Genomic DNA, 121,896 nt, shown 5'->3' on the forward strand with positions numbered 1-121,896 from the left:
GGTTTGTAGAAATCACTGCGTCCTGCAGGACCCAAGGTAGATAAATGTCAGGCAGAAATTAGCACTGAGTGCTCCCATTGTCCCCAGTTCCTCAACACACTGATCTGAGATGCTTCGGCAAACTAATGACCCACAGACACCGTCACACAGTGTCTTAAAATGTCTCAACCAGTTTCAGAACAGACACAGACTTAACACTCAGCTTGCCAGAGCTTTGCACTTCCACGAAGAAGAGGAAGGGAAGGCAGGTGCCTGCAGCATAGCTGCTGCTCCCTGTAGCTCAGTGCCAGCTCATCCTTCTTCCCTGCAGCTAGCTTCTTCCCAGAGATCCTGTCCTCCTTGCCATAAGCAATACATACCCACAGGCATCAGCATAAACTGAGCAAGGATGGCAGATATAGCAGGACATGGCAATAATGATTGTGATGCTGACAGGGCCCCCTTTTTATAAAGCTCTGTTCCTCTGGGTTATGGCCACCATACGTGTGCTGCTCTTAAACTATGGGGGACAAATTAGTCCTGCCTCTTCCTGGGGCCCCTCCAGCAGCAATACAGCAAGACATGCTGTTGGATGCATTCAGCAAACCTCACAGCCCCAGCAAGGCCCAGGTTTTCACCAGCAGCAAGCAGAGCTGCAAGGGATTATCGCAGTGGACAAGCACAAGAAACCCATCCGTTGCGGCCCTTTTGCACCCACCATTTATGGATAATAACTCAAAACTGTAAAACATAAACTAAACCTGGTGGCCACTTCCTGCATAAATGATATAAACCTGTGAGTGGTGAAGTACCTGGTGCATTTTGTCTCCTCTTCTCTTCACAGACCTTATCAGGACGAAAAGGTGATGTCCGTTCACTTCTTCTCCAAATACCATCTTCAGACTTGCAAAAAGTTAGAAAAAAAGCTGCAGTAAAAATAAATAAATAAATACATAAATAAATAAAAAATACCAACAATGAACAGATTTTTGGTACTTCCTTGTAGCCCAGCACCGATGAAAATGGCACATAAAATACTTCACCAAGACATCCCTGTAAAGAAGGAAACCAAGGCAGGTCTTTGCAAGTGTGACTAACACTCATGTCAGCATGGCCCTGATCCTTTGATCTCCCTTGTCACCCTCAGCTTTCCGCATCCCATCCACACCCCTCCTAGACTTCTGTTTCTGAGAGGATGTCCCCCACAAGGCCAGCGATACATGGTTCCTGTTTCCAGGCACAGACCAGGGGAGGAGACCCGTAGCACATATATCCAGCATCACCTGACTCAAGCGTGTGAGCTGGAAGCATGTGCTGGAGAAAGGTTATTAGAGAAAAGGTCTTGCAAAGCACAAAGCAAGGCAGGAACCTGACTTATACTGCACTGAATCGCCTTCTGGAGAAGCACTGTGGTGCTTGCTGGCAGGTTGGGAAGACAATCTCCCTATATAGTTAAGAGTTTGCCAAAGAGACCTGAAATTATGTGTTGTGAAAGCTCACAGGCACCAGGAATGCCACAAGTGCTGAAAGCAGGATCCAGCCCAGCTCCATCACGGCTGCCCCCCACGCGCTGCAGGAGCTGCATATGCACGCCTGTCCCTGGCTTCAGACCACTTTCCAGCTTTCTGAGTGCCAGCTCAGAGGAGGTCTGCATTGCCACAGGCTCCGAAATCAGCTGTGCCTGCAGGCAAAATGCAGCCCTGCCCCGCAGCTGATCAGAGGGTGGCTTCCATTACCACCAACCCCCGGGGGCAGGAGACAGGAGCGTTTCAGCTGCTTGGCTAAAAATAGAAGGAGATGCCTCCTTTTTTGCCTTTGGCCTGCTCAATGAAAGCACTGTGTGCTGACTCAAGACACATGAACAGCTCTCTGCTGATTTCCCTCCCCAGCCTTTCCCAGCTGCCCCTTCCTCTTCCGACCTGCAATTCTCTGCCCCCAATTTCATGCCCAGCCTCTCCATCTCCTCCCTGCCATGCCCTTTCAGCCTCTTGCTACATTTCCTTGCTTCCCCAGCTGCCTCCTACCCTTGCAAGTTCCTCTTCTTCCCTACCAGGACAGTTTAGGGCATCACAGGTGTGATGACTAGGACTAATTTTGCCTAAATTCTCGGATTTGCTCCATATTAAAATGAATCCAAAGGACATCAGGATCTGTCCTTATTTTCAGGTTTTGCCACATGCTATTGTGCGGCTCATTCCAAAAGACTTTACTTGCATCTGTAAACACAGAATCTGTGATAGTAGGCAATTACAGTGGCATATCCAGCTAAAATTCTTTGCCCAGAGTCAGCTGCTCCATGGAAAGACATGAAAGTCTTGGGCACTGCTTTATTACCAGCTGAACTGCTTGTAGGAGGTTCCTTTCCAGCCTCCACTGAAGCTAGAGGTTGGTCTATGCCTCAAAGCAACTACACAGCACTGAATGTGCTGACTACTTCCATAAAGCTCCTCCTTTTTGTAATCCAAGGTGAATACCCATTTTGGTGCTGCTTATAAAACTTGTGGGCCTTAGCCCACGCATGAGCACTTGGGAATGCAGCCATCAGCTCGGAAAGGGTCATGCTCCCCAGCTCTCCAAGTGCCACAAAGGAGTCATTGTGGCATTCCACATCAAAATTCATAGGTAGAGACATACCTTCAGGAGACATTTGTATTCTTCTCCCAAAGCTACCACATCATGCTTATATAAGAAGTGGAGTGCTGACCATTTTTACAGAAATTAATTCACTCCTCTAATGTTTTTGAAAACTCAGTCCTGTCATAACTGTGCTATACAAAAAAAAAGACAAGTTTATTATAGTAACATTGGCATAAATCAGGAATTATTCTACTGAAAATATGAATCACTGCATATTTATTCTAGACAAACATAGCAGAATCTGTCCCATCCTCTGCAAAAAAAAAAAAGTGCAGTGAAAAGCAGAATTTACACTAGCTGAAGCAAAGCATCCCTGGTGTAGGAGATACATAATTACATTGAAAATATATCTCCCAAAGGGAAAAAAAAGTCCTACAACTTCTCATGACGTAATTGCAGATACTGTCAAGAGACACGAGTTATCTACGCAGTGACTAAATGGCTCTCATCCCCCCCCAAGGTGTGAGGGCAGAGTCACAGTTTAGAGCTGCTTAATAGATTACCACCTCTCAGAGGAACATGAAACGCCAGCCCTGGGTGGGACGTTCGGTGCCAGCTTATTAAGGCAGCTTTCTGGAGTCACCCATGAAAGCTCTCCCTCATTACACAGCCTAGTGGCCACACGGTGGACTCGCGCTAAACACGTAAATACGCAACAGGTTTCTGCTGATTTTGAAAGAAGGAGTGGTGCTTGCTTCTTTTTGAGGGCGGGAGGAGTTACTGGTTGGTTTGCTGTTCATCTCTTGTGTGAATTAGGGTAAATGAGAGTAGGAACTAAGCGTTTGGTAACAAGACGCTTCACATTGCTGCAGAAAACAGACATGCTGACAGCCATAGACACAAGTGTGGCACTCTCACAAAGCAAGCGGTAGACACGGTCGATCTCCAGGCCCTATTTTGTCCTCCACTCCCTGATAGCACCTCCCTATTTCCATCAGGTGGGACAGCATGGGCAGTGCAGATCCTTCTTACAGGCACAGAGAGAGCACCAACAGGAGGCTATCACCCTTTTACCAACCAACACTATCACTCTTTCACCACTGAGACTGGAAAAGAGTGATGTTCTTTTCTAGCTGGAAAACCAGTGAAATCCAACCAAGGCTTCTCTCGAACAACTAGAGCTGTAGCAAACAACAGTCTCTCCACCTAGAAAACCATTGCATTAGGAAGCAAAGGAAATAAAGAGGAAAAGACAGACAACCCCTACCAATGGAGACAATGGAGACTGCAACATCCTGGTAATGGGACAAGCAGGTTTTCTCTCCCTGCTTTGGTCATGCCTTTGCAGCAAATGCAGCTCTGAGCTGGCTATCTACTACTGCATCACAGGTAGCACAACCTGAAAAACCTCAGGTGTTTGGCATATGAAAGCCAGATTTCTGATCCAGGAGAGCTATCAAGCAGCACTCCCATGCTCTTGGTTTAACAACTGGGAGTCTGAAGAAAAAAAAATATATATATGTGTATATATATACATACATATGTATATATATACACATATATATACACATATATATATATATTTAATGAAGGGTATTTAATTAACCCGGGGCTTTTTTAATTTCTTAGTTTAAGCAGAACAAAATATTTTTGGAATTTCCAGTATGATACCCACCTTCAAAAAAGAAGCATTTTTACTGCCAACCCCATAAATCTTGGGATCTTGTCAAAAGAAGGATTGTTTCTCTTGACAGTCTGAAATTCTGGAATCACACAGGTACAGCTTTTAAGTTTCTAAACCATATTCTGCTACACAAAAATTTGAGAAGCTTCATAAATACTCTTCCCTGACCCTTGTCCTCCTTGACCCCACCAAGAAAAAAAGAATAAAAAGGAGCCCACTATGAACTTCACATCTCTTTCACAGTATTTAGGGGGTCATTTTAACAATGCTTGTCGGTGGGAAATTTATAAAACTTTGTTGCTACCGCTAAATTTACTTTCCCTGATAATAATCTAGGCTATTAAAAGAGATTTTTCCTTACATAAAAGAGACTGGAGCATTTAAATTAGTCTTAAAGGATTAGATTGAGATAATTTTCTCTAATTAACCATTCCAATTTCTTCCTAAATTACTTCCCCCAGTAAGTCAAAGATACTTCCCTTCTTAATTCTGCTACTACCGTGTCCAAAATAGGTCTATACTCAGCTTTATATTCTATTTTCTGCTATGGTGAACCTAACAAATCACCTAATTTACAGGACGCGTGGTGTCCATTGGCTTCAGAGAGTAATTTAAGTTTTCTCTCTCACCTTCATGTCTCGGAGTATCAGGGGCGTTTTGCAAGCTCACTTCCCAAAAGTCAGCAAAGAGACTGACAACTGGAGGTAGCAGAAGGATGCTTGATGTGCTGTGCTACAGTGAGCAGAGTTTCAGACCTGGGATAGAGGGTGGGACACAGCCATGCTTGCACAAGTGACCTGCCACCTTGTGCTTCTGTCCCTGGCACAGGGCCCCAAGGCAGGCAGCAGGGCCAGGGAAGGGCCGGGTCCTCAGGAGGGACCGCTGGGGAGAGTGAGGACAGGCATGGGGCAATGGTGGTAAAACTGCTGACCCACACCACCAAACAAGAGCCATCCATAAACACTGCAGGTGCCTGCCCCCAAAACAGGCAAAAGCATTTTTCTCGTCACAGCCAGTAACACAGCTGGTGCAGGTGCCAAGACCGGGATGTCAGGTAAGTTGCCATAGCATCACCAAATATAGCTCCCATTTTGTGCTTGTCTGCTAGAGCATATGTCACTGGTCCTAGTCTGAGACTGGGCACTGGATCAGGATGGTCTGTGGTCCCATGTCCAGCACACGTCCCACCGTGGACAAGCCTGTACAGCAATCCCTTGGCATCCTGCGCACACATTCCTCTATGCACCATGTACAACAAGTTCAGCGCATTCATTTCAGCGTGGAGAAAACCAGTCACCTGCACAGAACACACACCAGTTCATCTGCAGCGCCTGGGCTCTGAATTTCTGCTCAACAGCTCTAACCAGGCCACCGAACATCTGGAATTACTGGCAGGCACCCAAAGGCTGTAAATTTCAGCCAAACATCATTTCCAGCAAAGATGGCATATCTGGAAAAGCTGGAAGCATAACAGCTTTACAAACCCTCAGCCAGCCCATCCTGTCAGAACTGAAGTCTCCTACTCACTCATTAGAAAATCTGTTTTCCCTACAACAGAAAACAAGTTCTTTTTGGCTTTTATTAAGGAATTTCATACAAAGGAGAAGAGTGGTCCAGTCATTCTTTTCTCTCCCCTCTCCTGCTCAGGTGTGAGCTCCCTACCTTTCCTAGCCTTCCCCACTGACCCATCTCTTTCAAAGCCAGTGGAGCCACTAAAACTTTTTCTTCCCATTCGAGCCCTGAGCACACATGCAGTCTCTGCAGAGTTTGTCGGTGCAGGATTTGCCTTCATCTGGTCCAAAGCCATTAAACTGCATACTCCAGGGAGGCCTCTGAGTCAACTAAAGGAAGCTCCCTGTGTCCCCTAAGGCTCGCTTTGTTCCTACACCTGCAGGCTGGTGTGGAAGTACAAGCACCAGCGGGCCCATAGGGAAAGCTAGCTGCCACCAAGGAAAACGCCAGGAGTAAAGAAAAAGGAGAGAAATCGCAAGAGCTGCAGACAAGCCCCCCAGAACCCATGCCCCAGGAGGAACCTGGAAAACAGGGATCACATTTCTGCTGGTGGCTGTAGCCTCCAGAATGACTGTAGGGTCACTGGTGGTGCACATCATGCGGGTCTGCAGCTCCTAGTCTGAACTGTGTACCCCACAGGCAGAGACAGCATTAGACCTCTGGTGGGAGGAGCATTGCAGCTTTGGGCAATAAGTAGTCCCCTCATGTTATATAGCAGAAATGTGTTCAGAAAGGAAAGAAAATTGGATGTAAAAGCAACTCCTATCATGCACGCAGTATTCCTCTCAGCTCCCTCCAAGGGAGAAAGGTTGAATCCAACTGATTTTTGATGCTCTTCCCTTGCAAGCAGAAAATGTCTTCTTTACAGGACTTCAATGTTACAGCACACATTTCACTAAGAAGAGCAGAACATCCTCTCCTAAAGAGCAGGAGTCTGCCATGGACAAATAGCATGTTTTACTGAGTAGTGGAGCGGAGCAGCTCACAGAAGAATTCTGAGCTTTCCCTTTTTGTTCAGGAAGTCACACAGCGCTTCAGAGACAGTATCAGCTACTCCCATAGATAGGAAAGAAAACTGTGCAGGCATCTGAGCACTAGAGTTAATCTTTGAGATAGCAATGAAAATTTTGCCACTTGTCTAGAAAGGAAAACCCTGCTGAGATTTTGTGCAAGGTCTTATAAAACACAGCCGGGCGCAGCAATAGCTGTGAAGCAGTGCTTCTATGCAGCCACAGACAAAGCCATGCCAAAAGCCCAAGCCGAGGTGCTCAGCTTGTTTCACTCCCAGACTCTGATCCCAGGCTGGCAGCAGTGATTTCATGCCATCTGACTCCCTCTCAGAAGAAATTCACACAAAGCTATCAGGGCATTTTTTTTCCATTATCCTCTCCAGACAGACAGACACTCTCGGGAGCCTTGTGTCCAGGATTGCTCACCATGATCATCCTGCATGTTACTAACCCAAAAGGTTTTCTTGGTTTAGGGGCATGAGGACAGTGCATGGGATCCAGAGGACATGAGAGCCACCTGCCGTGAAGCATAGGTGTCCTAGTCCCCAGCAGGACAGACATGGGCCATCCACACTCGTGCTAGTGCTCTGGTTTGGTGAACTATAGCCTGCACATCGCCTGCAGCACCTCAGGGTCCCAGGGACTAAAGCAAACCCCCCAGCCCTCCCCCACATGCATGCAAAGCAGGGGGTGCTCCCCCACTGACTGCCCCTCCCTGCTGGCAGGAGCACGTGCAGGTTCAAGAGCAACCTCTAGAGCAAGGCTGAGACCCCACCACAGTCCTCAATTAACCCTGCTGGTAAAAGCTGCTCTTCACTTCTGCTTTGATTTTGTTTTCTTTTAACCTGCAGCTGCTGGGTCTTGCCTTCTGTCTGCCTGCTTGACCGACGAGCCCTCTGTCATCACATCCCTGCTCCCACCAGCTACTTACAGACTGGGATGAAGCCAGCACCTGGCCTCCTGGCTGACAAGTCAAACAAATTGAACTCCCAGCTCTTTCATTACAAAGGCAAGTTTTCTGGTCTCCTAATTGTTCCCATTGCTCTTCTCAGAGCCTCCTCCAAATTACCAGTGTGTTGGTGAACTGCAGGCTCCAGGGCTGGGCACAGCACTTCTGCTGCAGTCCCTGCAGCAGCAAGTCCAGAGGTAACACCCCAGTGTTAGTGCTTTAATTTTCTCTGTGGGTGTCCCAAGCAAGCCAAGTGTTACCACAAAAGCTACCTTTCAAACACAGGGGGGACACTGCCACTGAGAGCCACAAGAGCAACCACATCCCTTCTCAGAAACACTCTCAGAGTGTCCGTCCTCGCCCAACAAAAATCCCTGACCGTGGGCAGCAGGCTTTCCCCTTTTCCTAACAAGAAGGGCAAATCTATCCAGCAATGAGCAATGGGCTGTTACTCATCCCAGGCCATCTCAGCAGCTTGGTCTATTCAGCTGTCTGTCTGCTGCTGGGGATTTCTGGTACCATGCTCACTTTTCTTCCTCATTATGCGTTTCCTCCAGGGTGCCCACCTGAGCAGCTACAGCAGATTTAAAGATTGTGCTGGGCACAAGTGTGAGCCCAAAATGCTCTGAGGCACTGGGGCAGGGAGAGCACTGAGAGGGTAAACAAGAAAACAATTGTTTAGTGTCTTTTTGTTTAAAGACATTTTGATGGAAAGTTCCACTGGGGTCTATTTAAAACAACTTCTCATGGTCCATTTAGCATGGTCCAGCTAAGGCATGAGCACAATGGATTTCATTTTTATTTGAATTATTTTTACTGCATTTCCAGTAGGTGCCGATAACCAGTGCTTCTGTTTGTTAACAAATTTCTGCTGTATGAACCTGTCAAACTAGAAAAGTATTTTAATACCTTCAAGAAGCTGTCTGCCTCCACTGTTACTCAAGACATTCTAAAAAAAAAAAAATAGTGTTTAATTTGCCAATAACAGAGACACTGTTACAGGGCAGTACACAAAACACAAAGAAGTTTGAAGGAGGAGGCAATTTGGGGTAAGAAGAAAACCCCAAGTGCAGACCTTACCTTTTGTTTCTAACAGCATAGCTGTTGGCTTAGTGTGTAAGGAAAACAAATCATTAAATTTGATGTGCTCAGGGTCATTTTTTAGAGTAAATCCATATTTTATTTTGTGGGGTTGTGTTTTTTTTGTTTGTTTGTTTTGTTTTGTTTTGTTTTTTGGGGGGGGGGGATGAAGAACCACCAAGAGCTATCAGATTTGCATGTGTCTGTGTATGTGTGTGTGATGTGTGTTTGTGTTAAATTCCCTGGTTATGTAGTGGCAACTTCAGTAACAAGGTGGACTTACGAAGAGCTGCAGCAGTCCAAGGGGTTGGCACAAATCCAGCCACTTCAGTCCCTCAGGACTGCACAGTTAGAGAGATATGCATGAACCACTGGGTCCAACCAGCAGGAGAAGAAAAATAAAGAGCATGAGATTTTTACGATGCTGTGACTTCAGCCAACCACTTTGTCATTCTCCGTTTAATGTGTTTTGGGGGATTACTGTCTTTATGAACACAATCTGACAAAGTGCCAGAAATGGGGATATGCTCACACAAATAAAGGGAGGTCCACCCTACACACTGAAAGCAGAGCCGCAGGGATGTCCAACCCCACAGAGCCAGCAGGCTGGGGGTGGGCAAGAGGTGGGGAGGGGACGTCACCAGGGCAGCTGACCTAAACTGACCAAAGGGATACTCCATACCGTATGGTGTCACACTCAGCAATAAAAGGTGGGGAAGGGGAAGGGAGATGAAGGAGAAGGAGAAGGAGAAGGAGAAGGAGAAGGAGAAGGAGAAGGAGAAGGAGAAGGAGAAGGAGAAGGAGAAGGAGAAGGAGAAGGAGAAGGAGAAGGAGAAGGAGAAGGAGAAGGAGAAGGAGAAGGAGAAGGAGAAGGAGAAGGAGAAGGAGAAGGAGAAGGAGAAGGAGAAGGAGAAGGAGAAAGAAGGAGAAGGAGAAGGAGAAGGAGAAGGAGAAGGAGAAGGAGAAGGAGAAGGAGAAGGAGAAGGAGAAGGAGAAGGAGAAGGAGAAGGAGAAGGAGAAGGAGAAGGAGAAGGAGAAGGAGAAGGAGAAGGAGAAGGAGAAGGAGAAGGAGAAGGAGAAGGAGAAGGAGAAGGAGAAGGAGAAGGAGAAGGAGAAGGAGAAGGAGAAGGAGAAGGAGAAGGAGAAGGAGAAGGAGAAGGAGAAGGAGAAGGAGAAGGAGAAGGAGAAGGAGAAGGAGAAGGAGAAGGAGAAGGAGAAGGAGAAGGGAGGGTTCTAGTCATGAAGATGTCTGCCCTCCCAAACAACCACTATGTGTGTTGAGGCCCTGCTTCCTGGGATGTGGCCAAATATCACTCATTGGTGGGAAGTAGAAATTATAGAGTATAAATGTTTTTTCTTCCCTCTGTGCTTCCTCACTACCTTTCCTTGCTTGTTGTTTTGTTGTTGTTGCTTTTTTTTTACTCTATCTTTTCCCTTCAATTAAATTATCCTTATCTCAGGATAGGGATAATTTAAAAAAAATATCCTTAATTAAAAAAAAAAAGCCTGTGAGCTTTTTTTTCTTTACAGAATACTTTCTTCTCCCTCCCTTTGAGGAGGGGGAGTGAGAGAGTGGTTGTGGTGTTCAGCTGCCCAGCTGGGTAAAACCACCACAGCCACCTCCTCATGACTGCAGGCTGGAGAAATAATGTCACAGCCGAAAGATGTAAATACAGGTGCCAGTGGGGTTCCTGTTCTAGGCTGGCTGGATCCTAAAACTCCATGGGGCTTCCAGAGAGAAGTAAATATGAAAAAAATCTCCAAAATCATATGGCTCCCAAGGGACTACAATGAAGCCAAAGCTGTGCCTGGCAGAAGCTCACTTCTGCATCATGTGGCATTGGCACATGCCTCTCCAACCAGTGTGAAGACCCAAGCACATGGTTGTTCTCTCCACTGTGGCAGTGGTCATTATATTCCCACTGAAAATAAAATCTCTTGCTACATACAGTAAAAGGAAATAATAAAACCTGCTATACAATAACAAATTACAACATTATTTGCTTTACAACATTATTTGCTTTAAATTAGCTGAGATTAGTAGCTCTGTATGAAGTTCTCAGATCACAGAATAGAGTGAGTAGCTTTTAAACCAATTATATGTGGATGGATATTAATAACACCATTGCAATGGGCTGAGAGAGTGCACACATAAACACTTAATACTAATTCAGAGCACATACACACTGCCAGCTCTCTGCATTTCCTACTCTATGTCTTTCAACTGCTGAAGTCACATTATGATCATTTCCAACTCTAGGTATCTTAATTTGGAAATAATCACTTCAAACTATGTTAAAGCTTTAAGCATCCCACACAGAACTGATTGCTCTGAGATCTCCATTATTCTTTTTAGCATAGTGAATGCACACTTAATATTTCCTAATAGGTACTAAGAAGCTCAAGGCAGAAGAGACTTCTAAAATAACTCATGCTATTTTAAGATAATCCAATTTAAACAAGTGCCAGCTAAAATATTTCTAGATTGAAAAGTTTTCTGTAGTAACTTGTAAATGCAAAATCAGTCACCAGACCAATTCTATCTGCCATCTCTTTTTATCACAGAGTTACACTTCAGTCCAGTTAAAAATTCCCCATTTGAAAATAGGAAGGTGTGGGTTGAGCACTGGATTTTTATCTAAATATTTCAAAAACATACTAATGTGTTTAAACCACAGCTTGCAGGGAGGTTGAAGAATACCGGAGTTAGCTCAGGAGCTAACACACTCCTGCTCCAGCAGCCACCAGAGGAAGCAGAGCCATGGTCTCCAAACACAGGCTCCCTGGTCAGGCTCCTGTCGATGTCTAGCCTGCAAGTTCGCAACTCCCAGGGCCAAACACTGCCTTCTCTGGGGAGCTCACATCGGGTTGTAACATCCCAGACAAGTGCATTAGCATGAGCAAAAACAGTAGGCCCAACATATCTACTTGATTTTTCATCCTGGCTCCTCATCTAAATCCCCACTGCAAAGCAAGAAAAGGCTTTTTTATTGTTAAACAGAGAGAGAGAAAAGGAAGGAAGGAAGGAAGGAAGGAAGGAAGGAAGGAAGGAAGGAAGGAAGGAAGGAAGGAAGGAAGGAAGGAAGGAAGGAAGGAAGGAAGGAAGGAAGGAAGGAAGGAAGGAAGGAAGGAAGGAAGAAAAAGAAAAAAAGAAAGAAAGAAAGAAAGAAAGAAAGAAAGAAAGAAAGAAAGAAAGAAAGAAAGAAAGAAAGAAAGAAAGAAAGAAAGAAAGGAAGGAAGGAAGGAAGGAAGGAAGGAAGGAAGGAAGGAAGGAAGGAAGGAAGAAAAAGAAAGAAAGAAAGAAAGAAAGAGAAAGAAAGAAAGAAAGAAAGAAAGAAAGAAAGAAAGAAAGAAAGAAAGAAAGAAAGAAAGAAAGAAAGAAAGAAAGAAAGAAAGAAAGAAAGAGAGGAAGGAAGGAAGGAAGGAAGGAAGGAAGGAAGGAAGGAAGGAAGGAAGGAAGGAAGGAAGGAAGGAAGGAAGGAAGGAAGGAAGGAAGGAAGGAAGGAAGGAAGGAAGGAAGGAAGGAAGGAAGGAGGGAAGAAAGAAAAAGAAATTAGACTGGGACACAAAAGGAGGTGAAAACAATGTCAGGCACGCAGGCGATACATCTGCTGGGTAGTTTTGTTGTTTTGTTGCCGCTAAATCTGTGGGAGATATTGTGTTCTCTTCCTGTTTGAATGCCAGGCTGCACATCATGTGTTTTCAAGTGCCTGCCTTCCAGTGGGTGGTTTTCAGGCTCTGCCCTGCAGCCTGCCATGACCCCATCCCTTCCAAAGCCACGAGGTGTTGTCCATGCCCAGACAGCTGCAGATTGAAACCAAGCACCCAAGAACGAGGTTGAGGGATTTCTAAACAGTGGGATGTCAAAAGCTCAGGTCTCTGAGGGTGCTGCTTTGGGTTTCTCCCTGTTTGCCCTTGAAGGACACCTCCCACCAGCTGCTGCAGCCTGTGTCAAGAAGAGAGCAGGAAACAACAGGCACTTGAACCCCCAAAGAAGCAGCTGCCAGACAGCAACACTCCACCCTGGGTGGATCCAGGCTATATATAACCTGCCAGAGAGCAGGGCCCAGTGGAAGAGGACATCTGAAAGCTTGTGGCCTGATGCTGGAAACCCCTTGAGATCAATCCCACCAGGCACAGAAGAGCCAAAGCAGAGCTGCAGAACAGTAAACTGCAGGCTTGCGCCCACATGCCATGATTCTGCTCGGCATGTTGGTGTGAGACATCTCTGTGGGACACAGCAAAGACCTGCTGAAATCAGCCTGCCAGGAGACCTCACCAGTCCAGGCTGTGTTTCCAGGCCCAGCGCTGCAGCTTCTCACCCTCGGACAGTCACAGCATGGCTGTCTGGGCACAAGCACGGCAGCCTCCTCCTGGCTGCAGAGGTTGGCCTTATCACCAAGGACCTTCAGAAGTTTCCATGACCTTCCAGCCAGGTTCAAGCCAACATTATTCATCCTGCACAGTGCTATGTGAGGCCTCCAGGGCAGATCGCTGGGAGACGAGGCAGCAGCGCTGGTGCCCAGCGTCACGGATACAGGGCATCTGTCTTCCCTCAACGTCCACCTGTGCTAAAGCTTCACACTCAGAAAAACATCATCTTCCAAGACAGCACTTACACGCCTGGAGAAGCAGTGGTGACTTTCTGTACCACAGGAGACAGCCGCACAAATTAAGAGCTCTCCACCTGCTATTTCAGTTACCAAGTCTCATCCTTTGGCACTCTGGGGACCTCCAAGCAAGGTCCCTGGTGTACTGCACTCTCACCTGTCAGCATCACATCAGCCAACTTCCTGCTTTCAGGGGCTGTGCCCTGGGGAGCAGCATGCCTGGCAGCACCCTCACCACCGGGTTAGACACCAGAGGTCTGTGCGTACCTTCAGATAACTCTGTTTTTAACACGCCATGAGTCTCTTGTAACACTGCACAGTTTTTCTTTCAGCTTTCCCTCTGCTTCAGACATACGCCTGCTCATTCAATACAGTTAGAGAAAAACTTTTGCCTTTTCTTCGCAAATCTTGTATGAGATCATGAAAACACTTGGTCCTGGTATCAGGAAAGTCTTCAGCAGTTGAAAGGAACCATCACAGTGTCACCTGTAACACACTAGAGCAGCAGACACACTGGAGAGCTTACTTACATGAGCATGGACATTCACAAGTCAGGGTGGGACTGATGAGCCCTGCCTCAAGTGCCACCAGCCTAAATCTACCCCCTAGGCTGTGGGGATCACAGAGGCCTTCCCTGCCTCATGCCAAATGGCAGGGACTGCTCCCTAGGGTGATGTTTCCAGGCTTCGTCCAGCCCACCTGCATGCCCTTGCAGAAGGCCACGCATCAGGAGACATCATTAGCCAAGGTTTCTGGGAGGCTGCGGGTGTTTTCCTTTGGCTCTGCCCCCTACCCCTTTTACCACTGCTATACCCCTCAGATGCGTAGCCTTTGTGCACACATGCATACCAGAAAAACTTGCCTGATTTTTATGTTATGTAATAAAATATGTTCTTTCTCCATGCAAGCCTTGATTCATTCCTCTCAGCTGCATTACCATGAGTTGTGACCTTTCCTGCCAACGCTGTCCTTGTGCTCATGGACATCTTATCCGAATCCTTGCAGCTCACACTGCAAGCTCTGCTGATGGCAACTCCCCTTGACTTCCCAGAAAGCTTTCAGCTTGCAGAAGTCCGTGCAGTAGCCCTAACTGGTGGAGAGGGACCTCAGTTCCAGTGGCCTAACTCTTTTCTTACTGCCTTCATCTCTCCTCATGCAGGCCCACAGCCTGGACACTGGAATGCTGTGCTTGCCAGGCAGAAATGTTCCCCCTGCCTCATCAGTTGCCAGCCTCAAATATTCAAGTTTTTGTAAATCTTGTCTCACATGAAAACCAGCAGTAATGAGGAAGCATGCAAAAGAGGCTGGTCTCTGTTTTTTACTTTGCTGATGCAGGATCCCAGCACCCCATGTGTGTACATACCCACAAGGCAGTAATTACCAAGTGGAGGCAGAGGCACAAGACTGCTATCTAAAAGAGCTTTTCCCCTTCTTGAGACCAACCTGGGTGTCTTTCAACATAGGTATATGAAATGCAGACACACACACACAGAAAGACATGGACAAGACTGTGAGATGGAGCCCAGAAGAGGTACATGGCAGTGGTATTCCCACAAGCTGGCTTGTATGCAGCTGACTAGTGCAGAACCCTGCACCTGCAGTAGGTACAGCAAGAGAGAGTAGAAGACACATGAGAGATACAAGAGTTGTCAAAGAAATAGAAAATGCAAGCCAATACGTATGCTGTCTTCCATTTGCAGTCATCTTGTATGTTCCTGTAAGAGGGCATGTTCAGAAAAGATGAGATTTCCCAGGTATAATACCTCTTTATAGTTACCTGTTTTTTTCCCACCAGCAAAACTCTCTCTCTCTCTTTAAAACAAAGAAATTCCCAGCCACTTTCAAGACTTTTGGCTTGGTCCTTCTTAAAACAAGCCTCCCTGTTGTTATTCACAACCTGTGAGAGGGCCTTTCTTCAGGGAGCAAGCAACTCAGTGAAATAAGAGCCATCAAATTGCTGTTCTGTAAAACATTCATGCATGAAAAAGGAAATTGTTCTGTACTATTAACTCTAGCAATACTCAGGATGTAATTTCTATGGATATTTGTACATTACATTTACAGCTTTCCCAGCCCTTCCTTGTTTTTCTGTTTCCACTGCACCGAGACACAGTGCTCTGAACACATCTGTAGCTGTGAGGGTGACCACGACAGGATCCCACGCAGCACTGGCTGGTCAGCAAACCAAGATGAAGATTAATAGGCAACCCAAAACACTATGGATTATCAGATTTCACCACACTAAGATTGTAATATGAGAGAAAGCTCATGAGAAGACATGCAATATAGAAATGAGTAAATGTTTCTCAAAATGGAGAGGAAGGGTAGTGTGTGCAATAAAAGTAGGCAGTCTGAACTGGCAACTCTCATAAATGTTACTGGTCTTCAGACTGGACTCTATTTTCCAGGACTTCATATTGTCCTTAAGCTATCTTTCCAAACCCCCCTTTCTTTTCTTGATATTTCAGTTCAGCAAGACACTCTAGTGAAGGTAATCACAGCAAACCCTCCACAAACATCTTGAAAACAGATTTGAACCTAATGTTTTCGTGTTACCACCAGTAAGCTGAAGACCACTGTCCACTCAAACCTAAGATTCACACATTCCCCAGTCTTCCTTTCTACTTTCTCTGCATTTGGCTTCCTGGCATTTTCTGTGCCCCATCTGGCTATTTCCATCTGATTCCAAACACTCCATCCCCACTGCTCTTCTCCTTCCTGCACTTGTCCTCATAAGTCCTTCTCCTTCCCTTCTGCACAGCCTCTCCCTACAACAACCAGTGCTGCTCAGGGAGGACATGCTGCGTGCTTCTGCTAGATTCAGTCTGCTAAATATGGAGCACAGCCTTGAACACAAGAGTATCTGGATGCCTGCATCATCTCTTGAGAGGGCTTTCTCCACATGCTTAAGCATTTGCAGGATTTGGATCTTTGATTCTCAGACCCTTGAGTCAGAGAATGCATCATTCTCTTTGCATGATCAACAGCACTTAAGGCAATTACACTCAGAAAATAATACTCAATATGCATATGCCTACATAAAAGCAGCATGACACTGACATTTCAAATGCAGAATTAAACTGATTTGGCCTTTATTTTCTAAGAGTACTTAAGACATTTTAAACAATAGAGCATCAGGCAAGCAAAAGATTTCAGTGATGGGAACTGGAAACGATTTGCATGTTAGGGCTCTCTTGGCAGCATGAGCAAAGCTCCCCTGATTTCAGTAGCAATGGAGCAAGGCCATTAAGCAATAACATTAAAAGCACCATTCCAGACAAATGGTATCTCTAGAGGGTTTCAGGAAGATGACACATGTATAAAGAAAATAAGACGATCTAATTGATCTGAAGAAGAGGATCCAACAATTTGTGTTAAGCATCCAACAACAGGTAAACACTACCAGAGAAGTTATGCTTGCTCTGTATTCAGTGAAGGCATTTTCAAACCATCACATACAGAAATGCGAACTAATTATAATCTTTGCATCAAACAGGAAAACTGCCCAATCTCTGTACTTTTGTTTCAGCTAATCTATGTTCACAGCACTCTTCATGCAAATGAGTACATTTGTTGCAAATGGAGTAAAATTACTTTGCTAATCATCTAGTATTTTATCATCAGAGTTTCAGGCTTTAAATAGCTTGTTTGTGCTATACCTGTCTGCTAGCCATGCTCCCTTTTGGTGTCTCACATTGGCTCTGTCAAATTCACCCTGGGGCAAGCAAGTAGTCTCTACAACGAGTTTTCCAGGGAAAGATAGATTGGCCTTTCTTCAGCCGTGTCTGTGCTTATCCACAAGGTAGGAGAGCACTGTGTGTCCCTGCTGGTAGCAGACAGCCCTCAGGCACGTCCTCACAACACTTTGTAGAGGGAAAGAGGCTTTCACTGCAACTCACAGTCCAAGTCCCTGGCTAGAAGTGTGGCTCTACAGGGCTCCCTTTTTGAGGTGAGTCTAGTGCAAATGGTTTCTCATATAATGATAGATACAGGAATGCAGAGAAAGATGGAAATGGTGTCTCAGCTCTTATCTCTCACCTGTACTCAGAAGCCAAAACAGGTAACAGCTATCCAAAATCCACCACAAGGATGCGAGGGCAGAGCTGTAGGCATTTACTAAGGAGCCTACGTAAAAAGCCCAATAAAGCTCTGTTACAGAGGCACATTTGCCAGAGGACTCCTGCTGCTACTCTCTGTCTGGAGTGAACATAGAAGAGCTTGCAGGATTTTCTTCAGTATGCATTTAAAGCAAGCTGTTCCAGGGACAGGGGAACCAGCAAAGCTTGGTTGCAACATCCATCCTTTGCTCAAGGCATACTTGCATGGACATGTCTGGAACAATAGCTTCTTTTGCATTGCCCGGACACTAGCTAAGTCATGATGGTCTAGTCCTTAGCAGGGCCTTGCCCTGAGGTCCTTCAGAGGTACAGGAGCTCAGAGTGATCCTAAGACACCTGCTTTTCTCCAGGTTTGGCTGAAACATGTCAGCAGTTTGATTTAGATTGCATATGTTTTGTTTCCTCATGTCCCCTCCCCTGCCCACACACTCCAGTAAAACTATTTCTCTGAGTAAGATGTTGGGACAAAGGCATGCTGGAAGGCAGCTATTGTGAGCTTATATATAAACGAATTATTGCTCACAGTCAAAGAACTGTCATGATTTTATGTGGTTTTTGTGTGTTTGGTTGGTTGGTTTGTATTTTTTTTTCCCCTGGGATGTTCATAAAATGGCTTAATTTGGCTCACTAGAGATGCTGCATGTGTTACGAGTGCAGATGGGATTTACTGCACTCCTCAGTGGCCTTGCCGACCCTGCAGAAACCGCCACAAAACAAGCAACTTCCTCCCTGTTTCCTCCAGACTCTTTCCCCACACCTTCCTCGCCACATCTGTACCTTCCCTGAAGTGCTCTTCCCATCCCACTCAGGGATCGTCTCAGCCCTCTACTGAAAGGCCAACAAGGAGCTCCAGTGCCCTCACAGGACTTCCCCAGAGCCATGTCCCATGCTGCTCTTCACTGAAGGATTGTACCCAGCACAGGCCCACAGAGATTAAAGTCAAGCCATAACTTTCACTTCAGGCTTGATACGCAAGGTGAACATGCTGGGGAATCGTCTGTGTCATAACAACAGAAGCACTGGGAAAATGGGACCCTTTGTCACTGAATCTGAGAACCCTCAAGCTACAGAGGCACTGTAGGTGGCACAGATAAGGGCAGATGGCATAAAACCTCTATTTCTTCTGTGACTCTTACTTCTTGGGTCTAATGCATAAATATATGGCTAGATAAAATAAAAAATAAAATCAAACACAAATCACCAGCTTTAAGCTGCAATGTATATTTTATTTCTTGTTGGTTACATTTTTTTTTACTATTATTTTTGTCACGAAATCAATGACAAACCCTTGACTTCAGGAAATAGCCTGCAAAACGGTCCATAAAAATGTCAGAGCTAACATTAAACGTAACAAAACCTCAGAACCCTTGGAAACGCTGGCTGGAAGAGCCTCTGCAGCACACCCAGTACAACCTCCTGCCTGCTGCAGGGCCCGCTCATAGAAGCAGCTCCAGGGTGGAAAGGTCTCTGAGTGCGGAGGTGTGGGCCCCAGCCCAGGCAGCAGGCAGTCTCCTATGAAAACAGGTTCTTCTGGACTCCTGGCAGTACCTGCTGCCACTTGTGCCTGTTGTTTTGGGGCCTGTCCCCTCTGAGAAGAGTCTGCCTCCACCGCCTCTGTGCCCTCTTTCCTGGGAGCTGATGGCGGCCGAAGGAGTTCCCTCCTGCTTCCTCCCCCCCTTCCCAAAGAAAGGCACTGATCGCTGTGTACTTATGTGATGAAAGTCTGTTCATGGTTAACATAAGGGATAGAGAGGCTCAGGCAAACAAGGACACGGTGAGGATCTCTACTGACCTCATTGCTTAATCATTAATTTCATTAGACTAACTACTAAGCAGTCATTCACTAAGCAATTAGACACTTGCACCTGACATGAAACCCACCAGGCTGAATCAACCAAGGAAACGCCTCTCCTGCAACACCTGGCACACTGAAGGAGGTTACTGCCTGAAGGAGCACATGACAGGATGCAGGGGGAAGAGAATCTAGGGACTCTGTAAAACTTATTGTGGGATACTTTTAAGGAGATTGAGAGAACATGCAAGAGTTATAATGTAATGCTTAGGGAAAGGACCCAAAAGATGAAAAGATTGCTCAGCAAGGAACAAACATGGGAAAACAGAAGATAAAGTGGACAAAAGAGCTGGCTGAGTGTAAACAGGTTGGTAGTACATTTTACAACAGAGTCCATCATTTGATCACTACTGTGTACCTGCATTGGGTTTATGTGGCAAGGGTTTGGTAGCAGGGGGTGCAGGGGCAACCTCTGTGAGCAGAGCCCAGCAGCTGTCCCATGTCAGAACAGGGCCAGCTCCAGCTGGCTCCAAAAGGGACCCGCTGCTGGCCAGAGCTGAGCCAGAGAGCAACACTGTGTGGGCCTCTGGGAGAGCAGTCAGAAGGAAGGGGAAAAACTGAGATAAAGTGTCAGGGACTGACCGCAGCCCCCATTGCCCGTTCCCTTGTGCTGCTTGGGGGGAGGCGGTAGAGGAGGGTGGATGGGAGGTGAGGGGAGCTTTAGTTTTAGTGGTGGTTTTAGTTTTAGTACTCACTACTCTAGTCTGTTGGTGGTAGGTAATAAATTACATTAATCTACCAATGCTGAGTCTGTTTTGCCCATGGCGATAATTGCTGAGTGATCTCCCTGTCCTTATCTCAACCTTTGAGCCCTTCCCATCTTATTTTCTCTTCTGTTTCCTTTGGGGAGGGGGAGTGAGAGAGCGGTTGTGGTGGAGTTCAGCTGCTCAGCAGGGTAAAAACGCCACAGTACTGCATCCTCTCATTAAAACCTATTTCTAAGTATATTCTGTGAGTGCAGACTATTCTTAGTGGCTATGTGTGAATTCAGCAGGTATGCCTAGCGAACTTCCAGCCGGGCTCACCAGTCAGATGAGAGCTGTGTATACCAGCAAGCAGAGCATGGCTACAAACCCCTGCAGTTCCTCTGTTCAGGTGCCAGCAGCAGGGGAGGACACTGGGATTTAAGCCAGATGATGGATAAATTGAGTGTCTGTGCAAATGTAAATGTGCATACATATGTAGTTGTACACGTGTTCCTTGTTTCCTGATCAGCTGGACAAGAAGAACAGGATTGGGCTGCCAGAGCTGCTCAAGGTTTTGTGAGTGCTGTGCATTTATGTGAGCGCTGGAAAGGCACTCGTTCTTGTACTGGTCATGCTTGGTTGTGTGCAGTGTCATGCTGTGTGTGCAAGTGCATACGTGTGCCTAGCGGGAATACATGCTCCATCTCACTGCTGGGATGTGTCATACTCCAGCTCCTCCTCATCCTGGTGGCTTCTGTCATGTTTACTCCACTCAGTCACAGTCTTGTCTGAGGAACCCAAACTGCACGCAGGGCTCCCCGTGGCACGTTTGGGCTCGCTGGTGTCTGTCTATAGAACAGAAAGGATCTCTCCCATCTATCATCTGCCCACACCCTTGAAAGAGCAGCCCAAGCCATCGTGGGCCCCTGAGGCTGCAGGTCCCGTGGTCTCCTTGCTGCCCACCAGGACCCTGGAGCTGGTCCCCAGCCCGTGGGCCCCCATCCTGCACCACTACCACCCAGGGGCTGGGCCAGCTTTTGCCCAGGCTGTGCTCCAGGAGGATCCCAGCAGCCCATTCCTCCAGCACACAGAGGCCCCTCCGAAGGGCGGCCCTCCCCTCTGGTGTATCTATTGCTCCCCAAATTCAGTACCACCTGCAGACTTGCCCAAAGTGCCCTCCATCCCCTCATCCAGCTTGTTAAAAAAGACCGAGGTCCCCAACCATGGGACTTCTGTCCGCTGCAGACAACACTTGGATCCCAGACATTCACCCCACCTTCCAGCCAGTGCCCCACAGCTCACTGCTTGGGCACTACGTGGGCCATACTAAAAGCCTGGTTAAAGTCGAGCTGTCTAACATTAAGTGCTCTTCCCCTTCTCCACAGCCTGCCATTGCTTCAGTGGGCCAGGCACAAGTTGCTTTGGTTGAGTCCCCTCCATCCTGTCCTTGGAAACTCCTCTGCCAGGCTTTCACCAGGCATCAGAAGCCTCCCCCAGTGTCAGCCTTTATTTAAGAAGGAGGGCAGCCTTCAGGCACATTGACCAAGTCCTTCCCCTGCCCCGCTGAGCACCGGGGCTGCCGTTTCCTCCCTCTCCCTGCATCGCTGAGGCCCTCAGGGAAGCCTTGGTTTTTCAGAGGAAGCTCTTTGTGGCAACTTGCATCTGTTGCATCCTGTGACTCTATGACTCTGTGGTTGTGGAAGCAAATCTCATTCAATTTGCAAATGTTTTATGTAAGGAATTCCAAAAAGCCGTGCTCTGAGCTTTATAGTCAGCACCACACAGGAGCAGTGGCTTAGCACCTGCCCATCACCTGCACCAAAGGCTGGGATGCACTGTGTGGATGTTCTGCTGGCTTACGTGGAGCAAAGAAAAGCTTGGTTTTGTCTACGGGGGAGAAATATGGATATATAGTACCTGAACAGGAGTAGATGGAATTTTCTTATTTATTAATTTTTGTTTGCTTTTGAAACCTAAATGCCTTCACGAGAGTCTCTTCTTAGCTCGAGCTTCATCATGCTCTGGATCTTTAGGACTATACCATAAATATGTTAGAAACTTTGAGTGGAGTGAGCTGCACTGACCATGGGGATCCAGTGAAACTGAGGAAGTTGCAGGCCACTGTTAATTGGCTGAACCCAGCTCTGACCAGTAGCAAAGACGGTGAGTGTAAAAAGCTACCTTGGGCCAAAACTTCATCCAAGCAGAGAAGTACACAACATCCCTGCTTCATAACGTATTTTAGGAGGAGGCTATCTATCCCCATGCCATCTATCTTTCAGTTTCAGAGGAGAAAGGGGACACTGATTATTTAGCTAAGTAATCCAAAGAAGTTCAACCTTAAAACATATACGCCAAATCAGATTCCACTATTAGATAGGCAGGCTAGAAACAGCAAACAAAATCATTAGTAAGGAATAAGAGACACTGTGGAGGTAACCAAGAAATCCTACATTGCTTTAGGATTCTGCACCCCGGAAGCAACTTTTCCCCAACCCCTTCCGTCTCTTCATTAGCACCTTTTCTGTCTGAGGCAAACCTCTTAGAAACATATTCTGTATTAACACCAGGGCGGATTGTTCAGGAATTAACCAAGTAAGCACACAGAGATGTCAATAATCCACATACTGTTGCTAGGCAACAGGTAACCAGAAAAATATTGAGAATTATGAAAATGGTAAAAGTGTAGGACATGCACAAACTATTTTAAATATTCCTTAAGTGAACTGAAAAATAACAATTTATTAGAAGTACTTAATTCACAAGCTTCTAATGGGTCACAGTGAATGGCATTCAATATCCAGTAGTCTCTTCTCCAGGTGAACAGCAAAACACAGCCAGGATACTGAAATTTTTGTTGTTACACAGTTCAAAAAATGTCATTATTAGTGGCCAAGATGCCTTATTGTTAACATAGGTACCATGTAGAAAAAACAAAGGCCTACTTTTGAGATTTGCTGAAATAGGACACGGAAAGCATGTAAGTGATCCTAACAAATGTGCTGTCACCTACATATGGCTTAAAAGCGTTTTATTTTCAAATTCTTAAACAAATTTCAAATTTCCCTATGTGCTCCTCTTCAGATACACCTGTAATAAATACACATTAAATCCTAATGGTTGCCAATGTGGACATTGGCAAAACTGATGCTCAGGATGGTCATCATTGTATAATCTTCTCAATTCTAGCACGGAAAATGTCATTGTTAGGAGTGTGATGTAGTGCCCTGTCTAGCCACCACACCTTCCCTTAAACACACCTCTAATGCTGCTGGTATCTTAGCCCGCTAAACTACTTCTCTGCTCATGGCTCATAACTCTCTACCTTAGAGTGGGAAAATTGATCCAATGTTCAGTACAGCAGCAACCAACCCGATTTAACATTTAAAAATTCGTAACAAGAAACACAACGATCTTAGCAGAGGGAAATCCATCAGTTAATGATTACACTCAGGAAGGAAATATTGCCTTTAATAGAAATGCTGCTTATTAAAAGAAAACAAAAAAAACACCTCTTACCTGGGATATTTGTACAATTATATTATTTAATGATACATTCAACACACACATAAGAAACAAACAAAAAAAAAAAATCAAGATTAATGAATATAAGACCTTGTGAACAGCAACAAGAAATCCTGCATATTGCAGGATGCTGTAAAAAAAAATAAAAAAGATTTTTTCAGTGCCCACAAGAAACTGATCTGTACTTACACTGAGATCTGTATTTTTAAATTCAAATTGCATTTATATATATGTAATTATTTTAATCAAACCAAAACCATTGAAGTATGGCCTTTTTTCAAGTTTCAATAAGTAAATTAATGCTAGGCTTGGTTTTACCTAAGCTTACTGCCTTTACTAGTGTCTTCTTCCTTACAGTGGTTTGTTACATAAATGTGTCAAACAAAAGCTTTCCCAGCACAATAAACTGATTAAAATGGGCTGTCTCTTGTGTTTTCTCATTATCTCTTTGCTAAAAATAATAATAAATCACATTTGCAAATGTATACATATAAGTTGATATAACTTTACATAAGGTTACAAATTACTACAAGATTCTAAACTGTTTTTGGGGGACTGCATTTAATGAACTTTTATTTCTTCATCTTAAAAAAAAAAAGTCAGACATAAAAGTGAATGTGAAAAAGCCAGAGCTCAAGAATGCCTGAATATGAGACATAAAGTGTTCAACTCTTCTCCAAAGTATTTTTGTTTGAAACTCGAGAATGTTAATTTCAATCAAGCCTCCAAATTCATTTAAAAATTGGAAAAAAAGCAGTGTTTGATATCTAAGTTACATATTAAAAATACAACTTTATATTTGGCATACAGTGAAATTCAGTCATGTAACATTGTGAGTCAGTTATTCAGGGATTGTCATAATGACAGCTATAGAATAAAAGTTACCTATGAAAAAAGTTTATTTCAATTCAACAGTTTTAAGTAAATGCAGTTTAACACAGGACAAGCCCTTCAGACCTATGTGATACTAGCTGAAATACACAAGGTTACTCTTCCAATTCTACCCAACAGTACTAAGCCACTGTTTTCTTTCTTCCATTCCAGTGACACACAGGGTATCTCAGTGCAGAACTGTGTACTGCACACTTATTTTCAGTCTTGCACTTTCTGAGAGTGGTTCTGATCCATGGCTGTGAAGAACAAGCAGATCGCGGCTGTGATGAACACATGCACTCCCTCATAGAGCAGCTTTGGCGAGAAGACGCTCCATATGAACAGGTGGTAACGCAGGCCTGTTACCAAAACAATGTAGATGGCAACTGGAATTGAACGCATTAGAGCGTAGCAGAAACAGCCGTGGCCCACTGCTGCTGCATTCCTGTAACAAAAACAGAGGAGTTCCTTCTCAGGCAAACTTAGCAAACGTCCTGGTTTACCCACTCTTTAGTATTAGTTCACATCAGGAAAAATGTTCAGACGATGTCCACTTGGTGTTAGAAGACTGGTTATTGATGCAGTGATGCAGCTAAGAACATGCTTTTCCTTATCACCTCCTCTGTCCTACAGAGTGTGTAAGTACGTTAAGTATTCGCATAGCAACTGCAACCTCAGTAAAGGTAGACACCCAGTAGTTCACCTCAGATGGAGAAGTTTCTGTGTTTTAATACATTTTCTCTACTTGCTAAAGCCTCCATTAAGCAGTTTCCGGACAGCTTCATCCCTTGTTGGCCTTCCAGTGCCCTTGAACAGAATCTGGATGGTGACAGGCAGAGAAGAAAGACTTCAGTACCCCCTTACAAAGAGCCTAGCCTGTACCTAGCATCTGATAATCCGATGGAGCCTGCTCCCCTTGTAAAAGGCACAGAACTTGTCAGAGCACACTACACTACTGCCCAGAACTAGTAACGTATGAAAAGCAACATAAAAATTGAGCTATTATAAAACTTTGCAAAGCTAGCTTAACCACTCTCCAGAGAACACCATGTTCTTAGGCTTACATGAGCAAAACATCGTGTTCCTGTCACAGGAGCTTAGCTTAGCTGAGCCCACTGTATTACAAGAAATGTCCACGCCATACACAACCTACATGGTCCAAATCTGCCACACTGAAGTATTTTTTTAGTTGACAGGAGTCAGGTGAAAATGGAAGTGAACAGGTTTTCTGCACTATGACTGTTCTCCCTTCTCTGAAGTGTCAGCACATCAGCAAAGATACTGGGCTGATATATGTTCCCTTTCCCCAAACCACACCTGCAGAGACTAATTCACACCAAATTCAGATGCTTACCTGTTTGGACAAAAGGAAGGAACAAAGCTATTTCACTGCAATAATGTGCAGAACCTTTTCCTCTCCTCATCAAAATGTTTTACTTCATCAGTTCCCAAAAGAACACACTGGCAAAATGATTTACACTGAAATTCTCTTACGAGAAACTGTTCTGCTCCTCCTGGTTTTTAATTATGATCGTGTTCCAAATAATAAAAATTTAAGATGACTAGCACTTCTGTGAGATGTAAATTAGTCACTTATGACTAAGTAAGCTACAGAATACAGTGTTTTACATGAACCATTAAACTTCTTATGCTTTAAATCAAAATAATTAGGATACAGTCCTGTTTTCCAGTGAAAGCAAGAGCAAAATTCCCAAGGCTTTCAGTGGAAGGAAAGAACAGGTCACGAAAGCAGAGCTGAAAAATGAACTAAGAACAGCAGGTGTGAATGACTGAAAAACATACATTCAATTCACAGGTAACTATCTCCCTAGCTGCTTAGCCAGAGACAGTGACTTGGGAGTGAACTAGGCTCCTCCCTTCTTCTGTACCACTTAGCCTTCAGTGAGATTGTGCAAATAACTAGCTTTATGTTTAATAAGCGATTTTGTTGACAAAGATTAAACAAGATGCAGTTCACTCAGTCTTAGCTGTCTTCATGCTGCTATGAGTAAAAACAGTACTTGTAGTAGTTAGATAATAGAACTGAATAAACAGACGAAATGTGGTTTTGTGTTTTTTTTTTTTAAATGCAACAGGCAAACAGGCAATTTTTAAGCCATTTTTTAGAACTGATCATCTAGATGAAGATTATTGGTACCCTCAACACCAATAATAGGATTTTATAGCTCCATAAAAGGATTTTTAATTGAATCATAAAAGAGAGGAGTGTCCATGAAGTTATAAATCTAGGTCTTGCAAGAACCCTGCTTTTTAAATTTAATTTTCAGTTCATCTCTTTTTCCCCAGTTCATGCTCACGTTAACAACACAGTTAGAGAAAGCTCCTAGCTGTAAATCAATTACATTCCTTTTCTTTTTTTAATGGCTAATTTTTAAATTAATAAGAAACTGGTTGTAAGACTATTTTGAATGGAATCTGTGTGTGTTTACTTCTTTGGCTCAAAAATTGGGCAGACGTAATATTTCAGATACATTTTATACTGGAATAAGAGCACACAATAATCTTCATCATTAACATTTAAATTCTCTATTTTTGCATTATGCTTTCTAGCAAACAATCCCCAAATCAGAAAGTAAACGGTACCATTCTTTCTCTAACCTGATACAGTAAAAATAATGAACTGTTTTCTGTTTGCGTAATACATTTACTTGCAAAAGATTTCAGCACTCACTTCGTCTCTGAACAAAATATAGTCACCTACCTGCAGAGGGAAATCTCGGACAGTTTCACAGTACAATGCAGCTGTGCAATTTAGAGAAGGCAACAGAAGCACCCTGTTTCCAAGTTAAATTGTTAGTGGGGCTCAACAGCAGGATAGTTAGGTATGTTTTGGAGCTGGTATAGCAGTTCACACGCCTGTTGTTGCAGAAACAGCACTGGAATGACTGAGCACAAGCAGTTAGCACTACTCTGCTACCCTGACGCTAAGGCAGCACCTCAGTTCTTCTAGCACAGCACCTTTCTGTGCGCTTCTGCTGGGAACCCAGTTTGCTGAGCATCTAAGCATAACGACTTTGTACGCTTCTTCTCCTTGCTCTACACACACAGAATGACCACGGTGTACAGGGCTTAGCAAGGCCATAAGGAAAGCAGTTGCCAGGGCTCAGGCTGCTGCTGTTAACGTGACCAAGTTTGACCACCCAGTTGGTTCAGCTGGTTCCTCAGTTACTACAGAAGAGCCACTAGGAGAGCAGGCCACACACCTACCCTTACCATTTATCAGCTGCATCAGCCACAAATTAATAATCATGCAATCCTTCAGCACTTCTTCGGTGAAAACAAAGGAAGATGACAGGGCACATCTAAAGCATCGACCTGCAACTACTCCATACTGAATTATCTCTGCAGCAGCTAATTCCTTTCCATGTTTAAAGGGGAAAAGCAGAAATAGAGGGAGGTAAACCATATATATTACTTCAATGTTCTAACAGAACCAGTCCAACATTCAGACATCTGCATAATGGAGTTTAAAAGGAGTATATATATACATACATATATATATACATATATGTATAACATATATATACACATATATATACATATATATATAAAGAAAAGTACCCAACCTCTAATAGTGAGCTCATTTAGCAAGCTGACTTCTGGAGACTCCACTGAGAAATCCAGATGGAGTAAAGGTGATAACGTGTATCCAAACTTTATGCGAGAGTTATGTTGAAGATTGCTAGATCCAGAAAAATAAATGCTTTCAGAGACTTCTACAGTGCATACTATCCGTCAACAAAACCCCTCTCTTTTAGTTGAATATTTAATACAAGGGGAAAAAAATGGCCAAGGACTTGTACTATTAATGGCTTCTCTGTTTCTTTGGATCTCCTAAAAACCAATTGCCAATGTGCTGCCAAGAAAGCTTTCACCTCTCATTCCCTGTTTAATATCATACTCATGATATTAAAATGGGTTACACATCACAATACAAAGTTTGTAAAATAAAAAAAATTACAGTGCCAAAAACATGAAAGAAAAAACACTCTTTTCTTGTAAAAGCATGTCTTCCATTTATACAGAATACCTGGCAGATGGCGGCACAAATTTTGTAGTTTTAGATCAAGCTAAAAAGCTCCACAGACAGCCCTACAAATGCTTCCACAAGGAATTCAGAAATGCACCACTTCACATAGTTCTCATCTTTGATCACAAAATTAAATAGACACCTTAGAAAAATGCACACATACAAGTGAGGAATACCACGGGGTTGTCATTTTGCTGGGACTGGGGAATATATTTCTGGAGGTTTTCAGTATGAAATCTACTAAATACTTTGAACAAAAGTTATCCATCTAGCATTTCTGTCCTTCCAGCTCCTGGTTTTCTAGCTGTGTTTCACTGCCTAGACTACATCTTATTGGGGACACTGAATTTACATACTTGAAGACAATTTTTACTGCCTTTTTTTTTTTTTTTTGTATTAGTGACACTTTTCTTTCTAGGCTTTCTTCCTATTTCCGTTTAAATATCTCCCTGTTTAGTGCTCTCTGAAAAATAGTTGGCACTTTGTTAATCTGTCTTCTACTTACTAATAAAAGGTTGCAGTCAGAAATAAACCCTGTAGCACTCCAAGTATCTATCTGCAACATCTGAAGAGTATCTGTAATCCAAAAGAAAATCCTCAGATCTAAGCAAATATCAATTAGTTTTGCAAGCAAGAACAAATTTGCTATGTCTCTCCCACCTGCCCTGTTCTCACCTAGAATGATTCTTACAGTGCTATTTTAGATTACAGAATACAATCCTGCATTGTCATGGAAAAAAATATTGTATTTTTTGCATATCCAAAGGAACCAAGAGCCCTTTGGAAATTTACTTGATCAAACCTAGTATAGACTATCAATCTGAACAGGCTTTTTCAATTATTTCAGTATTAATTCTACAGAGTCACAACTTTTGACATCAAACCCTGTCAAACGAACAGGTATCAAAAAGAGCAGTTGCTAACAAGTTAAAAGGGGATATGTAGTCTATTCTGCAACCATAGAAGTGAAAGAACTTGGAGATGACCATCGGTTTTCCTGTCTATCCCCTCTCCCAGTAAGAAGCTACAACAACCCGAGCAAGGTCTAGCATCTGTGGTAGTAACTTCAGTGACTGTGGTATTTAGTATTTAGTACAGCATAGGTGAACTGCAGAATAGGGTTCAGCAGGTTCTCATAAGGGCTTAGCTGTGAAGGGCTATTAAGCCCTGAAACTTCAATTATCTTCATTTCAGCACCAAGAGCAGGAAAGCCCACTTTCGCTGCTGACATAATCAGTTGTTCTGGGAGCCTTCTGTCAGAGAGAGAAGTCTCAGTCACCCAAGCAGAGGTAGGTAACTCCTTTCAGCAGCATCCACTCATCCCTAACCTGCTTAGAAGAAAACACTGTCTAAAAAATGGGGTGTGTATCAATTAAGTTGCAGGTTCTCTTTCCCCTACTTCAGTCAGGCTTGGCCCTAGAATACAGCTACAGAGGAAATCCCTAAATAGGATACCCAACAAAGACTTACATGAGATCCAGTTAGGATCCAGTAGGAATCCAGTTATCCTGGCATTGCACCACGTCTGAACAGCAGCTCTGAATGGCTACTGTCGTTATTTAACTGTTAGGGCAAGAGAAAACTGTACCTTTAACAGAGGCTACAAAAGTCCTTCTAAAAACCTAGCAACCTAGCCGGACAGACGCCCATAAGACCCAATTCATCGCCTGCATGTGCTCATTTTCCCAAATACTGATCCTGTGGCAATCAATTTGCAAAGGACTGGACTGCTTTCCAGCTTCACTGGATCAGCCCCCACCTCCCCTTAGAGAAAAGAGAAAACACTTTACTAGCTCAATTACCCTTATCTATTTCAGGATTGCAGGAAAAGAGATAGCTAAACTGCACTCTAGGCAACACTGCAATATAATCTCTAGATTTCTTCACCACAAAGAAGCCACTCCTTTCCAGTAGGTACTTGTGACTCTCTGATCCACCTTCCTCCACCTAAGCTACAATAGCTAATGTTGAGTTCCATCCCTCCTTTAAAGACAGGATTCCCATGAAACCCTGAGTGCTCTGCTCGATATGTTTTTCCTCACGCACTACTTCTGTGCAAGAGCACAGTGGTATATACATAGTGACGGTACAGCCTGCTGTCAGTGCCTCAAGCTTTCCCATCAGACTCCGCTAAGGCTAATCCTTAGCAAGTGCTACCCTGTTCAGCTCAGAGAAAACCAACAAAGTTTAATCAGTCTGCTCTTGTTGACACTGGTCCAGACTTTAAAGCAGTAAGGTATAGCCAAATCATTAAAATTCCTAACAAGCAAAACACAGATCATAATTATTTCAAAGCCCAGCATTAGTCAATTTTATGCAAGTATTCTCCCAAAACCCACTTAGCATTTCTGAAGACTTCCAGTAGAAAAAGGCCTGAAGCATTTTACATCAGCATCATACATGCAAGCAATAACAAGGAAACTTCTAGCTTGGTTTTCTGCTAAGGTGCACCTACAGGCTTTCCTGCCCCCCTTGTAAACAAACTGCTCTCCGTCATCCCAGCTAAAGGTGTAACCAAGCATTCCAGCCAAAGATCGGTCCAGATAGGCAGGCTATGCAGAGACTTAAAAAAGGTTGCTACCATTTTATTTAGCTAAAATTAAACTGACCAGTTTAGAATATACTGGTCTAACAGGGCAAATGAACAGTGTCACAAAGCATTTCTAGAAAGGGAAGGCACAAATTATTTAAGAAATACTTGCTCTTCAGCACTGAGGGCAGAGTCAGTTCTTTCTTGTATTTTTCCATTACAGTAGCTATTTTTAATCTTGTGACTTAACTAATATAACAGCTCTCTCTTCAAATTACTCCTGCAATCCCAATAACAACATACACATTTAAGAAGAACTTGTGCACTTTAAGAAACGATGTGAGGAAAAGCAGATAGAAAAATCCTGAATAAAAGCAGAAGGACAGCATCCTACGTACAGTCCTATCCACAGCTGCCTGAACCAAGAAGTCTGTCTATGTTGACCACAGCACAGAAAAGGAATAAAAACTAATGGCAAAAAAGAAAATACGCAAGTCAGAACTGAAATAATTCTGCTCAAATATAGACAAAAAATCTCCTCCTCTTTATAGTTCACATTTCCTGCTGCCCAAAATCTGCAGACCAAACCAGAAGAAAATATCACTTTAATCAGCTCTGCAAGACCAAAGATTGTGAAAGTGAACAGTGCTCAGCTGGTGTTATGCAGATGGGCACACCAGTACCTCTTTACAGGTTGTCACTGTTCTCTGGAATTTGTGTTTTTAGCCAAAGGAAATTCAGCCCAGACCTCTAACCATCAGCCACCACAACAAAGGAGAAAATCTTCAACAACATGGAGTAGTGTGGACCTCTGAGGATGTGAATGTATCCACAAATGTGACCCATGAGCAGGAGCTGCAATTAGCCAACTTAGCTTACCACTGTCAATATCCATCGTGAGGTGCTAAAGCTGCCAATTTCCAACTACATTCCAATGCCCACTGCGCGATATTGATTAGACGTGTCTGAAAGCCTCCAAAACATTAATTATGTAGCGTGCTAAGTGTCAAACTGTCTGCAGCTAGCCAAATGGGCAATAATAGGCACAAGGATTTTCTAAGTTCCAAATCAAACCATTTTCATTTACCATATTGCTTCAAGTACCGCTTACAGCATGTATGACTAACTCATTATACATGATCTGGATAAGTAACTAGAACACTGGAGACAAAGAAGCATAAGCATTTCCAATACATTTCATTTTAACACTACTCACAAATGAGCAGGACACGCACTTGTTCTCCCATGACTACAAAGAAGGTTTATCTGGTTTTGGTTTCATCTTGGGTATGCCATATTTAATTTTAATATTTCAATGTGAGAGCTGAAATCCGTTTTCAACTTAGATTTCAAGGTTCTTCCTGAACATGAACTACTTAAAGAGAGATGTGTGAAACATTCTCTCCTTGTCTGCTTTTTGCTTTGTTATAAACATTGTTTCATTTGTCCAATACATCTGAGAATTAAGAACAAAATTTTAAAACCTGTTCTATTAGGAAAACAAATAATTCTTCAGAACAATCATCAGATCCAGTAACAACTTGAGATCATATTATGACAGAAACTCTTCTCAAGAAAAATGAGAGAAATATGGTAAGATGCTACATACAGTCCACTTAGAAATTCTTGGATCCTACTAGACTAACCATGCCTAAAAACGTTAAGCCTTGTAAAGACTGTAATTTTAACAGTTTCTGAACTCAAATCCCAAAGTCTCAAAAAGTACCGTGACATTGTATAGTGGTTTTGCTGCTCATAACCTATGCATTGGACAAGCAAAGACAAGGAAAATGGATTACAGCAGGATATGTAAACCCACGTCATACCACCTCTGCAAAGGATGAGACAACTCAAACACCATGGAGCACAAAAGGAATAGTAAACAGAAATTCACATAGGCAAGAAATCAGGTGGCAGAGCACTTTGATATTTTTTTTTTTTTGGATCATATCAGCTACAAAGACAATGGACCAGAAGAAAACAGTGCCAACTATACTGACCTGTCATGTGTACATGCCAGCAAAACTGGTAAGAAAAGGAGACAAGAACTCAAAGTCTTTCTTCCATATGGTTTCATGTAAATAGCAAGCATAAACATATCCTTATTTTCTTAAAGAACCTCACCAGACTACTTGAATACATGCAAAAAACTTGATAGTGTTTTCCACTAGGACAATTTCACCTTTCACAATAGTTAATGACAATAATCTGACAGATACACAGTTTAAGACCTCCACCTGATTGTAAGCATAGGCTGAATTCTTGCAATGTGGTTTTAAAATTTCAGCAAAATTCCCAGAAATATACTTAAGGATTCAGGAAACCAGCATGACATGGCCATGTAAAAGTACAGGTTGTACCTAGAAACATTTCTACAATAAAAATGTAAGCAAGAGTACAAATATGGTCCTTTATTTCCAGAACCATCTTTCTGAATAAAGCTGTTCCTGCTTCAGCACTAATATAAACCACTGAGATCATTATCATGCAACCCTTGATAATTGTAGAGGAGAAATAAAGTTGGTACAATGTTTCAACCTGAATATTCTATTTCAGAGTTAAGAGGATGATATTTCCAAAGTATTGAAGAGAAAGCGGAGATGATTCTTTGAGTGAAACATGCATACTGAATACTGCTACCAACTTTCTTCACAGTTGTGTCTTTGGTACAATGCGCAGTGGATTCGTCTTCGGAGGCTCATTGTTCCATGTGGAGCAATGCGATAAACTTGTGGGATTATGCAAGGATACCATTATTAAGTCCAAGTATCACATACTTTTTCTTTTGGCAAGTTTACAGGAGTGTTGGAGTTATGAATAACTTTCATGAAGTTGAATAATTAAAAACAATACTAAACATTAGCATAAAGGCTGTAGAGCTCCACACACTTTTCCTTGCAAGCAGAACGGATTACAGCAGGATCTGTAAATCCATGCCCTACTATCTCTGCAAAGGATGAGACAACTCTAATACCATGGAGCACAGACGGAATAGCAAACAGAAATGGATTCACCTAGGCAAGAAATCAGGTGGCAGAGCACTTTGATTTTTGAGGAAGATGCCTTGTGTAGTGCCTACGCTAGTTACAGAGCCTCCTACTCAAAGGACTCAAGCTGAGGAGAATGCAGAAAAAACAGCGCAGGATTTCTCATACCATAGCTTTGGTGACACTGCAAAGCTCACCTTGGAGTCCAACACGGAAAATGTGAAGTAAACAGGACAGAGATGTTCCTTTGAAGTCTGAGTACGTTCCGTGGTGAAGGAACCTGAAGAAACAGCTCTGAGGAAAATAAGAACATCACCTGATGGACAGAGAGGGAGAAAGAGAAATGGGTATAGGAAGAATGAGAATGATAGCAGGGGAAAGAGGAGGGGGAGAGACAGCAAGAGAGGTGAGAGTGCAAGAGGGGAGGGGTGGAGACGGTGGAAGCAGGAGGAGCGAGAGGGCGAGAAAACGGGAGAGTGAGAGGGGGCCTGTGCTGCATATGGGAGTGAGACACAGGGAGCAGGCAGGACGAAGGAAGGGGAAGGGGGGAGAGAAGGAAGCAGAGACTGGGAGAGAGGGAAAGAGGGAGGAAGAGGGAGAGACACAGAGAGAAGCAGAGGTGCAGAGATGGAGCAAGGGACTGAAATGGAGGAAGGGAGAGGAAATGAGCGAGAGGTGCCAGGGCCAGGAGGGAATGCGAGAGAGAGCAGGGGATACCAAGGGAGGAAGAGCGGGGAGGGGTAGGATGAAGACAGGGAGGGAGGGCAAGAGACCTGGGAGGCTTCATGGTGGGTGTGAGAGTGGAAGTGAGGAGGGAGGAGAGGGCAGTTAATGGCTGGGGGGAGAAGGGGTGGGAAATGGAGTAACGGGCCAAGGAAGTGGCAGAGGGAGGAAGAAGAGAAGGGGCTGAGGAAAGGCGGGGAAAAGAGGCTCAAAAGTCCTCAGAGGGGAATACAGAGAAAGAGCTGAAGGGGGATTGACAGCAACTGGGGACTGGAACAGAAAAGGAGAAAAGGAGGGGAAAAAGGAAGAGCAGGCGGAGACAGAGACTGTCAGGAAAGGAGGACAGCAACAGAGGGGGAAGAGAGTGTGTCAGAGAAAAGGAGCAAGACTGGGAAAGGAGGAGGGTGGAGGAGAGAGACAAAGAGGACAGAAAAAGAAGGAGGGGAATGGGGTGGGATGATGGGGGAGAGAGTTGTCAGGGATGACAGAGAACGGAGAACAGGGACAGGGGGAGAGGAAAGGCCAGAGAGAGGGGAGGAGACAGAGAGAGGCCCAGCAATGGGAAGGGGCCATCAGAGAGCAGAGCGAGGGAGGGAGCAGTAGGGGAGGGTGAGGGACAGGAGGGAAGCAAGAAGCAGAGCTGTCCACAGAGCAGAGAGAGGGAGAATAGGTATGGGGCTAAGGAAAACAGACTGAAGAGGGGAGAGAAGGTGCGTGGAGGGTGCTGCGTGTGCAGGGGAGTGGGCTGTGGGGAGAAAGAAGGAAAGGCAGCAGAAGAGCATGCACTGACACGAGGGAGAAAGACAATGTGGAGAGAGGGGGTGAGAGGGAAGGGAGATGAAAGGGCAGAATCGAGGTAGTGGTGGTGGGGAGATGGGAGGCAAAGAAAGAAAGGGGAAGAAGGAAAAAGAGCACACAATGGGAAGGGTGACATGGGAAGAGACAAAGAGAAGAGAGAGTGGGGAGGAGTGACAGGTGAGGGGAGTGAGTGGGAAGGGAGAGAGAAAACGGCTGGGGGAGAGGAAGAGATAACGTTGGGAGCAGCAGGAGAGGCAGGGGAGAAATGCAAGCAGGAAGGAAAGGAAGTGGGAAGGCTGAGGAAGAAGTCCAAACAAGGAAAAAGAAGGCACACAAGAGGAAGAGACCACAGGGTAGTGTAAGCAAATGGCAAAAAGGCAGAATGAGTGAGCAAGACAAAAAAACAGGGAAGAGCAAGTAAGAGGGAGAGGGACTTGGAAAGGAGTAGAGACAGACAATTGAGAGAAACAAATAGAAGCAGAGGCAAAGAAAGCAGAGTGTGACGGGGAAAGAGCAAACAGAAGAGTCAGGCAGAAAGAAAGAAAAGCAAAGGTGAGACAGCAAGCAAAAAGAAAAAAGAGGGAGAGGGAAATAGCAAGCATAGACAGGAGGGGCAGAAAGTGAGGCAAAGGAAGGAGACAGAAGCAAAGAGGAAGCACAAGAGACTGAGCAACAGGTAGAAGGATCAGAAGGGAAGGAGATGTGGTGGGACAGATTTAGGATGGCAGGGGAAAGCAGGGACAAGAAGAAGGACAGAATAGAAGCAAAAATGATGCAGACAGGGTGTAGGGGAGTAAAAGGGTGAGTGAATAAGGGGGCAGAAGGAGAGGGGATGGGAGTATGGGAAAGAACAGGAGAGAAGGGAAAGGGACTGAGTCTGGGAAAGAGTGAGTAGTAGAGAAAGAAAATGAGGGGGAAGGAAAGACAGCAACAGGTGAAGAGAGAACAGAGAGGAAAAGACAGTGAATGGAAAAGAGCAAATGAGAGCAGGAGATCATGGCAGGGGGAACAAATGGCAGAGGCAACAGTATGAGGCAAGGGAAGAGCAAGAGGGAAAGAGCACGAGAGAGGAGAGGGAAAGAGCTGGTGGGAGAGGAGCAAGAGAGCAAGCCTTCTGTACAGCAGTCTCTGATTTCTCCCTTGGGAGCTTCTGGCAGCAGGGCCCAGTAACACCGGGGGACTCCTGGGAACCCTCCAGAAACTCTGAAGGTGCCCACTCCTGCCAGGCGTGGACACAGCAAGGGGAGCCACAGGGCATGGGCCTGAGGAAGCTCGAGCAGACTCAGACAAGTTCAGTCAGTTGCCTTCGACTGAGGGTACCTGAAGTGTTTGTTAAAGGTGCTATCAGGTATCGGTCTGTCAAGAACTTTTACAGCTGTTGACAGGGAGGGGTCTAAAGATCCAGGCACAGGGCACAGCTAAGGGACAGCAGTCTGTCCAGAAGGGTGCAATGAACAGATCCTCACCTCAGCTCTGACGAGCCTAAACCTTCTCAGGAATGGTCTTTACACACCAGTGCACAGCTTCCAGCAGCTCCCGTGGTGGATGCAGGCCTGCAAGTCCCCAGGCACAGAGATTGCTCAGGGCCTCTGCCTGATGAAAGAGGGACAGGATCTTCACAGAGACCCTACAGCTCCAGGAGTTGCAGACCCGAACTGCAGTGCAGACACCAACAAAGTCTGTTCCTAGCAGAACGGTAAGTGGAAATACTTCAGAAGGCCAAGGCTGGAAGATGGTGTCTTCTGGCAACAAGAGAAGCTCCTGCTCTACCATGAGGCTTTTGAGTACAGAACGAGTTCACTGTCTTTGAAGCTGCAGAGGACCTGGGTGTGCTTCTGAGTGAGGCATCTGGGCCAGCTGACCCTGAGACATGCAGGAGCACCAGGAGGAAGCATCAAGGGGCAGTACTGGGTGACTCTGCTGCTGGGCATGGACGTACCCCTCTGCTCACTTGATACGGTATGTAAAGAAATTTGCTGCTTGCCAGCGGCTGGGGTCCAGGATGTTGTGGAGAGATTGTCAGCCCCTGCCCAACCTTCTGACTGTTGCTGTTGTCCTATGTGGGCACCAATGACACCATCAAGGAAAGCAGGAGAGTAACAAAAATGAACTACAGAGCTCTGGGGAGAACAGTCAGGAGTATGGGGATCCAAGTGGCAATCCCAACCCTGGCAGTAAGAGGAAGAGGTGCGATGAGGAGGTGACTGATACTACGTGCCAAAATTGTTTATAGAACTGGCATTGGCAACAGAGTTTTGATTTCTGTGACCATGGGATCTGTCTAAGGATCAACATCTGCTTGGGCAAGATAGGATCAACCTCAAAAAGCAGCACAAAGGTATTTTTGCCAGGAGGATGGTGACCTCCTAGGAATGGCTTTAAACTAGGAATGACAGGTGAGGGAGAGAATTGTCAGTAGCTCTGTGAGGGTGTGGTGGACCGGGAAGACAAGCAAGGAGCCTCGGATGATGTGAGTGTAAGAAAGCACAAAATCAACAAAGCAGGGCTTAAGCAGGGTCACTTCAAGCATTTGCATGCACGCAAGGAAGCGATTCCAAAGCACTGTTACGGGAAAATCCCCCAGATTTCCCCATGAGCAGAGATCAATAGGAAAAGAGAAAAAGAAAGAGGGAAAGAGCAAAAAAAAGGAAATAGGAGAGCAAGAAGGAAGATAGAAGAGGCATACACAAGAAGAAGGGAACATGTGAGTAAGGGAAAGCATGCAAGAGAGAGAAGAGGAAAGCATAGAGGAAGATTGAGAGAGAAGTGCATGCAAGTAATTGAGGAGAAGACCCAGAACTCAACAAAAACGTTAAGAGGAAGATAGAGAAGAAGAGAGATAGCACAAGAGAACAACCAAGATAAGAAGGAAAGAACAAAATGGTGTGAAGAAGCATACAAGAGAGTGGAAATGCACATGAGAATTTCTGAGAGACAAAGCATGAGAGAGGGTATACGGACTCTGCCCGGGGTGGAGTTAACTTTCTTCATAGCATCTCCTATGCTGTTGTTTTGGATTTGTGACTAAAATAGTGTTGACAATACACCTGTGTTTTAACTGCTGTTGAACAGTGTTTGCACAGCACCAATGCCCTCTCTGTTTTGCATGCTGCCCCCCTGCGAGGAAGCTCAGGGTGCACAAGAAGCTGGGAGCAGGCACAGCCAGGACAGCTGGCCCAGACTGACCGAAGGTATATTCTGTGCTATGTCACACGCTCAGCAATAAAGCTAGGGGGAAAAAGGAAGAGGTCCTGCTCATGGTTACAGTGCTCATCTTCCCAAGTAATCATCGCATGTGATGGAGGCCTGCTTTCCAGGAGTGGCTAAACATCTGCTTGATGATCTAAAGCAGTGAATACATTCCTTATTTTGCTTTGTTTGCATGCACAGCTTTGCTTCAATTATTAAACTCTTTTATCTCGACCCACAACTTTTCTCACTTCTGACCTTCTAATTCTCTCCCCATTCCATTGGGAGGGGAGAAAGCAAGTAGCTGTATGGCGCTTAGCTGCCAACAGGGGTTAGCCCACAACAGAGGGAAGGTATGTAAGCGAGAGAAAGCCTACCCTAAAGAGAGGAAAAGAATGACAGAGACAGACACATGCCAAGAGACAGAAAGAACAAGCAGTAAGAGGGAAAGTGCACAACAGAAGGAAGCGGAACACACAACAGAGGAAAGGCACTGACTGGAGGGATGGCATGCAAGAGAGCAAAAACATGCCCCAGAAAAACTTGAGAAAGTGTGACAAGAGAGAAAGAGCACACAATAGGGGAAATCACACAGGAGAGAGAGGGGAAGCTCTAGAGAGCACAAAACAGCATGCAAGAGACAAAAAGTACATGAGAGGGGGGGAAGGCCCACATGCAAGACAGAGGGAAAGAGCACGAGAAAGAGAGGGGATGTGCACAACAGAGGGGAAGCATAAGGAGAGCAAGGAAAAGTGCCTGGGAGAGAATGGGACAGTATGTGAGACAGGGGTAGAGAGGAAAGTACCTGGGATGATGTGGGGGAGCATACAAGAGAGGGAAACTGCACACAATCTAGAAGGGAAGAAGACATGAGGGAGAGAGGTGACAACAGCATGTGTGCAGGGGGAAGCATGCAAGAAAGAAAGTATATACGAGAGGGTAAGAATGAGATGCTGACAAAGCCTGAGACAGAGAAAGTGTGTAAGATAGGAGTGAAAAGTGAGAACACACACAAAGGAAAGAGCAAGGCAGACAAAGCAGAAGAGAGAGAAAAATGCCTGTGAGATGTAGGGGAAGTGTAGACAGAGAGCAAGAAAACAGGAAAGGGAGACACAGAATGCACAAAGAGACAGAAAAAGCACTTGTCAAGAAACACGTGACAGAGAGGGGAGGTTTGCCTGAGAGGGGACGGAGGGGAGGCACAGGCAATACAGGGAAAGAGAGTGCATGACACAGAAGTAAAGCAGAAGGGAATGAGAGGGAAAGAGACATCAAGAAAGAACAGAAAACTGTGAGGACGTTTCAAGGCAGAGGAACACATGCATGGGACAGAGGTACAGCACATAACAGAAAGAAGAAAGCCTTATGAGAAAGGGAGAAAGAGAAAGCATCTGGGAAGGAGTGAAAGAAAATGAGAGGCAACATTCAAATAAGAAGGAAGGTATTTGAGAGGGAGACACCAAGGGCCTGTGTTAAGTTGGAGTGCTCAGGAGAGCACAAGAGAGTGAAAAACACTGACAGTCGAGGCAGGGAAAGCTTGAGAGAACAAGAAAGGCAGCCTGCGTGCATTGTAAAGTGAATGGGCATATGCACCAGAAATGAGCAAAAGGAAAGATGCCAGAGAAAGGAAGCCATGCAAAAAAAGAGGAAAGGCATGATAAAAAGATAAAAGCTATGAGGCAATGCATGAGAGAAGAAGGGATGTTCATTAGAGATGGAATGCACATATGAAAGGGGATGGAAAAGTGCACAAAGAGAGAGAGCACGCAAGACAGGGCAAGCAAAGAGACAAAAAGTGTGCAAGGGGCAGCAAAGAGTAAGCATGTGAGAGGGAGGGAGAGCATGAGCAAGAGAGTCCACAAGAGAGTGGGAGGAAAGGTGTGCACCAGAGAAGAATGGCATGAGAGAATGAAAGAGGAAACGCATCAGACCATGGAGAGGGAAGCTGTGCTAGAGAGGGAAAGCATGTGGCTGAAGGAATGCATGCCAAGGTGGGGGGTACATGCACAAGAAGAAACAGAAGGACTTAGGCATGAAAAAGCACATGAGAAAGAAAGCACAAGTGAGAGAAAGGGAGAACACATAAAGGGGAAGCATGCGAGAAAAGGAAACCAAGCAGAACAAAGGGGGAATGTGTGGGAAAAATGGAGTGTAAGAGAGGGGATGGAAGCAAGAGTAAAGGTATGAAACTGTGAGAGAGAGGAGATGCAAGAGAGTAAAAGCAAATATGAGAAGGGGCAACATGCAAGATTGTGGGCAAGGGAAAGTGCACAGAGGAAGAAGGGAAAGTATGGGGGAATGAGTGCAAGAAAGACGGACTGCATGGAGGGCAGCAAAAGCAAGGAAAGGAAAGGGCTGCATATGAGAGGGAAAGTGTGTCCAGGAGAGAGAAAACGAGCAATGGAAAGGAGGTAAAAGAGAGAGAGAAGGGAAGCACACAGTAGAGAGAGAGAAGGAAAGCATGTGTGTGAGAGATGGAAAGAAATGAGAGAGTGAGATAGAAAAACACATCCATGAACATGAGAAATGTACGCAAGAAAGAGCAAGGAATACTGCCTGACAGACAGAGGGCAAAGCTCATGCGAAATAAAAGCATGTATGAGAGAGGAAGCATGCTAGAAATGGGGAATATGCAAGAAAAGGAAAGCACAAGTAAAAGTGAGAGAAGGAGGGAAAGTGTGACAAGGAGAGAAAGCATGAGCTGGGGGGGGAAGAGCAAGTGAAGAAAGAAGGAATTAAGAGAGAATGCATGGAGGTGGAAGAGTACAAGCAGGAGAAAGGTTGTGAGAGAATAATGTGTGAGAGGGAGCGTGCAAGAAAAGGGCAAGACATAGAAAGGGAAAGGGCACGTTAGGGAGGGAAGGGGTGCAGTGAAGATAATGGTGAACACATGCAGAAGAGTGAAAGGACACATGAGAAGGAAAGCATGCTAGAAAGGGAAGTCATGAGGAAAGCATGGGAGAGTGTGTGAAAGTGAGAGACGAAAAATGTGTGTGAGAGAGAGACAAGGGAAAGCATGAACAAGAGAGGGGAAGCACAAACATAGGGAGTGTGCCAGGAAGAGCACAGAAAAGGGAGGAAGGGATGGGAGCCCACGATGTGCAAAAGAGGGAGGGAGGGCAAGAGGGAGGTACAGAGGGAAAAGCACATGCACAGGAGAGAAGTAATTCATGCATGGAGAATGCAGGGAGAAGTACAGCATCACAGAAAGACTTCTCAACAGGACATATGAGTCAGTGGGTAGGAAAGCACATGCAACTGAGGTAAAGTGCATGCAGAGTCAGGGAATAGTTTGGGTTGGAAGGGAACTTAAAGATCACCTGGTTCCATCCCCCCTGCCATGGGCAGGGACACCTCCCACCAGACCAGGCTGCTCAAAGCCCCATCCAACCTGGCCTTGAACACCTCCACGGATGGGGCATCCACAGCTTCTCTGGGCAGCCTATGCCAGTGCCTCACCACCCTCACAGCAAAGGATTTCTTCCTTATGTCTAATCCAAATCTACCCCCTTTTAGTTTAAAACCATTACCTAGCACTACACGCCCTGACAGAGTCCCTCTCCATGGGAGACGTACATGTAAGAGAGGGAAAGTCCATGCATGCAAGAGAAAAAGAAAACACAGATACAAGGGGAAGAAAGCACACCCATGAGAGGCAAAGCACAAGAAAAAGAAAGCACTAGAGAGATGGCACAAGAAAGGGAAATGACATGAGATGGGTTGCACAAATGAGTGGGATAGTGGATAAGAGGGATAGTCCACAAGCCAGGGCAAATGTGACAGTGAGGTTGCAGAAGTGAGAAGAAAAGGATTACACAGGGCAGGACAGCCCAAAATCTGTCACTACTATTAAGAACTGAGGAAAAAGGCATTAAATACCTCTGCTTTTTCCTCATCCTTACTTGCTAGGTAACCATCTGCAGCAAGTGAGAGAGGGGAAACAGGCATGAGAGATGGTAAAGCATGCAGGAAAGAGTGCAAAGGCAGAGGAAAGCAACAGAAAAAGAGAGAGAAGAGCAAGAGAAAGCTGTACAAGAGTGCAAGTGCATGACAAAGTGGGGAACGCGTGTGACTGAAAGTATGAGAGGAAGAATGCATGCACGGAAGGAAAAACGTGTCAGGTTTGGAAAAGCATGTGAGAGACAGGGAAAGCAAGAGAGCACCAGAGCAGGGTGGGATCAAGAAAATAAGGGAGGGAAGTGGAAGAGAGAAAGCAGCACAAGCCAGACGCAGTGCACATGGTTTTGAGAAACAGAACATGTGAGGGAGAGGCAAAAGATGCAAGAGGGAAACAGTAAGCACGCTGGGTCAGGGAGAGAGGAAAACACATCAGACTCTCTCTCCTGTGTTTCAAGAAGAAATCCCTAAGAGAGTTAAACCCACAAGAGACAAAATGAAAGAACGAGAGAGGGGCAATGCATGTGAGAGAAGTTAAGCGTATGTGAGAGAGTGAATGTGTACCAGAGGGGGACAGTAAGTGCTGGGCAATAGAGAGGGGTAACAAGCGGCAGAGGGGGAGAAGGACAAGCAGGAGGCTGACAGCCTAAATGAGGGAAAGTGCATGCAAGAAAGGGGAAATCTTTCAGAGGGGAAAGTATGCAGTTGGTGGGGATAACAAAAGAGTGGCAAAGTGGAAGAGGGAAAGGAGAAGAGAGACAGAACCAGACAGGGAAGTGCAAAAGGCAGGAAATCAGGTGTGAGAGCCAGGCCAGCTATGTGAGGGGGGTGCAAACAGTCTCCATGAGAGAAGGGGTGCTGGGGGTGCACTGGGGAGAGAGGGGAAACACACCTGGAGAGGCAGGCCGTGTGAGAGAGGGGGCAGGCCATGTGAGAGGCAAAGAGCTGCTGCAGAGAAGCAAAGCAGGGGAGACAGAGGTGGCGAGAGGGAGAAGGGCAAGGGGAGAAAAAAGAAAAAGAGAGAGAAAAAGGAAGGGAGGGAGGGAAGGGAAAAGGACACATGAGATGAACGGAAAGCAAAAGAAATAAAACATGTCATAGGGTAAGCACTTAAAGAGGACACATGTCAGAGAGGTGAAGGAAGTATGTAAGATGGAATAATACAATGGGTAAGTGTTTCAGAGAGACAGGAAGAAAGAGGGGCCATTCAAGGCAGAAAGGGGGGTGAAAGGGGAAGAGACAAGGAAGAAGGGTGGGGAGAGCAAGAAAGGGAACGAGAGAAGCAGGGAAAGCATGCATGGAAGAGAGAGAGAGCACTTGATAGAGGTGGATGGCAAGAAAAGGATGGAGTTAGGGAAAAGGAAAGTATGAGACAGCACAGGAGAGGACTGTGCAAGCAAAAAAGGAAAAGTAAGAGGAGAAAGTCTGCAATATAGGGAAAGGAAGAGGGAGATAGGAAAAGCAAGAGGCTGGGAGAGGGAATCACAAGAGGAAAGAAAACACAGAAGAGAACAAAAGTGCACAAGTATTTTTTTTGCACAAAGGAAATGATGAGAAATAGGCAGAACACTTCACAGAGAGAGAGTGAGCATGTCAGGTGGGAAGTACTTCAACGAGTCAAATTACATGAGAGAACAAAAGTGCATGAGACTGAGGAGAAGGAAAAAAATTTGTCAGAGGCAAAGCACGTGACAGAGACCAGGAAAACACATGCGAGAGAGAGGGAAAGCAAGAGGAAGAAATTACATCCGAGTGGGAAGAGAAATGGGGGGTAGGGGTGGGGTGGGGACGGAGCAGAGAGAGAGAAGGGCAGAGGAAAGGATCGGGGGGCAGCAGTAAAGAGGGGCTGGAAAAGCACCAGTAGGATGCCAAAGAGTTGGTAGGGAAAGTGCAAGCAAAAGCAGAAGATCGTGCAAGAGAGGGAGCGAGCAAGCAACACCAGTAAAAAGCAACAAAGGGGAAAGTGCAACGCTGTAAGGGAAAGAAGAAACATGAGAGCAGAAGTGTGTGAGATGAGAGATGACATACAAGAGAGAGGTAGGATGGAAATGTGTTTAAGGGGGAGGGAAGGCAGAGAAGCATGGAGGGGTGTGTGAGGCAAGTGCGGGAGCAGACGGAGGGAAAAGAGGGAAGGAGGGAGGGAGGATGAGGTGGTGAGGGGGTAGGAAAGAGAGGAAAGGGGGGACAGAAAGTAATAGAGGAGTCCCAAACAATCGAGGGAGAGAACAAGCAAGGGACTGAAAGCATGACCAAGAGGGAGAGTGCATGCAGGAGTGTGTTAGAGTTGGCAAAGTACGCAAGGGATGTGGGAAGTGAAGGAGGAAGTGTGCAAAGCAAGAGAGGATGAAAAAGGCACGCACAAAAGGGAAAAGAACCCGTGAGAAGCGAAGTGTGTGAGAAAGGCTGGGATGCACAACTGAGAAAGGGAAGGCACTGAGCGAGAAGGAGGGGTGGAGAGACTGAGATGAAGGGAGACAGGGGCAGCAAAGAGGAGAAGACAGAGAAAGCCAGTGGGGCAGGGCAGGGGAAAGAGTGAGCAGGAGACAGGACGTTCAGGACAGAGGGAGAATGGTTTTAGAGAGCACAGGAGTAATTGAGAAGGGGGTGACAAGCACTGGGAGGATGTAGAGCATGACAGAGAGAGGGGTGGTGAGCAGGACAGGGAAGGGCAGTGAGTGAGAAACTGGAAGCCTGAATGAGACAAAGTGCAAATAAGAGAGAAAACCTATGACAGATGGAAATGCATGCTATGGGGAAATTATGTTAGACAGGAAAGCAAGAGAGAGTAAGAGTGAAGTGTGAAAAGAAAGCCAACACGGCAGCAGCAAAGCACGTAGGACAAAGCAGCACAGTGCATCAGAGAGGAAAAGTGCATGACAGGGAAAGTGGCCATGTAAGAGGCTAAGCATGTGTGGGAAAGGCGATGTGTACGCATGCCTGAGAGCATCAGTGTGCAAGAAAGAGGCAACACATGGGAGTGGGCACAGCTCAGAAGAGGGAGGCAGGGTACAAATGGGAGAGCAACAAAGCTGAAGCGAGCACAGCAACACATGCAGGAGAGAGCTGCAGAGTACACAAGGTGGGGTCAGAGCATTAAGGCAGAGGCAAAGTGAGAAGGAGCAAGGGCAAAGACGAGCAGAGAGAGGGGAGGCATGTGCACACAAAACTGGGGGGGGACTGCATGGGCACGCTTGAGACAAAGTGCAAAGCAGAGAGAAGCAACACGTGAGAGAGGTACAATGTCTGTCAGAGGTGAAGTGCGAAGCAGAGAGGCAGAGCATGTGACAGAGAGGAGACACGTGAAGGAGAACAAGGCGTAAGTGAGGGAAGCAGGCAAAGTCCATGTGAGAAAAATGCATTGCGTGCAAGAGGGGGAAGTGGTGTCAGAGTGGGAAAGTGCAAGGGGAGGCACGCATAAGAGCGAGACAAAGCAGGAGAATGAGAGAGAAGTGCAAGAAGCAAAGGGCGCTTGAGAGGCACAGCACATTAGACAGGCGGGATGCATGCAGGAGAGGCAAAGCACACAAGATAAAAATGTACAGGTATCAGAGAGAGGAAAATGGGGGGGGGAGGGCTACAGTGAAAGGGAGACAGAGAGAAAAGCGGAAAGCGAGGGACAGTGCGAGAGAGGAAGCACACCAGGAGAGTGAAGATGGATAAGAGAGAGCCAAAGCACATGCAAGAGGCAAAGTATGTCCAAGGGAGAGGGAAAGGAAGGGTGGTGGGGCTCAAGAAAGCTTCAGAGACAACCAAGAGAGGTGAAATGTAAATCTAAGTGGGAGGGAAAGCACACCCAAGACAAAAAGAAAGGGATGTGGTGGGGGAATGCTATATAGACTGAGAGGGAAACCTAAACAGAGATGGGCAGCAAGCAAAAGAGCAGAGGAAAACATGAGTGAGAGACTGCAAGCATGCGAGAGGGAAAGTGCATACAAGGAAGGAAAGGTCTGTGAGAGATGGGAAAGCAAAGGCAGAGAGAAAGCAAGACAGATGCAATGTGAGAATGTGGGAGGGAAATGCAAGAGAAAGGAAAGACATGCAAGAACGGGAAGGCAGGAGAGGGAAGGGGAGGCCCGGGTTAAGAGACTGAACAAGTGAGAGAGGGGGAAGGAGCAAGCAAAGTGGATCTGCAGGGATTTAAGAATGTGTGAGAGAGACAGGAAAGCATGGGAGAGAGGAGAAAAACTGAGAGAGGGGAAAGGAAGACAGAAAGGAAAAGCAAGGGGCGGAGGGAGAGAAGAAAAAGACACAAGAGAGGGCAGAAGTGCACAAGAGGAAAGGACCATGAATGAGAAGCGAAGCACATGTCTGAGGTGAGGCGCGAGAGGGGGAGAGTGTGCACAAGGAGAGGGAGCAGAGCACATGCTTGAGAAGGATGGTACATGCAAGGGGGGGAAAAGTGCACAGAGGGAGCTTGAGAGAGCAGGATGCACGAGTGTCACAGGCAGGAAGCACACAAGAGAGACACGGGGAATGGGGGAAGCCCACACACAAGAAAGATGGGGACAAACCACGCGAGAGATGGGGAAAGCATGCAGTGCGGGGGAGCATCTGAGAGAGGGTGGGAAAGCAAGAGCGAAGAGGAATAGCTGTGTGTGGAGGCATACATACAGCAAGGCAGAGAGCAAGGCAGGCGGAGAGCAAGGGAGAAAAGGGAAAGTACGAGCAAAAGCATGACCAAAGGAGAAAGCATGACTGAGAGGGAAAATGCAAGCAAGAGGGAAAAGAGTCAGGAAAGCATGCAAGAGGGCGTGTGAAAGCCAGAGAGCTGGGACATGAAAGAAAAATGCAGGAGAGGCAGAGCACCTTGCAGAGAGAGACAAAGCATGTGAGAAAGAGAGAACGTGCATGGAGAGCAGGAGGGCCGCTCTCAAGAGAAAGGGAAACTAAGAGGGAGGCAGGGATGGTGAGAAGGGGAGAGGAGAGGATGGGATAGAGCAAGGCGGGGAGAGAAGGTGGGAGCAAGGGCAGAGCAAGCACACACAGGGAACACGAGGAACATTTGCACAGCACGAACAAGCACTAGAGGGAAGTATGTGAGTGGAAAGCAGGGGAGAGGGGAAGGTGGGAGAGTAGGGGAGGGAAGAAAGCAAGAGAAGGGGGAAGGCAAGGGAGGGGTAGAGGTGAAAGGAACTCAAGTGCACAAGAGGAGCACGAGCACACAATGCCGTGAACACAACTCGTCTGAGAGGAAAGCAAGGGCACACAAGGAAAGTGAGCATGACAGCACATGAGAAGAAAGAACAGTGAGGGGAAAGCAAGAGCAACAGCAGGGTAGGAAGGGATAAAGAGGGACAGCAAAGAGATGGAGGGAAAGCACAAGTCAGTGACAAAGTGTGAGCAAAAGGGAAAGTGCAAGTGAGGGGAACACTGTGTCAGAGAGCAGGAAAGCATGCAAAAGAGAGGAAAAAGAAAAAGCACATGAAAGGCAAAATGCACAAGGGGTAAGAAAAACACAAAAGAGAGAGGGGAAACATGACAGAGAGGAAAAGCGTATGTGGGAGGGAATTCACTTCAGGGAGAGAGGGATTCCTCGAGGGAAGAGAGAGAGAAAGCTTACGGCAGGGGAAAGGAGCCAAGAGAGGGAAGCCTCAAGAGACACTGGGAAAGTTCAGGAGATTCAGGGGATGCTGAGAGGGAGGGGGATAGTGTATGAGGGAAACAGAAAGCATGAGAATGAGAGAAGGGAGCACAGGAGAGCAAATGCACAAGAGAAAAGGCACATAAGGCAGGCAGAGAGACAAAGCACATGCCAGTGAGAGAAATGACACACCAGAGGGGCATAAAACAGGCCCAGGAGAGAAGGAAAGCTAGAATGGAGGGAGCAGAGGATCCACAAGAGGAAGACAGGGACAGCAAGAGAAAGAGAGGGACAGGGATACCAAGGTAGAGAGAAGAATGCCATGCAAGTGAGAGGGAAGGCTACCAAGCAAGAGGGTGCAGCAGACAGTGAGTGAGAGTGGGCTGCTGATGCCCAGCATTGTAACCCTTGAGTCTTCTACTAGATCCAGGTGTGGATTAGTGCAGGTGCGTATTAAATTTTATGAACTGTTTTGCATAAGAAGCATTTCTAAACCTAGCTATACAGGATGTCAGAAAAATATTGTCTCATGACGGAGAGGTTCCAAACAAGAACAAAGGTTCTGCACCCTCTTGTACAACAAAGTGACACTGCACACCTGCACCCTAGGTGGAGTAAGAACCAGCTAGCCAGCTGAGCTATGTGCTTTTGAACACACTTCTATAGGTCAGATAGGACACCCCAAGATCAAGAGGAGGAAGACAGTCTAACTCTAAAACCACCAAATTAGAGCAGAAACAAGAAACATAATCACAGAACCCTTTCCTTTCAATTCAAGATTACCCACTAAAAAAAGGTGGTAGACCATGTAGAAATTAAAAAGCATGTCCGATATGCTTACTTAAAGTAGCCTCTATCTAAGCAATCAGTTCTGTCAATGACAACAGTCTCACAGTAATGACAATACACAGCATTGGTAAGACTAGTTAAAAGCTGTGTGATCGACTCTACAATGCACTTGTGCAGTACGTAGTACACTGGAGGAGCATGAGTTCTCTGTTAAGGTCAGTACTCATTATTAGAAAACAGACCTCATGCTTAATATGTCAATTCTACCAAATATTAAATCATTTTTCTGTTTTTTTTTAAAGTTCCAAATCTGTTAGATGCTTCCTTCTATCTCCATAAAGCAAAAATAACTCAACCCACCCCAAATCTGTGTGCTTTAAATTCTGTGCTCACTACTTCCTTTAACATTTACATAGAAGGTGTTTCAGCTCCTAAAACACAGCTGCATAGCTGGTCCGTAGAGGAAGAGGATGACATTTATTTTGCAAATGGCTTTGAAGCAACTGGCATTTGTTTGCAACAGAGGCAACTGATGAAGAGGTCTCCGTAACAGAACATTAATGACGTGTACAACAAATCTCCAGCTCGTCACTGCAATGACAGCACGTCAGGAGATACCAAAGTGAGTAGAATATTCTTCCAGCCCGTGGCAAAAAAGCCACATTCCCAGTTTTAAATCACTTCCAGATTTCCATACACACCAAGGAACTAGTAGATACCTTCTTCTACACTTTTCATTTCAGTCAGAGAGCTGGATTGCTGGCAAACACAGTATAGAGCAGGTATTACCATTCTAGAGAACATAGCTGCAGTATATTCTTAGCTGTAAACATTTCTTCATCATTAATTAACCTAAGGGAGAGAGAATGAAGTGAAACCAGAGGAATTAAAAACTACTTATGTAAAATACCGAAAGGTTTGGAAAAAAAGATCTGGAGTGCTCCTTTGTCTTTATCAGGGACTGCAATTTCTACCCGGGACTCAGAAAATATATTGAAACACTCACTGCGTGGCCAGCTTACATTAGAAGGAGAAATGATCAATGTAATAACATGAATTATGAATGGAGGAATCCATAAATGAAATGCATTAGCTTGAAGATGGCAAATGCTGGTGTTAAATGCTGAAATTCCTGTAACAAGCATGCTTTCCTTCTTCTTTTTAAATCAGCATTATAAAAGAATTCACAGCAAAAATGTAAATTTGCTATGCAAGCATTCTACACTAACGAAGTCCCAGCACAACATTAAAGGTTTTGCAACCAATACCCTCTCATTGGGCACAACTTATGTTTTCAATACCTGAAAGCTATTTGCTAACAGGAAAGCATTACTAAAACTTATGATTACTAGGAAAGAGAAGTCAACAGACATGCAGCTTTTTTCTAATGCTAGGAGACATCCAGCATTCATCCTGAAACCTGGCTCATTATACCAATTAAAACACAGATTCCAATGTGCAAGGAAGCTGAAAACTACCATGCTGCCTACCTAAAGAGTGGTAATTACACAACACTGTGACTGTCACCCACGAGACAATTTTTTGGGGTAGGAACTTAAAAAATTGAATCCATCTGGAGTGTACTGTACAGTGAGGTCATGTAACACAGGTCTGGTTATCCAATAACAAGGCCCTTTTTTCAGATGATAAGGATCCCCAAATGTGGAGTTCTAATTCAGATCAGAGCGATACAGTGAGCACTCTAAAAGCCACCCTTCACATGACTCATATGCTCTCTGGAATTTATGCCAGTCACACACAGAATACTTGGTTAAGTTTAGGCATCTGTTTAATCATTGTTCCCTGTCTCAAAAGTATTTTCAAGAGTTATTGCAGTTTCCATGGAGACTAAAGCAGAAGAGTTCTTACTATTTCTGTCTGTGAAAATCCCATCACATTCCAGCTGCCAAGTTTCTTATGAGAGCATGAAGGACTAAAAGTGGCAGTAATATCCATGTTACTGTCTATCACATGCCATTAGTTATTTTAGAAATATATTTACCTTTGCATATGAGGAGAAGATTTTATAGTTCCATGTGCCTGATTAGATGGATGCAAATGGTTTAACCACTTACAACCACAATTCCAGAGAGCAAACACCTTATTTCAAGAAGTCCTTATTTTCTATTCCTTTTTTCATCTTAGTGGTCTGAAAATACATGGACTACAGGTATCTAATGCACTTCCAAGAGCAAGACCAAGAGCACTTGGGGCTGTGCTGGGGTGAGCATCGCTAGCTGGTTGGGGATGATGCTCCATCCCCTCTTCAGCCGTGCTGAAATCACGCTCGGGGTCCTGAGTCCAGTTCTGGGTTCCACAGTGCAAGAAAGGCACGGATGTACTGGAGCAAGAGCACTGAAGGACCACAGAAATGATGTCGGGAATGAAGCATCTCACAAAAGAGGAGAAGCTGAAACAGATGGAGCTGTTTAGGCTTGATAAGAGAAGGCTCAGCAGGAACCTTATCCATACATATGAACATCTCATGGGCAAGAATAAAGAAGACAAAAAAGACAAACTCGTCTCTGTGGTGCCCAGCAAAATGACAAAAAGCAACCGGCACAAACTGAAATAGAATAAATTCCACTTAAAACTTCAGAAAACAACTTTTTTACTGTCAGGGTTATCATGCACAGTTTGCCCAAGGAGACTATTGAGTGTCCATCCTTGGAGATAATTAATACCTGACTGGACATGGCCCTGAGGAACCTGCTCTGGTTGACCCTCCTTTGGACAGCAGACTTGACACAGATGATCTCCAGAGATACCTTCCAGGCTCAAGTATGCCATGATTTCATGAATGCAAAGTGCAGAGAGACCAAAGGTTATGCTTACGTATTTGCCCCTTGGAACTGAGGGCCCCAGTGGAGCTCTGCTTCTAAGAACTCCAGCATGAAGTTCTGGTAAGCAAAATCAGCTGATGCAGCTATAAATTACATGGGGCTCTGCTGAGTGGCCGCAATAAACAACGACAGCTAGCACTGAGGTCAGACTTCTCTGTTCAAGTCACCTTCCTCAGATGCAAGCAGCTCTGAGACAGGCTGCAGGATGCTAGAAACTGCATTAAGAATGGCATTGCTGTGCTGTTCTGAACACATCCGTCCAGCTGTGACTGTATTAGGATGGGCCAGCAATCCTGATGGCATTCTGTGGCAATCTAATGGGACCTACTCAGCATGCTCCACAAAACCACAGCAGCTGGGTTCTTTTAGACCCTCCTATCTAGTGGAAGCATGTAAAGGATCTTCATCTTGCATTCAGGACTACAAAAGAAAGGAGAGGGTTTGAATTTCATTGACCAAGGCACATTTGCATATAAAAAAACAAGAAGCTTTTATAAAGAACAATCTAAAGCACCCAGCCCTTAAAAAAGAAAAAAAAGAAAAAAAGAAAAGAAAAGAAAAAAGAAAAGAAAAGAAAAAAGAAAAAAGAAAAAAGAAAAAAGAAAAAAGAAAAAAGAAAAAAGAAAAAAGAAAAAAGAAAAAAGAAAAAAGAAAAAAGAAAAAAGAAAAAAGAAAAAAGAAAAAAGAAAAAAGAAAAAAGAAAAAAGAAAAAAGAAAAAAGAAAAAAGAAAAAAGAAAAAAGAAAAAAGAAAAAAGAAAAAAGAAAAAAGAAAAAAGAAAAAAGAAAAAAGAAAAAAGAAAAAAGAAAAAAGAAAAAAGAAAAAAGAAAAAAGAAAAAAGAAAAAAGAAAAAAGAAAAAAGAAAAAAGAAAAAAGAAACACTTCGTCTTCCGTACATTTAAGAAACCACATGGAACAGCTGACCTGTGTCTTCTATAGTTTGACCTTTTGCTTCAAGGAATAATGACAAAGAAATGTGGCGACCATTTGGCCAGCAACAAACCACAGAAGTAAAATCAAAAGTGTACAGACGGAAGTTCTGAGCATCATAGCATACCAATTTAAATAAGCTCCAGGGGCTAGAGAGATTCCAGTCCAGGGTTATTCACTGTTTAGTAGAGGAAACAACCTTACCAGTTGACACAAATGAACCTTAAAACTTCTATAGACACAAGTTGTTTGATGGAATCTACTTACATAAGTGACGTGGGTATTACAGGTCACAGCTGCCCACCTGAGAGCAGTTTAAAACAGCACTGTACCTGGCAACACTACTAGTTGAGCTTTTAATCTGAAAAAATTCAATCAAGAAAACATCAGAACAACCAACACCACTACAGGCACACATTATTTGAAACAATACTAAACATCTATAGGTCTTCAGAGATTTTGTTTCAGAGTTTTTCATTATTTTGTTAGATGATCTTTAAAAAAACATGCTATATGGTATCATTTTCTCTTCATTGTATGTTAGTGCAGATCACAGTCTGCTGTCTAGGGTTTAAACAACATTAAAACTTCAGCTCTTTAAACACATTACAGAACTTCTGTTCTTTTCCTCTCACTCTTCACACAATGGCACTGACGCTGTTTAAATCTCTATGCTCAGAATCCTCTAAGCACAAGTGAAAATTTCCAGTTCCAAAGCACCTACAATGTAATGAAGATCAGAAAGTAGAACAAGTAGAACTGCTAAAAAAAAAAAAAAAAAAGAAAAAAACAAAACACAGGAACATGGGTATGACCAGTGGAACTGTCTAGCACTAATTTAAACACAGCGCAGTAGAGGTAAACAGAGATATACAGGAATTATGAAAAACGGTAGATTAATAGAACGTAAGTAATAGCCAGGGTCATGGGTCACATATTTACTAGAAGACAAGAAGCAGGGAGCTTTATATGTACACGGTAACTCATTTTAAAGAGCGTAGAAAGAAAGGAAGCCAACAGCTTGAAGAGCTTGGATATTGGGAAGATGAAGCACAGCAGTAAATAAAGCTAAACGGAGGAGCTTTAGAAACAGAGTTAAAGTTGAGTTTGGTGTCAAGACATCAGGTAGTAGGGAAAACTCAGGAAAGGTGTTTGTGTGGTTATACAAATACAGACATCAATAATTACTGTATTATACATCTTCTCCTCCCAAAGCAAAAAAAAATATCAGAATGAACGGAAAAAAGATGTATTAAACATAAAGACCAGTGTTTAGACAGTATCAACCTACATAAGACCAAATACGATTTCAGGGTAACCGGCCTTAAACTAAGAGGAAATGTTCTACAGTAAGTCTCAATCTACATTACTGGTGCAATACAATTATCCAGCACTAGGCTATGTAATTCCACTAAAACAAAGTACAGAGAGTCAGGCATCTTTAAAAAACAGCACGGTAGATAGGCAGATCAGTGAATAAGGTGCTATCTCTGTCTGTTAAAGGTGCTTGTTAATGCACAGCAATGGACACAATGACTGTGCAGGGATTTAGCCCGTTAGAACAGCTCCTTCCCAGTACAAAAACCTCCACTACTCTATGCAGCTAGGTGAGTTAGGGATACCCTCTCCTTATGCCTTTGACGAACCCATACGTGCCGACACAAGTTCACAGTGCACATGCAGCCCAAGACAAAGAAGCAAAAGGAGAAGAGAGAAGCCAGATAACACAAAGCACAGACAGGATGAGACTGGATGACACTCTGTAGATAAAGGAAGTAAGATGTGTTTACAGAGGATGACTACACATAAGGCAAAGAGTTGTAATAAACTAAATAATGTCTAAAATCCCAATCCCACACACCAGCCCTGCTGCAATGTTAAGTTTCCCATTTAAAAAAAAAAAAAAAAAAAAGAGTAAATTTAAATTCCGAAGACAATAAAGAAAAGACAAGTAGTTGACTACGAAAAGCTCTGGGAGGCTCTGGGATGGTAAGAATTTTGTCACTGTCATGTTATTTCAGTGAAAATATATGTCAAGTTTCTGTGTTTGTGGATCAATAGGATACTGAATTTACAGCTCCTTCCTGCTACTATATCGCATCTCTCAGTTTGAGTGCCAAACAATGACTTAAATGCAGTAGCAAAGAGTCCAATCGTATTTTACATGCACACTAAGTTACATAAACATTTTCCAACTACCTCTTCTTGAAATTCCACATTCATTAATTTATTTTACATTCCTTAATTCCTCTGCTACACAAGATATCCAAAAGCACAAACATTTTAGCTAAAAGTAACAGCAATAACCATGAACATACAATAAAATAAGCTTATTTTATTTATCTGAGGTTGAATGCCACTTCGCCAAGCAAGGACAGCTTGTCAAAGAACAGCACATTGGTTAAGTTTGAAGTCTATGTCATTATTTTGAAAAGGCCTTCTCAGGCCTCCTACTTAATAGATTCCAAGAAGAATGTTTTAGGTAGGACACCCTGTTAAAACAAAATATAATAAGATTTTAGATAATTTAGCACAGCAAACTGAGATCTCATTAAGAAAAAAACAGTAAAACACACACACATCTTCCCAATACAAAATTTCTGCAGATAAAATGAAACTGGAAGAGTGAGGTGATACAAACTCGTATCAAAAACACAGTATGTATTTTCTTAATGGAAAACTAACTTTTAAGGAAAAGAATGATGTAAATAAAACTGTTTGTACATTATATAGATGGCATTTATATCTGCAATACGTAAGGGAGCATTACTTTAGTTTAAAACTTGATTACCTGCTAACTTCAGAACTCAAGTAGCACAGCAGATGAATGGCCCAAAGCAAAGGTCCTGCATACGTTGCAAATGCTGTAAGGAAGATTGCTGGTATCTCCACATAGCTTTCTAGTCCCACAAACCCTGCTGAAACATCCACAGTAGCGATGCCATTTGAATTTCCCTGAAAACAGGAATAAAACCCAAAAGATTCAAATATGTCCAAAGAAACATTTATGATACATTAGAATATAATTAATTATTGTACCAGTTAAAGGCTTACTCTTTGAGACACTTTACAGTAAAGACATATTCTTTACATTCTTTACACTGGAATTTCAATACAGCGGCTAACCAAACAGAAGCTTCTGTTTAGGACTTACAGACTGCTTAGGACATGCTTGTCTTATTTTGTCAGCAAATACATATACCTGTTTAATAAATTACATCATAAAAACACATTAAAACAGGCAACTATACTTCCTGATTTCATCTAGTGACCAAAAAAAAATACATTTTTCACCACACAAGGTTCAAAAACAAGACATTAAGGCTGTGGCTGAAATTATACCGAGAAATAAATATTTCTTGCCATTAGAGATAACGGGGCTCCAATTTAGAGCTGTAGTGGAACATGTACCAGCCCCCTCCCTGCCCACGACACAAGCTACTGCATGTAACTAGATTAAGACTTGCAAATTCAGAGAGGCTCCTGCTTCCCAAGCCTCTGCACCACAACAGATTGCACTGAAATGGACAAAAAGCCTAGACAGCTTGAATCATTAATAAAAGGCATTTCAAAAAAAACTAGAAAGCAAAGTATCAAGAGTTAAGACTTGCATGCTTTATCTAGCTTTCTTTTTCAGTGACTAAGACCACTAAATAACAAGGAATAACATAACACTGAAGGAAATGTCTTCCTCTGAAGATGCCCTATTATTTAGCTTTACTCAAATATACAAAGCAGCAAACATGCCCTGTGAATTAAGGCATTCTTAGTTAATTTCTTAGTATAGCAGGCCACAGTTAGATTTCCTCAGACTCAGTAGGTCAGTTTCCACATCACTGGTATTCCAGCAGCCATCAAACTCTCCTTTCCTCTCTGCAGTATCCCAGAACAACCCAAATATAAGGGCCGTCAACACCGATGGCCCCAGACACGGTCCTAGTGGAGTCCATACTCAGTACATACTGAGGACATGGTAAGAGCAGAAAGGTCAAGTGCAGCACTTTGAAAGCTGTGCAGGGTGCTAAAGCTCAGCAAGCAAAAGCATGACAGGGACAGGTAGGGAGAGAACCTCTTCTCTTTTCCCCTAGTCATGGCACAGAGCAACAGGTCTTTTCCTCCCCACTACTTATTTTCTCTCCCCTGTATGACGTGTGTAGAGGGAAAGCTGACAATCATGCTCATCTCATGAAGAGCTGTAAGGTGTCTTCACGCTATTTGCCCCACCTGCACGAACACAAGGTTGATCCATGGCTCCTCAGGACAATGTCCTGTTCCACTGCATGTGGGAAGGAGCAAGAAGAAACAGTGCGTGGAAGTACATGTCACTGGTCTCAGTGCACAACAGGGCAAAAAATGTACTCTCCTCTAGAAGGTGGAGAGGACAGAGGAAGGGACAGTACTCTCTCTTCCATCTCTTCCCACACTCCCTGTGGTTTCTTTTGCACAGAGCTCATCTCAGTTACCTTTGACTTTGAAGTGTTGTTGTAGGACAAGGAGAGCACTGTGAGAAATAGGCTACAGTATATGGATCAAACAACAGCTGAAGTCGGAAGGGGCTTCTGGAGGTCATCTGCTCCAGCCACCCTGCTAAAGCAGGGTCACCCAGCAGGCCGCCACGTCCACGCAGCTTTTGAAGATCTCCAGGGGACTTCACAACCTCCCTGGGCAACCCATGCCAGTGCTCAGCACCCACACAGCACAGAAGTGCTTCCTGTGTTCAGAGGGAACCTCCTGTGTTCCAGCATGTGCCCACTGCCTCTTGTCCTGGCACTGGGCACCACTGAAAAGAGCCTAGCTATATCCTCTTTGAACCATCCCTTCAAGTATTTACACACGCTGATGAGATCCCCTCTGAGCCAAGGCTGAACAGTCTACACTCTCAGCCCTTCCTCATGTGAGAGATGCTCCAGTCCCTCAGGTATCTGATTTGGACTTTGTTGGACTTTGTTTGGACTTTCTTGGACTCTATCCAGCATGCCCAAGCCTCTCTTGTACTGGGGAGCCCAGAACTAGACACAGCAGTCCACCTGTGGTCTCACAAGTGCTGAGTAGATGGAAAGAATCACCTTCCTTGATCTGCCGGCAACACTTTGCCTAATGCAGCCCAGGCATTAGCTTCCTTTGTATAAAGGGCACACTGCTAGCTTTTGTTCAACTTGGTGTCCACCAAGACCCCCAGGTCCTTTTCTGCAAAGCTGCCTTCCAGCTGGCTGACCCCCAGCACATACTGGTGCTAGGCTCTGCACTCTACCTTACTAAACTTCACAAGGTTCAGGAAGTACACACGTACAGCTCGCACCACGCTGGATGTTAAGTGTTCAACCACTCCATTCTCACCAGGAGCCCACTGAGCCTCGTGGATGGCTCCTCAGGTACTACTGGTAGAGCCCCGATGAAGCGTTTGTTCTTCATGGCAGGTACCTTTCACCAGGACTAGTTCATATGTTCCACACAATATATAAATAACTGACAATTCAGAGTATCTGCTCTTATTTTAATAGTACCACTGAAATATTTCAAACAGTGCCATAGCTTGTTGTTGTAATGGCAGAAAGTGACAGGACACGATTCAATTTCACATAAAAGCATTCCATAGTAATCCATCACGATCTAAATCAAGGAAGCACAAATATAAAAACACTGGTTAGAGACACTAACAGAGAAGGAGGCCTCGACAGACATTAATGAAAACAATCAAAAACTCTCCTCAAAGTCGCAATGATTTTTCTGGAAAATTTTCAGATACCACATCACTCATCACATATGAGCTACTAACTGCAGTACCTCAATGACTCTCACTGAACTGAGAAGTACAGAGGTGAAATACAAAAGTGACGTGCTTCTGGCTGAAATACCAATTTGACACAGCACACTGTTACTATACTTCCACTGAGCCTTTCCCACAACTTTCTAGTAACTATTAAAAAACATAGAATGAGAGGAATTTAATTACTTGAACCAAATAATTTGAAGTGGAAAAAATAAGTAATTGGAGCAGGTTGCCCAGAAAGGTTCTGCAACCTCCATTCTTGGATGTTTCAAGACCTGATCAGACAAAGCCCTGAGCAACCTTGTCTGACCTCACAGCTGACTGTGCTCTGAGAATGGGATTCAACTACAGACCTCCTGAGGTCCTCTCCAATGTAATTCATCCTATAATGCTTGGAAACCCAAGCAAGACAAGCTATAAACCACTTTAAAATGTCTCCCAGTCCATCTTTCTACCAGAAGGCAAGGCCAATTAGATATAAAAGATTATGAAAAGATACAAGTCTGTGCTGTTCTCCTTCAGTGATAAAAAATAACTGGATTATAAACAAGTCTCAAAGGTTTTAAAGACTGTATTTCCTTTCCCTTCTACTGCAGATATACTGTTCTAAGGATAGAAATAAAATAAATAAACACAAGACCAATAATGAAATATATCAATTTTTTCTTCATTTATGAGCTTTCATCCAAGGCAACTAAAATATCTTAAGAAATATTTACAGCAACGTATTTTTTTTTGGAAGCTGCTACAGTTAAAGGAGACAACCAAGATTTATTTCTATTGTCACTGCATGTTGAAGAGCAAGGAGCAATGATGAAGATACAGGATGTTTCCATGAAGTAAGTGACAAGTTAAAAGATGTGGACAAGTCAGGGCTTAAAAATAAACAATCAGTCATTCAAGCTTGTTGACTAAATCATCAAACTTGCAATAATATCCAATATAAGTAACTAGGGGGCATACATTTTGTATATTTGTCAAAACTGGAGTATTACTAACTTTGCTTCTCTTCATCAACTTGCACAATACAAAAAATACAAAAAGTGTGGGGTCTGGAGAACAAGTCTTACGAGGAGCGGCTGCGGGAGCTGGGGTTGTTTAGCCTGGAGAAGAGGAGGCTCAGGGGAGACCTCATCGCTCTCTATAGGTACCTTAAAGGAGGCTGTAGCGAGGTAGGGGTTGGTCTATTCTCCCACGTGCCTGGTGACAGGACGAGGGGGAATGGGCTAAAGTTGCGCCAGAGGAGGTTTAGGTTGGATATTAGGAAGAACTTCTTTACTGAAAGGGTTGTTAGGCATTGGAACAGGCTGCCCAGGGAAGTGGTTGAGTCACCATCCCTGGAGGTGTTTAATAGACGTTTAGATGTTGGACTTAGTGATATGGTTTAGTGGAGGTCTTGTTAGTGCTAGGACAGAGGTTGGACTAGATGATCTTGGAGGTCTCTTCCAACCTAGACGATTCTGTGATTCTGTGATACAATAAATAAGGCAATGATCCTAACTACTGAAACAAGGTAGTTCACATAAATGACATATGATCATGAGCACGTAAGATAATTCAGGCTGGAAGGGAACTCAAAAGTCATCTAGTACTACCTCCTGCTGAAAGCAAGTTCAGATACAAAAGAAAAGACCTGGTTGCTCAGGACTTTATCCAGTCAGGATCTGGACACCTCCAAGGACAAAGACTGCAAAACTTACCTAAGCAATTTTTTCCCATGCTTAATACTCACAATCTTGGTAATGGGCCAGGAAAAAAAGTGTGTCATGTAAGCAAGTCCCATGTAAGTTGCGAGTTTAATAAATTAGCCTTTTATGTTCACATTGTCAGAGACCTGGAGGGGCCAGCTGGTCTGCAAAGGAATGTAAGCTGGGAAAACAAGCCAGGTGAGAGCAGCGAATTCACCAGCAAAGAGTCAGGTTGGCAAGAAGTAAGTCTGGGTCAGGACTGGATCTGGAAATAGTGAAAAGGGTCAGATGCAGTCCATTGATCAGCCAGCAAATCCATAGTGACAAGACAGGTACAAGAACAAGCCAGAAAGCTCAAACAAGAGGTTCAGGTCCAGGTCAGGACTGAGATGGAACACAGACATATCTGCTTACACAGCTGTGACATAGCACTGACAGGAGTCAATGGTAAAGCATCACATTAAAAGCAGCTCCCAAAGGAAAGAAGGGACAGGCCCTTGCTTCTAGCTTTTCTCACAACAGTTCCCCTTAGCACAGATGACTTTGAACTACACTAAACTGAACTCCTAGACAAGAGATGCACTCAGGGTCCTGATACAGTTAAGGTGCGGTATGAAAAAACAAGTGTAAGCTCAAGGATATGTTTTCAAATACTTTTTTTTCTATTGCTATTCAAGATCAAAATATTAGCTTTCACACTCAGAAATGTGATCTTTTTCACCCCCTTTCTTGAACTATACTGACTAATGAAAAAAAAGTCTGTTCCTCTGAACCTTGCTTATACTGTACACTTATGATTTTCATTGCAATTGCTCCATGAAGTCTTTAAAGACCCTATAATATTTTTCAAAAGAATTCTGCCTCATTCATTAAATATGCTATCCTGAACAAAGCTATTTTTACTCACTATTCTATTCAAAAGGCCATCACTTACATTCCATACTTGGTGAGACAGAGTTCCTGCTTTTCTCATTACATATCATCTTGTCTACCAAGATTTAATAAAGACTCAGAAACATGGACAAGAAATCTCATTCTCCTTATAATCACACCAGGACATGTGCAAAAAGTAGTTCTCCAAATTTCTCTCCTATTTCCAGATGGAAGGGTTTTATATTTAGTTTGTATTTCCCTTTTCCTGCCTCATTTAGCTAGCACAGTTTAAATTTAGTATCCAATCTGATCAACACCAACAGCAACTTTCAGTGTTTTTCAACTCCTGTATTTCAACCATAAATGTACTAACATTTTTGTATGCTACATTAGATCTTTATGTCTGCCTGGAAATTAAAAATCTAGCACCACCCTGAACCCAGACAGTTTAATAGTGGTAGTTCTTGTAATCACAAAATTTGAGGAAAGAAAATGAGAGAAGACACTTAATTCTGTGTCAGCAGTGGACATCATACCTACATAACACAGTCCTGCTTCCTTCCCATCTCTTCCCCAGCATCCAAGCATAGATATTGATCAGTACAGAGGTGGCAAATGAATGATTTGCTTGTACCAAGGCAGGCTGATCACAGATCAATACTGAAGTTGAGAACATGAGAGACTTCTCTTGCAGGAACAGCCTGTTGTACTTCCTTAATGCTTATTTTCGAGAATTATTCTATGTCTGAAAAAATATTCTCTGTTTGAAACACAACCTTTTCCTAAGTCAGTCAAAATCTAAGACCTTAGTGTTGATGGTATGGCCAAGACAGGCAGTTGCTAAAACTGGAACACCTGCAGTTTGCTTAACATGAACAGAGTATCTTCGCTGGAAGTGTAGAAAGGAAGGGAAGTAACTGAAAGCTGTCACCAAACATAGTTCTTTCTTTTTCCCTAAAAAGTAAATGAAAAAGATTAAGTGCTTACAGAAAAAAAAAATCTGCTACTAAAACAGAAAGCTACATCAAGAAAAGCATATACACTTTCAGAGTTATGCCTTTCATCATTCAGGTAAGAAAGAGCTGGGAAGTGTACATAACAACCCATCCACAGCTTCTCTTGAGGTCTCTCATCCAAGGTACTCTTTAGAGATACCTCAACAGCTAAAGATGAGCTGTGAGTAAACAGGGAAACCTGCATGGAAATGAAGAGAGAGTCTTTGTAATGCATACCTGAAAGGGAGAATGTAACTTTAAGTGTTGTGGGTATAAGTGTTGCTGAGAGGCGTGTTAGACCCTTTTCAGATTAGGTGTACAAAACTGCATAGAAATCCATGCGTGTTTATCTGGTTGGGCCCTGATTCTGCAGTTTAGTGATAGCCAATTAATTAAATGCTGCTAACAGATGACAGACAGCTAATTATTTGTCACTAATATAACAACAAAAAACTTCAATCCTGATTTTAAGCTAAACTGACCAATTTTTCCTTGCAACAGGTAGTTTCTGCTCTGGACTCTGAACTCAAAGGAAAGGGAAGGAGAAATTTAAATATATCCAAGAAAAAATAGTTAATGAAGAAGTGGGTTTTCTCGGTTGTCAGGTTCTTCATTTTTCCTGATAGTGCAGATCGCAATACTATGTAACAAGCAAACTTCCCCTATCCAAACTGTTGGAAGAAGTTTATTCCATCCCTGGAGCTACAGCCCAAGATGAGAAAGCTTGTTCTCAACAAACTGGGAGCTACTTACCAATTGAAGAAAAAGCTTTGACTAGATTTTGAGGTATGTTTGTAGCCTCTGTAATTTTATGAGCTACCATCACTTCTGTTCTGCTTTTCTACGGTAATAGTTTGCACATCACATAACTGCCTTCAACTGTGAAGGTGCAAAAAAAAAAAAACACCTTTTAGCCTTGTATGATTCAGTTTGTTCCTTCCCATAGCTGCAGAACGGTTTCTTCACCAGAGAATAAATGAACCAAGCTAACATCTGAAGAGGATTATTTTGGTCAAACACTTCATCTCCACCATATAAAGGTAATCTAATGTAAATGCAAGTACAGCACTTTTTAAAGATAACTGAAAACTTGCTCTGAAAGAGTGAGGGAGAACAATTCCACCTACCTTGAATTTTAAAACACTTTTTTCCTTAGCAGAACTGATTTCTCTATTTTCAAAATATCTCTAGGATTATAAAGGCCATAATCAAAACCGTTCTTTCTAAAAAGATCTCCCGTTCGATTCCAATTCACTTGTCATTTCATTATGTCTTGGACATACTGAAAAGGTAAGTACACACTTTGGTTTTCTGAGTAGACAACGAAAAAGTCTGCAAGACACTGCTGGCAAGATCTTCTGACATGGATGTATTTTTAAAGGGCTAAAGAGAACAGGAATTAATAAAAAAAATTGCTAAGCAGTTGCTAAGCTCAGAAGAATCTCTTCAGAGCTGGAGTTTACAGACAAGTGATTGGACACAAGGTAGCTCCTTATCTGTATTTGCTCTTTTCATATAGTGAACTTAATAATAAACCAGCCTGGGAAAGAAAACAGGGTGGGGGGTGAGGGCGGGAAGCTTTGCTCTGCCTCTACGAGAAGCTTTGAGAATTAACTATCACCTTTCGTTCTCCAGATCTTGAGTGACAAGGGATACACAAGAACAGTCAAGCAACAGGGATCACAACAAAGCAATAGAGAACTACACCCTTCTGAGCTCTGGATGCTGTGATTCAGCAGCATCACTTGTACATAGAGGCTCCTTCGTCAAAGCCAATTTTTAAAATATCCTTAAGTTTGCTGAAATCTGTATCACACCAGATGTTACTACTCCCAAAGAAAAAACATCGAGTAGAAATGTCAAAGTTGCCAAGAGGGTGGTAGGCTGTGGGGGGAAGCCCTGCAAGTTCAAGATATCCAACACTACAACATGCAGCTAATTAAAGTGGAAGTCACTTCTTCCAGTCTTCCAAAAACTAATAAGCTCTCCAACTGCAATGGTCGTAGAAAGTGAAAAGAAAAACAGACACTAGGGTAAGACGAAAAACCTTAAAACATATTTACATCTTCTCAAAGACACCAGTATAAAATCAATAAAAAAAAAGCCATGTAATACCCTGTAACACCCTCACAAGCGAACTGAAACTGATGCAGTAGGGTTGAGATAAGTGGACAGAGAGGCAGACTGAAAACTGCCTCAGCTATCCAGCTCACAGGCTTCTCATCAGCACCACAAAATCCACCTGGAGGCCTCTCACTAGATATTGAACCCAAAGCTTCACAGCAGGGACAATGCTCTTGAGTATCTTTGTTAATGACTTGCATGACAGGACAGAGAGCACCCTCAGCAAGTCTGCAATAACGCAAAACAGGAAGAGCAGCTGGTACACCACAAGATGGGTGTGCTGTCATTCAGGGGGCCTCAACACGCTGCAGAAAGGGCCTGACAACAAACCCATGAAGTTCAGCAAATGCCAAATCCTGCACCTCGGAAGAAGTAAACCCAGGCACCAGGATGGGCTGGAGGCTGACCACTCGGAAAGCAGCTTGGCAGAGAAGGACATCCATAGGTTGTCCTGATGGACACCACGCTGTCTACCAGCCAGCCATTTGTGCTTCTGGCACAAAAGACCAACAGCACCTGGGGCTGTGCTGGGGAGAGCATCGCTAGCTGGTTAGGGATGATGCTCCATCCCCTCTTCAGCCATGATGAGATCACGCTTGGGGTCCTGAGTCTAGTTCTGGGCTCCCTAGTACAAGAAAGCCATGGATGTATTGGAGCAAGTCCACTGAGGGACCACAGACATGATGTTGTGAACAAAGCATCTGTCACACAACCATTATCTGAAAGAGCTGGGTCTGTTTACTTTTGCAAAGAGAAAGCTAAGCAAGGATCGTAAGTGTCTATAAATACCTGATGAGGGGGAGTAAAGAAGGTGTAGCCAGACTTTTCTCAGTACAGCCTGCTGAAAGGATGAGAGGCGATGGGCACAAACTGAAATGTAAGTTGTTCCATTTAAATATCAGAAAAAGCTTTTTTACTGGTTAAGGTGCTCATACGCTGGGAGACATTGCCCAGAGAGGTTGTAGAGCCTCCAACCTTGCAAGTATTTAAAATCAGACTGGACACTGCCCTGCACAACCTAATCTGGTTGACTAACAGAGGTTGGACTGAATGATAACTAGAGGTGCCTTCCAGCCTCAACTATTCCGTGACTTGGTGGTTCTGTGAAATTCTCAGCCAACTCCACCAAGAATTCATCATCACTGAAAATAGATGCTTTGTGAAAACATTCAGATAATTCTTTATTAGTCTCTTTTCTGCAAGCAACATTTTCTTGTCAGCCTACCCGCTATTACACTTCTGGCAGCCGATTTTGCTCAGTACCTTCGTATGCAGAAGGTTCTACCTTCGGCCTTTTTCCAGCCCCACTAAGGGCTGCTCTCAAAAGGCAATAATCAGAGTTGGCTGTCTGAACTGTAACATTCAAGACATACAAAAGCTATTCAACCAAAAAATGTTACCTCCTCAGAGGAGGAGGCATAAGGAAAACTGGGTAGGAAGGGGTGAATCATGATGATCATATGCCCATCAGCAATTCTCTGTCCTGAGATGCACTCTCAGCAAAGTGAAGCCAATCCTCAAACAGTACTATCAGGATCAGAAACCATTTAAGATACCCTCAGCTTGACCACAATTTAGCATCCATGCCTCAAAATTAAAGCCCATGCAGGCTGTACCTTGAAATTTTGCAGAAAATCAAAAAGCCTCTCCTCATAATCCAGAACCTAACAACCTGATTCCCGACAAATGCTTTTTTGAGATAGTTTGCTACACTAAGTTTCCAGCACTATTAGAAGTGGAAAGAACCTCTCCAGCTTTGATGAAATGAAAAGATTTTGTTGAACTGCAACCTTATATGTAATGTGATGAACAATGTTACTGAAATTAGTAAGACTCCTCAGGAAAGATGGTATCATTCCTTAAAATAAGAATGTCAGTTAGTTTTGATTCTCATAAAGATATATTATTTTGTCATAGAGCTTCACTTCAGTCTTAAACTGTATATAGACCTATTGTTATGTTACCAAATGTTTTGGAAGCCTCAAGAATCAAGCACAAAAATGCATGTGCCTGTTACTGGTACTAAACAACTCAGCTGATGTTTTTCAATTTGCTATCACCATAGTGGTGGTTAGGTAGTCCACAAACAGACCAAACTTCCATAGTATAGGTCTCTGATACTCTTGACAGTTGTGGAAGTCTGCATGGAGGCTAGCAAGTTATCAGGGTATGTATCTTTCCTGATTCTGAGATAGAAATGTTAATAATATACTTAGAAACAAAATACGTCTCAGAACTCAGTGAACTCTCCCACTGCAAGGTTTAGTTGGCACTTCACTTACCATGAACAACATTTCATCGAAAAACTATTCCCCCTCCCAGCCCCACAGTAGGGAGAATATTTAGCTTACCTGAAAATAGAAGAAAGCTTGGCCAAACCAGTAGTGCATGATAGTAATCTGTGCTGCATCAAATTTCAAAGGTCTCCAGATGTATTTCGTCATCATTGTCTGAATCAGCAGACAAAACACCAACACTGGCAAATTGTGAGGTCTAAATAGAAGGGCTGCTAGTAGAACCAATCCACTGTACACTTCCCATAATCCTGTACTCTTCACACTGGAGTCTGCAGAAATAACCTGCGACTTTAGTAAATCTTTAGTGCCAGTGAAGACTATGCCAAGAACAAAGACAAAAACAAAACGAGCTTCAGTAATCCCCCTAAAGAAGAAATAAAATAGAATATATACATGTATATGTGAATAAGCAAATAAAACAGAAAGATAAGCTACTACTATCTACTTCACAGGTCAAAAAAAAATCTTTTTCAAAAGAGGTGCAAAACCTCTCTTCAGTCCTGCCAAATAGGCCAAATTCTAAGGTTAGTACTGGACATTTTTATGAGAGGGCTTTCTCAGTTATGAAAACTCTAAAACTAGTTCACATTTAAATAACAACACCTCCAACGCATCTTTCAGAAAAACAGATTGAGCTAAAAAAATAAACAAACCTAAAATATAAAAATAAATGTCAATTAATACAACCAAAATAAATTCACATTATTACTATTCAAGGTCTAGATCCATAAATACATTCGTGTAATTATCCCGTTTATATAACATAACGAACTTCCCCCAAAATATTCTTTAGGGTAACATGGAATGTTTATGTCAAGAAATAAAATGATTTAAAAACAATTATTCTTTTAAGCTGTTCAGTGATTTTTCAGAACTCATTAACATAAACAGGTATTTCATTTTAGCCAATCAAAACAGACTAAAAAAACAAACAGCAATAGCATTTGAAGATCCTTATTTCAGTCTGCATTCATCAGATATTTTCTCACACAGTTGCACACGTATACTACAAACCAGCACATTTTTTCCTTGAAATCACATACATTTTTCAAATCCCAAAACAAAATGAATGCTCTAAAGTGTAATTAGTATCTACTGCTGTTCATTGCAACCATAAATTGATTTGCCTCTCCATTTCCTGTGGAAGTCAGCTTTTGGAGAAAGCACAGTATCTCATCCAAAAAGCTGACAAAGACAAGGGCCAGTAGGCTTTAAAATTGTATTCTAAAAGAATATATTATTTTTCCCACTATTCTAAAAGAGCAAAGCCCAAGGCACAAAGAAAAATAAGTGTATATATATCCATAAAATTTTTAATATATATATCTTAATCTTGGAAAAGACAAAAAAATACACATTATCCACACATCTTATCCACAATTTATAATACATTATCTCCTCAGGGAATTTTAGTCCCTTTATACATGAATGGTGAATGAACATGTTCTCCTACAAAGGTAAGACAATTCATTCAGAAGTGATGATTCTTGAGTCTCTTAGACTTAAAAAAAAAAAAAAATACATGGAGAATTACACCATAGCACTAAAAACAGTAAGAGTATAGTTACACTTGGTGTAACTGGTATAACTATTTGGCCACAGAAATCATTGCTAGGTAAAATTTCCAAAACTAAATTTCTCCTTTAAAGTTTATATAACCTTTCAACCTTTAGAAGGTCAACTTTCTTCTTTAACAATTACCAACAAGAGAACTTGAATTCAATCTTTCTTTTCCGTATCGGTGAAAGAGAACCAAAAAGCAAGAGAGAAAATAATAGTATTTTGTTCCCTGAAGTAGCAAGCCTTTTAAATTCTTTTGTAAAGCACAGAGACTTGTTTCTTCATGGAACAAAACAGTAAAGATCACAGAGTTCCTGTGTTTCTGGCTCATGCGGAAATTAAGTGCCCTATTTCAATATCTCTAATAATTCTGATGTAATTATTACCAGTAAGTATTCAAATACATTCATGCAATGTTGGAGAGAGACTATCAGGAAGTACAGCGATAGGACAAGGGGTAACAGTTGCAGATTTAGATTAGACATAAGGAAGAAATTCTTTATTGTGAGGGTGGTGAGGCACTGGCACAGGCTGCCCAGAGAAGCTGTGGATGCCCCATCCCTGGAGGTGTTCAAGGCCAGGCTGGATGGGGCTTTGGGCAACCTGGTCTGGTGGGAGGTGTCCTGCCCATGGCAAGGGGGGGTCGAATTAGATGGTCTGTAAGGTCCCTTCCAACCCAAACTACTCTATGGTTCTGTGAACGTAGAAGTAAAATTTTAGGAAACAGCTTTGGATATTTGTCACTATTCAAACAGTTAAGTGAAAACTGAGATTAATGGGTTCATGGAAATTCAAACTAAAAAAGAACAGTTTCTCAGCAAAAGCACTTACTTTGTTTGTGTCAGCATGGTGTATCCTCATCTTGTTCACAGCACAAACTATCATTACATAAAAGAGCTCAGAAAAATTGAAGGCCAAATTACTTCCTTGCATTTTTTATTTTAGAGGTTATTTTAGTGAGAGCCACAGAGGAAAGGACACTCTTCAATTTTCTCTTCTCATCCACCTCCCAACAGCTGTCACATTCAGAGATAACACTTGTTTTCAGTAAAGGGGAGAGGGAGAGTTTCAGAGCAGAGATTCTCTGTCTTAAATAAACAAGCATTGCTCATGCGGTAGCTACGTACAGCCTTTTTTTTGTCTGAGACAAAGGTACCTATACTTTGCACCTGGATCTAGCTCCACTTTATATCATGAATATGCTAAAGATACCTCCAGACACATATAAAGGACAGTTCTGGTTTCATTCATGATGGCATTTTAAGTAGACTTTTACCATTTGTCACCTCAGCCGTCTAATCACGGTGAGCTAGAACCACTATACTGACACATCAGCTAACATCTGAAATCTGCTAACTTGTCTACCATCCTTTTTGGCATGCTGTACTGAGATCCTTGCTGAAGACACTGTGTCTGAACAGTTAGTCGTTTTGGACAAACCCTGCCTGCTCTATTAGGCCTTTTACTTTGGGTTTAAGAAGCCCCTATGTTAGCATGAGTTGCTGCTGTAAGGGACCGGGATCCCTGTTACAGCCTGTGCTGTGTGCTGTTGGGTGTTACCACAGTGATAACACTCCAGCCTGTCAGGAGATGACACGGGTTTTGTTATTTTATGCAAGATAAACAGCACCACAGCATGGGAGGAGATGGGACCTGCATGGTGTACATGTGAAAATTCTGCTGCTCCATGAAAGAAGTGTTCCCAACACCTGAAGAGACCTCAGGCTTGCTTACCTACATTCCACTTTTTAGTCTACCTTATTAAAGCGGTGACTTAATTACACCATTTGTTGTTGGATCTTTCTTGTTGAAGAACAGGAAAAGTCCAACACTGCAATTCTTACGACAAGCACAGAACACATGCCATCAACAGAGGTAGGACCCTGATTTTTCTAGCCCTGTGAGCTTTTATTCAACAGTTTATGCAGTGGGTCTAAAGGGTATAACTCACTGGGTAGGGAACATCAAGTGTTAATAAAAACACACAAGAAGGATTTTTCAGGCTGCTTAAAAGTGCACAAAACGCACCAGCTAGTATACAAAAATGCGAAAATGTGAAGTGTCTTTAGTAGTACCAGGGTTGCACGGTGAATGCCACAATACTTGGCCAATTTTTCAAGTAAGATCATGTGGCACTTAGCGTCTTGGAATATCCAGTTCTACTTCTTAAGCCATACATGACAAGTGTCTGGAGTCTTGTAGGGTATCTGTACTCACATAAGCACAAAGATATTTCAATTAAAAAAAAAAAATAATAATAATAAATTGCTCCCAGATAAACAGCCACTTAATTTCAAGCTGAGCTTTAAGTATAAGACCACTATACTTGACAATAAAGCTTGTTTTATAAAGTTTTGTTTCAAGAATTTTGATAGTAACTTCCAAATAACCATATAATCAGAGATATATAAACGTCTGACATAATTTAAGCAAATCATCATATTCACCATTTATTTAAGGTGAAATAATAGAAAAAACCTTTATCTTTCTTCTTGTAATTAAAATCAATACGCTGACTACAGAATGAATAAGTTCTCAGTAAAGGCTTTTGTCTTAAATACTCCACTTATTTCTCTAATTGCATTTCATTTGTAGCTCAATTGCTACACTTAATGTTCTGTCCCACGCTGTAGGTGTTTTTTTTTTTCTTTTATTGCAAGGATATTATTCTTCTCCAAAGACTTTACTCAAACACAAACAAAACCAGAGGTTGCACCCAGAAATCAGACATGCTTCCAGAAACACTTTCAAACACAGAGCCAAATCTTGCAGAGCAAGAAAAGACTACCATTACTTTTGCATCCAGCAAAAGCAACACACAATTTTATTACTGGTATAGAACTAGAATTATCTTCAATATTTGGAAAGATGGGACATATGTAAATACATCCAGATATATACACATGTAAATATAGTTTATACAAATATCTTGTTAGGAAATCTGATCTTCTGTATGTCCTAAGATCTTTTCCTGCAAGTCTTTTTCACATGTTGTGAAACTCTGGTCCCCAGTTAAGAAGCTCCAAAAGAAACCACCTATCCAATTTAAAATGAATGTGAGAGAAAGTTTAATTCCACCCATAAGACAAGTGTTCTATGACTTCTCTTCTGTTATTCCTTGAATTGAATGCTCTCCTCTTTGAATGCTCTACCTAATTCTGGAAGTTTCCCACAGCTTTGACATATCAGACAACTTGAGGCTTGCAGAGCCAGGTACAATGCAATGATAAAAAGCATCATGAGAAAACTAAAGCCACTTAGCTATGTTCCAAAAGTAGTCACTGCTAAAAATGCTAATAGATTCCTCACAGCTACAGCAACTACTTCTGTAAGAAATCTACCATCCACATGAAAATCCTTAGTATACATTGTGCAGCACAGCCCAGGTCTTATGAAGGATTTTGTTACATCTTGAAAAGCCACACATTACAGAACACTCAACTGCAAAAGGAAGATACAGAAAACCAACTCTCCCAATTACTGTATAAGTATTTTTCAAAGCTATGAAATAGCTAAATGAGTTTGGCATATTCTCTGCTAAATGTGGCAAATCCACCTAAAACAAGAGACGGTGTGTTTGGAGTTTCTTTATAGTATAAATACTGACAATGACTATTGGATTTTCTTCAGATTAGTCCTTATCTGACAGATTTCTAATTTGACAGTTGCATGACACTTCATGAGGTTCAAAATTATGCACATTCCACAAAAACTGAGTGCTTACCATCTAAAAAATAGTTTTATTTATAAGAATCTGATTCCAGCCTAGACATAACATTCTTTTTCACCCTGATATTGAACGTGTTAACACCTTTCTAGAAATAGATTTACATATCTGTTGATTAACTTACTTTGAAATATCTTTGCTGTCATGTTGCCATGGAAATACAACATTTCCAATGGCTGCCCGGTAACTGTAGACTCCCAGGAGACCAAGTGCCATAGCAATTTTTGAAACCAGGGAACATCTTCTTTGAACCAGAAAGAAGATCATAACTAGGGAAACTGCAGCCAAGAAGGAGAGTTCAGACTTATGTTCAGAACTGGAGAAAAAACAAACAAACAAAAACAAACAGACAAAAAAACTTCAAACTACTGCAATTACTGATAAACACATTTGACAAAGCCTTAGCTAAAGCACTGTATTTCCAAATTAATCACTGCACTGACACCTGTTATAAACTTTCCAAGAGGTATGGCAAAATATTTTAGTAGTTTCAAAAAAATGTTGTTATTAATGAGGTTTTATATTCAAGTATGCATGCTTAAAGTGTAATTATTGTGTTCTGCCATATGATAGCTATTCTCTTAATTATATAAAAACTGAGCTGCTTATTGCATAAAGGAAAAGGGTCCAAGGCTTTTAAACTAGGATTTTGTTACACATTTTGAAAAAGCAAATTTTGCTTATACCATATGATTTCATTTTCTAGGAGAAGGCATAGAATATTTTTGCATTATGAACATTGTGAATTCAAACTACTTTCCCGTTATAAATAACCGCACATGTATTTAATTTGTTTAATTTTCGACATGCAAAATACTGCCTAGCCAGAATGACCAGAAATATATAGCTTAAAACATACACACAGATAAATACATTAGCACAATATGATTTTTATACATCACCTTGTAGTGAATCAATACATTCAAGTGATAGAAACTGAGAATTTGCATCATCGCCAAGAGTACAGATACTGTGTGCCCCCCCTCATCCTAAGTATATAACAGTCATTATAGAACCAAGAGCATTTCATTAAGCATGTTGCCAAAAGCTGTATATTTAAATCTACAGTGATATCACTTAGTACTGCAAAATTTAAGGGGGTCAGGTAAAGATCTGCACTTAATCCCTACTAAAGTTAGCTACGCAATTTCAGAAAGCCCCTTATAATCCAAAAGTCGCTAAAATTTGCCTACTGCAAATATTCCCAGCATCCAAATGACCCAGAAACACTAATTTTGTTAATTTACCTTCTGCTAAGAACATCATTTAGAGCATTAGAACTAAGTGCTCCACCTCTGTCTTCCACACTTCAAAATGCCATGATAAAAGATTATCGACTTCAGCAGACCAATACTGAGCCTGTGCTATTATCTGCATTAACTCTGATCACATTTATGAAATTCCAGTTTTATCTTTGATTTACTCAAAATTACAGTACTTCAAACGGGTTTACTTTCCTATGTGCTGGTACTTGCTTCATGGGATTTTGACCAATAGTTTTATCAGCTGTTGCATGAAAAAGTCACAGAGGAAAGAATAAGGGGCAGAAAAGTTGCCCTGTTAGTCCTCCGTGCAGGACTCAGTCAAACATTTCATACGACTTAGAAGGACTCTCAGGAGACGTACTGCTCTCTGGAGGGTAGTAGAGAAAAGGGAGAAATAGAACACTATAGAACATATAATGTGCTCTTAATGTTTCTCCTTGGTAATATCCTTCTCCTACAGGAAGAGATGGCAGAAAGAATGAATGGACTGCTGCAGCAACCTGTGAACATAGCGAATGCATAATTTCTTATGATCTATACATAAAGAACTAATTTAGTAGCCAGTGCATCTTTCAAATGAACACTTGTGTTAGATTTTAAAAGCTTTCAGGATATATTCTCCTTAGCTATTCATTGTATGAGAGTGAGATAAATCAAATCGGATATAAACAACAGCACATCACCATCAACTTAGTCTTCATCCCTTTATCAATGCAATTCTGTTAAGAGACTCTTGTAAGTAAAATTAACATAGTAACAAAAAAAAAAAAAGAAAGAAAAAAGAGAAAAAAGCACTCTTGCCTGAAAGAAATAATAACCGGTGCTATATCAAGCGAGACATTCAATAACACCTGCAATTTCCTACAGTGAACACTTGAAATCATACTCTATCCCTCCAAAAAATAAAGAAAAATCCTCATAGAAGGCCCAATGTAAAGCAAGGGTATGTTCAAAGACACGCGCACACCAGTCACAAATGGCATATTCTTGACTGCTAGCATAGGGGTTTATATCCAGCCTTTGTCTACATTTTCTGATGATCTTCTGTTACTTCAGTTTAGGACTTTTTTGAACCAAGTAAATTTGTTGCAAAAAAATAACAACAACAAAAATTACTCCAGTGTTTCAAAGAGTTTGCTGAAGAAACAAATAAAAAGGATTTATAGCAAGCGAAGTCACGTCAGCATAAACCACCTACAGATTCCAAGTTTTCCAACCACAGTACTTACAGTAAGGCAGCTAAGTATATATTACATTAGCATGCAGTTTGAAACACGACTGTAGTTGTTCAACAGAGAGTTCAGCCATTTAGCAAAATCCTAAATGACTTTGATAATCCCACCCAGAAAAACAGGCAGGAACATACTGCTGTTATCTTAGATGAAACGTAGTGGTGTCTGCCTAAGCCACAAAATGAACACTGAAGTACCAAGAGTTCCATGAGAAACAACCTGAGAACCTGGGGGGGGGGAACGGAAAGGAAAGGGAAAGAAAGAAAAACTTTGTCTTTTATGCTCTTAATGTAACAGCTGGTGGTCTACACTTTCATATTTCTGGTATCAGAATGAGGATTGAAGACATTTCCTTCCACTGGTCTGACCTCACCTCACTTCTGCAAATACTAGTGGAGTGAAAGGAGTTATACATGTGCACAGAATCACATTTTAGGTGGATAAAGCCTTTTTATTTTTTTTTCTTTCATACTACTAGCATACAACAGAATACACAGGATTCACATTGCATGCTAGTTTTTAGGGGGTGGCACTTGGCGGGGGAGTTAAGCACATTACTGAAAGAAAACATAATCCTTTTCCCATGCTGTTGTGCTTCTGGAAACTTCTCTGCAAGGGGGTGCTCCAGCTAACACCTTCACCCCTTCTACAGTGAGGCATGCAGCATCTGACAACTTCTAAGTATGAGCTCTTACCAGGATTAAACACCTGAACAAAACTATCTGAATACCAAGTAATTAAAAAGTAAACCTTACTTCTGGCAAGGGAATTGTTAGGGATTGAATGTTCTCTTCTGCTTCATCTACTGTCTTTTTTTCTATTGTGCATTTTCTCACTGAAGCATGTCTTTTCTTTGCAGCAGTTTTTGCAGAGTCTCTCTGCAAACAACATAGAACAATTCCCTAATTTCAGCACTGTTGAATGAATCCCTAATAAAATAACAAATAAATAATAATGATAATATTTCAACATGCTATAAGTAAACTGAATTTCTGTGTTTTGCTTCTGACATTTTCCTGTGTACAAACCTGTTCAATAATCCCTTTGTCTCACATGAACACTCAGCCACTTAAGCACTGTCCAGGTATGCAAAGTATTGGTCCGAGAATGACTACAGGTATGTAAAGAGTAAATAAAAGGAAAAATAAAAGGAAGACTGTTCATCAGCTTATCTTAAAAACACAAAATAATAGAATCCTGGCTAGAAAAAGCCTGAGCAGCTTTTAACTCAAACTAACAAGATACACATGATCTGAGTAAGGTTCTAATTTCTTATTACTAGAAAATGTGCTATTAAGACATATCTATGCAAATTAAACACATACTAAAAATAGAATGACAATCAACCTTACAGGCTCGCAGTGCATTTTGGGAAGAGGAATAAGTGCTTTATGCAACTCAGCTTATCACCAACTTTTAATTTATGCTATAAGGAAAACACATCATCTGGATCCTGATCAAAACATTAGGGAAACAGACACCTCTACCACGCTGTTCTCTTGTGAAGGAGAAGCAACGAAGAATTTAAAAACTCCAAACAAAAAAAAATGTAAGCATGCTCACCAAATAGGAGTTTGGACCCCCACAAACCAGAGGACGTACAAAGATTTAGTTGATTCATTGACTAATCTTTCCAAAGCTCATCCTATGAACCACTTCAGACCCAAGAAAGGATTTACCCCACCTACATCCTATCACTCAAGTCCAAAAACTGTGCACTTTAAATGCTGCTATTAATGTAAACTTTTAACCATATAAAGCAACTGAAGTACATGTCACCATGGTGACATATCCTGTATTTTCCTGTTAGGCTAAAAGCTGCTCCTGTGATTTAAGTCAGGATGTAGCTTCACAGCATCCTGAGCCAACCTATGCCAGGGTTCTGCTGTTTTTTGAGCTTTCTGAACGCTGCAGAAGCAGCTTTCTGAAAAGAAAAAGGCAGAGCTGTGGCAGCCCCAATTACACATCATCTCAGGCTGCCATGGTATTGCACTCTGGACTGTTCCAAAACTTTTTTATTAAAGCCCAAAAAAGTATATTTTTGAAAAATCATTAATTCTTTCCCATCCAAATTTGACAGGCAAGTGGATCTTTTTAAACAATTCTTGACAATGACAGAAAGAAAAAAAAAAAAGTGTTTATGTCTGCATCAATTCATAAGATGCACATACTTATTTTGCTTCAATGTGAATTTCAACAGCAGCAATGCTGGCTTGCACAGTCGTCCATTCTTGCAATCCTGTTACTAAGCCAGCCCATGTACTGTGCCAGAACATGTGCCTGTTAATCTGTATGGTAAATCAGAGCGGGACGTGATCTATCTGAAAGACAAGAGCTTCCTACACCAAATTTGGTTATTTTTCCAGCCACATCAGTTCACCACACTGACAAAGTAACAGCTGTGCTGGTAAAATAAAGGGCCTGTGATGGGAACAGCATGGCAGTAGGTACCTTGAGTGCTAAGGAAAGGGCTCTTTAATATACCACTCCTGCCAAAAAAAGCAATCATAGCCTAAGGCTATAGTTGCAGGACCTTTGCTCTAAGATCCAAGCAAATATACCCAATTTGAATCTATAACTAGGAGGGAAACACAGAGAACAGTTTACCAGTGACATTCTGAAGTTTCAGCTTTGGTATCTAGCTGCCAGTACTTCAGCTTTTCTGATGGGGGAGGCAAACAGCTTTAATAACAGGATCGTTCTGGCTTTATGAAAGGGAAGTAATACTTAATCAACCTGATCGAATTCTGTGAGGAGATGACTAGCTCGGTGGAAGACTGGAGCACAGGCAGTGGTGTTTATCTCAGCTTTAACGAGGCTTTTAAGTCTCCTGCAACACACAGGCAAACTGATGCAGTAGGGTTGAGATAAGTGGACAGAGAGGTGGACTGAAAACCGGCTCAGCTGCCCAGCTCACAGGCTTCTTCTGATCAGTACCACAAAGTCATTCATGACCTGCATGACAGGACAGACCAGCAAGTCTGCACGCAATGCAAAACAGGAAGAGCAGCTGGGATACCACAAGATGGGTGTGCTGTCATTCAGGGGGGCCTCAACACACTGCAGAAATGGCCTGACAACAAACCCGTGAAGTTCAACAAAGGGAAATGCCAAATCCTGCACCTCAGATGGAAGAGCTGCACGGAGCAGGATGGGCTGGGGGCTGACCAGGCATACAGCATATTTTCAGAGATGACTCTGAGCATCGTGGTAGACACCAAGTTGTGCCCTTGCAACGAAGACTGTATTCAGCATTTGGTGCTGAATCAGGAAAAATGTTACCAGCAGGTCAAGCAAGGCATTTCTTCCTCTCTGTTCAGTCCTGCGTCCAGTTCTGGGCTCCCCAGTACAAAGAAAGACATGTGCAGTAAAGGACAATGAAAATGATGATGGGGTTGGAGAATCTGTCATACACGGAGAAGCTGAAAGCACTGGGACTGTTGAGCATCAAGAGGAGAAGGCTCAGCATAGATCTCACCAAACACAAGGGGGGTTTAAGGGTGTTAAAAGATGAATCCAGGCACGTCTTAGTGGTGCCCAGCAAAAGCACAAGAGACAATGGATCAATATATTCAAGGGAGACAAACGCAGTTTTTCAGCTCCAAGAATATCAAATCCTTCTTCCATAGTGCTGTGGTATGAGTACAGTCCAAGAAAAGGGCTGCCAGTCTGAAGAAGATGTCTGGCCCAGGAAGTTATTGGGCAAATAAATCTTTGGAAGATGTTGAGAATTCATCTTTTAAAAAATCATCCCAGTCACAACAAATCACAGCTAATCCTGTATTTACAATAGGACTGGTCACACACTGGCTTAGCTCATTATGGAGTTCTCTGTGGCGTGGATTTAGGACTGGGAATATGACATTCCATCCTCAATCCCTCACCTCATCACACAAGGGAAGCATGGTGAAAGCTCTGGTATAGGGCAACTACTGTAATGCAGTAAACTTCCTCATAAGTCATGTCACTCAGCACTCATGCCTGTCACAGCAATTAGCATTTTATCTGTGAGGCTGCCAATATGTAACTAGTCTCATATTAGTTCATTTACTCATGTCGCTATTAATGAATGATGAATGACATGTCATCAACATGTTGTAAGATATTGGCAAGAAGGATCTTTATCTTACACAGCAAAGCCTCCCCATCTGCTGTCTGTAAAACAGTGACTAGTCAGTTGCAAGGTTTTGCTTCTCCATCCACCAGCTGACATTCAGAAGAAAACAATTCAAATATTAAGTACTTTTTATCACTGAATAATGGCTCTAGTTCTTCACAATACTAAAAGGCAGTAAGAGTAACAGCCTTTCTCAGAGTACTTCAAGTTGTAAGAAATTCCCTTTTTCTGTTTATCATACTACATTTGAAAAATTCCTTCAGTTTTCCACCCACACATGAAATGATTGTGACAGACAAGGAAGAACTTTATGTGCAGCACCTTCTCCAGCAACTTCATAAAGTCTGAAATTGAGCAGAACCTTCTGCTTTAAAATTAATGGTTTAATTCTATTAAGTGATTTTTATTTTCCCAAACCAGCCACTGTTGACTTACACAAGGAAAATATTTACTTTTTGCCACTGATAAACCTATCGTGTATAATTGACATTAATTAGATAAGTCATGGTGCAGGGCTAAGATTATAATCTATTGATAGTACACAAGGAATTACACTCACATGAAGCAGCTCTGAAAAATTCCTTATGTTGTTTCACTGTTTATGCCATTTGCATGCTTACAGCGCTTTCTGTATAGAGATTGTATAGAAATGTATACATATTTCACCAAGCAAAACATACATTAATTTATAAATAAGACAGAAAGTATGATAATAAATCAGATACCCACCTTGTCAACCAGTGCCCAAAGTCTGGCCGATGAGCCCATTGGACTCCCGTCCGATTCAAGGATCGAAGCAGTCGACAGCAAATAAGAATGATCCATGGACTCGCTAAGCTTAACCACTTATCTGATCCTTTAATGAATTCAGCTGAAGATGCAACCTTGTCCAGTTTTGAATTACCTGATGCTGGTACATCTATATTCTTGCAATCAGAGGCTTCCCTGATACCATCAAAATTTTGTTTCAAACTGGTACCATGCTGAGGGTCACATTCTTTCAGAAGAAAATGGTTTCTACAGAGTTCCTGACACAGTGCCAAACAGAGGGTATTGATAAGAAAATACCAGGTTTGATGTTCCTCTTCTATAAAACTGCTTGCCCCCAAACTCAAAACATGGCCAATTGTTCCAGCCAGCATCAGCACATCTACTTCTGACCAGCTGGAACTGGACACAACTGGATTCTGCAAACAAGAACACATAACAGTGGTGAAAGCTGTATAAAAACTTCACTTGTTTAAGCATTCAAAGCATGCTTACAGCAATTTCCTCTCAGGAAACAAAATAAACAGCAGGACAAGTTATTTCCACCTTGACAAATCCTGCGAATTTCTGAAAGGTTCATTTTATTGTAGCCTATTTAGTTAGCACTGCAGTATAATCATACTGTTTAGAATGACATTCTGTTTAAGGTAAGAAACTTCATGCATAATCTCAACTGAACAGATTCAAATTCCCTAACAGCCTGTGACAAAAGGTCTGAATCAAGCTCTCTCCTTGCTGCATATTTGTAGAAGTAAAAACAGAAGTCCTTCAGAAATCAAACTTGCAATACAAATAATAGGTACTTTTCTAATTGGTTAAATCTGTACTGTCCTTAACTCGGTACAGTGACAACCTTCATTACTCAAATTGACAGAAGTTACTTGCAGACATTCTGATGTACCTCTTGTCCTTGCTTGGCTTGAAACGCGTCTGTCATCATAAAATCCGTTATAAATCTTATCCACCTATTATTTACTTCACATGTGTCTATCTAAACATGTGTCTATTTACTTCACTGAGTCTATCTAAAGCCACAAAATTTGTTGTCTGATGCCTCCATTAGTTCGATTTCTTGCTCACAGCAGCTACTCGAAGTGCTCCATCGTCATGACACGGCTAAAAAGAGAGTGTAAGGGTATGGGGAAGGTGGGACCATCTGGTTCATTCAAGTTATCAGGTCAAGGAGCTTTTCACCTTATGGGGAAGGGGAAGTAACAGGGAAAGCCATAAACACACAGAGACAGGCCCCTGATAAGTAAGCACTAAAGGAGACAGTAAAGAGGACCAAAACTCCTCAGCCGTTAATTGATGGGCCATTAAGAAACCACAGGCATACATCTGAGGAGCATGAGCTTGGACTTTGTAACAGATAAGGGGAAATGACAGCATCCGTATTACTGGTGTGAGGGGGTCTGTGGAGCTATGCAGACTTATTAAGGAACGCTTCAGGGAAGGGACAGAGCTGGGGGAGAGGGGATGCAGAGGAACAGGCTGGCAGGATGGGGAAGGTGAGAGGAGGAAAGATAAAGGGGGCCAGCCGCACACCAGCAGGCGCCATCCACCACACTGATCCAACTGACAGCCCTGCACCTCACTGTTGTGGCCTACCCTCGCTTGTCAAAGCCCCTCTTCCCGGTCTTTCTGCGCAACTTCACTCTCTGTCCCACATCTGGGCACTGCAAGGTCTCACGGCAAGCAAGGCCTTCAGCCACAAAGCTCGAGGGCCTCATGTCAGGAGCAAGAGGGTCTGGAGATTATACGGCTGCATGAGAGGGAGGTCAAAGGGACAGCGACTGAAGGGACCTCTGTGTGTGTATCTTTCCCTCTGCTGAATTTAATCCGCTGTGTTGCGAGTGTCTACATTTAATTTGCCAGAAAATTCCAAGTCCAACTAAATGTGAGTAGGAAGAAAACCATGGGAAGATTCAAAGTCTGAGCTGGGAAAGTCCTCACCTTCCTCAACTGTTTAAATAGTTTATATTAGACGAATACGGAAACTCACTTATCTGGGAGCAGGTAACAAAAAAGTGGATATAAACATACTGATAACCCTGAACATCCAGATGCAATTCCGAAGTCTCACTTACTCTTAAGACTGACTGACAGCAGCACATGTATTTGTGTTCAATATTCAAGTACATGCAACATGGAGAGGACAATAGCTACACCTGACCCAAGAAGCTTGTTAACACTACTGTGATTTTGCTTTGAGGAAAACAACTTTTGCAGAATTGAGACTGAATAAGATGTATGAGACTGAATGCAGAAGGTATAATTAAAGTTATCACCTATTCATATCACCTTCATTTATTGTGCTGTTAAAGAAATACACTAAAGTCACTGCACTTAAGAAACAAAACTAAACAAACGAACAGCAAAAAAGCTACAATCACTATAATAAAGAAAAAAAAGCCACTACAAATTTATCACAGGAATGGTAATTATCTCAAAAACAGCACAAGCTCACAATCTAAATTGATTAACATTTGAAATTTCTTTGGTGCCCTACAGATTACTCCTTTTTGTTTAGTCCTCTGCTTTGCCAATCACGAACCATAAACCACATTTTGGAACAAAAAGACCAGGTAGAATTGTAGTCAGTGCAGAGACTAAAGACCATGAAATTCACAAAGACTAATACATGAAGAATACATCACTGAACTGTGGAAAGCTTAAACTCCAACGCTGACCTTAAAGGTTTTGGCTGACACTAAATGGTGACAGCGCGCATAAGCATCATCTGCTTGCAGAGACAAAGGAATGTGAGATTCTCAACAAATGAGAATACAATACAATTTCTTGTATGTCTTCAAATGTCTTCAGTACAATTCGTCTCCTTTATGAGACATAAAATCTACATAAGGATTGCTCTCTTGTATCAGTTGGTTGTCAGCACTGACAGGAAAATAAGTTCATTGGGCTGAACAGTAGGTTCATTAACTGAAAAAATGATTATCAATGGGGAACATGCAACAACCTCATAAAAATGGTGGCATTAGTGTGAAATATCCCCATGTTAGAAGTTCATATTTCATGCCTGCTTGTCTGACTAACAATTCCGGTGAAGATAACAAAATTTACTCCTCCGTTCACTTCAAAGGGTTAAGTCCAATGGCATTTATTGATAAGCCACATTTCAGACCAGAGTTATTCACTCGAGCAAATCTATGCAAGATGAAAAATTATGCAGCAAATTATAATCTCCTGGGCCTTCATGGTCTAAGAAATACTGAAAATAGCTTCATCAAGGTTTTCTAAATTTACTGGTAATCCCTCATATGAGCTGTGTCATATTAGGAATGTTATCATCACAGTTTTTTATGCAGCCTGACCTTAGATTACTTGGATTGTTCTTAGTTTTCAGACCTGTTTTATAGGCACAAAACTGTTGCTCCTACTCTATCCACTGCTCTGACTTCCTAGCTGCTGAGCACCTCCAGTACTCAAGAACCCAGTAGGCACTCCAGATACTAAAAAACCTGTAGGACTTGCACAACTATCTTGACACACAAATTTAGCACAGTATCTTTGATTTATGAGATTTGTATATGCCAGACTTTAAATTTAAACCTCTAATTTGCCATGCCTGGGTAGCTTTAATATTTGGTACACAAGCAGTAGTAATTAAATAATACAGAAACAGATCTGTTTGCCAGATCTCTGACATCTTTTACTTGCTTGCACAGTTGTGAATAAACAAACAATAGAATCTATGTACCCCTGCCCATGAAAATTACATTTTCTTCACTTTGAGATAAAACATCCTGCACCTTATCTTCCAAGTCCAATTCCAGTTATGGCCCTTCCGTCCAGCTGAAAGTGAAGCTCTTTTTCACAAAAATTAATCATCCATATTTAATGCCTAGGGAATTATACAATCAACCTGGTCTAGTGGGAGGTGTCCCTTCCAATGGCTGGCAGTTTGGAATTAGATGGTCTTTCAGGTCTTTTCCAACCCAAACCATTCTTTGATTCTATGATTTTATGTGGAACATTTTGTTTTTCATGCCCAACTATCACCTAAAATTTAAATACTTCTCATTCGGTTCACTTCTGATACTTAAGCTCCCTACATCAAATCTTGATTTCCAATAATGCTAACTTCCTTACAATAAAATATTACAAATCAATTTTGCTCCTCGCACATTTACACAGCAGTTTGGGATCATTTTCGAGAGCTACCCAGTCACCTGGGTCTAATCACCTTTATTTCTTCCCACCAAATCAAAAAAAGTAAATATTTTTAGGTTCAATTGAATAAAATATTTTTACCATTCAGGTCAGTAAGGAATACTGCACCAAAGAGGAAAAAATATTTTAAAATGAATAGAGTATTTCAAAATAAAAAGGGGGCCTTTTGTTTAAATAATAAAAAAAAAACCACTACAATTGTGCACAATGAAGCTTCTCAAAAACTGCATTTGAAAATATTTAGCTTACAGATTCTATTATCAAAAAAACTACTGATTCTGATTTCTATCAGAAATAGGAAAAAAACTGCAACTAGTAGTAGTAGTGAATACTGTACTTAAGAACTGGCATGCAATTAGAATGAAGCTATGAACAAGAAGTTAACATTTTTGAATATCTTCTGGAAATCATAAAGGGCTGCAGAACTATTTAAAACCTGAAGTGCCATTAAAAGAAGGGACTGGTGCTGCTAGAAACATAGTAATCAGAACCTATAAATAACAGTCAGGAAGCAGATGCTAACACTGCCTGCACTGGTCTTCAGAAAATTCACGAACTTGGTAATCAGCTTCTATATACAGTCACAGTAGGAAAAAAAAAAAAAAAAAGGCATTACAAATGAGAAGCACTTGAAAGAAATCTTTAGATGTGAACGGAAACAATTTAAAGAAAAAAAAAACTGAAGTCATTAAAAGGAGAGCTTATCTTAATTACTTTTAAAATACCTGCATTTTATCATATAGCATAAGCTTAGAGAATTTAGCTTTTAGATTTTTTAACTGGCAAGATTCAGAATTCTTCTCCTGACATCAGAAAAGCAGGATTTCAGAGCTCTTTCAGATGTGGAGCACATATGCGGACTATGGAGAAGCACAGGTCACGGGCACTTGGATTCAGACTTTAGTGTAATAGCACTCCTAATTTTAACAGCAGGCACTTTAAGATCAACAGAGTATATACAATCAGTTTCTCCCCCGAAGTCTAAGTGTTCTGCTGGAAAAGGGGATAGAATCGATAGAATCGGGGACACAACTGTGTGCATATTTTACTGCTTGTGCTTCAGTTACCAGTAAATAATCTTTCACACCCACAATGCAGGCAACACCAAACTGTTCTCTGCTCCCTTTCACATTTTCCAGGCTCTATCTTCATATAAGCAGCTACCGGCAAGAAGCCACAATATCCTTCTGCAACAGCCCTGAGACTGGTGAAAATGTAAATCCAATCCAGGTCACTGCTTTTACATGTCAGGAATGGAGGCACTAACTGAACGTGCAACATATTTCAGGCTTGCTCTGGAACTTGAACAGGAACAGCAAAGCTTATTTGACTACAAGATGAGATATGGATCCACCAATCCAGTCATTTATGGAGTAGGATGAAGATGGTTTGATGAAAATGGATTTCTACAGGTTTGGATACGAAGTCACGTCTGCTTCGTAAGACATACTCCAGCTTCCCACATCTTCAAATATGCCTCGAGTACAGGAATAGAGACACAGCACCAGAATCGAGAATCCAGTACTTTTCACTTGTAGCAACCCCAACTTTTGGAGGGGGTGGCGAGTGAGGTAGACTTTGGATTGCTGAAAACGTCCTCGTTCATGTATTATCAACTTGAAGCAGCTGATCTGATCATCTGCTGGTATGCTCTGACCTCCCAGCTGGGTAAAGCTCCAGAATATATTTCTGATTCATGATGCACCAATTTCATACATTCCCCCTTCTTTCCAGTTCAAGCAGGAAACACTTGAATTGATAACTGTCCCATTACAGCTAAATGGAGATATTTTCCAAGGTGACATAAAAATAAGCATTGTCGTGTCCAAGAGACACTATCTGATCGCTTTCCTAAAATGACAGAGGTGTTACTGCCTGTGACACAAAACTGCATGAGTAAATAAAGATTTTTTTCCGCATTTCTTACATTCCAGATGGGTCTCAATAGCTGGTACCAAAGAGGAAAAACCAACACATTGCTGCTGAAACATCTTTCTTCAAGCAACGGGGAACTGGGTTTATAGTGCTACATCAAGTGGGGAGAATGCTCTAACTGCTGTGGCCTCTTATAAGCAGAACGTGGGGTGCTGTAGACAAAGATACAAAACTGGGTATGATCATAGAATCATTATGGTTGGAAAGGACCTCCAAGATGGCCCAACCATCCCCTACCACCAACGTCACCCACTAAACCATGTCCCTAAACACCACGTCCAACCTTTCCTTGAACACCCCCAGGGACGGTGACTCCACCATCTCCCTGGACAACCCGTCCCAGTGCCTGACTGCTCTTTCTGAGAAGAAATGTCTCCTCATTCTCACCCTGAACCTCCCCTGGCACAACCTGATGCCATCCCCTCTAATCCTATACAGGATGTCATTTCTAAACAGTCTATTTTTGCTCAATTTGTTCTCAAAGGCAAATGTGCAGAAAAAGCAGGGGCAGGAAAGGAAAAAAAAAATGAAATAGAATAGATAGATAAACACTTCTCACATATACTCTTGGCTGCATTTCCTAGGCATAGCTGACTAGGTGGAATCATCAGAAATGGCCAACAGTTTATGGTTACGGAAGTTCCTCACAATGATTGAATCTAAAAGTGGAACAGCATAGATTATGTGTGTGCTTCTTTTAATGTCTTCCTTGATGGAATTATCTGCATCCATCAGGGAGGCAGCAATTAATTCATATCATAAGGAAAGCCATTTCGCCCAACTCGAAGTTTTGAACACTAGGAGACATTTTGCAATTGCTGCTGTGATCACTGTTAGAGTAGCTGTATTAGCAATACATAAGCCACCTGCAGGAAGTTGTTCACACCAGCAGCTGCCTCTCACCAAGGATGCATGCAAGGATGTAAAAGTGACAAGAACAGGTGGGAATGAAACCCCTAGACTCAGGCCAAACTAAAAAGGCAGACCCCATACCTGTAAAACAATACATGGTAACAGCCTGTTCTAAACTTAGCACTCAGAGAAAAAATTAATGTTGGGGGAGGAAAAAAGACTGAAGCTCTAACCTTTGATCCAGATTTACTGAAGCACAACCACAACCTGGGAAGCCCCCAAAAATCTGGGCCAAAGCCCACTCAAAGGAGGACTCAATGAGCTCGCTGCAGCTTCCTGGGCAAGAGCAGATACCAAAAGGCCAACAGAGGTGAAAGATTTGCACTATGTTCACACACTCTTTCTTTGATAAGCTCAGTGTGTTGCTAGTTCGGGCACCAGAATTTGGATGCATGAAGCTGGAGGGCTCTCTCTGGTGTTGAGTCTGCAGTTCATGGGTGCTTTTTTTTTCAATGAGGTGCTCTACTCAGAGAGAAACCAGACGGTTCCCCAAAAGAGAAAAAGCAGGAGTGGGAAATGTAACAGAAATACAAAACACCCAGCCAGGACACTGCCTTCTTCAGCAAGCAGTTAGCAATGGCCGCTATCTGTCAACTTCCAAGTACACATTTGGAATGGTTGGCTGATAGACAATCAGTGATCAGAAAAACAAAACTCCCCAAGAAAATACAAGCCTTTGCCTATCACAAGACAAAACACAATTCAAACCCAACCACATAAAACGTCATCCCATATGAAGAATAATGAGTAAATCACTGGGGAAAGAAAAAAAAAAAAAAAAACAACACAGGGGAGACCAGATCAAACTGCCTAAAGGCAGAACACTCAGAAAGGAATCATCAGAAATACAGACAAACAATACAGGGCTAACAGCCCTTGAGTTCTTGAGTTCAGCCTCATCTCAAAGCAAAAACATAAATTAATTAATTAATCAATTTTAAAAATTTAAAAAATAAAAAATAAAAAATGAACCAAAATGAAGGAATGACAAATGAAAAGGAGCTGCCCTATTAAAGAGTTAAAAGGCTTTCCCTGAGGAAATACTGAACAAAAACTTTGAAACACATCTTAAGCAGAGGCTGGTTTATAACAACTTTGCACGGTACTTCCAGCCCACACGCTGTACGTTGAGTATGAAGGAAGGGTACACTGAGTATGAAGGAAGGAACATGCACAAAAATGAGAAGACAGAAGGTCTCCAGGCATCTGCGCTAAAGGCACAGGCAGAGAGCAAGCCTCCATGTAGCTTAACACTTTAAAGTAAGGAACGTGATGCTTTGCATCAACCCCTATTCTATAGAGGCTTCAAGCTCTGATCCTAGACATGCAAGAAAAGTATCTACTCATTTTGTCAACTGACCTCATGGATAGGTGTAATAGTCAGAAGTGCAGTACTTATGTTTGAAGGCTAGTCTTTTATCTTTAATGAGACTAAAGATAAGTGCCCATTAATGCCCATTACTCCTACAGTGGTGGGTGTCACAAAGGATTAACTCATCTCTTGGCATGTAAGGAAGATTTCAGGTCAAAAACACACTGAGTTGCTCTGAGACTATCATTGTAGAGGACAAAGCTAAAATCCACTGTCATCGTTCTCAACCCAATTGAAGTAGAATTGTCTGTAAATTATATGTAGGTCTAGAGCATCATCACTTACTGTTGTTAAAATCGGAAAAAAATATTAAGATGAAAAATGTGCTTGTTTCCCATGGTTACTTGGTTTTGTTTACTATTTTTTTCCTTTTTTTAATATTTTTATTTACTTTTTATTTGCTATAAAGTATTTTAAATATATATGTAATTCTTACTATTTTCCTTTGTTTACTACTGCATAGAAGTAAATCTTAAGATTCTACGCAATACACTGCATCATTAATTATGATTTCAAGGCCATATTCTTTTACATTCTACAAATAAGAATTTCTACCTCATTTATGCTTAAATAAATAAAGGCTCTAAGTAGTACAACTCAGAAAAGGCTGAAGTGAACTGAGTCCATTTAAACACCAATGCATCCCTAAGTACTAACAGTGTTAAACTGTAAAACTACATGTCTTATTCGGCAGATTTGCCCATTCACATTGATTAATTTTTCTTTCTTCTTTCATTTGCCCTTAAAAATAATCCACAATAGCATCACTAGGTTTTGTAACAAAACATTAAACCTAGTTTGACACAAAATTTTCAGTACCAAAAGCAAACTGTGATCTACACTTAGAAAGACTGTTCTGCTAGCAGTTATGCTTGAGATGAAACTTCTTTCCCTGATATCATTAAGCAGAAGTGGTAGCTGACTTTTTACACTGCTTTAGCCTAAATGATCAACATACACACATAAATCTTATGTTACCAATAAACATAAGCATGAAACAACACGATCTATTCAAACTCCTTTTTCAATCACTTTTAATACACTAGAATGAATTGCACCAAAGAAAACTGAAATGGAGGTGAGCTGCCTTCGGGAGAAAATGGCATTACTTTTAGTCCAAGGCTTCTCTCAGAAAAACAGTATTTCCAAGAAGGAATGACACAAATTCAGAAATTACAGAAACAAAATGATAAAGTATAACTGGTATAGCTTTAATAATAAACATTAGCAGCCTTACTCAAAACAATTTAAATATATAGTTAAGCTCAGGAATTCCAGCGTATAGTTCCACTGACTGCAATGTTAACCTCTGCTCAGTAGTGACTTTTCTCAATTCCATTGAGCAGAGCTGTTATTACACAGTTCTGCAAGTCAAAAAGTCTGCTTTTTAGCTTGAAAAAGTGTTACTGCAAAATATCATACATCTTGCATTAATTGCAGCTGTGAAACATCACTGTGTAACAGCATAAAATTAGTACACAGAACTGTTTCTAACCTCAAATTCAACTGTAAAATAATGTACACTAATTAGAACATTTCTTAAAGTAATTTGAAAATAAGCACTCTTATGATTTTCTTTACAGGAATCTGTTATCATGCCACAATGAACATACCACATTTCAACACTAATTTTAAATTATACTAATTACATTACAAATTACAGTTCCTTTAAGCACACACACAAAACCTTTACAAAACTTTATTACAAAGTATGCCATGAAGAGCAAAACATTTTGAACCATAATTAAATGCACAGTCTCACCTTCACTGGAAGTCTGGAATTCTCAAGGATCTTTCCAATGGCAGATAAAATACCACACATGAGTGCAGAAATCAGCATCATCACTCCAAGTGCTGTTAACCAGGACATACTGCAGAAATAGCATAAACTTTCTGCTGATGTGCATACAATGACGTGAACCGCACACAGCACCAGACACATCAAGTAAAAGAGCAGAGAGAAGAGCGAAGGGGAGAGCGGCACTTCGAATTCTGCCCGGCTGCTCAGAGCTTTTGGAACACTGAGCAAAAGCAGCAGCAGAACCTAGGGAAAAAAATAAAACAGAGAATTAACACTTAAAGAATCAGGATTAGCCAAAGCATGCAGTGAGAATTCACACAAAAATCATACTGGTGTCATCCATGTCACTCTGGTATGATCTAGTATGATCACTTGATCTAAAAAACACTGTGAAACAATACACTGGATGGTTTGACTTGCGTAAGTTATCACCATATAAAGAGGAGAAAAAAAGATTGTGTTTTCATTTATTGATTTCAGGGCTTGGACGCATGATTCATCGGGGTTTAATATATTACCATACGCCTCCTGACTTGCTGTAACTGACCATCTGCATGATCTTCATTCACTGTAAGAGTTTTAACTCTCTACAAAATTAAGTGTTTTAACTCTCAATACTGAAATAGCTCCTAAGCAAACAAATTCGACTCATTTATAACTCGTAAATAAAAAGTTAACTGCATGCTCTACCAAAGGCCATTTATCTCACAAGTTATAGATTTCTTGCTGAGTTAAATAGCTTCCCAGGCCAGGGAAAGTTCTCATGCTATCACATAAGTGTATGCTGTTTTTCAAGCTTATGAATTCTGGTATTTAGTTTTGTCCCTCTCCTTGTCTTAATTCGATTTACCAGCTTCACTTCTGCTTTGCTATAACCCGCACACAGACGAAGCAGAATGTCAGATTTCCTCTCAGGCAACTGTAGCAGTGGAGTTAATTTGAGTAATTTCTGCTACCCATGAACAAATAAAGAAAAATTCAGCCACACACTAAGACATTTTGCAAGGGACACAGATGGGCTAAAGAGAGCTCAGTATGCTTGTTGTAGGGCATGATTAAAACAAATTTTAAAAAAGGAGTTATATCCGAGCACTGCCAACCTATAATCTTTCACTTGTGAAGACCTCTACCTAAAACTTACCCATCCATACAGCAAGATATAGTAAAATACATCAAACTAATTGCAATGCATTGCAGTAGTCCATTGTTATTCATATTATACTTTTCACAATTCACTCAGTTATGAAAGCACGAGGTTTCACACTACCATACTGGCTCATTTTTTGCTTTTTAACACAGGACTTAGAACAAAGCACTTAAAATACTAAAATGCTCAAATTGTAGTTACCTATAAATCTAAATTTAATTCTCCGAGAAAATACAGTTATTAGTTCATGTTCCAGAGGTATTCTCCTCACAAGATGAATAGCATTTATAGAATCATGTAGCTTGTAGTCACCTGTGAGATTCCCTGCCTTTATTTCTATGGTTGAGGGTGGAAAATACATATAAAACTAAACAATTTTAGAAAGCACGGCAGTTTCTTGAGTGTTGCACTGGGAAAAAAAATAAATCCAGATGTTTTGTACAGTCTTCTAGTGACACTGTGCAAGCTCTTGTTAACCACACTTTCAAAGCTAATTAGTAGCTGCACGTTTCTGTTGATAAAGGCCCATTGACTAAAATACCTGAGATCTGTTTTGTTGAAAAAGTAAATACCAACAACGGCATTCCAGAAAAAAACAGAATTCCAGTGCTTCAGGTACAAACTGTCAGGAGTTTGAATCCTTAGGTTCCCAAAACAAAGGAACAAGAAAGGACTATAAGCACTTCAGTTTCATCGCGGGCACTGTCCATCTCCAGATTTGCTATCTGTAGGCTGGTAACAGAACCTACCATCTCGTCTCCTACAGGGACTGAGGAACTGACTCCTGAGAAGTGGTCAGCAGAATGATAAAGCACACCAAGCAGTCCATCAGAAAGCCATTTCCAATGTGTTCTGTACACAGAGAACAAGGCGTAGATGATGAGGCCTTGCATGCAGCCCACAAGGACTGAGGAAACTCAAAACAGCTGCTCATCTACTGACCATTCCAGGCACTGAACAGAACCGCAGGTGCAGCTATTGTATAGCCTTGCAGCTTACAGCACTGCTCACAGGCTAGGACTAAATCAAGACGGTAGTGGGTATTTCCATCCTAGGGAACAATGCTTTTTCTCACAAAAGTTGACAGTGATGTTATCTGAAAGGTAGGTGCAAGTTTCTGTACATAAAGTTCAGTATGCAGGCATGGTATCCCCTCAGCATTCTTCCCAAAGCATTACACTGCGGTATTTGAGATTTCCAACACTTGAGATTTCCCCAAAATATCAATTGCAAATAACCTCTTAAAATTCCAGACGTGGGATATCTTATCTTTATTCCGTAGTGTGATATGGAATGGTGACCCAGCACCTTTCAGCAAGTACCTATTTTGGGGCTCTAGGCCTGTCAGTAAAAAGAGTAATTCTTGGAATGGTTAAAAAAAAAAAAAAAAAAAACAAACAGCCACACAGGGTCTCGCTTGTTCTCAATAGCTGTAATTGTTGTTAGATAAAGAGGAAAAAATAGGAATTTACTTGCAGATGTTTTTTGTTTTAATGCAGGAAATCTCCTTAAAGAATAGAAGGCTAACTGATATGGGAGTAATGTAAGTTGTAGCACATCTACATATTTACTACACCTATTTACACCAATACATAACCACCTTATATCAAAAGCTCTCTTGAATAATTTTAAACGCTAAGTTATTCTTTAAAAATAATATTATGCTCATCCTTCAAATACAATCAGTAAACCCTAGAAGAGTTAATTCTGAAGAATATACACTAAGTAGTCAAAAAATAGGAACCTTCATGTCTTGCACTTAGCTTCTTTCCCAGAAAGATGTATTTTCATACCTCCATAATGATAACAGTCCCCACCATCATCGAATACATGTCATATTGTGCCACTTGTTTGCTTAGTGAAGAACTCAAAGTCTTCAGAGCCTCCAAATATTGCTTCAGGACCTTTTTGCCAAGATTCATGAGTATTTCTGAATTATTCCCCTCTAAGTACAGTTTGATCCAGTTACCATGGGATTTCTCTGCTATCTTAAATTGCTCATATCCAGGATCTAATGGGAAAAAACAAACAAACAAACAAAAAAACAAAACACAGGTAAGAGGATCCATGAACAAAGGAGGATAATAGGAAACCTAATCATACTTTTGTACTTTCTTGTATGATCTGAAGAAAACTTGCTATAGGAGTTGAAACTTCTTTCATACACAGAAAGTTACATTATCTTCCTGCAGCAAGGCCATAATGAGACAGTAACTCAGAATAAAACCAATTAATCCCTAATCAGATAGAACGTCAAGGCCTCTAAATGTGACAAATGTATTAAAATAGCCATTTACTTTTACAAAAGGTTTCCAGAATAAACGTATCCAAATGCTTTAAATCCTGAAAAAGCCATGTTTCCCACTGGAACCGCTCATTATCCAGACTGTATTGCACAAGCCAAGTGGGAAATCACCAAACTGCTGATCTCTGGAGAAAATATCGAAGGACATCCACACAACATATTAGGAGCCCTGATTTTGCTACAAAGATAATGAGAATCAGTTGGTAACACAAACAGAAACACAAAATAAGCCAAATTTTGAAACAGTAATAGAAAAGTTAACAGCTGAAGTGCGCAGTTTGTCTTCAGGCATTTGGATTACAAAGCTGGTGCAAAAGCAATGCTCTCCAGTGAAATTCAGTATTTTGGCTATATTGTAAGGGTTGACTACAGTCAAACCTATTAAAAAAAAAAAAAAAAGAAAACCTCGTGCTGCCACCAACCTACAGTAGCAAGAGGCTTGCAGTAGAAGGTGCTTTCATGATGTCCTATCCACATATAAAGGAATTCTGACCAGAAAAAAAACCTAGTGGGAGCGTTAGGTGGAGGGGAGTGACGACACCAACTCTTACCTTACAGTAAGTGTTCTGGTTGATACATGACAGAGGTTGGGTGTGGAAGGACTATGATACAAGTCAATTCAAAGGATACAAAAGAGGACTCTACTATTTTTCTCTACTAATGTTGATTTTCATTGTCAACTCTCCCTTTAGCTAAACATCAACACAAAAAGCTACAGCACACAAAGAATGAGCCGTAGCATTTTTACTTCCCAAAAAGATTTATTCAGCTATGACAATAACCAGATTGTGCAGGCATACACAGAAGAGACATCAATTTGTGGAAAAAAAATAGAATAATTTATCATTATAAGCATAAAGGTTAAAAAAAAAATTAAACTCTGACAAAATCATTAGTTTGGGTCGTACATCCACTTCATGAGTATTCTATTCACTTCATGTAAGTTTAATTTCAAGAGCATGTATTAGCAACACAGCAAATTAGATCAGTTGCTGTATTTTATTGTGAACGTTGACAGCAGTATTGTTTCTAAAAGCACTTAAAAGCATGCTTTCCTTTTTCATTTTATAGATGCATCATCCCATACTCCAGTATGCCATGTGGTATTTAAAAATCAGTCACTGAGTAGAGTATGTAATCACAACATAAACTTAATCAACAACAGAAGGAATTTCTGTTTTACTGGACATTATGCTGCGTGAGCATTCACATGCATCTGCATTTTTTGCTAGAAATAAATGTTTAGTTTCCCTTTACATCAAATAACTATCATAAAATACCCCAAGTTGGAAGGGATCTGAGGATCAAGGACAAGGATCACTGAGTCCAAATTACAGCTCCACACAGGATACTTATTATTTCCATGCTATTTCACTCTAAAGTTAATAACTTAAGGGTAAAATGGCCAACTTGGAAATTGTTATACAAAAACATCACCCTCTTATCTTGAAATCCTTAACTTCTTAGCTAAAAGTAGGGTAAAAGATTTGCTGTGCAGTTTCAGAAGCCAAGAGTTAAAGCAGTGACTGAAGTAAGTTTGGTGTCACAAAGACTTAAATTACAGCTAGTTTTTACTCCTGATAGATCAACAATGGATCAGATTTGGTAGAAACCATTATGCCGTTTGTGAGACCTTTTCAGCAAAAGAAGGTGTACATTATTAAATTCAGACACATTTTTCATTTTATTTCGAGTAAGTGAAGGTGAATGCAGTATTTCTTCTCACAATTCGTGTGCAGTTATGAAGGAATTGTGTTTAAGGTTTGTAAGTCTCTTATCACTACAAAACAGTGATCTACTACAGGCTGAATCAACATGAGAATTTTACAAAGTAACATTTAACTCAGAATGTCACGTCTTCTTTTCTACAACTTCTAACCTATTAACGCACTTTTTAGTAAGGCTTTTGATAGTATCCTTCTGGACAGATTGCTCTACTGTGAGATGAACAGGTTCACATTATGCTGGGTGATGAACTGGCTGATCAGCAAAGCTCAGTGGGTCGTAGTGGATGGGGCAACATCTGTCTGGCAGTCACTAGCAATGTTCCCCACGGCTCAGTTCCAGGGCAGGCTCTGCACAATATTTTTATTAATGATGTGGATGAAGGAGTTGTCAGCGAGTCTGCTGACAGTACTAAACAGGGAGGTGCTGTTAACTCTTCAGACGGACAAGAGGACTTGCAGAGGCATGTAGATACACTGAAGCACTGGGCAATCATGAGTGTGATGTTCAACAAAGGAAAATGCACCTGCAACGGAGCAATGCCAGGCACAAACTGGGAGACAAGCACCTGGAGAGCAGCTCAGCAGAAAGGGATCCAGGGGTGCAGGTGACAGCAGGCTCAGCGTGAGCCAGCAGAGTGCCCTGGCAGACAAGAGGGCAAACTGCATTTTGGGGTGTGTTAAACACAGCATTGCCAGACAGTGTCTGAAGAGGTGATGCTCCCACTACATTTAGTGTTTGTACAGTCTCACCTTTAACACTGTATACATTTGGGGGCTCCACAATGTGAAAAGGATGTTAATGTCTTGGAATGCATCCAGAGGAGGGCAACAAAGCTAGTAAAAGGGCTGGCAGAGGTCTTGTGAGGGGAGGCTGAGGACACTTGGGCTGTCCAGCCTAGAGAAAAGGAGGCCAAGAGGCGACCTCATGGCTCTCTGCAGCTCCCTGAGGAGGGGAAGCGCAGAGGCAGGTGCTGGTCTCTGCTCCCTGGACACTGATGTCAGGACAGGAGGGAACGGCACAAATCTGCGCCAGAACAGGTTCAGACCGGGCATTAGGAAGAAGTTCTGTACCGTGAGTGTAGGCAAACGCTGGAACAGGCTTTCTAGCGAGGTGGCTGGTGCCCCATGCCTGTTGGTCAGGCAGCTGGGCCTGATGATCTCTGATCCTATTATGCAGGAGGCTTACAGGTATTTGCTGGTGAGTACAATTCAACCACCAGCAAGCACTTGTGTATCAAGACAGCTGCCAGCGTGCAACTGAGACTTTCCTACCATTCACTGCTCTTGAACAGTGGATTCCCTAGGAAGTTCCTCATCCAGTATTAGAAATTCAAAAACTCTTATTTCAAATAAAAAAGTTAAATATTCATAACTCTGAGGAAATCCAGAAATCCAGAAAGGATCATCTAAAATGAGCTTTAATTAAACTGAGATTTGACGTGACGCTATTTTATTACACAGAACATTGAAACTTGTTCAAGTTGTATTTTGAAATCTAAATAAATTCTTCCTACATCTTGTTCCTGCTTCAATCCCTTTTCAGGTTTTTTTGCCCCATCTCCCTCTTTCTTCCTTTTAGCATTTTTTCCCCCCATCTCATTTACCTCTCTCCAAGCTACTGCCTACCAAACACATTCTATCCATATTGCCAAAGATAACTGTTTTAGTCTAACTGCATTTACATTTTTGAAATACATTAAGGGAATGATAACAGAAACTTGCAGAGAGAAATGAGGGACTGGACACTTTTCTCTGAGAGCTCCAATGTGTTCAGTGGCACACCTGTATGCAGTTAAGTATAAAACAAGGAAGGCCATAGATTCTGCACTGTTGAATAAACCTTTTGGTAACTGGTGGATAACATTTGCAGGTCAGTCTTGCATGGCATACACACAAGAGAAGCTAAACGTGAGGCCAAATCCAAACCAAGCTTGCCCTGCTACAGGTTTCCCCAAGCACCGGGAATAGATTGCTTGCACAGAATTATACCAGCATTTTCTGCCTCAGCCTTCTTCCAAAGCTATCACAGCAAACGGCTCTGCTTCCCAAGCATATGGTTCATAACAGTTTCATTTAGTTACAATCACAAGCAGCAATCATCTAAAAAAACCTGATAAATACACAAAAGGAATGTATCACGTAGAAATGACTCCTCCAGTTTCAGTATATAAATCTCTCAGAAACACCAAATTATTTCATTCAATACATACACCTAATGCAAGTTTAGTATTACTTCCAAACTAAAAAGTGGACATTCATTTTAGTAACATCCAGCTTGCACTCAAAAAGTGTCAAAAAAGTGTCTTTTACAGAAACAAGACTAGTTCATCATTCAGACGAATGTTCTGAAGTTCTGAACAGGAAGGAAGCAGTACTAGCTAACTACAGTTGACTGCCTTACAGTGATGTTTGAACACATTAAGAAACCCAAAGTGCTTTTCTAGGTGCAGTGAGAACAATAAATCACTGGAACAACCTCACCAGTGATGTGGTAGAATCTGGAGGTTTTCAAGATGTAATTGGACGTGTAAGCTCCTTTTTCCCACGAGAGATTGGGCCTGATAATGTTTTGAGAACACTTCCAACCTGGGCTGTTCTATGATTCTATAAATAATTTTTAATTTTTTTTTAAAGGCAGCAAGACTTAGACCATCCCTACAAGTATCGGTCCCTTTAAACTGCAGCTCCACTCATAGCAGTTTTACTTTGCATTCAACTGAAGTTTCACAATCTACCAATTGTTACTAATTGAGAATCTGAATGAGAACGTTTCAACCTGCAGTTGGCAAATGAGCTAGATGTCTAATTGGGTTTCTTCCAGGGATTTCTTACCTTCACAAAACAGCACACTTCATCTACGGAATTCAGAAACGGTATGGCCCAAGACTTGTCAGCACAACTCTGATGAGTGTGCAGATGATCCACAAGTAAGAGCCAAAGGCTTAGAGCAGGGCGAGCTAGAACATATTGTTCACAACCTTGCCCGGTCAGGTCTTGAATGTCTGCAAGTACTGAAACTCCACAAACTCTCTGGACAACTCATTCCAGTGTTTTATTTCCCTTACAGAAAAAAGTTTCCTTCATTTAAACAAACATTCCCATATTTCAATTTATGTCCTCTGCCTCTTAGCCATTTGCCAGGCATCACCAAGCACAGTCTGGTTCAACCTTCTTTTTCCCTTCTATCAGGTATTATGTACATTGATAAGGTCCCTGCTGAGTCTTCTCTCCAAGCACCCTCAGTCTCTCTCCTTGTATAACAAATGTTCCAACCCTTTCATCACCTGCATGGCCATTCACTGTGCTCACTACACCATATCCATGTCTTCCTTACACGAGGAAGCCCAGAATGAGGCCCAGGACCACACATCATCTCACCATAACTGAGAAAAGATAAAGGACTGACCTGCTAATGACTGCCTTCCTAATGAAACCCTGTATGCCACTGGCTTTCTTTCCACAAGGATGTATTACTGCTTTATGTTCAGCTTGATATCCTACAGGACCCTTTGACTTTCTCCACCAAGCTGCTCTCCAGCCAGTAAGCACACAACCTGTACTGTCGACTCGTCTCTGACATTCCTCTTTGCTGAACTTCACGCAGTTCCTGTCAGTCTGTTTCTCCAGTCTGTTTTAATGGCAGCAAGCCCACCTGGTGCATTATTCTCCTAGTTCTGTATCATCTCCAAACTTGCTGAGGGGTGCGCTCTTGCATCCTCCAGGTCTTTAAGAAGATGTTAAACAGTACTGGCCCCAGTGTCAACCCCTGGGGCCTGCCCCTACGGACTTGCACCAGCTGGGCTTTGTCACTGATCACAACCCCCATGCCTGGCAGTTCAGCCACGTCTCAGTCCATTGCATTTACCAGTCATTTATCTAATCTACACCATATCAGTTTGTCTTTGAGTATGTTACAGGAGACAAACACATTAGCAAAACTTTTAACAAGCTGAAGAACATGCAATTCTCTCCACTTAACCATCAAACCAGATAACTTGTTGTAGAAAGAAGGTTCCAGTTGGATGAAGCACCATTTCCACTCCATAAATCCATAAATCTACTCCCAATCACCTTCTTATCCTTCATAAATTTGGAATTGCTTTCCAGGAATATTTGTTCCATCATTTTCCCTAGGATCAAGGTAAAACTGACTAGCCTGTAGTTCACTGGATTCTCCTGCTTGTTGTTCCTGAACTTGGGAGCGACATTTGCTTTATTCCAGTCTTCAGGAAGTTCCCCTTATCACCAAAGCCTGTCAAAGATTTTCAAGAATGCTTTGCAATGACACTGCCTGGTTCCTTCAGCACTGTGGCTGTATCTCATCAGGCCCCACAGACTTTTATATATTCAGTTTGTTTAAATATTTCCTACCTTGGTTCTCCTCCCCTAAGGGGAGGTTTTCCTTGTTCCACGCTTTCCCACAGGTCTCAGAAGCTTATTATTCCTGAAGCCTGGGTCTTACCAGTAAAGGCTGAGGCAAAAAAGGCATTGACTACCTCAGCCTTTTCCATGTCCTTTATCATCAGCACCACTACCCACCAAGCACTAGGCCCACATTCTCCCAGGTCTTTCTTTTGCTACTAATGTACTTGTGGAAGCACTTATTGCTTCCCTCTCCAGTAGACTCCAGATAGGCTTTGACATTCCTAATCTCATTCCTGCATATTCAGACAACGCGTATAATGTTCCCAGACTACCCAACCCTCCTGCTTCTTATGTGTTTCTTTTTCATATCCAAGTTTCATATCCATCCACACATGCCTCCTGCCACCTCTGTTTGATTTGCTCCATGTGGAGATTTCCTCCAGATGGTGACATTGCTTTTCAGCTTGGAAGAGGTGATCCTTGAAGGAGGAAAAAAAAATACAATAACCAGAGCTTCTGAAGCCTCCTCCTCTTCAGAACTGTATTCCATGGCATTCCTTCAGGTAGATCCCTGAGCAAGTCTGCTCTCCGAAGTCTAGGGTTGTGATCCTGCTTCTTGCCTTGTTATATCCTATCACAACCCACGGTTGCTGAAGATGAGGCTGACCCTGACCTTCATATCCCTGACCATTTCCTTGTAAGTATCAAATCCAGCATGGTACCCTTCCCTTGTAAGCTCGTGCCCTTTTGTGTTCTCCTTCCAAGTAAATATCAGGCAGATGAAGTACCACATATCCACTGTCTGTGGTACACATGAGGCTTCCACCAACTTTCTGAAGATCTCTTCTACTTCTTCCCAATAAGACTAGCCATAGCAACATAGCCCATGTTGGTCTGCCCATTAATCCCATCCCATAGGTTCTCAATTGGCTAATCATCTATTTCTAGGCAGAGCTCCATTTGCTGCCATTTATCCATGCTTATGAACTACAGGCAGCATTAGTCACTGACTTTGTGACTTTCCCTTTAATATTTTTAGGTCCTGAAGTATTCACAACAACAAAACCTCAAACTAAACAAACAGCAAGGCACCTCTTTTCCCTGCCAATCTTAATGGTCCTAAGCAAAGCTTCCTATGGTGTGTATTAAGCTACAGGCTTACACATCTTGGACCCTGTAAGAACAAGACCCCCTAAGAAGTGTACAGCACACAAAGAATTCACCCTAACAAAGAATTCACCCTAAGACTCTGCACAAAAAGGAATTGGATTTGATTCAATTTTACTGAGACTCTGCTACTGGAAGGATAGGAGGTCGTCATGGGCGCTTTTCAGCAGAGTAGCACCTCTAATAGCAGTTCATAGTCACAAGCAAGTGGCATAAAATTCTTCACATTTTCACCTTGAGCTATTTTAACTTCACTTTCAAATGAAAGCTACAAGTTGAAATAAAGCTATTGCTGGACAAAAATACAGATGATATAAAACAGAAGCTTCCGTCTCCTTCACCAGCTCTTGCAGCAATAGATGGAGCTTTGTGTCAGAATTTTCAGTTCTGAACCCCACCAACACGGTGAGTCTCCTCGCTTGAACCACTCACAGAGGCAGAAGTATCAGAACAGAGGGAGCATGTGCCTTACTGTTAACACTTCACTACCATTGGCAGGACTTGTTTTGTTAAGACACCCAGTTGGGGTTTAACTACGATTAGAAGCTGTGATGTTGAAAGATAATCTGTTCTTGATCTACAACAGTCATCCTGCTGAACTTAATATTGTTTTCTACTTTAAGTACTCATAGCCATAACAACACAGCTTTACATTCCCGTGCAGTTATTTTTTTGATTCAACAGATTGGAAGTCTAATGACAAACACTTCAAGTTTCACAGTCACTTGAAGACGACAATATTTTCCAATGTCCATAGCAAAGTATTCACTTTGACCTCTGACTACTCTCTAAATTTTATTTCTGCTCTTTCATCTACTAGTAAGAGTAATGGCCATTAAAAAACTTTATTCAGAAGCAGTGTGCCAGAGTAGATACTAAAGAGTGAACTCAGCACAATTCCTTTGAATACTGCTCTCAATTAAAAAGCTAATTTGAATACTATACTCTTGAACTTAAAAGCTCAAACTGTGTTATAAATAATATGATATTATGAGGTAACATCCTCTTCTATATTGTTTTTTTAAGATGATTTACCTTTTTCATAGGCAGGTGTATTTTCTTCCAGCAGCCTGCTAAGCTGGAATCCATTCAAGTGCAAGAAACGTAGTTGTTCCCTCATTGTCTTGCCTCCTACAACTGGCAATATAAGGTTCCCAACACTGTTTCTTGAAATGGGTAGACCAAGACCTACTGCCAGTGTACTAGCCAAATCAGTTTGTTGTACAAGTTCAGGTTGTGTTAGAGGACCTAGAATCAACAAGATAAAAAATAAAAAAAGAAAGGAAAAAGTATTTCAATTACAGGCCTTTCTATTTCTATAGCAAGAGAGACATTTTTTTAGTTTAAAAATATGTTCACTGCCATTAGATCAACTAGTTCAAGTGATCTACAGAGTGTTCTTCTTTGTTGTAAAACCAAAACTTATTCAATTTTCAGCAAGTACCACTCTTCAATGTAAGCAATTACTGTAAACACAATGTGAATGTTACACAAGTACAAATATTGGAAGAGATTGTCCAAGATACAACCTTAATAATATCAAGTTGTAGTTTAGATCCTGAGAGGGTTTGGTAACTTATATTAGAAAGAATAGAAAATACTACAGCAGGCTGATTTTGTGCATGAATGAAGAATGAGAATCTAAAATAATGCTTGCAGCATTCTAGAATCTTTTTGATATAATTAAATCTCTACCAGGCTGCTAGGCAAACAGAATCAGAGGTCAGGTAAAGGAATGTTGAGGCCCAAATCCTGGAGCTCCACACAGGCAAACCCTGTGATTTTAAAATGTTCTGTGCAGGATCCCATTACAGAATCACAGAATCATCTAGGTTACCTGACTGCTGTTTCCAGGATTAGCCTTCAGTTTCACAGACTTCTATCTATCCATGTGAGATACTTCACTAACATAAGCAAACATTTAAGATTGCAATGACAATTGTTGCCTCCTGTGCCTTACTGGTTACGTAACAGTTTTTTTTACTGTTTACTTAGTTCTCTTTGCAAATCTGGGCATTAAGTGTTTTGATTTAAGTACGCGGAAAAAAATGATATACAGCATTTATTACTCTCAAGGCTCCCTTTAAGAGCATTAGAACTTCATCTCTCATTTCTCATCTAGCTGTAATTAATCCCATCCTTTTTTAGAATGCCATCTATAATCCCTAACTACTCTTTACATGAGTGCCTGTACATCAGCAATTTTCAGATTTCATCTTTAAAGGCAAGTTTTTAACTAGTCAAAAAAGCCCAACTACCAACTACATTTAGTCAACCATGGGTGACATCTCTGTATAAGGCTACGCAAGTAATATTCTGACCACGTTTTAAATACGAAAACTCATGGGATTACCATTTTGAGGTCTGCCATATTAATGACAATACAGTTTGTTTACAGTAGGATCATAAGGAGCGATCGAAGAATTTTGACTGCTACGGCAATAAGAAGCAACCTGCTGAGTATTTACATGGTTATCATTACAAATCACAGACTTGATCCCCAAAAAACAGTTGACTAGATATTTTTCATTATATTGTAAAAAATTGCATGTTCAGATTAACCACCACAGAAACTAATACAATCGACCGTTTTCATTTACAGAATCAACACTCTCCTGGCCTGGTTGTCAACACATACCAGTGACATTTATAAAGCAAAAACTTATGAGAGCTCCAGTAAGCTCTTGACTTTGTTTTGTTTTTAAATCTGAGGAGTTCAAGGACTCCTCAAGCAGTCCTTTCTATTCCAGCTGGATACAGTTTCACAAATGATAGACAGATAAGCGTACTTTCACTGTGCTTCAGGAACATCCAGCAAAATAAGCAAGGCAAGGTTCAGCAAGCAGGAAATCAAATGAAAACGGGCAAGAGGCAGAAAGGCAGGGGAAGTATTATTTTGAAGAAAACGTTCACTCCTATAACTACATTTCACTGATTCACTCAGTCAAGGAGTTTATTTAAGCCAGATGCTGTAAGCTAGGCTAACGGTTGTGCTAGACACACCAATCCCTTCTTTCCTCTTACCTTAAGCTATATTATACAAGTAGAATATGAGCTTCAGAAGCAGACAACCTCACACTAATGATTTAAAATGAATTGTCTGGCCAATACAGTAAATATACTGGTGCTCCATGTTCTTCCATTAGATGCTTATTAATCAGTGGTCCTGTTTTCTCTGCTTCATCTCTCTTCCTTTCTTAAGTGCAATCCTTCCTCTTTCCTGTTATTCTCAGCATAAGAAATTGGCATTTATTCTTTATTCCTGGACATCTAAGAGGGAAGAATGGAGGCCAGGGAAATATTCTGACCAAGACAGATAAAGCTTAAAACTCACTTCAAACAACATTTCAGTTCTAATCTAATCTGTTTACCAGTATCCCATGATCCTGACAACAAGAGATCTCATTAGCTCTGAACACTCAAGTAGGACAGTTCTGCAAAAGGTTGTAATCTGAGAAATACCTAGTTCTGTCTGTGGTTACACAGTCTAAGCCACAGTTTCAGCATGACACAGATGCAAACTCCAGCTAAACGCAGAGGTCACACAGAACATGTGGTATCTTGCCAGACACATGTACAACGAACCGTGAGCTAAATTCCAGCACCGCCAGGGTGATAGCACAATACAACCACAGTACTTTTCAGGAAAAAATGTAGAGCTAATATAAATTAAACATGAAAACGTGTTCTAAAAAGTTCAGCTAACCAACTTTTTTTTGATCCTTACCACTTCTCTTTTCAAAAGCAGAGCTGATAAACAGCAGTGGTGTGTGCACTTCACCTTCTGAAGAACCACCATGACTCCCTGTTTCAGACATCCCATGATCCCCACAAACAACCAGCAAACTCGGCAGAGAAGCCTCTCCTTCCTGCAAACCACAGAAATTTAAGTTACTGTAAGAACAGTATGTATATATATAATGCCCCGTTATCTTTATCCATTTCATGCATAAATATTTGTTGAAATTAATTCAGTTTTCAAGATTCGCTCATAACACACAGAGAAGATTACCAGAGATGTCCACAGCTAAATGTTATGCAGCAATATTTGTTTTTAAAACTTAAGGCATACATATGTGTCATTATATAACAAACACTACAAAGAAGCTTTCTAAAATAAATTAAAAAAAAAAACAACCCATTTACAGAGTCAGAAGAACGTGACAGAGATTAAACAAAGGTTCTCATACTTTTTGAAAAAAAAAACAGGAGCACAGGAGCAGTAGCACTGACAGAGAAATTTGTTTTCCCCAGCTGAAGAGTGTCTTCACCTTCATTGAGATTTTAGTAAAATATAAATTTAAAAATATTAAAATATTAATTTGATAAACCTATTTTATAAATCCTACAATAAGCAATGGGTTAAAGAAAATTTGAGCAGGGTCAAAGAAAATAAGCTACGTTAGCAAAACAGAAAATTAATTGTATGTTTCCATTTTAGATTGTGAGTTTTAAACTCAAACATGGTCTAGAGAAATGTTAGAAGAAAGTTAAATTTGTATTTCTTCTCCAATCTTTCAAGTGTCTTTGGGGTAGAAAACTGATGTGACTGATGTCAAATCATGTCTATATTTCTGAAGACAGACGAACAGAAGCATAAGTGAGGCCTGTCCAACAGCTCTGAGGCAACAAATCGAAGACCACAGAAAAATATCGTCATTCCATAACGAAGTCATTAGTGATTACCAGTACCTGTTATACACAAAAGTGCCTGCATTCTTTCCATATTCTGGAACTAATATAAAGCCTTGCATATGTTGGCAAAAGAGTAACATACAAGCAAACAGTGCCAAAACCACCACACTACACATGAGATTATAACCTCCACAATCAAGAATTTAACCTTTCCTTTAATTTGACACTATCATCTTGTCTGAAAACACTAGTGAAATTTTAAGCGTAGCTATTCTGAATTTTAGTTGCCTAAAAACAAACAAACAAACAAACTTCAGACCACTTGGAATTAGGATATGGTATTTCAACATCCAGGGTATTTAGATAAGTGACATCCCGTATCTCCAACTCTAGGAAGAGATTCAGATTTGATAATGTTACGTGCTATGTTTAGCATACGAAAAAATGCTGTTTGCAACCTCCAGTTCTACTTGATACTTTTCAGTATCTGAGAATTAAGCGTACCTTCAAATCATAAAAATAAGAGACGTAGCTATATATACCTATTGTTACTCCCGGTGAATTTCATTACTGGAAGATCACACCAACTACTATAATTACTCATGATCAGTAAGACTTTTGGCTTGCATTCCTTCCCTCTTCCTGCACATCAAGGGGCAGTTATTTGCGACAGCTCTTCAGAAGAGACAGTTAACAGATGTTACCAAGGTCAGCTAGTAAATCCTTAAATGCTACACTGCATTGTTAACTGGAGAATGGGCAGGGAAGGAAAGAGAACAATATTCACTTTGGTCTAGGAATAAACGACTACCCCTGAAGAAGCGATTGTTTTGAGAATATTAATGCAATGCTATTCTATAAATAACACACTTTGATCTCAGACAAGATATATTACCTTTGAAAGAAGGGAAATATGAATCTTCTTCAGGATGTTATCCATTTCACGAAGTTTTGGTCCCACTAGTGGGCTGTTTGGCCCAGTCACATGTCCAATATGGTCCAATCCGAGGTAATGTAATATTAGGAGATCCCAGTCTTCTCTCTTTAACACTCTGTCCAAGTGTCTGGTAACATTATCATCAACCTCAGAAATAAAAGGAAAACAATTAGAAAAATAATTTCCCACTTGTAAAAAGAATAGAAAGGTTAGCTCTCAAAAACCATGAAAGTTCTGTACAAGCTGATGAGAACTAAAGCCACTCAAATTTAAAAGAAAAAGAAAAAAACAGATGGATTGTTTCAATGCCAGAGTCAAAGATTCTGTCTTACGAGAGATTCTTCACCACATTTCAATCCCTTCTGCTTGCGAAGGATCATATTATATACAAGGAGAGAAAACAGAATTGACATACTTCCACAGACACTTTTAAAACCAGACATTTTTAGTCACTTTCATCCTTTACAGTCCTGATTCATCAATTTGGAGAAGCAGATATAGCAAACAATATCTCTTTGGAGCTTGGAAGCAAAGGAATAAAAAAGCCCTCCTGATCTTTCAAGTCATTTTTTTGCTACTATGTAAACACAAATGGATTTCATTTACTGTGACAAAAAAGAAGTGACCACACAGGAAGAAAGAAGGAAGATACGAAAAATGCTGTTTGGGGATGTTGTGGTTTAACCCGGCTGGCAGCTAAACACCACACAGCCGTTCGCTCACCCTCCCCCCTCCCTCTCTGGGATGGGGGGAGAGAAACGGGAAAGTGAAGCCTGTGAGTTGAGATAAAGACGGTTTATTAAGACAGGAAAATAATAATAACAATAATAATAATAATAGTGATAATGGTAATAGTATTAACAATAATAATGTGTAAGAAAACAAGTGATGCACAATGCAATTGCTCACCACCCGCTGACCGATGCCCAGCCTATTCCCGAGCAGCCGGCCCCCCCACCCCGGCCAGCCACCCCTATATATTGTTTAGCATGACGTCAGATGGTATGGAATACCCCTTTGGCCAGTTTGGGTCAGCTGTCCTGGGTCTGTCCCCTCCCAGCTCCTGCTGCACCCCCAGCCTGCTCGCTGGCAGGACAGAGCAAGAAGCCGAAAAGTCCTTGGCCTGGTGTAAACACTGCTCTGCAACAATTAAAACATCAGCATGTTATCAGCGCTCTTCTCATCCTAATCCAAAACATAGCACCCTACCAGCTACTATGAGCTACTTAACTCTGTCCTAACTGGAACCAGGACAGATATCCACCCCTTATTCCATACCATTTATGTCATGCTCAGGTTACACTCTGTCCAATACATTCTAATTAATCACCATTTTCATCTATGATATATAGCAATCATGGTAGTGATGACATACATTATTATATAATAATTAACATACTACAATTCAACTCATGGGCTATTCTCACCCAGTATCAAATCCCCTTGAGGTACACACCGGACCTCCCCATTCTTTTGCATTACCCACCAAGTGCATCCAGGTCCCTGAGCAAAAGCAATTCCACGAATAGGTTTGCCTTTTCCTGAGGCAGGAGTAGCCCAGACTGTTTTACCCAGCATGTTTCTTACGTGCACTACAGGAACTTTATCCCCTTCTACAGTGCGTAACAGGTTTGATTGGGCAGGTCCAGCTCGGTTGGCAGATCCCCTGGTATTGACTAACCAGGTGGCCTTTGCCAAATGTGTATCCCAATTTTTGAATGTCCCAGCACCCATTGCTTTCAGTGTAGTCTTCAACAGTCCATTGTATCGTTCAACTTTTCCAGAGGCTGGTGCATGATAGGGGATGTGATACACCCACTCAATACCATGTTCTTTGGCCCAAGTGTCTATAAGGTTGTTTCGGAAATGAGTCCCGTTGTCTGACTCAATTCTCTCTGGGGTGCCATGTCGCCATAAGACTTGCTTTTCAAGGCCCAGGATAGTGTTCCGGGCGGTGGCATGGGGCACAGGATATGTTTCCAGCCATCCGGTGGTTGCTTCCACCATTGTAAGTACGTGGCGCTTGCCGTTGCGGGTTTGAGGGAGTGTGATGTAATCAATCTGCCAGGCCTCTCCATATTTATATTTCAGCCATCGTCCTCCATACCAAAGAGGTTTTGACCGTTTGGCTTGCTTGATTGCAGCACATGTTTCACAGTCATGAATAACCTGTGCTATAGTGTCCATGGTCAGGTCCACCCCTCGATCACGAGCCCATCTGTAGGTTGCATCTCTACCTTGATGGCCTGAGGTGTCATGGGCCCATCGGGCTATAAATAATTCACCTTTATGTTGCCAGTCCAGGTCCACCTGAGCCACTTCAATCTTAGCAGCCTGATCCACCTGCTGGTTGTTTTGGTGTTCTTCAGTAGCCCGATTCTTGGGCACATGAGCATCTACATGGCGTACCTTTACAACCAGGTTCTCTACCCGGGCAGCAATATCTTGCCACAATGCCGCAGCCCAGATGGGCTTGCCCCTGCGCTGCCAGTTGTTCTGCTTCCATTGCTGTAACCACCCCCACAGGGCATTTGCTACCATCCATGAATCAGTATAGAGATAGAGAACTGGCCACTTTTCTCGTTCAGCAATATCTAAAGCCAGCTGAATGGCTTTTACTTCTGCAAACTGACTCGATTCACCTTCTCCCTCAGCAGCTTCTGCAACTCGTCGTGTAGGACTCCATACAGCAGCTTTCCATCTCCGATGCTTTCCCACAATACGACAGGACCCGTCAGTGAACAAGGCATATTTCTTCTCATTTTCCGGTAGCTTGTTGTACAGGGGGGCTTCTTCAGCACGAACCACCTCCTCCTCTGGTGATATCCCAAAGTATTTGCCTTCTGGCCAGTCCATAATCACCTCCAAGATTCCTGGGCGACTGGGGTTTCCTATTCGAGCCCGCTGAGTAATCAGTGCAACCCACTTGCTCCATGTAGCATCAGTTGCATGATGCGTAGAGGGGACCCTTCCTTTGAACATCCAGCCTAGTACCGGCAGTCGGGGTGCCAGGAGGAGCTGCGCTTCAGTACCGACCACTTCCGAAGCAGATCGAACTCCTTCATATGCTGCCAATATCTCCTTTTCAGTTGGAGTATAGCGGGCTTCAGATCCTCTGTATCCCCGACTCCAAAACCCCAGGGGTCGACCTCGAGTTTCCCCAGGTTCTTTCTGCCAGAGGCTCCAGGTGGGACCATTCTCTCCGGCTGCGGTGTAGAGCACATTCTTTACATCTGGTCCTGTTCGGACTGGCCCGAGGGCTACTGCATGAACTATTTCCTGCTTAATTTGTTCAAAGGCTTGTCGTTGCTCAGGGCCCCATTCAAAAGCATTCTTCTTACGGGTTACTTGGTAGAGCGGGTTTACAATCAGACTGTAATTTGGAATATGCATTCTCCAAAACCCCACGACACCTAGGAAAGTTTGTGTTTCTTTTTTGCTAGTTGGTGGAGACATAGCTGTTATTTTGTTGATCACATCCATTGGGATTTGACGGCGTCCATCTTGCCATTTTATTCCTAAAAACTGGATCTCTCGTGCAGGTCCTTTAACTTTATTCTGTTTTATGGCAAAACCGGCCTTCAGAAGGATTTGGACTATTTTCTTCCCTTTCTCGAAAACTTCTTCTGCAGTGTCACCCCACACAATGATGTCATCGATGTACTGCAGGTGTTCAGGAGCTTCCCCCTGCTCCAGCGCAGACTGGATCAGTCCATGGCAAATGGTAGGGCTGTGTTTCCACCCCTGGGGCAGCCGATTCCAAGTATATTGGACTCCCCTCCAAGTGAAAGCAAACTGTGGCCTGCACTGTGCTGCTAGAGGGATGGAGAAAAATGCATTAGCGATATCAATTGTGGCATACCACTTGGCTGCCTTTGATTCCAGTTCATACTGGAGTTCTAGCATGTCCGGCACTGCAGCACTCAGTGGTGGCGTGACTTCGTTCAGGCCACGATAGTCCACTGTTAGTCTCCACTCACCATTAGACTTTCGCACTGGCCATATGGGACTATTAAAAGGTGAATGAGTCTTGCTGATCACTCCTTGGCTCTCCAGTTGACGAATTAGCTTATGGATGGGACTCAGGGAGTCTCGGTTGGTGCGATATTGCCGCCGGTGCACAGTTGTGGTAGCGATCGGCACTTGCTGTTCTTCAACCCTCAGCAACCCCACAACAGAAGGGTCCTCTGAGAGACCAGGCAAGGTAGACAACTGTTTAATGTCCTCTGTCTCCAAAGCAGCTATGCCAAAAGCCCAGCGGAACCCTTTTGGGTCCTTGAAATATCCTCTTCTAAGATAGTCTATGCCAAGGATGCACGGAGCATCTGGGCCAGTCACAATACGGTGCTTTTGCCACTCATTACCGGTTAGACTCACTTCAGCCTCCAATACAGTTAACTGCTGGGATCCCCCCGTCACACCATAAATACAGATGGGCTCTGGCCCTTTATAGCTTGATGGCATTAGAGTACATTGTGCACCGGTGTCTACCAAAGCCTTATACTTCTGTGCGTCTGACGTGCCAGGCCATCGAATCCACACAGTCCAATAAACTCGATTGTCCCTTTCCTCCCCCTGGCTGGAGGCAGGGCCCCTCTAGTCCTGGTCAGAATCTTCATTTCTGTGTTTAAAGGACTGCCTGCTGGAAGTTGGAGCAGCAAACCTTTCAGAGAACTCCTTTTTCCCAATTGTTTTCCTTTGCAATTCACGTACCCGTGCCTCTAGGGTCGCAGTAGATTTTCCATCCCATTTTCTCATGTCCTCTCCATGGTCACGTAGGTAAAACCACAGGGTGGCGCGGTGTGTGTGCCCACCATATTGTCTTCCTTGCATAGATGAACGTTTACCCCTAATAGCTGAGACACTGGTTTGTACAGGTGGGGAGGAAAATAAACTCTCTTTAAGTTGGTGGATCTCTTCAGAAAGTTTCTCCAAGGTATTCTCTTTTAGCTGGTGGACACTAGTTCGTTCAGGTGAAGGGGAAGATAATCTTTCTTCAAGTTGGTGGATCTTTTCAGAAAGTTTCTCCAAAGCATTCTCTTTTAGCTGGTGGACACTGGTTCGTTCAGGTGAAGGGGAAGATAATCTTTCTTCAAGTTGGTGGATCTTTTCAGAAAGTTTCTCCAAAGCATTCTCTTTTAGCTGGTGGACACTGGTTCGTTCAGGTGGAGGGGAAGATAAATTCTCTTTAAGTTGGTGGACCTCTTCAGAGAGTTTCTCCACAGCTGAGACACAGGCCTTTAGGGAAGAGGAGAGATTTCCTTCGTACTGCCGGAGTATTTTAGTCACTTCATTCACTGTGGGATTCTCCTCCGTTTTCCAGGCTAGTATTGCCAATGAGTTGGCATATGATGATGGGGCACTCCGTACAAACTTCCGCCACATGGGTGGTGTACACTGGACTGCATCTGGATCTGTGGATGTTTGTGCGTCATCTAGGTCCTTATAAATTACTTCCCGTACGGCCAATTCCCTCAGGTACTGAATTCCCTTCTCCATGGTGGTCCATTTGCTTGGTAAACATACAAGTTCTTCCTTGAAGAGATACCTTTCCTTCACAGCTGACAGGAGACGCCTCCAGAGGCTGCGAGATTGTGCTCCATCTCCAATTGCTTTGTCAATGCATGCGTCCCTAGCAAGGGATCCCAGCCGCCTGGCTTCCTTGCCCTCCAATTCCACATAATTGGCTCCCGTGTCCCAGCACCGGAGCAGCCAGGTGACAAGCTGCTCGCCTATACAGCGACCAAAATCTTTTCGCACATCTCGTAGCTCACGCTGGTATAGAGTCCGGGTAATTACTGTTGATTTTCCGACATCCTCATCCTCATCTTCAGTCTCCTGCACCTTTGATGGCTGGTATGGAGTCCGGGTAGTTACTGTTGATTTTTCGCCATCCTCATCCTCATCTTCAGTCTCCTGCACCTTTGATGGCCCAGCCTCGTCTTCACTTCGCCCAGACTTAGCAGAAGACTGTCTGCGTTTTAAACGACCTGAGCCTCTATACCATTTTTTCACCTTGTCTACAGGGGCAACTTGCACTGCTACAGCTCGTTTCTCTGACCCAGCCACAGGGTCTGCCACAGGGGTTGGAATACCCTCTGCGGGGTCAACTTGCACTGCTACAGCTCGTTTCTCTGACCCAGACACAGGGTCTGCCACAGGGCTTGGAATACACTCTGCGGGGTCAACTTGCACTGCTACAGCTCGTTTCTCTGACCCAGACACAGGGTCTGCCACAGGGGTTGGGATACCCTCTGCGGGGTCAACTTGCACTGCTACAGCTCGTTTCTCTGACCCAGCCACAGGAGTGGGAGCAGCTGCACGAGCTGGGGCAGCTGCAGGAGCTGGGGCAGCTGCAGGAGCTGGAGCGGCTGCAGGGGCTGGAGCTGGAGCGGCTGCAGGGGCTGGAGCTGGAGCGGCTGCAGGAGCCGGAACGGCTGCAGGAGCTGGAGCTGGAGCAGCTGCAGGAGCTGGAGCGGCTGCAGGAGCTGGAGCTGGAGTAGCTGCAGGAGCTGGAGCTGGAGCGGCTGCAGGAGCTGGAACTGGAGCGGCTGCAGGAGCTGGAGCGGCTGCAGGAGCTGGAGCTGGAGTAGCTGCAGGAGCTGGAGCTGGAGCGGCTGCAGGAGCTGGAGCGGCTGCAGGAGCTGGAGCGGCTGCAGGAGCTGGAGCTGGAGTAGCTGCAGGAGCTGGAGCTGGAGCGGCTGCAGGAGCTGGAGCTGGAGCTGGAGCGGCTGCAGGAGCTGGAGCTGGAGTAGCTGCAGGAGCTGGAACTGGAGCGGCTGCAGGAGCTGGAGCGGCTGCAGGAGCTGGAGCTGGAGTAGCTGCAGGAGCTGGAACTGGAGCGGCTGCAGGAGCTGCAGCTGGAGTAGCTGCAGGAGCTGGAACTGGAGCGGCTGCAGGAGCTGGAGCTAGGTTGCTAATAACATCAATTGCAGCTCGATAGGCACAAGCCAGACCCCAGCACGCTACAGTGATTTGTGTCACTTTGGAACTGCCAGAGTCATGACACCTTTTTTTCAAGCATTCTGCCAGCTTTTTAGGATTTTGCAGTTGTTCAGGGGTGAATGTCCAAAACACTGGAGGTGACCACTGCTCTAGAAACCTGCCCATATCCTCCCACACTCCCTGCCACTCGCAACTATCCCGCCTCAAGACAGATCTCCGGATGAGATTCCTAAGTAGTTGTTTAACCCTCCACAAAATCTGAAGCGCATTCAGGAGACATAACAACAAGAGCAGGCTGGTCTGAGTATCCCAAGGATATTCAACATCTCGGAGAACCACCGTAACTAACTCGGGGGATAAGAGGGTGGTGGTGAAGGAGAAAGGGAGAGTGAACAGGTAGGGAAACATGTCTTCCCCTGTCCCCTTCACAGATTGGCTCCCTAACGAAAACAGGCAATAGGTGTAATTGCTAATAGTTTCCGAGATATGGGTTCCAAAGTATAGAGTCGACGTCAGTGCTGAGTACAAATACCAGGTTAAAGTCGTGACCAGATATTTCATCATTTCATAAGCCATTGTTACACCGCACAGTACCATAACAATCTTAAACCAGGGCCCGGAAAGGATAAACAGTGCAACAGGGAGCACATACAGAAAGTAACGCACCATAAAACTCAATTTGGAATACAGGTACAGCAGACTGGAGATTAAGGCAATCAACATCGTGACTAGCAACTATTAAGCAGGTCCAATACTTATACCAATTTTAGTTTAACACACTCTGGTCAGATTTGTCGATATCTCAACCCTTCGGGCCCCACGTTGGGCGCCAAAAAGACTGTTGTGGTTTAACCCGGCTGGCAGCTAAACACCACACAGCCGTTCGCTCACCCTCCCCCCTCCCTCTCTGGGATGGGGGGAGAGAAACGGGAAAGTGAAGCCTGTGAGTTGAGATAAAGACGGTTTATTAAGACAGGAAAATAATAATAACAATAATAATAATAATAGTGATAATGGTAATAGTATTAACAATAATAATGTGTAAGAAAACAAGTGATGCACAATGCAATTGCTCACCACCCGCTGACCGATGCCCAGCCTATTCCCGAGCAGCCGGCCCCCCCACCCCGGCCAGCCACCCCTATATATTGTTTAGCATGACGTCAGATGGTATGGAATACCCCTTTGGCCAGTTTGGGTCAGCTGTCCTGGGTCTGTCCCCTCCCAGCTCCTGCTGCACCCCCAGCCTGCTCGCTGGCAGGACAGAGCAAGAAGCCGAAAAGTCCTTGGCCTGGTGTAAACACTGCTCTGCAACAATTAAAACATCAGCATGTTATCAGCGCTCTTCTCATCCTAATCCAAAACATAGCACCCTACCAGCTACTATGAGCTACTTAACTCTGTCCTAACTGGAACCAGGACAGGGGACTACCTCGTAAGTTCTCCTGCTTAGGTTGTCAACCCATTTTTAGTTGCATAAATATTTTTAATATCTAGAGGAAATATAAGCTTTGCACATGCAACATTACTTTGTTGACTTTGTTGGATATAACTATCTAAAAAAAAAAAACCACCTGTAAAATGTTATGTCTTTAATGGTCTCTCACTCAGAAAGTACAAAAAACACATGAAGCATTGAGAGCTATGTAATCACAGACCCAGCAGCATATTTGCATTTTTTCTCTCCACATTGAAGCTTCCAGTAGACTTTCTTAGAATAACCAATTAAAAGCATCCTCACACTGGGCTTAGCTTCCTTAAACATGATAATAAAATACTGATGTCAGTAGCACCAGGTTAAGGGCCTAAAGTTTTGCAAATCAACGGTTCAAAATACAAACCAGAACTGCTAGCCCACTGACTCATTTAGTATTCCCAAAACAAACTGTGAAAATTCTTATTTTATCTCCAGCTTATGTTCCCTCTTTTCTAACATACTGAAATACTGCCCATCTTGCACCTACAAAAGCAATATAATACTATAGAAAGTATGGATCTGGGAGAATAAGATTATCTATTAGGATGCCTTTTAAAGATGGCCTTTATTAATAAAAAATGTGATAGGAAACTCGAACCATGGATAGTTGCATTTTTAAACAAACTGTAACAAACACAGTTTATTACTGTATCATCCAAACATTTCTCCACTGCCTATGCCAGAGGAACTGAAATCCTTAGCTACACATTATCAATGCTGAAAATATACAACCCAATTTCTATTTAATTGCCAGGTTCACGTTTCTGAACAAGAAAAGTTTCATTCATTTTCAGATGTCACTATGTGTTTGCGCGTACATTATTTAACTTGAGATTATAAAAAGTCTCTCACCTCTGTAAAATCTGATACAAAGAAGGATGTTGTTCCATCATATTCCACAAAATGCTTTGGAAACAATTTGACCCAAGTATCATCACCATAAAAGATTATTCTTTTCCCGGCTGTTTTTGCCTGCCAAATCAGATTGTCGTCCAACAGAGCTGGAGAGTTGAGGTTCACCACAACATCAATGAAGCCAGGAATGCTACCCGTCATCAAAGCCTGCACAAAACAAGAAAAGAAAAGGAGCTGTATTAACAGAAACTAAGAATTTTACAGTACTCAGAATAAAAAAATAGCATAAGAGGAAGTAATGAAGCAGAGAGGAAAGAGATTACACTTTCAATAAAGAAATTTAATAAATTAAAAGAACATACAAACAGCCATGCTACATTATATCAACTAACAGCATGTTGTCACAGTTGATATCAGAAATACTACTTGCTTAACAGAAAAGTAAATATATTTTCTTAATTAGTGGATAGCAAAAACGCTTTTTATCCCAGTTGAAATTTGTTTCATTTACCAGTTCAGCAAAACACCAACAAGACCGTTTAGATGGCCTAAGTAAAACTAATGTAGCACAATACTAAAAATGGTAGCACAGTCAAAACAGAAATTAAGAATTTTCTGGGAAAATGCAATGAAGTCCACCTATCAAGAGCCACCAGATTATTTTCCCTTCACTCTCTCACTGGCCTTCCAAAAGCTCTGTACCTCAGCTTATCCATGAACAAAATGCCACTCAGATCCACCACTGTCAAGCCCAGGTGATTAAATATTTTGATGACACAGCCAAAATCCATTGTTTAGTTACCTTGAGCTTGGCACAATTTTCTTTTTTTTTTTTTAAAAGTCTGCAAAAACATCCCTATGATAATACAAATTTACATCCAGCTAGGCTTCCTATCATAAGTCACAAGAACACAATGAGAAACACCAACAAAAATGCTCTTGGATAGAAGACAACTGGAAAATTTGATGGCTGTGAGGCTGCCTTCCCAAGATTACAAATGAAAAGCTTACGTCAATCATTTAAACCAGCACCACAGTCCCAACTGCCCTTATCTAATTCTCAGAGATCTTCCTACTACAGCGCTACCAAAAAAGGAACAAAACAAGGCAAAGCGTCTTAAGTGGAAGCTACCACCAGTCTCTCTACTTTCCTTTGATGCCTCGCCTTTTCTTCAGGAAGAACATTTGGGTCACGGCAAGTCAGAATTCTATCTCTTGCTCCACTACAGCAAATTAAGTTCTAGCCATAAGTTGACCAAACCCACTCTTTATACCAGCTCTGAGCACACGAAACACACCAGCCTTCCCAGTCTCCTCAAATTGAAAAAACCCTAAAGGGAAACAAAGCACTTACTTTAATTCGAGGCATAGTCACAGTGGGTGGCTTCGCTTCAGCAATGAAACTGTAGGACGTTCCTTTTTCGATAACTTGTGTGGTGTAAGGCATGAACTGTTTACCTTTGGATCCAAAGACAAAGTCATCTCTCAAAGCATCTATCAGGACAATGACAACTTTTTTGAAAAGTGGTGGTGGAATTTTGGTCCAGTTAGAAACCGTTCCTAAAGAACAACAACACACAGAAAAAGATATATACAGTCATCAACAAATTTTAACACTTGAAAGACGCAAAATAAAGAACAACTTCACCACAAAAATGTGTGTCACCGAGTTCTTTATTAACTCTATATTTAGAACCAAGAAGTTGCAAAGAATGGCAAGCATTACAAGTAATCCGAGGAATTTGAGTTTTCAGGCCATCCAGCACAGGAATGTCATAAAAACAGAACTAAAAAACAAAACAAAGAATGCAATTCAGTATTAAAAAGCAAAACAAACAAATAAAAAAGGAAAAAAAAAAACAACAACAAAAAACAATGAATGGAGTTCAATTGTGAGAACTAAGTAAAAACTCCAGAACAGACAAAGTTCAAAGGAGCAAGAAGGGATAGGTTCAACCTTCTCTGGTTAATTTAGTAAGACTGAACTACGAATCTCCAGCAGACAACTTTTGTTAGAAAAGACAGGCAGCATTCACCTGTGCTAATACCCAACCCCGGAGAAAACACACTGGGACAAAGACGGAAGCAGAGTAGACCCTACCCATAGATCTCTACCCAGACAACACTGCAGTGGATCAACTTCTTAGTACATGTGTTGAGTAAATTTAGGTTTTTACACTATTTTAGAGTAAAACGTGTTCCGGAATAAGTGGCTGACAAGTTGGGATGGTCATGGATAACTGTGTCTAACAAAAAAAAAAAACCCTCAAAAACGAGCTCAACGAGCTCAGAAGCTTTATTTTTGGTTACATGGATACTCATCAATAAATTAACATTCACAAACTCACCAGTGATAGCGATTTCTGCAGGCAACAAAACTGGAGATGGGGGCACAGCAGGGGGAAGGGGGAAACCTCAGCAACAAAAACACTAACTCCTAGCAACCTTGATTAAAAATACAATGATGCTTTTTTCAAGGATTTGAATTATTAAACTGGCAGGTTTGCCATGCCTCTAAGTGAAAAACAAGAAAGCAGAACTGGATGTGCTATACCGTTACACAAATAATTGACACCTACCCACTTGCCTAAGAAAACAAAACTTGCTGGACACCAGCTCACAAATGCACGTACTCCACTCATACAACAACAGCACTGATACTACATGGAATTAACCCCCTCCTCCAGAGTTACTTGTCTGTATGTCAAGGTGTAAAGGAAGTCGTAGTAGACTACAAGCCATCTAAACCTTCTTATTGTACGACAGCTAAAGCAATGGTACATGGCATGCTTATCTATCCCTGTCAAAGTTATTTAGAAAAGTTACTTTACATGAAGCTGGATTTCTGTAAGCAGTGAACAAAACTACAGGTTCTACCAAAAACTTGTTAAAATGATGCACTGCAAGGACTCGCTATTATGCAAGCAACTAGAGAATTTTATCAGTTGTCTCAGAGGAAAGTTAGCATGGATCCAACAGCAGTCAGGGCTCACAAAGTGACACATTCGGGAAACACAGAAGCACTGGAGAAATGTTCTCTTTTGAACAAATCTAAAGTAAAGTGAAAGCCTTCTGTATCGTGGCCTAGTAAACTGTAAAAGTAGGGAATTGCTTACAAGCCAGACCGAGAGATCACTCTGCATGCAAACTCTAACCCACGAACTATAGGTAAGAAGTAACCTTCCCTGTCCCCCCATTTTTGTCTAACCATACCTAAGATTACCAGCAACACGACTAAGTTTACACTCTTTGCAGGGAGCCCCGGCACACTTTTATACCCTCCAGCTCAAACCAGTCTCCTTTTTCCCCTCCCAAATTCTCACACCAGTACTCACGTGGGAACGCACAGCGTCACTCGTACCTGAGACTGAGATCTTCACAGCACAACCGATCTGACGTCCCTGACCGTTCTGGTAATCTGTACAGCTAAATAACTATCTGCAGCCTGGCGGTGCCAGCTGAAGGCTGTTACCACATCAGTTTGACAGCGCTCCTGCCTGCCTGACAGCGGGACTCCGCCATCTGGGTCACCCAACCACCTCCTCTCTCTACTCCTCTGTGCGAGTCGGGCGAACCTGTCCCAACATGCGTAATACCACACGCTTTGAAGAAATCAACTACACCACGCAGCAAGCAGCTGACGTACAGCAGTGCCAGCCCCGTTCAACGAGGTGAACCATAGGCAGACATCCTGAACAAGTGTTTCACGTGGCCAACACACGGCTCAGCTCAGGCATCCCCTGAACACCACGTCCCATCCCACGGGGTCCACAGGCTGGAGAACCAACGCTCTGGCACGCGCACCTTCCCGTGCTGGGCGCTAGGCATCAGCAGGTCCTCTACAGGCTCTTCATTAGAAAGAGGATTGAAAAACCGAAAGTTTCACAGTTCTGCGCAGGAACTGAAAAGACCGTGGCTTCAAATAAACAGTAACAGACACCGCGCATTCGTCAATGCGGCCGGGCTTTGACGGGAACCCTTTTTAGCACAGTTGCTCTCCTCACTGCTGAAGTGCTGAAGTCCGCCTCAGGTGTCATTAAGGCACCTGAACACTGCGGGGAGCATCACCGAAGCGGCGCCCTCCTTGTAAGCCGCGAGCTACCCACATCAGCACCTGCTCCCACCGCCACCTAACGCTAACAGCTCACGTTTATAGACCACCGGTGTCGGGGCAGGGCAGCACCGGGGGCAGGGGAACGAGGTTTAAGGCACAAAAGAGTGCCTCCGGATCCCAACACCTGACGGTTAAGGCTTCTCGGGGCTGCCAGCGCATGACCGCACGGATTAAAAAAAAAAAAACTGACGAACGCAACGAAACCGGCGGCTTACCTGGGCCCGGCGGGGCGGGCTCGGGGGGGCTCTCCCCGCGGGGCCCCCTCCGCGGCCGGGCGCGCACGGCCAAGGGGAAGAAGCCGCGCAGGAAGATGGCGACGCCCAGGGCCTGCAGCAGCAGGCAGCCGGCCGCAAGCACCCCCGAGCGCAGCCGCATCCCGCAACCTCCACCGTCCGCTCCCGCTGCCCTGCTCCGGGCACGGATCGCGGCTTCCGCTCGCCCCGCCCACGCCTCGCCGGCGGCCAATCGGAAGCCGCCGCACCCGCCTGCCCCGCGCTGCTATTGGCCGCTGGCAGGGCGGTTCTCCCCCGAGGAGGGCGGTGCGGAGGCGGAAGTAGAAGCCAGCGCTGGCGGCACCGGGAAGCCGGCGTGGAAGGGGGGAGAAATGGCCGCCTACGGGGCGGCGGAGGGGGGGTTAGCGTGCCGCCGCCACGGCCGGGCCGCCATGTTGTGAGGCGGGCTGAGGCGGGCTGTGGACCCCGTGAGATACCCGGCCGTGGGGCCTGGTGGCGGCGGGGAGAGGCCACCCCGTCCTGGGGCCACAGGGCTGAGCCTAAGGGAAAGAGCCGAGGCGGTGGGGTCACAGCTTGGCCAGGGTTATGTTAGTGACATGACATTAAACATAACAAACATAACATAGCATAACCGTAACATACCCTCGCTCTCCTGTCTTTTCCACCACACCCTTCTCCCTGTGTAGTCTGAACACTTTCACATTGGTGCAACCTGTGCTACGAGCCGATGTTTGCTCCAGAAATTAACAACACTGTTGAGCTCTTTCCTCTAGAATCACAGAATCACAGAATCATTAAGGTTGAGAGACCACCTGGTCCAACCACCCCCCTACTACCAACGTCACCCACTAAACCATGTCCCTAAGCACCACGTCCAACCTTTCCTTGAACACCCCCAGGGACGGTGACTCCACCACCTCCCTGGGCAACCCGTCCCAGTGCCTGACTGCTCTTTCTGAGAAGAAATGTCTCCTCATTTCCAACCTGAACCTCCCCTGGCGCAACTTGAGGCTGTTCCCTCTAATCCTATCACTAGTTACCTGTGAGAAGAGGCTAACCCCCATGACAGGCTAGGAAGGAAATGAAGTCAGTTAGGGGTGTTGGGCAAGCAGAACCTTTTTTCCTCCCTTCTTGGAAAGGAAATACTGTAGCAGACAGGTCATGACAGATGAAATAAGATAAGTTAGTAGAAAAGAAGGCTTTAAAAGTTAATTTTCTGGAAAAGTAAATAAAGGCATTCTGCAAAGTGAAGAAGAGTTGATACTTGTCTTCCTATGCTCACTGATAAAGGGAGATAGCTGCAAAACTCAGAATTTCATTCTCCCAAGTAATACCACTTCTCATCTCTACTTAAAGAGTTTCTGTAGGCCTTACATTTTTGCTGGAAAGACATGGCACATTCTTTGCTGCATACATAACAACTCGAGCTTTTCCAGTGAGCTGCAGGTTTTCCCCAATCTGACAGGTACAGTGTGCCCAGCCAGCCACTGTCTGTCTGTGCCACTCACCATCCTGGGCTTAGCTCACTGTGGTCTGTGGCAAAGCCGTGTTACGACTTGGTGCCAGTGTGACATTTCATGTTTACAGCCATCATCCCATATATACGTACATGTTGATGCATTTCCACAAGCACAATGTAATTGAGCACTAGAGCAGTTTTCCTCCTGGGCCACTTTCCACGACAAACAGTAACGTCTGCATTGTGGTCTGCATTATGTAAAGACAGGCCAAATACATTGTACCATGCTTTTAAAATATTTTCCTACTTAGGTTGGTCATGCTTGTTCTCAGACTGCTTCTAACATTTCCAGATGCTAAGAAGATGCAAAGCCATTATGCTAAAAATAAAATTAATAATTAAAAAAAATAAAAATAAAATAAAATAAAATAAAATAAAATAAAATAAAATAAAATAAAATAAAATAAAATAAAATAAAATAAAATAAAATAAAAAAGCATTTTTGTATTTACAGTTGTCAGCTTATTTCCAGAAGCACAGCCTTCAAAGTCCCCTGTGCATTAATACTCTGTAAATAACAGCAGCTGACAACGGACAGCGCAATGAAATTCAGAGAGGACCTGCAAGGCTTTAAATAAGTAGGAGAAGGCAAAATGAAACTTCTGGCTTTTACTCAGTCCATTGTATGTGTGCTTCCAGCTCTATAATGTTTTTATGTATCACACCTCAAAGTCACATAATTTGTGTAACCAGAAGAGCAGTATTTCTTACTTTTAATGGGCATTTTCAGCTTTCCTCTAAAACTTGAACCAGCGAGTGAGACTGTTCAAACAGAAGATTAGAAAGGTTAACCCGACTAACAAATAGAAGACACGTTAATGTAGGCAGTGGTTTATAAGTCTCAAAACAGCAAGTAAGAAATGTCATTCTTTTTGTTTTCTTAGCAAACATTACAAGACTTTCCATTTTAAGAGTAAGGTGGAAATTCCACAAGCACTGCATTATTTCTTCATATATGAGGATATGGTTCATATCCTCATATTCCTACTTAGGATTCACTGTTTCTGTGTTCATTCAAAAGGATTTCTCCACAGATGTGAATACACCAGCTGGCATGTGTTTCACACTCCC

The 121,896-nt window shown here is 42.5% G+C and overlaps 1 protein-coding gene across 11 annotated transcripts; it reads right to left on the reverse strand.

The window, feature by feature from the left end:
- Positions 1–22,784: 22,784 nt before the first annotated feature.
- Positions 22,785–119,523, reverse strand: PIGG (phosphatidylinositol glycan anchor biosynthesis class G (EMM blood group)). Of its 11 annotated transcripts, XM_083817684.1 has the most exons (14): positions 119,289–119,523; positions 116,314–116,519; positions 114,957–115,166; positions 105,641–105,829; positions 103,838–103,979; positions 101,146–101,358; positions 92,340–92,557; positions 89,361–89,642; positions 79,150–79,607; positions 71,931–72,122; positions 66,574–66,883; positions 55,564–55,727; positions 25,159–25,274; positions 24,765–24,900 (listed from the first exon to the last, which is right to left on the reverse strand). In XM_083817684.1, the coding sequence occupies exons 1-13, from the start codon at positions 119,446–119,448 to the stop codon at positions 25,160–25,162; spliced, it is 2,859 nt and encodes a 952-aa protein (XP_083673810.1). In that variant the 5' UTR covers positions 119,449–119,523; the 3' UTR covers positions 24,765–24,900; position 25,159. The 11 variants fall into 11 exon arrangements, with proteins under 11 accessions (XP_083673807.1, XP_083673810.1, XP_083673812.1 ...); XM_083817681.1 differs by lacking the exon at positions 25,159–25,274 and having other exon boundaries at positions 22,785–24,900; positions 119,289–119,522; XM_083817686.1 differs by lacking the exons at positions 24,765–24,900; positions 25,159–25,274 and adding an exon at positions 52,698–53,133.
- Positions 119,524–121,896: the final 2,373 nt, after the last annotated feature.

The sequence above is a fragment of the Anser anser genome, assembly GCF_964211835.1.
Source record: "Anser anser genome assembly, chromosome: Z".
Lineage (NCBI taxonomy): Eukaryota > Metazoa > Chordata > Aves > Anseriformes > Anatidae > Anser > Anser anser.

Excerpts from the sequence above, each read along its gene's own strand:
- PIGG (XM_083817681.1), bottom strand. The coding sequence starts at position 119,448 with ATGCGGCTGCGCTCGGGGGTGCTTGCGGCCGGCTGCCTGCTGCTGCAG. Across the intron at positions 101,359-103,837 it reads TGCTTTTGAAAAGAGAAGTG|GTCCTCTAACACAACCTGAA; the intron begins GTAAGGATCAAA and ends TGTTGATTCTAG. Across the intron at positions 89,643-92,339 it reads GGACTGTTATCATTATGGAG|GTTCTGCTGCTGCTTTTGCT; the intron begins GTATGAAAATAC and ends TTTTTTCCCTAG.